General features: G+C 39.8%; 11 protein-coding genes and 2 long non-coding RNA genes across 16 annotated transcripts; 6 read left to right on the top strand and 7 right to left on the bottom strand.

Annotated features, from left to right (window-relative positions):
- Window positions 1-7566: 7566 nt before the first annotated feature.
- On the top strand, window positions 7567-18580 carry LOC5514767 (N-acetylated-alpha-linked acidic dipeptidase 2-like). The gene is made up of 17 exons (XM_048721059.1): window positions 7567-8056; window positions 8940-9228; window positions 9968-10090; window positions 10525-10708; window positions 11259-11349; window positions 11566-11661; window positions 13639-13724; window positions 14020-14139; window positions 14482-14564; window positions 15183-15246; window positions 15544-15611; window positions 15717-15796; window positions 15883-15973; window positions 16899-17157; window positions 17252-17333; window positions 17914-18006; window positions 18077-18580. The coding sequence occupies exons 1-17, from the start codon at window positions 7695-7697 to the stop codon at window positions 18252-18254; spliced, it is 2349 nt and encodes a 782-aa protein (XP_048577016.1). The 5' UTR covers window positions 7567-7694; the 3' UTR covers window positions 18255-18580.
- Window positions 18581-19653: 1073 nt separating this feature from the next.
- Window positions 19654-26970, bottom strand: LOC5514779 (probable sodium-coupled neutral amino acid transporter 6). The gene is made up of 8 exons (XM_032384465.2): window positions 26790-26970; window positions 25225-25633; window positions 24646-24720; window positions 23950-24092; window positions 23131-23425; window positions 22763-22906; window positions 21985-22149; window positions 19654-21473 (listed from the first exon to the last, which is right to left on the bottom strand). Coding segments are annotated over exons 1-8 (1488 nt in total). The 5' UTR covers window positions 26792-26970; the 3' UTR covers window positions 19654-21218.
- A 2016-nt stretch (window positions 26971-28986) lies between these two features.
- LOC5514777 (ATP synthase lipid-binding protein, mitochondrial) lies at window positions 28987-31744 on the bottom strand. Its single transcript, XM_032384466.2, has 7 exons — window positions 31591-31744; window positions 31456-31518; window positions 30395-30411; window positions 29893-29936; window positions 29794-29822; window positions 29580-29709; window positions 28987-29309 (listed from the first exon to the last, which is right to left on the bottom strand). The coding sequence occupies exons 1-7, from the start codon at window positions 31633-31635 to the stop codon at window positions 29140-29142; spliced, it is 498 nt and encodes a 165-aa protein (XP_032240357.2). The 5' UTR covers window positions 31636-31744; the 3' UTR covers window positions 28987-29139.
- Window positions 31745-31973: 229 nt separating this feature from the next.
- LOC5514776 (origin recognition complex subunit 4) lies at window positions 31974-40062 on the top strand. The gene is made up of 13 exons (XM_032384462.2): window positions 31974-32228; window positions 32305-32395; window positions 35374-35449; window positions 35572-35657; window positions 35722-35770; window positions 36776-36924; window positions 37392-37495; window positions 37859-37928; window positions 38016-38102; window positions 38334-38442; window positions 38707-38802; window positions 38923-38990; window positions 39309-40062. The coding sequence occupies exons 1-13, from the start codon at window positions 32074-32076 to the stop codon at window positions 39489-39491; spliced, it is 1323 nt and encodes a 440-aa protein (XP_032240353.2). The 5' UTR covers window positions 31974-32073; the 3' UTR covers window positions 39492-40062.
- A 381-nt stretch (window positions 40063-40443) lies between these two features.
- LOC5514778 lies at window positions 40444-45061 on the bottom strand. 2 transcript variants are annotated; one of them, XM_032384461.2, is made up of 7 exons: window positions 44893-45061; window positions 44701-44737; window positions 44512-44590; window positions 44024-44149; window positions 42024-43446; window positions 40883-41064; window positions 40444-40765 (listed from the first exon to the last, which is right to left on the bottom strand). In XM_032384461.2, exons 1-7 carry the CDS (start codon window positions 45008-45010, stop codon window positions 40613-40615), a joined length of 2118 nt encoding a protein of 705 aa, XP_032240352.2. In that variant the 5' UTR covers window positions 45011-45061; the 3' UTR covers window positions 40444-40612. The 2 variants fall into 2 exon arrangements, with proteins under 2 accessions (XP_032240352.2, XP_032240351.2); XM_032384460.2 differs by having other exon boundaries at window positions 44814-44947.
- Window positions 45062-45063: 2 nt separating this feature from the next.
- LOC5514771 (coenzyme Q-binding protein COQ10 homolog B, mitochondrial) lies at window positions 45064-48510 on the top strand. Its single transcript, XM_001634942.3, has 6 exons — window positions 45064-45274; window positions 45363-45593; window positions 46129-46324; window positions 46784-46885; window positions 47011-47170; window positions 47596-48510. Exons 1-6 carry the CDS (start codon window positions 45201-45203, stop codon window positions 47604-47606), a joined length of 774 nt encoding a protein of 257 aa, XP_001634992.3. The 5' UTR covers window positions 45064-45200; the 3' UTR covers window positions 47607-48510.
- A 3129-nt stretch (window positions 48511-51639) lies between these two features.
- On the top strand, window positions 51640-63658 carry LOC5514780 (ankyrin repeat and zinc finger domain-containing protein 1). Its single transcript, XM_001634939.3, has 14 exons — window positions 51640-52054; window positions 55004-55089; window positions 55465-55564; window positions 58782-59223; window positions 59507-59555; window positions 59703-59826; window positions 59912-60010; window positions 60122-60376; window positions 60481-60901; window positions 61571-61682; window positions 61782-61880; window positions 62031-62111; window positions 62918-62997; window positions 63273-63658. Exons 1-14 carry the CDS (start codon window positions 51889-51891, stop codon window positions 63385-63387), a joined length of 2229 nt encoding a protein of 742 aa, XP_001634989.3. The 5' UTR covers window positions 51640-51888; the 3' UTR covers window positions 63388-63658.
- Window positions 63659-64884: 1226 nt separating this feature from the next.
- On the bottom strand, window positions 64885-72800 carry LOC5514783 (organic cation transporter protein). Of its 2 annotated transcripts, none has more exons than XM_032384409.2 (10): window positions 72531-72800; window positions 69702-69998; window positions 69234-69462; window positions 68820-69018; window positions 67662-67871; window positions 67397-67531; window positions 67119-67213; window positions 66555-66663; window positions 65662-65734; window positions 64885-65432 (listed from the first exon to the last, which is right to left on the bottom strand). In XM_032384409.2, the coding sequence occupies exons 1-10, from the start codon at window positions 72552-72554 to the stop codon at window positions 65241-65243; spliced, it is 1563 nt and encodes a 520-aa protein (XP_032240300.2). In that variant the 5' UTR covers window positions 72555-72800; the 3' UTR covers window positions 64885-65240. The 2 variants fall into 2 exon arrangements, with proteins under 2 accessions (XP_032240300.2, XP_032240301.2); XM_032384410.2 differs by lacking the exon at window positions 72531-72800 and adding an exon at window positions 71630-71824.
- Window positions 72801-73645: 845 nt separating this feature from the next.
- LOC116619537 lies at window positions 73646-93279 on the bottom strand. 2 transcript variants are annotated; one of them, XM_048723767.1, is made up of 11 exons: window positions 93172-93279; window positions 92293-92328; window positions 88813-89010; window positions 83768-83971; window positions 83450-83565; window positions 82159-82895; window positions 81518-81719; window positions 76584-76680; window positions 75898-76135; window positions 74618-75517; window positions 73646-74177 (listed from the first exon to the last, which is right to left on the bottom strand). In XM_048723767.1, exons 1-11 carry the CDS (start codon window positions 93230-93232, stop codon window positions 73898-73900), a joined length of 3069 nt encoding a protein of 1022 aa, XP_048579724.1. In that variant the 5' UTR covers window positions 93233-93279; the 3' UTR covers window positions 73646-73897. The 2 variants fall into 2 exon arrangements, with proteins under 2 accessions (XP_048579724.1, XP_048579726.1); XM_048723769.1 differs by having other exon boundaries at window positions 75898-76132.
- A 15-nt stretch (window positions 93280-93294) lies between these two features.
- Window positions 93295-95888, top strand: LOC125561013. The gene is made up of 2 exons (XR_007307011.1): window positions 93295-93605; window positions 95779-95888. It is a non-coding gene; the product is annotated as an uncharacterized LOC125561013 (long non-coding RNA).
- Window positions 95889-98317: 2429 nt separating this feature from the next.
- Window positions 98318-99927, bottom strand: LOC116619576. Its single transcript, XM_032384492.2, has 2 exons — window positions 99881-99927; window positions 98318-99573 (listed from the first exon to the last, which is right to left on the bottom strand). The coding sequence occupies exons 1-2, from the start codon at window positions 99925-99927 to the stop codon at window positions 98898-98900; spliced, it is 723 nt and encodes a 240-aa protein (XP_032240383.2). The 3' UTR covers window positions 98318-98897.
- A 2198-nt stretch (window positions 99928-102125) lies between these two features.
- LOC116619574 lies at window positions 102126-105379 on the bottom strand. The gene is made up of 2 exons (XR_004296748.2): window positions 104784-105379; window positions 102126-102825 (listed from the first exon to the last, which is right to left on the bottom strand). It is a non-coding gene; the product is annotated as an uncharacterized LOC116619574 (long non-coding RNA).
- A 1891-nt stretch (window positions 105380-107270) lies between these two features.
- Window positions 107271-110609, top strand: LOC116619573. The gene is made up of 4 exons (XM_048724397.1): window positions 107271-107626; window positions 107758-107831; window positions 108187-108491; window positions 109183-110609. Exons 1-4 carry the CDS (start codon window positions 107388-107390, stop codon window positions 109468-109470), a joined length of 906 nt encoding a protein of 301 aa, XP_048580354.1. The 5' UTR covers window positions 107271-107387; the 3' UTR covers window positions 109471-110609.
- Window positions 110610-111128: the final 519 nt, after the last annotated feature.

The raw sequence follows: 111128 nt of genomic DNA, 5'->3' as shown, positions 1-111128 counted from the left end.
AACACTCCTAACCCTTCGAAATTTAGGTCCCCTCCACAAACCCCCCCCCCCCCCCCCCCCCGATTCTGCGAGATTTTTGTCAGTGGCTTAATTAGAAATAGTTTTGTATTGAATTCAGGTAACACGTGTCCTTCGTGCAGGGAAACCTCGGCGAGTTGGTCACATTACACACACAGACACAGACTACTAACGGGCGTCATTTCATTGCACACGCCTACACGCCTAGAGTTTTTTGTTTTGTTATAGAGACTTAGAAGGCGTAGTGGAACACCTAGAGAGTTTTCTCATAGTTTTCGATAGAAAAGTACTTAATTGATAATCCTAGAATGACGATAATGCAATTTATTTCTTATATTTGGACGCTGGAGTATCGTATTTGAGCTTGGGCACTTAAAATGAGAAGGCTATTTATTCACATTTCATTTTAAACTCTCAGCACAACTAAGTTATGTCTTAACTACAGATTATCCATTCTATAATAAACGGCCATCCCTATATTCAATAGAAAGTCATTAGCAGGAATAAGAATACTGAATAAAACCTTACCTTTTTATGTTTGTTAATACCATCAATCAGCAATCCATATTTACGCATTCTTCCGGCATTTTGTGGGACTGGGGACAAACGCTCACCACAGGTAGTCAATGAGGATTTTATAAAAGTTTATACGAGTTGTCAGTAACGCTCGATATCATAAGGGTAATAAACGATCATTTTCTACAAATATCTGTGTTTTTTTTTGCTTTCGGGACGCTTTCAAATTTCAGAAATGCGTAAATGGCGTTTTTGTTGATCTAGTGTAAGTAAGGGCATTCAAGGCCAAGACTAAATCAGGGAAACATGTGGCTAGGCCATTCTCGAATAATGCCTTATTTCTTTAGAAAATGCCACTTGATTTCCAAAGAACGCTTTGTTTTACTTCAAATAGAACGTGCAAACTCTTACATTATATGATCATATCAACAACAGGTGATACTTGATACTAATATTTGTTTGATACAACATTCTAGCCAAAAGCCATTAAACAGTCATACTTGAAGCATCTTTTGCCTTGATCCATCTCTAACGAAAGGATCAAGGATTTCCCGATGGGGAGGGGAGTGGAGTTGCGAATTTTGCGACGGGGCCAGGCCAGTGGGAGGGGTACCGGCCCCTCTTGTCCTCTCCCTGGGTCTACTAATGGAACTGGTCTATCTTGCAAGTTTGTGGCCGACGCCGCTTGGCTGAGCAAGAGAAAGTTACCCGCTGACCACCCATACCTTTTTCCTCACAAGTAACACAACGAATACTCAGAAACAGTCGAGACAGGCAGAAAACAATCGAACAAACTTTAGGATTATTTATCCTCCTAAGTGATGAAATGCTTGAAATCTGGATCACAGTCATGAAAAATGACAGGAAATGCTAGCAATTCTTTTTCAACAAAAAAATTCTCGTTTTCACAAAAAATGCCGGGGAAAAATGCTAGCATTATCGAGAAAGGCCTACATGTGGCGTGCGTGTCCGTGCGAGTTATCCTGCTATCCCTTAGGGGTCTTACGCTATAATGGATCATCCTACCCAATAACAACTAAATCACTCTAAAAGATCGTAAGAAAAGAGGGTTAGGTATTGCTTTTACCAGTAGAAATCTCAACCCCCCCCCCCCCACACACACACACACTTACACACACACAAACCAGCCCCCCCCCCCAGGGGGGGGGGGGGAAACCCGGAGGAAAGCCGGAATACCTTGGAGCAAAGAAGAAAACAGTGAACTCATCAACAATCGTCAGAACCTAGAATGAAATCCCCGTAGTGGTGAGAGGCATAGGCACTACAAGGCGACACTTTGCCGAATGTTTACTCTGGCACCCAAGGTGCAAGAACTAAAGATTAACGTGCGCGTGTACACAAGTCTTGTGAATCTAGATAAACGTGCGCATATGGATAAATGCGCCCATGTACTAAGGCAATACACATATAGCTAAACGTGTGTGTGTTTTTGGGGCAAACGCATATATACGGAAAAGCGCGAGTGTAGACTAGGGCCATACATATATTTATATAAGCGTGTGCGAGTACAAAGGTCCGGGTATGGATAAACGTCGTGCGCGCTAAGTAGGGCCGTGCGCATGACAATAAACGTTTACTAGGTCAGTAAATACACAGATAAATGTTTGTTTGTGTTCTATGGTCTTGCGCATATATAGATTCCAAATTTTATTCCAAAATGAAGGGTGATAAATTTTATGTGAAATTTTTTTGTATGTTTCCATAGGTCTCGGTTGTCCCGTGGCAAATTATTGTATGGTAACACTGCATTGTAATACCTGACGCACTTTGTAATACCTTACGCACTTTGTAATACCTGACGCACTTTTGTAATAGCTGACACACTTTTTAATACCAAACGCACTTTGTAATACCTGACGCATTTTGTAATAGCTGACGCACTTTGTAATACCTGACGCACTTTGTTATACCTGACGCACTTTGTAATACCTGGCACACTTTGTAATACCTGACGCACTTTGTAATACCTGACACACTTTTTAATACCTGACGCACTTTGTAATACCTGACGCACTTTGTAATACCTGGCACACTTTGTAATACCTGACGCACTTTGTAATACCTGACGCACTTTGTAATACCTGGCACACTTTGTAATATCTGACGCACTTTGTAATATCTGACGCACTTTGTAATACCTGACGCACTTTGTAATAGCTGACGCACTTTGTAATAGCTGACGCACTTTGTAATACCTGACGCACTTTGTTATACCTGACGCACTTTGTAATACCTGTCCCACTTTGTAATACCTGACGCACTTTGTTATAGCTGACGCACTTTGTAATACCTGGCACATTTGTAATACCTGACGCACTTTGTTATAGCTGACGCACTTTGTAATACCTGACGCACTTTGTAATACCTGACGCACTTTGTAATAGCTGACGCACTTTGTTATACCTGACGCACTTTGTTATAGCTGACGCACTTTGTAATACCTGACACACTTTTTAATACCTGACGCACTTTGTTATAGCTGACGCACTTTGTAATACCTGGCACACTTTGTAATACCTGGCACACTTTGTAATACCTGACGCACTTTATAATACCTGGCACACTTTGTAATACCTGACGCACTTTGTAATACCTGACGCACTTTGTAATACCTGACGCACTTTGTAATAGCTGACGCACTTTGTAATACCTGACGCACTTTGTAATAGCTGACGCACTTTGTAATACCTGACGCACTTTGTTATACCTGACGCACTTTGTTATAGCTGACGCACTTTGTAATACCTGACGCACTTTGTAATACCTGTCCCACTTTGTAATACCTGACGCACTTTGTTATAGCTGGCACACTTTGTAATACCTGACGCACTTTGTAATACCTGACGCACTTTGTAATACCTGACGCACTTTGTAATACCTGACGCACTTCCTTATAGCTGACGCACTTTGTAATACCTGACGCACTTTGTTATAGCTGACGCACTTTGTAATACCTGACGCACTTTGTAATACCTGACGCACTTTGTTATAGCTGACGCACTTTGTAATACCTGACACACTTGTTAATACCTGACGCACTTTGTTATAGCTGACGCACTTTGTAATATTTGACACACTTTGTAATACCTGGCACACTTTGTAATACCTGACGCACTTTGTAATACCTGGCACACTTTGTAATACCTGACGCACTTTGTAATAGCTGACGCACTTTGTAATACCTGACGCACTTTGTTATACCTGACGCACTTCGTTATAGCTGACGCACTTTGTAATACCTGACGCACTTTGTAATACCTGTCCCACTTTGTAATACCTGACGCATTTTGTAATAGCTGACGCACTTTGTAATACCTGACGCACTTTGTTATACCTGACGCACTTCCTTATAGCTGACGCACTTTGTAATACCTGACGCACTTTGTAATACCTGACGCACTTTGTAATAGCTGACGCACTTTGTTATACCTGACGCACTTTGTTATAGCTGACGCACTTTGTAATACCTGACACACTTTTTAATACCTGACGCACTTTGTTATAGCTGACGCACTTTGTAATACCTGGCACACTTTGTAATACCTGGCACACTTTGTAATACCTGACGCACTTTATAATACCTGGCACACTTTGTAATACCTGACGCACTTTGTAATACCTGACGCACTTTGTAATACCTGACGCACTTTGTAATAGCTGACGCACTTTGTAATACCTGACGCACTTTGTAATAGCTGACGCACTTTGTAATACCTGACGCACTTTGTTATACCTGACGCACTTTGTTATAGCTGACGCACTTTGTAATACCTGACGCACTTTGTAATACCTGTCCCACTTTGTAATACCTGACGCACTTTGTTATAGCTGGCACACTTTGTAATACCTGACGCACTTTGTAATACCTGACGCACTTTGTAATACCTGACGCACTTTGTAATACCTGACGCACTTCCTTATAGCTGACGCACTTTGTAATACCTGACGCACTTTGTTATAGCTGACGCACTTTGTAATACCTGACGCACTTTGTAATACCTGACGCACTTTGTTATAGCTGACGCACTTTGTAATACCTGACACACTTGTTAATACCTGACGCACTTTGTTATAGCTGACGCACTTTGTAATATTTGACACACTTTGTAATACCTGGCACACTTTGTAATACCTGACGCACTTTGTAATACCTGGCACACTTTGTAATACCTGACGCACTTTGTAATAGCTGACGCACTTTGTAATACCTGACGCACTTTGTTATACCTGACGCACTTCGTTATAGCTGACGCACTTTGTAATACCTGACGCACTTTGTAATACCTGTCCCACTTTGTAATACCTGACGCATTTTGTAATAGCTGACGCACTTTGTAATACCTGACGCACTTTGTTATACCTGACGCACTTTGTAATACCTGGCACACTTTGTAATACCTGACGCACTTTGTAATACCTGACACACTTTTTAATACTTGACGCACTTTGTAATACCTGACGCACTTTGTAATACCTGGCACACTTTGTAATACCTGACGCACTTTGTAATACCTGACGCACTTTGTAATACCTGACGCACTTTGTAATACCTGACGCACTTTGTAATACCTGACGCACTTTGTAATAGCTGACGCACTTTGTAATACCTGACGCACTTTGTTATAGCTGACGCACTTTGTAATACCTGGCACACTTTGTAATACCTGGCACACTTTGTAATACCTGACGCACTTTATAATACCTGGCACACTTTGTAATACCTGACGCACTTTGTAATACCTGACGCACTTTGTAATATCTGACGCACTTTGTAATACCTGACACACTTTGTTATACCTGACGCACTTCGTTATAGTTGACTCACTTTGTAATACCTGACGCACTTTGTAATACCTGTCCCACTTTGTAATACCTGACGCACTTTGTTATAGCTGACGCACTTTGTAATACCTGGCACACTTTGTAATACCTGACGCACTTTGTTATAGCTGACACACTTTGTAATACCTGACGCACTTTGTAATACCTGACGCACTTTGTAATAGCTGACGCACTTTGTTATACCTGACGCACTTTGTTATAGCTGACGCACTTTGTAATACCTGACACACTTTTTAATACCTGACGCACTTTGTTATAGCTGACGCACTTTGTAATACCTGGCACACTTTGTAATACCTGGCACACTTTGTAATACCTGACGCACTTTATAATACCTGGCACACTTTGTAATACCTGACGCACTTTGTAATACCTGACGCACTTTATAATACCTGGCACACTTTGTAATACCTGACGCACTTTGTAATACCTGACGCACTTTGTAATATCTGACGCACTTTGTAATACCTGACGCACTTTGTTATACCTGACGCACTTTGTTATACCTGACGCACTTTGTTATAGCTGACGCACTTTGTAATACCTGACGCACTTTGTAATAGCTGACGCACTTTGTTATACCTGACGCACTTTGTTATAGCTGACGCACTTTGTAATACCTGACACACTTTTTAATACCTGACGCACTTTGTTATAGCTGACGCACTTTGTAATACCTGGCACACTTTTTAATACCTGGCACACTTTGTAATACCTGACGCACTTTGTAATACCTGGCACACTTTGTAATACCTGACGCACTTTGTAATACCTGACGCACTTTGTAATATCTGACGCACTTTGTAATACCTTTCGCACTTTGTTATACCTGTCGCACTTTGTAATACCTGACACACTTTTTAATACCTGACGCACTTTGTTATAGCTGACGCACTTTGTAATACCTGACGCACTTTGTAATACCTGGCACACTTTGTAATATCTGACGCACTTTGTTATAGCTGACGCACTTTGTAATACCTTTCGCACTTTGTTATACCTGTTGCACTTTGTAATACCTGACACACTTTTTAATACCTGACGCACTTTGTTATACCTGACGCACTTTGTAATAGCTGACGCACTTTGTTATACCTGACACACTTTGTTATAGCTAACGCACTTTGTAATTCTTGACTTTCTTTGTAATACCTGACGCACTTTGTAATACTTGACTTACTTTGTAATACCTGAAGAATTTTGTAATATGAGCTGACGCACTTTGTAACGAAAAAGCTGTCCTATTTTTTAAAGAAAATAAAAACCTTGTTTGCAAAGCTTGGTGATTTAAACATAACCTTATTAAAATCATCACGTGATAGAGAATATTTCAAAGCTTCGAGAAGGAAATTATTAACCGCGTATTTAAATTTCGCTACCTTAAGATTGGGAATTTGAGTACATCGCATTTCTTGTCTCGTATTTTGTCGTTTGTTTGTTTGGCATCCGTAACCTGGCTTCAAGAGGTTTTTGCACCACTCTACCAAATCTGAGAGGGGTGTATTAGTCTCCCCGATCTGGTCAGTGTCCCCCTCTCCCTTTGGAAAAAGAAAATATCTACCAAAAAGTACGTACGTGCTATATGCTCAAAAAGGATTTTTACTAAAAAGGGTCAACACATGAAAATTGCTACATGAGTTAGTAACGGTACTTAGCATTCAATAAGCCAACATTAAGCATGTGCGCCGTGCAAAATTTTCTCATGAGTTATCACATCTTCAGTCACGCTTTTTCTCTCCTTTTTATAAAGACTCCCTTTCTTGAAGCCCTGGTCAGCGGATGCATGTACAACTTGATTTTCAGTCCTAACAAACTAAAATTTAAGACCACATCTTTTCTATTGAACGTACATTCTCTCCTCGAGAAATTGTGCGAAAGAGCAATAAGTAGAGAAACACCGATGTTTATAATTTAAGTTTGTAATTAACCAATTATTTCAATCATTAAAAACCACTCTCTTGTAAAAAATGCCAAGGAGCAATTGTACTATATCCTAAATAAAAACTATGTGGGTTTAAGATGCACTAGCCATATGATAAGAAGAAGTCATCGTGATCTTTTTTCTCGAATGTTGTTATTGCCGTTTTGTGTCGCCTTTTGAGTACATTTTAATATCTTACCCCTATGTTTACAAACGCGCGAAATTAGAGCCGATGTGAAACTCACAGCTGTTGATGGGAGGTCTTCATAGCTGGCAGCCTCGAAACAGCAACCGAAATGCCTGCACTTATTGACACAGTGGTCATCAAACCATCTCATTATAATTTTTAATACTATAACAGCCAGCTATTTTAATAATGGGAAAAACCGACAGCGTGAAGTCACTGTTTGATGTGAAGATGGAACTCCAGCCGGAGGAAGAATCTTTCGCAAAGCCTAACCTCTTACACAAGAAACAGGAAAAGTCACACGACTTTAAACCGTATCTCATTCTCGCCACTAAAGTATGTTTGGTTGTTTTGCTCGTTGTGGTTGCATTTGTCGCTGGATATTTTGTGCGTAGGGTCGTCCGTGAGCCAGGGACTAAAGCAAGTGCTCCGAAGGGCGAACTTTATCCAACATCAACACCTACGCCTGACAATGCACCTTCGTACAACCAGGCGCTATTACTGGAAGCGCTTTCCCTTATCTCGCCAAAAAATATCGAAAACAACTTAAGGTAATGTGTTTGTAATCATTTATATCCTAGAATGACTCGAATAAATAATGTGTAATGGTTCCTTTTGAAAATTTCCTCTGAAACGTCTGCATAGCGCTGAACAGGGTTTATCTCCGCATGTTGGGATCAGACGTTGTTGTGTTACTACACTGATCGTTATCCTATTCCTTGAGCGTCTAATTTGTCTGCATACTAATAATTTTTTTTAAATCTTTGATTAAGCATGACCGTTATGAGACTTTTTGGTGTAAACGATAAAAAAATGACACAAATATATTAACATATTTGCACAACGCCAGTGCTTATTTTTCGAGGTTGCCCTCTGACATCGTCAGGGAAGCTGCGATGTCGTGAATCGATACAAAAACACAAGAAAATGCATCTTCCAAAAAATACAAGAAATGAAGGTTTAGGTGGAGAGAATGAAACCCCTTACAAGAGGAAGAGTGAATGGAATGAAAACTTCTTTAAACGCGAGATAAGGCAACTTTATACAAATTCTACCCTTAGTATCAGTCGTCATAGTCAAGGATCCATTTCAGATTTCACCCTTTGACCGCGAAAGTCACGTCGGGAAGTAGAGTCCTCTAGGTGTGCCCGCAAAGACCACTGGGTCCCTGAAAATCGCCTCTGTCACCGCTCGGCATTCGTTCGCCATAGCTTCGGGTGTTCGGTTATTAGAACCCCTGTCATCCTAGAATAAAAGATTTGACACCCCTCCACCTCCCACCACCACAAGTGGGGAAGGCGTGCGTGACTAAAACGGCTGGTAAGCAGACTACCTCCCATCACGAAAATACTACCATGTCTACCCTTGGGTCATCGTCATGGCGATGAGGATAAACAATTTAAATAATAAAGAAAAACATTTTTGTGTCTTTAGATATCTTACCTCCAGACCCCACATCGCAGCTTCAGCCAGAAACCTCGAACTCGCCGAGAATATCAGCGAAACATGGAAGAACCTCGGCTTCGGCTCGGTGAAAAAAGTCAAGTACAACGTCTTACTGTCGTTCCCAACAAAGAATAAAACTAACGGGGCCATGTTGCTGGACGGAAATGGCGATGTGAAATTCGAGACCGCCAAGCAGAACAAGCCAGTTGAGCCTTCAGAAGACTCTCCAGACGCGTACCCGCCTTACAGTGCGTATTCGCCTACTGGCGTGGAAACCGTGAGTAACGCAACCTTTGTAACGCAATCCAAATAAACGGTATTGTAGTATGGTGCAGTAACGAAATTAGTAAAAAAAACTATGGCGGTCAACATCCTTACCAGTTTTCGCGAGCTATTTGGTCAAGGAATGGGATAGATTTATCATTTATTGGTGGCCATGTTTCGTCTTTGTGATCGTGGTGTATTGTGGTTTTGAGGCGCTTTCATTTTCTTTTAATAGCTCCCGAGGCGAAAGTAGCGTTTATCCTACACGTTGCACAAGCAAAAGAGACTTACTTGGCAAGCACGAGCATTTTAATTTTTTTTTGTCTGCGAGCAGCGAGCATTTTCGGGAAAAAAAACGAGCTAATAAAAAAAAACTACTTCGCGCGCAATCGAGCGTGATCTAAACCTTGAGAAAGAGCTTAAAGATTCTGGAGGATCTTACGTCTTGGGTAAAGTTGGGTCAAGCATTGCCCTGCTTGCTTTAGTTACCTTAATATGAGTGCTGTATCACACGACCCATCAAATTATGATACTTACTTATAGTAGTAGAAAAAGTGAGTCAAATTAAAAGAAACCACGAGAACTCGAGAATTTGTCTTCTTTTTAAAACAAGCATTCGGGACTTTTCGGCCTTGGCAACGGCTTAATTCTGCGAGCATTTGAAAAATCGGGAGACTTTTCTTTCTTTGCAATCATTCATGCAAATAGTATATAATATTCAGGATCCAAAATACACTATTAACTTTCTGCAGGGTGAACTGGTCTTTGCGAACTATGGTAGCCCCGATGACTTTAGCTATCTCAAATCCAAGGGAATCAACGTTACGAATAAGATTGCAATCATCAAGTATGGAAAAGTCTTCAGAGGAGATAAGGTGAAATTACGAAAGATTGACCAGAAAAACGGAATACGCGTGATAATAGACATAATGTAACCTAAGAATTACCTACACAACAGGGCACAACTGTGAAAACGCGAATGTAATATTCACAACAGGGCACAACCGTGAAAACGCGTTACAAAGTGCGTCAAATTTTATCACAGGAGTCCTCAGCTCTTAATCAGCTAATTTTAGTTTTATGAAGTGCGCATCTATTAAATTAAATGCGACACTTACTGTAATGCGTAGTTGGATGAAAACACACAGATCACACCATAGCACTTATGTCACGTGCTTACTGGGTGCCTGTTGATTTAGGTTATACTGCAAGGCTACATACACCCACATATCACACCAAAACAGTTAGGTCACGTTTTCACTGCCTCCATGTCAGGTGAGAAGCTTACTGGGTCCCTATTGATTTAAAGGTTACTAATGCTGCAAAGGCTGGAGCAAAAGCAGCAATTTTATTTAACGACCCCAAGGATTTCGGACCAGTCCCTGACGACCAGCTCTATCCGAACGGTTGGTGGCTTCCGCGGACTGGGGTCGAGAGAGGATCGGTGCTTTTGGGCACAGGGGACCCACTTACACCCAGATATCCCGCGAAAGGTAAGCTCGTGGCCACTCTAGAACTGCAGTTTTGCACCAGTCTAGTCCCAGGCCTTCTTACCGGTCTTCTCTTCGGGTTTCCTGCGGTTGGTTAGAGTTGTGACGTCAAAGGAAATTAGCTCGTCCCAGACCCCACGCTTCTTCGCGGTCCATCTCCGAACATAGTAAAAAAGAACTCTTGGGACTTGTACCTCTGGTTTTGCACCTCTTATATTCAAACGAAATTATTTTACTTTTTCTTGAAGCTTTCACAGAGCCCACAACGTAAATCACCAAAGTTACAAGAAACACATTCCGCCTCGGTCTATTACGAGAGACCTGGGCGTGGCTGCCTCTGTCACTCGTGGTACATTCATGTTACCAACTTTATTATTTCACGGTTTTTTTTTTCAAGGTGCCTGGAGCGTAGTTATGACGTTAAAGTAGGACACGATTGAAATTTCGTGCCCAATTTATCTACAGTTCGCTTCATCATACATAAGCTTCCAGTTGCTCTTGTAAAATAAGAGACACACAATTGAACCAGCTTATTTGTTATTTCTACCTGCAGAGGGAGTTTATCGCGGTTTCTCATCCGATATCCCCCTACCCACTATTCCTGCTCACCCTATTTCTGCCGATGACGCCAAAGTGTTTCTCAGGTTAGTTACGCGCGTGATATCACGTGACACTTGATTTCAGGGCCGAACCTAGGAAAGGGGGGAACGGGGTGCGTTAGCACCTCCACCTTTGAGGGAAAGAACCAGACAAAATACCAGAAAAGGAGATGATCTTATTGTACTTATCAAATATTTTAAGTTGTGCCGCTGTGCGGCAAAGTCTAAGTTACTTTTTGTAAAGCTTATCTTATCCTGCAGTAAAATGTCTGGTCCCGACGCTCCAGACGATTGGCAGGGAGGTCTCAACATCACCTACAGACTGGGCCCAGGGTTTGTCCGCCCTTATGAAAATTGGTAAGATTACTCCTTTACCTATTAACACTGTTAACAGATCTAACCTTGCCTTGTAGACCCAAACCAGGGGCGGTGGGCGGGGGGGGGGGGGGGGGGGAACAGGTCTAACCTTGCCTTGTAGACCCAAACCAGGGGCGGTGGGCGGGGGTTACAGGTCTAACCTTGCCTTGTAGATCCAAACCAGGGGCGGTGGGCGGGGGTTACAGGTCTAACCTTGCCTTGTAGATCCAAACCAGGGGCGGTGGGCGGGGGTTACAGGTCTAACCTTGCCTTGTAGACCCAAACCAGGGGCGGTGGGCGGGGGGGGGGGGGGGGAACAGGTCTAACCTTGCCTTGTAGACCCAAACCAGGGGCGGTGGGCGGGGGTTACAGGTCTAACCTTGCCTTGTAGACCCAAACCAGGGGCGGTGGGCGGGGGGGGGGGGGGGGACAGGGGAGGCGCTGCCGACACACTTTCTGAGAGGATGTTTTTTTTACATGAACGCGCGGTTTTAAATTGTGTTACATGTATAAATCTATCGCTTGATAAAACCTCTCTAGTTACCAAGAACAGAAATGGAAGGGAAAAATGACAATTACAGAAAAGTAAAAGAAAAAAAAAGGTAGAGCCAATTGCCCGAGGATCGAACCTCCTCAGACAAATGAAACGAGAGAAAAAAATAGACCATACTTCCAGACATACGCTGAAACGCCGTATGGCAGCTAAAGCTTTACGGCTAAGCTGGAGACTTTGGCCCCAGCACCGCTATCTAGCGAACTGTGCAACACAAAGGAACCTGAGGTACCCGCGCATTAATGGGGAGGCAATAACCAGGATCCCAGGCCTGTCTTAATCGGTTACGCCACGCACAGCTCGCTGAGATGTAGACTAAAAAATATCGGGGTCTTTTTCACGCTTGTTTCTCTTGGGAATTAGCGTGTTGCCATAGTAGTGCGGTAATTTCGTCATCATGCACAGCACGCTGTGACCTAGGTATAATATATTGCCGCCTTTAGCAGTTTGTTCTGCTTTGCTCTGTCGCGCACGTGCATATCTTTCGTGTCGCCGCCTTTAGCCTTTTGTACTCCTGTGCTCAGTCGCGCCACGTGCATATCTTTCGTGCACAGAAACAAGAATAACCTGAACTATGTTGAGTTGTGCGCGATCTAAAGATGGCTCATGTGCTCATTTTATACATAAAGTGGAAAAATTAAAAAGTTCATATTCTAACTCAAGGGACTTTCTATTTATTATAAGTGTATAAAAGGTAGATATTAACAGAAAAACGGCAAAACACATTTTGAATGTATAAGGGAAAAAAGAAATGCCTTCGAAATGACCTTAGGAAAACGTCATTTCGCTTTACATTATTTTTTTTTCCGGACTTCCTATGTACATTTTGTAAACTTGCGTCCGCATCAAATCTCTTGAGACCCCTAAATTGGAGACAACTTGATTGTTGAGCCAGAAAAAAAAAACGATTTTTAGCCGACTTGGCGACGGAAATGGCAAGGGCCATTTTGATTTTGTAGTAGCCTGAGGGATCGATGGGCCATCCTGTGGCCGTAGCTAGAGCTGGTTGCTTACCAGAGAGTGGTCGAGCTTTGAGTGTTGTAGGACGAGCTTTGAGTGTTGTAGCATACGCCTAAAAATGTCGTCATGATAACTTAGATTTGTGTAACGGTCGAGTTTAGCTCCCGGTTCGATCGAAGGGCTCGACCTTTTGGGGAAAGGGGAGAAAAAAACAACAACGAAACCACACCACACGACGTCGGGACAGGACTAAATTTATTCCAAAACAATACAGGAATCACACAAATGTAGACAATATTGACATATTGACAAATATGGACATGATAACTATATACGGAAATGTGACACAGGCTACCCAAAATAAGAGAAATAAAAACACACAAGTACGTTTCACACTGTCCCACTTGCAATGATCAGAGGGCTGTTTTCCTGCTCTACTTATCATCTTCTGACCTGTTCTACAGGACAGTGAAAGTAGAAACGAACAATGACCACGTTTCAAAAGACATCTACAACGTCATAGCAGTTATCAAAGGCCGAGAGGAGCCTGGTAAGTACCACCCAGGTGCCACACAAGTAGCCCACAATCTTCATGTAGAAAATGCAATCAGAATAAAGACAATTCAGTGAAAACCTGTGGGTTACCAGGGGAGCAGATCTTACAAAGGAGTGAGACCTGGCCGAAAGAGAAGGCAGTTAACATACCTTTCTGTCTTATAACTATTCATATTCGGACTTGGCCGGGAGACAAGGCAGTTAACATACCTTTCTGTCTTATAACTATTCATATTCGGACTTGGCCGCGAGAGAAGGCAGTTAACATACCTTTCTGTCTTATATTCCAGACAGGCTGGTCCTACTCGGTAACCATAGAGACGCGTGGGTTTTCGGTGGCACGGACCCATCTAGTGGTACAGCTTGTATGCTGGAGATGAGCAGAATACTGGGCCACATGCTCCGCACAGGTGAGATATGCTACCAGCGACATGACGGAATTTCGAACAAGCTCATTTTATACCTAGGCGGGAAGGAATTTCAAATAAGCCAATTTCATATCAAGGCGGGATGGAATTTCAAATGAGCTTGTTTTACAGCAAGGCGGGACGGAATCTCAAATAAGCCTATTTCATATCAAGGCAAAGAATCCCTTTTTAATTACTTAGCGGTAAGCTGCAAACAACATATCATCAAATGGTGATGTTGATGATGTGGATTGTAATGATGATGTTGCTAATGTGGATTGTAATGATGATGTTGCTAATGTGGATTGTAATGATGATGTTGATGATGATTGATTCTTTTGTTAGGCTGGCGAACTCGTCGTAGCATTGTACTAGGGAGCTGGGGTGGGGAGGAGTTCGGTTTGATTGGATCGACTGAATGGGTGGAGGTGAGTAGCTTTGATGCAGCAAGTTATATGGCTCGATTACCAGGGGGGTGGGAGTAAGGAGGAATTCGGTTTGATTGAGGTGAGTTGTTTTGATGCAGCAAGTTCATTAGTTCGGTTATCCTGAGGGGAGGAGAGGGGGGAGAGGGGGGAGAGGGGAGGAGAGAGGAGGAGAGGGGAGGAGAGGGGAGGGGAGGAGAGGAGAGGGGAGGAGAGGGGAGGAGAAGGGAGGAGAGCGGTTTGATTGGATCGACTGAATGGTCGGAGGTCAGTAGTTTTGATTTAGCGAGTTATTTGGTTCGGTTACCCTGAGGGGAGGGGAGGGGAGGAGATCGGTTTGATTGGATCGACTTAGTGGGGGTAGGTGAGTGAGTAGTATTCCTACCTTCCCATGTTTGCTTTAGTTTTATTAGTACCCTTTAATCTCTATTTTACAACACAGGTCACCACTACCAGCCCTCCATTTAACCCTGCACATTCTCCCTTAAAACCACTATCCCCTCATAGGTTTTGTGGGTGCAAATACCCATTAATAACCAATAAGTAATAACTTGCGACTTGGAACTGAGCGTTGGGTCTAATTCATGCTTTCTATTGCTAATCAGAGCAAATCTGTTACAGGACAATCTTCACACGCTGTACCAGCGAGGCATCGCGTACATCAACGTGGATTCCCCAGTCAGAGGTATGTGCTTTATTTATCTTGCATGTCTTAATAGTTTTACTCTTTAACTACGGCGCGCGCTTCCTCTGCTACCATGGCAGTTTTAGGGAGTCAATACGGATTAAAGAACCTTTCCTGATTGACAAGAATTGCATTATAATCAACCAGACAAATGAATGCTTAAATGCACACAAAGGCATGACAGAAATTTCCAACTTATAAAACTCGTATCAATCACGACAGCATGCTTATTTGCTAACTTTCGTAAAACCTACCTTCTACGCGGGCACCTTACGACCAAAACAATAACCTTTTCAGGTAACTACACGTTCTTTGCATGGGCAAGTCCCCTTCTAAACCAAGTACTATATGAAGCTACAAAATTGGTAAGATTTCTTAACATAAGAAATTTTCTGATTTTCTAATTTTTTTAAACAATAAACCAATGGAATTTTGTCGATTTTTTTTTCTTTAATTACCTCCTACACTAGGTGCCGGATCCAGTAAACCAAAATGTATCTGTGTATTACAACTGGCTAAAACGATCACCAGGTGATGGAAATCAGCCAAGGTAGGAAGGGGCGTGGCCCAGCCTTGGGGGTCAGGCACTATCGTTTAGGGCTTCATGGCCTCTTTCATAAGGATGTGTTTTTCCAGGATTTATGGATTGGGCTCCGGAAGCGATTACGCGCCTTTCTACCTGCGTGCTGGACTCCCGGTAATGGATTTGAGATACATGTTCGATAAGGTATGCCCGTGTCTTAGCCTGTCATAGCCTGTCGTAGCCTGTCGTAGCCTGTCGTAGCCTGTCGTAGCCTGTCGTAGCCTGTCTTAGCCTGTCTTAGCCTGTCGTAGCCTGTCGAAGCCTGTCGTAGCCTGTCATAGCCTGTCATAGCCTGTCGTAGCCTGTCTTAGCCTGTCGTAGCCTGTCGTAGCCTGTCTTAGCCTGTCATAGCCTGTCGTAGCCTGTCGTAGCCTGTTGTAGCCTGTCGTAGCCTGTCTTAGCCTGTCGTAGCCTGTCGTAGCCTGTCGTAGCCTGTCGTAGCCTGTCGTAGCCTGTCGTAGCCTATCTTAGCCTGTCGTAGCCTGTCTTAGCCTGTCATAGCCTGTCTTAGCCTGTCGTAGCCTGTCGTAGCCTGTCTTAGCCTGTCATAGCCTGTCGCAGCCTGTCTTAGCCTGTCATAGCCTGTCTTAGCCTGTCATAGCCTGTCTTAGCCTGTCTTAGCCTGTCTTAGCCTGTCGTAGCCTGTCTTAGCCTGTCGTAGCCTGTCTTAGTCTGTTGTAGTGTATAGGTTCTAAGTCACGTGCCGACTCCCGGTAATGGATTTGAGGTACAGGTTCAATATGCCTAGGTCGCCCCCAGTCACTAGTATTCTTTTTCTTGCTTCCTGTGACGTTATTGTTTCCTATGGTTACCCTTTAAAATGGTTTTCTACTGATGAAATCATCTATTGTTGTTCAATATGCAACGGATGTGATGTTATCATTCTCTGCTACTACTGAAGAATAATCAAACAATTTTTTTTCTCGACAATAGTTCGAGAATAGCCCTACTGATCCACCTTCTTTTCTTCAAGCACTTCTCCCCAAAACGCCAACCAAAAACGGAGTAACCCTTCTTTAAAAAAATACTGTTTATAAGGTTTTTGTTTATATTTTGTTTCCCGGTGTAGAAAAAGTTCCACGGGGTATCATCGTACCCAACGTATCATTCGCTCCACGACACATTCAACTATGCAAAGAAGTTTTTGGACCCTCATTTCTACACACACATGACGATGGCGCGTATCTGGCTAGCTGTCGTGTACCAGCTGGCCGAGAAGCCTCTGTTGCCGTTACGTCTGCACGACTACCTGAGCGTGGTTAACGGCTCGGCGCTCGCACTACAAAAAAAGTATGGAACGCAATTGAAGAACAGAAATATATCTCTCGGTAAGCATTTTTTGTGGCTATTTTGTTAATGTCACACCAGGGTAAAGTGCAATTCACTTTTTTTCAATTCACAATTTTATCCCTTTATTTTCAGACTTTCTATTCCGATCTATTAACAATTTTGGCAATGGAGTAAAGGTTATGAACTCGATGATAAAGAACACCATATTGAATGAGTAAGTTCATTCAACGGGACGAGAATCAGGGGGAGACAGCTGATATTCGGAAATGTTTTGTTTTATCAAACATTGGAAGTCATGTGCCATGCAAAGTATGAGCACTGAATCGGCTTCCACGTACCCTTCGGCCTCAGTGAACCTCGGCCCCTGTGCGTTCGAAAAAAAAATCAAGCATCAAAAGAAACATTTCCGAATAACTCCAAATGAGAGCCTAATCCTCTTTTTCTTGTACACTCTCAATACTATTTACTATTTGGTGTAACTTGTGATTTCTTTTAACCAGCCTAAATCAATAGCCTAAATTCTTTTTTTTCTTGTACACTCTTAGTACTATTTACTATTTGGTGTAACTTGTGATTCCTTTTAACCAGCCTGAATCAATAGCCTAAATTCTTTTTTTCTTGTACACTCTCAGTACTATTTACTATTAGGTGTAACTTGTGATTCCTTTTAACCAGCCTGAATCAATAGCCTAAATTCTTCTTTTCTTGTACACTCTCAGTACTATTTACTATTTGGTGTAACTTGTGATTCCTTTTGACCAGCCTGAATCAATAGCCTGACTTCTTTGTTTCAGCACCCTAGCTCTGCGCATGCTGAATGACAGGCTGATGGGGGTGGAAAAAACCTTCCTTAATTTCGCCGGCCTCCCTAAACGTCCTCTTTATTGGTAAGGAGATAAAATCTTTGAAAAATATATATGGCTTCTTTTCCCTAAGGTTTCATCTACGTCCCCTCAGGCATAGCGTCTTCGCCCCCAGCCTCTACAACTCGTACGCAAGTGTTACGTTCCCAGGCCTCAGCGATGCGCTGACCGATGCGAGCAAGTCTGGAGACTGGGACCTAGTGCGTCGCCAAATCTCCGAGGTTGCCATAGCAATTGATTGGACTGCACAGTTTTTGGCGGAAAGTGTGTGATTACGGTTGTTCACAAATCTTATAAAAAATATCCATCCTTTGTCGTAAAGTAGAAGTGAAAAAGAGACATACAACTAGCTTAAAGCTTAAAAAAACATTTGTAGCTGCAAAACTTATGGTTTGCACTTGAATATTACAATACTTTCCGAAAGAAGAAGATATAGTAGTATCTATATATATTAGTGTAGTAGTATATAGAAGTATTTCCATATAGTATTTTCATTTCGCCTATTGCCCTATTGTACGTACCAATTAAATTATCTATCATTACTCTTAGAATGTACAGAATAATGGAAATAAACAAAAATATGTCATACCCCCTTTAATGCTAGTAATCAAGTTACTGCCATTCTCACTAACGCACAAAAAACACTGCATGTCTTACTATGAGTGTATTTCATTAGCAGTCAATGAAAACTTGTACATGACAATTACGCTAACAACATTTTTATCGGAGCTGGTCACTTACGACAGCTTAAAAACAATAGAAACGCTTTGTTGGTGGCTTTAAATTGTGGTCGTTATAGGAGCTGGTCGCTTACGAAGGCGGTCGCTCAGAGAGCTTCGACTTGACTTTGAAAACATTTATCTACTTTGCATGCGTCACCCAAGTTACATGATATTTGCTCTGGCCTTCGACACGGGATCCGCGTCTGGTTTCGGCCAGTTTCTATCTAGACAAAGGGAAGGTATTTTTTTAGTCCTGTAAGAGAGCTGCGATGCACATATTGTTGCTACTTGCCGTCCATGATACGGTTATCGGGGTAATTACATTTTTCAAAACTCGCGTTTCCTTTATTGTGTAGTGTCAGAAAATATCCATACCCCCATGGAGGGGGGTAGGAAGTATGACCAACCACCCCTCTGGAAAAAATAAATACAGTAACGGTAACTCTTGCTTACACTTGGCAAAAAAAAAACTTTCCGCTATACTGGCTCTCCTCGCGAACGATACGAAATCATCTACTTCACCGGCTGTTTTTAAAAAACGGCTGAAACTGGACTTATATTAGGAAATTAATATTCCTTATATTGACATTAGTTAGCAATTTTAAAAATTCGTACTTTACCATGTAATTTTCAGATTTTAGGTCTTTTCAGTACTGTGTTTGTAAAAATGGTATGTATTGTTAAAGCAGGGCCCACCTAGATACCAGCGTTAGCTGAATTGGCCACCCTGCAAAAATATTCAATTCAATTTCAATTCAATAATCTGGATGCCAAAGACTTTTACTTAGACAATTATTAGGAGTTCTGGTAGCAAATCCTTTGCCTTGCAGCAAGCCTAATTTCCTTTTATGGATACTGAAATAGACTAGCCAATCCTGGTAGGCGCTATCCTTTACCATGCAGCCAGCCTAATTTCCTATTTATTGATACTGAAATAGACTAGCCAAAATCATTTTTTTTAAAGATTTATTGAAATTAAATATGATACAAATATATGATATAAATATTAGAATATAGAGAATCTGAAATACATTTTGATAAAATTTATAAAATCATTTTAACTAAGCTATTTTATCCAAGCTATTCAAGGATCTTTCATAAAATTACGGACGAAGATCTTGATTCATTAATTCTCTTGATACATTAATTCTGGTTATTTTTTATAAGTAGCCTATCGGGCGAAATTCGATAGGAACTCTGGTAAGTACTCTCGTGCCGCTGATATCCTCGGGGAGTACTATATCGGGCAAGCTTCGTTCGATGTTCGGTTGTATGTACTTTTGGGAAATGGAATCTTCGGGGAGTACTAGACACGTATATCGGGAAAGCTTCGTTCGATGTTCGGTTGTACGATACTTTTTGGCAATGAGATCTTCGGGGGGTACTAGACACGTATATCGGGAAAGCTTCGTTCGATGTTCGGTTGTATGTACTTTTGGGCAATGGAATCTTCGGGGAGTGCTAGACACGTATATGGGGAAAGCTTCGTTCGATGTTCGGTTGTACGTACTTTTGGGCAATGAGATCTTCGAGGATTACTAGACACGTATATCGGGAAAGCTTCGATCGATGTTCGGTTGTAAGTACTTTTGGGCAATGGAATCTTCGGGGAGTACTAGACACGTATATCGGGAAAACTTCGTGCGATGTCCGGTTGTATGTACTTTTTGGCAATGAGATCTTCGGGGAGTACTAGACACGTATATCGGGAAAGCTTCGTTCGATGTTCGGTTGTATGTACTTTTTGGCAATGAGATCTTCGGGGAGTACTAGACACGTATATCGGGAAAGCTTAGTTCGATGTTCGGTTGTATGTACTTTTTGGCAATGGAATCTTCGGGGAGTACTAGACACGTATATCGGGCAAGCTTCGTTCGATGTTCGGTTGTACGTACTTTTTGGTCTTCGGGGAGAACTAGACACGTATATCGGGCAAGCTTCGTTCGATGTTCGGTTGTATGTACTTTTTGGCAATGAGATCTTCGGGGAGTACTAGACACGTATATCGGGAAAGCTTAGTTCGATGTTCGGTTGTATGTACTTTTTGGCAATGGAATCTTCGGGGAGTACTAGACACGTATATCGGGAAAGCTTCGTTCGATGTTCGGTTGTATGTACTTTTTGGTCTTCGGGGAGAACTAGACACGTATATCGGGCAAGCTTCGTTCGATGTTCGGTTGTATGTACTTTTTGGCAATGAGATCTTCGGGAAGTACTAGACACGTATATCGGGCAAGCTTCGTTCGATGTTCGGTTGTATGTACTTTTGGGCAATGAGATCTTCGGGGAGTACTAGACACGTATATCGGGAAAGCTTCGATCGATGTTCGGTTGTAAGTACTTTTGGGCAATGGAATCTTCGGGAGTACTAGACACGTATATCGGGAAAACTTCGTTCGATGCTAGATACATTTTGCACTGATATCTCGGCCTGTTTCGATTACTTTTCCTTGGTCACTGACTTTTCCGGGCGGTACTGAGATTCCTATCGGATAAAGCTCGGCTGATGTTTGGTTACGAACTGTCAGTCACTGAAATGTTCGTGGCGTGGGATATCACGGCGGGTATAGGGTTGATAACGTTTACGAACGATTGATAAGTGCAGACTATAAGGACGAGAATTCCGACCAGCATTAGACCCCAGGCGGCGACTTGCTTCAGGTCGGGGCGAGAGGGGTGTAGCCGGACACGCAGGTAGAAGGCAGGCGGGAGGATATAGATGGTGAGTGTGGTGCCGATAGCTCCCACGAAGCCCCACACCATGGCGACCTAAATGAACAAGATAGATAAGATAATCCTTTTCAAGATCTATATTGACCCCGAGACCCCGAAATGTACTCCCTATTATTAAGATCGAACGGATCACCCTATCCATAATTTAGTACTAAGAACTCAATGCAAATTTTCACAAGTTAATTTTAAACAAATAACAAGGGGAAAAGTATGACAATGCAAAAACCCACCCCTCCCCTGTTGTTTATACTGGGGAAAAAATAAAGACATCAGTTTACAGGATACTTGTTAAATATCTTATTGAAGTGATAAAAATAGGTCGGTACAATATAAATGTCATTTTTGGAATGAAGGGTCGAATGGTGCTTTTATAAACGTCTTGCGCACGTTTGTGTGAAAACTAGAATGTGTGAAATATACTACACTAAAACCTTTAATTTCATGTTTACTATTTGTCAGTAGGGTAGAATGTTAGTAGGGTAGACTCCTCTGCAAGTTATATTGTCAAATTTAGACACACGAAGCTATGGCTATCATAACGGCCTACCTGTGGAATATAGTACGCCAGAACGTAGCTGAAGAAGACCAGGAACACTGTCTCCGCAAGCCAGATAATACGAGACGGCCCAGATAGAGTATCATTAGAAATGAGAAACATGGTACGGGAGACAGAGTCTGTCGCAAGGATCGGTGCGTGCTCTTTCCAGATCAACTGTCGGGAGTTAACAAAGGACGATGTAAGAACATTTTGGCCTCTAATTTTCCTGACAGCCTTTTCTTAAGGGTAAGAAGTTAGAAGCCATTTTAAAAGGGGAAGTTGATACGAAATTAAATACAAAAAAGCTGATATGGTAGTGAACAAGAATATCAATTCACGCACCATCAAAATATTGAATAGCATGTTAAGCCCCGTGCAAACTGCGCCAGGACCTACCAGCATGGTTGGAGAGTTCTTGCTCGACTGACCACAAGACAAAGATAATGTCGGAAAGCTTATTTCCCATTTTGACATTTCCTTTGTCCTATAGTCAGTCAAGCGAAACTTCGCCAGCAATGATGGCAGGTGCTGCCGCAATTTGCACAGGGCTTTAGGTATACCACGCTCTAAACCTATCAGACTCCTTAGGGTTGATTTGCATGCATCGATTTGTCGGATCAATTTAGTGATCGTTTACTTCTTCTCTGCCTTACAAACATATTTTTTTCTTCTTACAGGCTACAGCAAAAGCTTGCTAACGCAGCTTATAAACAGTTTAATCGATAAACATCCTGAAAAGTCGGTGTATGTGAACCAACATTCATTCATAGTGCAAGCCGTCAGTTACCCTGTTGATGACGTCACGGCATGGGAATATAAGAAGAGGAAAGCTGAGTAACAGCGTCAGAGCAAGGGCACACCGGCCAATAGTCAACACTACGTTATCATGAGGATAGTTCTTGGTTATGTCCTGATCGACATATTTACGAAACTGAAACAAAAACATATGTAAGATGATACTGAAGGTGGACGGATGGACGGACAGGGACGAGCTTCAAAGCATGATCACATTAGCATAAAGGAGGCTATATCTATACAGTAGCATGGCCAATCAATTTTGGTAAGGGTTTGTTGGCAAGGGTTCCATACTGGGGTATCACATCTACCTTTTCTGATCAGATAACTCAGCACTAGCACTGAGTGGTGCATGCCTACCTGCATAAATCCAAAAAAGCTGACCACCACATTCAGACAATAGGTTATCGCCATAGCAGAGTACAGAATGATTCTTTTGTTTTGTCTTGTTTGATATCGTAGCTCACTGTGCATAGGCAGAATGTTGAAGTGACAAGCAAATGTCAGGCCCGTTATTGAGACTGATGTTAGAAAACCACCCAAGTCTTTTGGCCACCATTTGACAGGGTTGTCTGGACGAGTAATCCTTCCGCCAATGTGGGACTCCACTGATTGGTGCACTATCCCTCCAGCGAGAAACATTACACAAAAGACACTACAAAGAAAAAAAAAACTTTTTATTCACAATGTCAATAACTCCACCTATAATCAACCCTCATTTAAATGAATATGAGAGTTGACAAGATTTCCATTTTTTCTAGTTTTTACTTTGTTGCCATCAAATGGTCTTTGAGAGTTGATGAGAGTGGGTAATGTTTTTATCAAATGATCATTTAATTTCATCACCGATTCTGTTATTACATGTTAAACTTCACTTATTTTGTGAAAACTGCAGACCTTTGTAAATACTCTCATATGCCTTATTCACTTTAGCATTATTTTAAGGTGATAGCCCTCATGCTGAACTTAAACAAGTTCAAAGTGAATGAGAGTTGCCGAGAGTTGATGAGTGTACCTGAGAGTAAAAGGTTAAATGCACATGAGCAGATGAGAGCTCTCATCAACTCTCATGTCCTTTTAATTGAAGCTTTATAGCCTATTTCTATATTGTTTTCACGAAATTCACTTTTGATGTTATTTAACAAAGACCTTGAATTTTAATGAAGCAGCAGAACTAACCTGAGGAAAGAGGTGAACTTCAGAGCACTCATACTTTTAAGTAACGTGAATGGAAATATAACAAGGACAGGAATTGTAAGAACCACAATCTTCTTCGCCCAAAATGAGTTTGGACCGCACATGAGGAAAAACAATGGTTGTAACTGAAGAAAGAAAGGTGCAAGTAAATGTTAGAGATAACGTATTTGTAACAGGAAAAGATTCAAGAATTCGAACACTTTAAGGGGACCAAAGCAAATGTTCATGGAAGGAGGACAATATACACACAGTTACTCCTTTATATTTTCAGCAAAATCAAAATGGACCTGCCTTTGGAATCAACAAAGATGGTGAAATAGCCATCCCATTTCACAACGAGGGAGGTGTGTATCTTAAAGCGGCATTTGCACCAGATTACTTCTGGTTGGTTACATAACATCTCCAAGCACCTAGGCTCCTCGAAGCCATTAATTTTAACAGAAAAGGCGAAAAATGTTAAAAAAATTGTACAAGCAGTGTGTCTATTCGACGTTTCTTCAAGGATGTGACTAATAATGTATAGCAGGTGGCCTGTTGTGTGGATTCTAATAGATTCTTTCGAGGTTTCCATCAGCCTGACAGATAGATTCTTTTATCTTTTGAGGTTTCAGTCAGCCTGGAGTAAACTGGTGTGACACCCTCTAAAAGTGTTTAAACAATAACTTTTTAGCAGCTTACCTGGTCAGTAATAAGAATCCAGTAAGCAACAGAACACAGAAACAAAGTGACTATCAGTACCAGCTGAGTCAGAACCTAAAGAAAAAAAAAATGGACAAACAGATATGTAGTGCACCGCTACATACATATATAAATGACAACCATGGCTTGGGATTAGAATCTTTGATCTCACTACAGAGCAATCTTTGTGTGGTTAAGCAGAAGTGGAGGTGGAAGGAGGGCAAAACCACCATAAAACAAAAACAGAGGGCATTACATTAATTCCCTGTCACCCCTAAATCCTGTCCTGAATACACCCTTATCAAAGGATGAGCCAAATGAAGCTGGAAAGAATAATGTAATGGTGTAGGCTGGAAGATGTGGAAAATGGAAAGTCATAAAGGTGAGGTGTTTAACATAAAATCTCATTAACACTCAACAATTTTAATTCTAAAATCTTGATCTGCTTCTGATACAGTTTACTAACTAGGCAAACAAGGCATAGGCCCATGTAATTAACAGCCTTTCAATGCATAGTGTATAATCATTGAGTATAAATTTATAATAATATTCCGATTCAAAATCTAAAAAAAGGGTTACCTCTCCTTTGTATCCAAATGCAATTCGTCCCACGTCCTCCACATTCTTGATGCGTCCTTGACAATACTTCTTACTGTTGATTATGAGAAACCCTCCATGTGTTGATGCCATTAGCACAAATATTAATACCAGTGAGCTCATAACAAAACCACCTTGTTGAAAGGCAAATGGCAAAGACAACACCCCTCCACCAATCATTGTGGATACTAGAGTAAAGATGGATGAGAGTATAGTGCCATGACGCTCATGGTGTTCAGCTTTAATTGGTGTACTAGAGTTTATAAGAGGTGTGGATTCTGATATTGTAGTGATGGGACTAGTTTCTCCCATATCAGTCTGTGAACATGAGAGAGTTTCTGTGCTTGCTTGTTCTCCATTGCTTGTTACTTTAAGTAGATGGTCATCAGACCTGAAAAGAAAATAATCCAAAGTATTTTTTTTTGTCATGCCATAAAGCTATAATTCTTAAATGACCCTAACAAATCACTTTTAAGAATCAAATTTCCTTCAAAAAATTACACAGATGACATTAAAATCGTTCCTTTGAATTTGAAGTTATGATTAGATTTTTTTAGAATAACTTATCCAAACCTCATTTTTGTCGGTGGCCAAGCACACCTTCTTATAAAAAAGGGTATTTTACAAATATTGCAACCTCAAGAATTAATAGCAAGACCATGATCGAAATCCTTTGACAACATATTAATAATTTTCCTGGCTTGTTTCTAGTACATAGTTAATCTATTGTAGCCTGTTCAGCTCTTTTAATGTGCAACATATCAAAACTAATACAAATAGGGCTAGATGGGGCCAGAAATGACCATACTCGAAGCTTTCTCAAGGGAGTTATGATGAGAATCTTTTGAGAGTTTAAGGGTTCCCAAGAACAAAAAACTGAAATTTATTGAAAATATTTGTAAATCACTGCTCCAATTTTCGTAGGATATTAAAACATGTTTTAAAAATCCTATCACTTTTTCGTGCCATAGCCAAGAGTTGTATCTCGTTGTATCTTTGAGATGATTTACACTCTATGATATAAGTTGTACGGGTGACGCAGGCAAGTTGCATACAACTAAATTGAATTAGACAACTTGATTTAGCTGTATGTGGCTTGTCTGAACCACCCATTGAACTCACAAATTTTCTGCTATCGATTATTAACGATGTCTATCGACATCGATTATCGGTTCTATAGGTTGAACAGGCCGGACATTGTCCAGAATGGTATTAAGCACTGCAGACAAATTGACTACCTAACTATCCAGGATCCTGCAGGATCATTTTTTTAAATCCTAATTTCTGTAGACTTAGGTTAGTAAATGGTATAAAACAAACTGAACATAAAAATCCGTGAAACCGAGATGTTACCAGCATAAAAACGACAATGAAAACGACAATAAATGATAGAAATATTCAGCAGAAAGAACCAGAAGCTCTATTTAACCAAAACGAAAACGATTCCAATTAAAATAGAATAGAAATACAGCACAATAACCACGGCCAAGGAAACGATACTGAATGAAAAACCACAAGCAATGAGTGAACCATGTTTTAAAACTTACATTTTTGTTAAAAACTCGACGCTCGTCTAAATACTGTAACTTCTACAGTTGGATGGGTATAATAATTGAAAACCTAGCCAAGACTCTTGCTAAAATGATAAAAGTCCAGGTAAAATAAACATGCGTAACTGCTATTGCGACACTGCCACACAGTTACTCAAACTAACAGTCAATCACATGAACCGGATTGCAAAAGCGATAAAGCGATTCGATTCGTCAAATAAACCGGAAAAGAAGTTTCCATTTCCGGTCATCCCCAGTCTTTCTCTGCAGCTTTTAGGAGCTAGGAAAGAGAACGTTGGGAATCGTTGAATGTTATGGTGCACAAAAAGGCCGCAGTTTTTATTATGGCTTCTTTACGGACTCTTCCATTTACGTACATATTTGCCTTCGAAGGTTTCATGATTTAACTATGCCCGGTAGTTTTTCTTTCATAATAATAATAATAATAATACTCGCACATGGACACAAAATAATTACAGTGATTGGTATTAATCGACGCGGCAGACTTTCTGTGCCCTGTGATTAAAAGCCGGTCTTTTGGGGGAAAATTACACATTTAATTAGCCTTTATTAACGAAGCCAGAGAATAAAATTAACCGCATATAAGTTAATCCAAACACTGTAACTGAACTGACATAAGTGTAACGTCTGTTTGAAAAAATGTCTGAAATCCTAAACTCTGAGCTTCACAGAGAGGCCATACGCATACATCTAAGCCACAAGGACGACGGAGAGGGTGTAAGTAAAGATGCTGCACCCGCCGCGGAATGCAAGCTGATTTACGAGCGAGTCGAACATATTAAACCAGGGAATACAGCAAGGCTTCTGATCAAAACCAGCACACCAGATCTGCTATACCTCGACCTACAGGTGCTGGGCCCCGTGAAGCAGCCGGTACCCCTGTGTTACACGTGTATAGATGAATGTGTACATGCGGTGGAGTTTAGCGCAAATCAGCCCGGGGAGTACACTCTCACGGGGAACTGGGATCGGAGGAGTATCGCTGGGCTACCATTGACTGTATCCGTTACGAAAGCACAGTGACATGTTATGTCAAACGTGCAATAGTCTAAGTTATCCATAGTTGTGCAGTTTGAGGTGGATCAGTACGCAGCTCTTACAAGCTGCAATTTCATTGGGCAAATGAACAATATCCGCACCTCGACACAAAGAATGAGAAGAATAGAGACAAAAGAACTCCTTGTAGAACAAAGATAATAGGAGACAAAGCAGCTGCGTACTTACTCGTTTGAGGTTGCATACCTTACCAGACAGGGGAGTATGGTGGCCAAAAAGTTAAAGGCAAAATAAAGAACTCGCGGTAACAAAATCTATTTGGTGGAAATGGTCCATCGTATAACAATGTAAATGATGTCAGCGAAAAGTGAACTTATAGACCTACAGGGCTTCCTGTTTATTTAGTTTTTTTTTGTTATACGTACTTGCTTAAGTTGTGTGGTTTTGGTTTATATCTGGTTATAGGGTACGTACCAAAAGTCAAACATATATATACTCTGATAAAATGGGCCCAACAAACCCGACCCATGATTCTGACGATTTGTATCTAAAATAAATAATTAAAATTGACTATTCACTAATTGAAGTTTAAAAAAACACACTAGCCTGCTTGCAGGCGATACATGGCATTATTATCGCGGAAACCCTCGGGCGACATCATGTATTTTAAGCCGCATAGTTCCTTGGGGCAAGTGCAAAAACTGATACAGAGCAGGGAGAAAGTAGAGAAAAAACTTTTTTCTCTTTCTCTCCCCCTGCCCTATGCATTCGTTTTTGAACTCAACCGGGAACCACGCTGCTTAAAATTCAAGATGGCCCTCGCTCACCGAAGGAGGGTATTCCGTGATGATAACACCAAGTACCACCTGCAAGCAGGCTAGAAACACACTTGTTTTTTTTTAATACTAAAATAACATCAAATCTTTAATATTATAGGAAGTGCTAAACAAAATGTGGAACCAAGGAGCACTGTAGAATTGCATCATTATAGCAGATTTTGCATAATACCAACAAAATTTTACTACTTAGATTGTTTCCATCAACATTACAAAAAAATACAAGTACAAAAAATGTGTTCAATACCAAATTAAGATAAACTTGATTGAGAGGAGAGATTTTTTAGCATTATGGAAAACATTGGCAAGAGGTTTTTATACATCTCTAAAAACAAACAACATTGAAATTTGCATTCACATTTATTTTCAGCCGTGTTTGGCTATCCTTCACAAAAAATTAGTTACACATTTTAACGCCACTTGTGTAGGAATGCTGTGCCATAAAAACAAATAGGCACTGAATCACACCACTTACAAGACAACCCCTAACTAGCTTACAGGGCAAAGAGGATTAAAAAGGCCATCATAAGACAAAAGAGACCCATGGCTTCTGACAAGGCGAACCCTAGAATAGCATAGGAGAAAAGCTGTTGCTTCAATGAAGGATTCCTAGCATATCCAATGATTAAACTGCCAAACACTGTTCCAATTCCAGCTCCAGAGCCTGGGAAAAACAAATAAACCCATTAGCATTTCAATGTTGTAACAACACTGGCAGCATATGAGGGGGGAAGGGGTTAGTTTAAAAATAAGGAGTCAAGGGAAATGTGTGGTAATTAAGAAATTAAGCCTTACACAGTTTCAAGAATAAAAATTTGCATGTTGCATTTTTACCATTTTTCGTTCTTCTTCTTAAGAGAAATTTGCTATGCTTTCTCTGTACAATGCATACTTTGGATCAACAATTATGTAGGAAAAAAATGACAAAACCTACCAGCAGCTCCTACAGTGGCTGCACCAGCACCAATAAACTTAGCAGCAGAGTCAACATCCTGCACAGCAGAACTGGTCTGGAATCCACGGCTGGCAAGAGCACCGAGCAGAGGGGATGCTGGGGCAACAGCCTAAAGTAGAATTCAAATACATGAACAAAAAAGTGAGTTAGTTACTGCTAAATAAATCATGAGTGAGATATGAAAGAAACACACCTTGCCATCAATAACCTGGTTCTGCACACCTACAAAAAAAAGAAACAATAGAAATGAGCATGAAACTATTATTTTTGTAAAATATCACATAAAATATACCTGGAAACTGACTTGAGACAACAGCTCTGGACATGTTGAACCTGCTAATGAAACAATTCAAACAGATGTTTAGAGAAGGAAATACAAGAAAGGTGAAAAATGGTAATTAGGTAAAGCGGGTTACTGTTAACAGCCTGACTTTGTAATAATTGTGATCAAATTGCTCTATTATTGAAGAACTCTCAACTTGAGAAGGTTATTAAAAAATAGCATTCTTCCATCCTTCTCCCCATAGGATAGTCTGATTTTGGCACACTGGCACTAACTAACTGGCACACATCTACCCTGAAAATCTTTCAAAATATGGCTAGTTCAAATATTGAAGAAATAGACTTGGATAAGGCTAAGCAAACGAGGACTACAGTTAACTAAATCACTCTCTTAACTTCTCGATTTAGTCAAGGTACAAGAGGTTTTTTTAAACCTGACCACTCTGAAGGGTGCAAGGGTGAGCTAGTGTGAGCACAGCATAAGTCTTTTTTACACAATTAGCCATGCTTACCTTGCCTGAGATCCACTCTGAAAAAAATGAAAGAAAAATGTATGTGAACTAAATTGTAAACTATCACCTCAATAGTCAGAATACAAATAAAAATATATTACAGTAAATGTTGGAAAATTTTGCGGGTCTTGGGATCCAAGGGTTAAATACACGATTTTAGTTAAATACAGGTATTTTGTATATATATTGGTAAATTAGTAGTATTTTTGGGGGGGTCAAAAAAACCTTGGGGTCCAAGACCTTACTGCAAATTTTCAGTGTTCGCAAATTTTCCGGTAACGATTTGTACAACATTTACTGTATGTTGCAAACTGCTAAAAAAGTTTTCAATTGTCATCCTCCTGCCCCTTTTTACAGACAAAGAGGTGGCTTATTTTGGGTGTTTGATTTGAAGTTTGAGCCATAGTGAAAAGGATATTAAACTACCATATTATTTGATAGAGCATTTTTAAAAGTATTTTTTTGAGTGTGACTAGACAATTTTATTGATGGGCATGTTTCCTTTTTCCTACTAATACAATATATGTTGTAATACTGTTTTGTGCTTGTTACATGTCACTTTCTAAGCAATTGTACTCCGACACAACAAATAAATGCACAAATAAATGTCACTAAATACCAGGAATGCATGGCAACATAGTCTTTCCTTTTCCTTTCAGTAACTTAAATGTGTAATGTAGAGAAATGGTATCGTATCTTTCAGGTAGAGAGTGCGAAAGGTACATTTAATACAACAAATATTTTGCTCTCTTTAGAATTATACGTAAAACTATATAACAGGACACAAACTCTTAAAAGAAAAAAACTTTTTAATAAAAGAAGACTAAATTTTATAACCCTACAATCCTCAGTCATCTCTTGGCCACGTGAACCATTAGAGATTCCTGAAGAAGCCGGCCGGGACCACGGCCATATTTCGACACGTGCAGAAAAACTCCACTTTTACAACTAAAACGATTTTCTTTTGTTAACCATAAGAAGAGGCTTCTCCTTTAAAAGATTTGGGTTTTTATTTAACATTTTCTTAAAGAATATCCTATATTTTGAAGCAGCAGGCTCACCTTTACCAAAGCTTGTGACTGGGGACGAATGGCAGCAGTTGCCAACGTGCGCCCATGGCCGGCCTGCAAAAATTCACACACAAACAAGTAAGCTTGAAATTATAACTTGCTAGGTGGCTGCAAAATCTTATTTACCAAATTTCTAGCGAGAGTTGTGGTGAATTTACTGCAGGTAAACATGTTGAACCGGGTTTTTTTTCTCTCCACGGACCAAGCTCCTCGTGAACTTTTGCAAGATGGACGGCGAGGGAGTGAGTCCACAATGCACAGCGCTAATGTACTCGTGAGGCATGCTGGGAGCCTCGTTTTCGTATGATTGACAGTCCACAGAGCCCCGAAAATTTGGAGGTAAAAATAAATATAAGCATTCATCTATACATAGTTGCAGAAAACAAAGATTGACTCTTTCTTTCTTTTTTATTCTCGTTTTAAACTAAACTTTTTAATATAATTGTGCTCGAGATTCTAGATGAGAAGATAATAAATACTTGGACCCAGTCCCTTGGAAGCATTTGTTCACGTGTTTTCTTATAGAATGTTGAAAACATAGCCCGGTAGATTCGAGTTGTGTCTGAGTGAAAAGCTGCAATTTTGAGTAGAGTTTATGATTGCAGCGCTATGAAAGGGAAAAAGTCTAAACGCAGCAAAGCAAGCAATAGCGCAGACGATACACCAAGCAGCAATGATGTGTCAGTTGCTGTGAACATTTTACGCAAAAGGATTTTCTGTGGGGAACCACCGGAAAAAATCCATGGTCTTGATGAAAGTAAAAGGTGAAAAATCACTTTAATTCTCCTGTATTTAGTTTTGGTTGCGATTCCTGATGGAGTATAATTTTTGTTTAATCAGTGAACTTTCAAAGCTGATAAATAGATGTGCAGAGTATGGAGAGAGTAACTCTGTTCTCATTATTGGACCAAGAGGAAGCGGCAAATCGCTGGTAAGATGGACGGGCCTTCCACCCCACTCAACCAAATAATATCAGGCCGGTGACTACTACTTTTTCATATACCTATGACTGCGCACTCCTCCTCAGTAAAACCCCAGGTTCGTGCCTGCAATCTTGATTGGGGATAAAATAACTGTCTCTTGTATCATCTTCATTGACATTGTTTACACACTAATTCACATTTGGCAGGTGATTATAAGGAGATTCACTACAATAAACTTTGCCTTTTCATTAATTTTATCCCATGACATGGCCACATAGTTTGACATTTTATCCCTATAGCAAAAGATACAAGTTGTGATTGACTTGGTGGTTGGGGGACTTGGATAATGGGGTTTGAATCTCTTACTGTATGGAGCAGTTCATTTCTATACCATAAAGCTATTTAACACATTGACCCCTCAACCGGCCTGTACCGGCTTTGGGAAGTACCCACAACCCAAAAAATTCATAAATTCAAAATAAACACAACAAGATGAAGATACTCAGGCATCAGTCTAAGGGATAAATGGTCTTGCAGATATGCATCCAACCAAGGTGTTGGCATCTACTCTTAAGCCAAATAATAGCACAGGTTCTTTGACAAATCTCAAATCGAACAAGGAAAGAAAAGCAGAATCACCCCTCTCAATAAAACGCTCAAAATACCTTACAAGGGAGAGAGATCAGCAAACACAGCTCAAGACACAAATAGATACCTTTATTCTGATCCTCCAGGTACATTTCCTTGGCCTCAAAACACAATGTCCATTCCTTGAAGGATTGTACAACCACGAAAATATCTTTACGTATTGCAAAGCATTCTGGGAGATCCAGGGGAAAATTCATGAGGGGAGGGCCAGTCAACACTCCTCTCCCCAAAGTCAGATGGTTTTTTATAAGTCTTTTCACCCCGAAGCCAAACAAATCAATTCCAGGTCATACAGACCGAGAATAGCAGTGTAAACAATTTTGGAATCAATTTGGTTTCAGAAAAGAGAGCATTTAGGAGAGCTGTGGTGATTCATTAGAAAATTATTTTCTCATCCGGGCAAAGCCAAACAAGAAAAAATCATCATGAATCCACCTTTGCTTGCAAATATCCATAAGCAAAGCACTCAATTATGCCCCAAAAGACTTCATGATGTCCTGAGACACTCTCCTAATATGCTCATAGCTGTATTTTTGATGAAAAATACAAGCAACCATCAACTTGTGCTGACTTCAGCACAACGACGAGGGATTAAAAGTGGGGACCGCAAAGCACTGTTGGAAAGCTTGGATACAGCTGACTAGGTGCAGCTGTGTTTGACTTTGACGGGCTGTATAAAACTCAGAATAGGGGGGGAGGTATCTGTTTTCAGTCTGTTTTTTTGTAAATTCAGCTCCAAAAAAGCGAGGAGTCAATGGGTTAATCAACCACCCCTAGATTTTAATCAAAATAACTAGACCTTTTTAGACTTGTGCTGTGACATACACCAGTGGATTGGATCACATATATGCCATTTCTAGCAAGTGAATATCTTTAACCTAGAAAATAGATTTTTTTTTACTTGGACATGACTGGACTCATTGATAGGGATGATATGCATAGCTTTTTTAGAAAAAAATGCCCAAGAAAACATCAGATTCAGGCAAGGTTTTGTGATAAGATTACTTTGACGGTGAATATACAGGAAAAGTACCAAAAGTGGGTTGACACTGCTGCTTTGAATTTATAAAGGCAAATATTTTTATAGAATTTGGGCTCCCTGTGGTTTTCCCAATGGTTTTAACATAAGAATTATCTGTTAGAATATCAGCCATAACTTAAAGGAGGCTTGTTTGTATATCAAGCAGAATTTGCCTACACTGTTGTATGCACCTAAGCTTGCGAAAAAGGCATTGTTCTCAGGCAGTGAGGCAAGCATAATTTTTAGGGTGTGTTGGTAAACACATTGACCCCTCAACCGGCCTGTACCGGCTTTGAGAAGTACCCACAATCCAAAAAATTCATAAATTCAAAATAAACACAACAAGATGAAGATACTCAGGCATCAGTCTAAGGGATAAATGGTCTTGCAGATATGCATCCAACCAAGGTGTTGGCATCTACTCTTAAGCCAAATAATAGCACAGGTTCTTTGACAAATCTCAAATCGAACAAGGAGAGAAAAGCAGAATCACCCCTCTCAATAAAACGCTCAAAATACCACACAAGGGAGAGAGATCAGCAAACACAGCTCAAGACATAGATACCTTTATTCTGATCCTCCAGGTACATTTCCTTGGCCTCAAAACACAAAGTCCATTCCTTGAAGGATTGTACAACCACGAAAATATCTTTACGTATTGCAAAGCATTCTGGGAGATCCAGGGGAAAATTCACGAGGGGAGGGCCAGTCAACACTCCTCTCCCCAAAGTCAGATGGTTTTTTAAAAGTCTTTTCACCCCGAAGCCAAACAAATCAATTCCAGGTCATACAGACCCAGAATAGCAGTGTAAACAAATTTGGAATCAATTTGGTTTCAGAAAAGACAGCATTTAGGAGAGCTGTGGTGATTCATTAGAAAATTATTTTCTCATCCGGGCAAAGCCAAACAAGAAAAAATAATCATGAATCCACCTTTGCTTGCAAATATCCATAAGCAAAGCACTCAATTATGCCCCAAAAGACTTCATGATGTCCTGAGACACTCTCCTAATATGCTCATAGCTGTATTTTTGATGAAAAATGCAAGCAACCATCAACTTGTGCTGGCTTCAGCACAACGACGAGGGATTAAAAGTGGGGACCGCGAAGCACTGTTGGAAAGCTTGGATACCTCTGACTAGGTGCAGCTGTGTTTGACTTTGACGGGCTGTATAAAACTCAGAATAGGGGGGGAGGTATCTGTTTTCAGTCTGTTTTTTGTAAATTCAGCTCCAAAAAAGCGAGGAGTCAATGGGTTAAGTTATAGGGAAGTGCATTTAGGAGTGTTTTTTTATGTATAATTTCTTAACCTTGTAGCTTGTTAAAGATGTTCTTAAGGATTTGTCCAAGTCAAAAACTGCCAAAGAAAACATGTTACAAGTTTACCTAAATGGTAAATACCATATTCTACTATAAATATCACCAACAGCTCCTAGAAATAATTTGACATTTTGTACTTTTTTACATTTACTTGCTTGTATTTGCACAATCAAAGAAATGTTGTTTTTGCTCTAGGTCTTGTCCAAACTGATGATAGACTTGCCATGTTAGATATAACAAGACAATTGCAATTAGAAAACACAGTTGGTGAAAGAGTGTTTGTAAGTAAGTTTGGATTTATTTTGTACTGAAAAAAAAGATTTTAACTTTCTATTTTTATTTCAGGGATCATCTGCAGAAAATTTGGCATTTCTTTTAGATTCACTGAAATGTGGTATGTATAACACTGAAAAATTTTTCATCATTCTTTCAGAAAATCACTTTTTATTTTTCCAATTCATCTCTAACTTGATAGCAAACAAACATATTAGCTTCTTTACCAGAGATAGAAAAAAAGATGGAATAAAGAAGTCTCGCTGTTTAGATGCTTGGCTAGAATTCCCTGCTCTAAAGGCATTGCTATGATAGTAAAGTACATAAGCTATGACCACACAATTTTGCACACTGCTAGGTTATTTATACCGTTATACCATGTGCAGCTTTTGAAAGATTTTGAGAGGATTGTATTTTTAAATGTTGTTCAGTGTCTTGTTATGAAAATTATTCAGTAATCTAACTTTGACTCAAATTTGCATTGGAACAAAGGAAAATATCTAAAAAGCCTCACACAGTGTGGTAGGTGTGTATCTGGTGATTAAAAGTAAACCCATTAAAAGTAAAGATCTGTGGAATAGTTTAGACACATTTAGGGATTCTAAAGGATGTGATTGGCTGAAAACAAGTGATTAAAACCAGATAAAAAATAGACCATTTTATCAAACCTAGAAACACAAACGATTATTGTATTTCCAATTTATTAATCTTTACAATGACATATAACATGAGCATATTCGATTAAATCTTACATGCATTACAACATTTTCCTCTGAGATGGGCACCCCGTAACCTTAACTTGAGTCAGAGTAAACTTTTTTTGTAGAAGCTTTTCTTTCTCAAGAAGAACTTCTTTTAAGTAAAGGAATTAAGTTTTGCAAATTGTCAAAAACAATTATTTTCCTTATTGTTTTGGCTCATCAATTTCCTGTAAAAGACTAATTTTAAGAACAATTTTGCAGTTTTTTCAATCTTTATTAATGAATCCTTCCTTTATCAGATGACATTTAATTAACTATGATACTAGACAAGGCATATATTTACTCTTGTATAAAAATATATATACATATATTGTATAAAGCTACAATCTTTGCACAAGTTAATGACTGCAATTCAATTTTTTTAGGTGGCCATGATAGCCAGTCTATTCTGTTTATACTGGATGAATTTGATCTGTTTGTCCATCACAAAAACCAGACTCTACTCTACAACCTGTTTGATGTCTCTCAGTCTGCACAAACACCAGTCTGTGTTGTTGGCTTGTCATGCCGCCTGGTGGGTACAGATTTATAGTCAGGTGTCAGGTGGGTACAGTAATTTGTTGTACAAGAAAGGCAACAAAGAAAATGGAAAATGAGCTTTGTATTTGACCTCACATTTTTCTGGCAGCCTTGTCTTAGGGATAAGTAAATGGAAGCTATTTTGGAAAAAGTTAAAAAATAAAAAAAATCTGAGAAAACTTTGCAAATTGGGGTGCAGGTGCATAGCCATTTTTTTTAGAGGGGGGTAGCACAGTCATGGATATTATATAGAAAAAGTATGATATTTGACATTACTTCAAAAAGAAATTACCTACTTTTGAACAGTCGAGAGGGGAGGGAGGGTGCATGCCCCATGGATACCCCTCTAGTGAGTGCCTACTATGATCCTTTACGTTGCATGATCCTTTACGTTGTCAATTTAAAGAAATCATGATCACTCGAGGACTACATATATTGGTATCTTTAAATCTTTCATTTCAGGATGTTGTAGAGTTACTAGAAAAACGTGTCAAATCAAGATTTTCTCATAGGCAAATTCACCTATTTAACTCATTCTCATTTGAGGAATACTTAGGAATCGTAAGGTAGGTGTCTTGTCAAGCTAATACATGGATTTATAAATTATACATACAAGTGACTTCCCTATGCCAAATGGTTTTATGCAGTTTTAATATCTCAATATTCAATAGCTATTTTGTCATTCCAAACAGATACGGCCCAGGTAGGGGCTTCAAACACAGATAAAACCACCAAGGAAATGACCACTAGGCGTGTGGCTATGCCACCAGTTTTTGTATCATGCCCCCCCTCCCCCAGGTATTTGAAGGCCCACAACAGCCCTGAAAAGCAAATAGACAGTTCATCAAGCATTTCATAACAATAATGCAATGTTATACGAAGTTGTTGCATTACTGGACCATTAGTTGTTTTATCCTGTTGTATTTTAGGTCTATCTTAACCTTACCAAGATCATCTGGAAACACATCCTTTATCCAGTGCTGGAATGACTCTGTCAAGGTACATTATTCTCATGCATGTTGTATTATAAAATCTTGAATAGTAATGTGCTGTTTATCAAATAAAAACTGACCAAATGTCTCCCAGGTGCTTTTGGAGGACAGTAAGAGCAGAGACACACTAAGAAGACAGTTTCATGTCAGCAAAGATGTCCGTTCACTTCACCAACTACTGGTTAGTAAAAAGGAAGTGAAGTCAACATAAATTTAACTCTAGACAGTCATGCAACAATATTTATCTTGAGATCTTGTTAAATGTATTTTGTAGTGGTTCCAGTAGAAAAACAAGATTTTTAGAATTTCTCCAATTTGCATTACCTGGAAACTATGAGGGATGGCTACAAACTCTAAGACTTAAAAAAAAAGTCGTTTCTAACTCTCAATTACTATATTTTCTTTTTTTAAGACCCAGCCTATATGTAACCTATGCCCAGATAATCCGTTTATAACACCTGATGATATTGTGGCTTCACATGCAGAACTTAACATGGACAGTAAAGGAGCAATTCTGCATGGTGAGAGTTTACTGAAGGCTCTCCATTGTACTCTTTTTGTTTTCCTACATTTCTATCTGTTCTTTCCTCTATTTTATACACTCGTTTTTTATAAGTCTAATTTTAAGTTGAGGCTGGGCATTCTTATTTTTGGTGCATTTTTTTTATGGATGTTTTTAAATTTCAAGTTATATGAAAGGTTCTTAAAAAAGAGTGAATAGAAAAGAAAAGTGATTTTCCCATCTCTTTGAGGCAATTACCCATCAGTGCCTGTGTCTCTTCTAGGTTTGTCTGTTCTCGAGATTTGCTTGATTGTTGCCATGAAGCACTTGCTCACAACATTTAACGGAGAGCCCTTCAATTTTGAGATGGTATATAAAGGTGAGAAGCAAAATATCCTGGGAGGTAGGATTGTCTTAGAATGCGACTCTATTTTAATAAGTGAAACTAACTCTTACTTTTTTTTAGAATATAAAAAATACTCTTACTTTTTTTTTTTAGAATATAAAAAGTTTACACAGAGGCCAGGCCACACAGCTCAATCTTTTGAGAAAGCAGTAGTTTTAAAGGTGAGATGAACAAAAAGGACTGAGCTCAAGTTTCTCCTATAAAAAAAAATTCTCCCGACCTTGTCTGAATGGGCAGTTTTTGTAGTCAATAGAATCGTACATGCTGATACATATTTTTTTGTGTGTGTGGAAATGACGCAGGCGGAGAGAGGAGCGAAAAAGAAAGGAACGGGACATTTCTTTTTCTTCCTTCTCGTTCGTGTGATTTTCATACGTGCATAAACTTTACGCCCACTTCCTTCTCTATTTTATTCAATAGTAAAGAGCCTGCTTTTTTTGTGTTTCTCTTAGTTGCTTATATTTCTACCTGACCCACAGGCTTTTGAGCATCTACTGGCTTTAGAACTGGTGAAGCCGGTTGAAGGCTCGTCCAAGCTTGTGCAGAAGGAGTACCGACTTATGACTCTGTTAGTGGATACTTCACAAGTTATAGAAGCCATTAATAAATACCCTGAATGTCCGACCGAAGTAAAGCATTGGGCAACAAGCAACTTGGAATAGAACTAATTTTCAGTTGACCTTGGGTGTGCAGTAGAAACAGGCGTTGACATCATTGTACACAATGTTGGGAAGGGCTTGGAAGTAGTTCCCAAACATTCGTTTTGTCTTATCCTCGACCGAGTGAGGCGACGCCAGCTTAGATATTCTAGGGAAGGAAATGACCGCTTTTTGGCGGTCGATGGGGTTGCGGGCGCTTTCTGCGCCAAACCCTGGCTACGCTCATGTAGAAACCATGCACGAGCTGATGACTACACGGACTACAGCTGCAAAAGAAAAGCTTCACTGAACACAGGACATGATTAAATCCTCCTGCCGTGTCAAACTGTGATTCTAGTATGTTTATTGGTTAATTTTCTTAAAACCGCGTCTTGGTGGTTGCTACAGTAACACGCGTCGAACGAATGTGAAAGAATGTGAAAGACAGCAATAAAGTGATGCTTTCATAAATATGCCTCGATCCAAATCATTCGTCTTCGTAATGTGCCTACACATCATATCAGAGAATTTTCTTGAATCTATGTGAAATGATGGCCACAAGCTTCGTAAAATAAAAAAAATACACATCGTTCGAGCTACAGCATTCTAGAAAGTTGAAGTTGAGTTGAAGAAAAAAAGGTTTACAAGTTCACAAAAATTACGTGTCTTGAAGTATAAAATGTACTCGCACGAGAAATGATATTCAGGCATCCCGAGGATGCAACATAGCCATGGACTTGTTTTCGCGACAAAAGATCTTATTTTGTGCAGGGTGAAGGCCCAGCGATGACATTGGATATATAGTTCCCATTAACTTGTGAACCTTTTTTTTCTTGGGAATGTCACGGAATCGACTATATACCTAAAATCCAGGTTATGTATGTGAAAGAAGGGTGAAAATGAATGACTACGCATCATTACGCTGAGAGTGGGGTGAGGGTGGAATATGGCGCATAAAAAATTTTGGTCTTTGGAATTGAGAAATGTAAGGGCAGCACTTTTTTTCTCTAATCAAACAACCTTGGTTAACCAAAAAGTCCCTATTCTATATACATCTTCCTGTTCCTGTGTTTTTCCATCACAATAAATAAATAGTATAAACGTTCTTTTCCATTTTGATGGCTTTGAGAAGACCATGGCTCGATCTAGAGATGGCTTCCTTGTAAACCAGTGGTAACGGTCTCGTCTGCCATCAACAGTAGTCGCACAACCCCTACTGCCCGCTTCAGCGCTTCGCATTTGGCAAAGTAGTCATCGACCAAAGATATCCTATCCATTGACGTCTCTCCTGTAAAATTCTACGGACAGTTAAGAAAATTTTTAAGTGGATTGATTAGCGAGCAAAGGCCGTGTTTGCAGGGAAACCTGTAAACATAGATTCGCTAGTGGATTTGAATACACAAAACGATCCGTACCTCCTTGACAATCTCTTGGACTAGAGTCATCGCATCATAGTTTGTATGCCCCTCGTTCATCAGAGCGCGGGCAAGAAAGTGACGAAGTGAGGAGGCGAATGCATGAAAGACCAGCGAACGGTAGCAACCCTGACTGGCATCGATCCAGTTGGACGGGAAGAGGCACGGCGCACCATCCTCACCTGAAGTGACATCAGTGGTATGAAAGTGATACTTTTATAAGTGGTGTGACAATTTATCAAAATACACAATAGAAAGGAATTAGGATCGACTCCATCCAGAATTGCAGTCATAGGCCGAATTGCTTTGATGAATTATTTACAACTAAATGAGGTGTTTACAGGATAGCTATCAAAGGCACACTGAATAAAAGAAGTGATGGTATGTTGGTTCCCCCTGTGCAGTCTACTAAATTTATTTGTGCGACGGAGCAAAAGATAACATGAGGTATGAAAAATGTTTGAATCAACGTGTATGTTAACTCTTTTATTATCTTACCGCGTCGCGATATCGATATAACTAGAAAATACTAGGTGATATGCTAAGGCTTTATGAGAATAGGAAAATTCAATCAACAGGGTTGAAGATGTTCCCTCAACTTTCTACCGATACAGTAAACATATAAAGACGTATAAAAAATTTAGCATTTTAAGAACCCTTTTCATAAGAACCTTATAAGTCTGGTGGGGGAAAATAGGTTCTCATTTGAAAGATCCCTAAAATGTTGTGTCAAAATCCTGATTACAGTTGATAACAAGAAAGAAAAGATACTTTTAATTAAATGTTTTGTGTATTGAATACACAGTTCAATACAACATGGGCTTATATGTTGTGTTCAGCATTGATTGTTAAAGTCAGCAAGCATTCTAAATAGTAGATGGTCTCCGTTGATGTTGTTGTATTGATGAGCTAAAGTTTTAAGCGTGTTCTTCGTCCTACAAGTAAAGACCAGCGTATCGAACCTAGAATTTTCTAGATCAGGCTGAATATGCTCTTACAAATCGGGGTACCTTTTGACAAATCAGGCTGTTATGTTCTTAATTGGTTCTTTTTTATATAAACTGAACAATAATATTCTCTTTTCTAAAGGCTGCCTGAAGTCTTCTCAGAAACATAACAGCACAAGTTGATGATTACTTACCGTTATAGTTCTCCAGAGCAGCTATACACCCTGCCTCCGATAGACCTTTACCCGGCAACACCATGCCACATTGCAAAGTGTTCCTGGTACGGTTAAAAGCGCGCCAGAACACATTCTCTGATAGCGTTAGCTGGTGCTTTGAGGATGCACAGATTAAAGCAGTGCGGAGAGGAATGGAACCACGACAATGTACCAAAGCGTAGGGAGAATCCTCGTTCGACTTAGAGAGACGCCAGCCACGAAATTCAGATCTGGAAACCGTAACAGTACTTCCAAAATCTTTGTCCTGAACATCAAGAAGGTATACGAGAATCATGGTTCCAGTTGACAAAGAGAGAAGCTGTAACAGCTGGAGTGACAGGCGCGCGAAAACAAAGATCCCAGAGGAACGACAATATTCTGAAACCGACTCATCAACCTCGCCAGTAGTAAAGATCGCCCCTATTCGGTAATTCCGTAAGGCTTCAACAATGCGTTTAAACCATGAACTCTGTAGGGTAGTTCCATGCAATACGAGATTTACGTCAGTGAATTCTTGTTGCGCTTTGAACGAGTCATTATACCCAACGTTTTTGAACGTATGTGTCACATCACCGTTTATTAAGACAGCTCTAAGATCATTATCCTCCCAGCCAGCAACAGGCGCTATCGTATGCTGCAAGAGAAGTCCTTGCACCAACTGAGAGGAGCAAGCTGATAGACCAACCACTGACTTGAAATGAAAAGAATCTGCAGTGATAACGCTTAGGTTGGAGCGCTTCTGGGTCGACAACTGGGCATGAATTACCTGAGCAGCAAGTCGGCACTCAAAGCTTGATTCGCCAGTAAGTGTTTCTGCAAGAATCTCAAGGTTGTCTTTGTTAAATATCTTGCTCGTACGACTAGAATTGGAAGCATCATGTAGTACTTTATCGGAGTGTATAACATCAACTTGCGAATCCTCTGCTATGTGTCTGGAAGTTCTCGTGATATTTTGGAGACCATGTTGCGTTGTTGCAGTATTTTTCTTACAGTTGAAAGATAAAAACTTTAGCATTTCCTGTGTTTTTTTAAGCTGTTCTTGTTGTGATGGAGACCTGGTTTTAGTAGAAGTTCTCTGAGTAGTAAATTGGTTGTGTTGTCTTGTATCAATATCGTCGAGGCAAGCATCAAATTCATCATCAATAAGATATTTTGTTTGAGATTCCATACAAAATTTTGATTTGTCTTCACATAGAGTAGAAACATCTTCATATCTCCTTGAACCATAATTACTTTTAGGCACATGTTCAGATATTTCAATAGAAGCTTTTTTGTTACTATTTTTTCGAGAAACAATACTTTCTAAGAATATTTCCACTGGTACCCTCATTGCTTCAATTTTATTTAGACATACTGCAAGAGCCTCATCATTTAACCGAGAAATCGAAGATACAGAAACACCCTGCAATGTGAAAACACATAAAATGCATAAAACATGTAATGCAATATTGCTGCTTTCAGTGGCAGAGTGATACCAATATTTCATGGTGACAAAATTCCTTCATAATTTAATAACAATAGCAAAAAATGATTTTTATTAAGGATTCAAAGATATGCACTGGGAATGCCTAAAAATAATGAAAAATCCAACAGCCAAATAAATTCTTCAAGCTTTACCTATAAATTATTATAAAGAGATAAACGTTCTGACTTATTTTTGTCAGTTTCTAATTATGGAGTCTATTTTAATTGAGACTTGTTTAGTGACAAGCCAGGAAGTTTTTTTTTTTTGCCCTACCATCATGTCCCCGGCATCTTAAGGTCCTTAATAACATGGTTCCACAACATTAAAACCACTTTATTTCACAGCAAGTCAAATTTTTTTTTTAATTTTTTTGATTTGCAAAACGGTTTGGCTGATACTAAAAAAGCAAAACCTTCAGCATTATCTGAGGATATATCATAATATTTTACCACAACCTTTTATCATAATATTTTACCACAACCTTTGTCATCCGTTTCCTCTGGGACATTATTACCTGTTCCACCAGCTCAGCTGTAGTTCTACACAGTGATCCAATCATACAGACTAGTGTTTTGCACCCTGTGCCATATCTCTTATGCATTCCTTGGCAGGCATTGTTGATGATGAAACCTGCTGGATGCTAATGCAAAAAAAAAGTTCTTTTCAATAAATAACTTTCAATGTGATCAGCTCAAGACAAAATTTGAAGACAAGATTAGCGTAATAAGGTATTGATTCACAGCTGAAATTTCAGGACTGGAGAGATTTGATGATGTTGTAACAGTAGAAAAAAAATATTCTTCTTTTTTCTTTATTTTTTCAAAGGATTTTCAGTTTTTAGAGTATTCATTATGTTTTTCTGGAAAAACATGAGCATGCATTTGAAAAAATAAATCTTGAAAAAATAAATAGCAAGCTATTGTAGTCGCTGAAGCAAAGGCCAATCTTCAGATTTGTTAAAGGTACGAGTGTTCCTATCATATTATAATATTGCAATATTACCTGTATATCGAGGTACTGCATCAGATAAGCTGCACTATTGCATATAATTTCATCTCCCTCATCGATAACGCATTTGGTACTGTGTGCATGGTTATAATCATGACATGATTAGACATCGATTTTGCTTATTATCCAAGAAGCCTTAGAAAATGTGATTTAAACATAAATCGGAGTATTACTTAATGATACCTTAGAGATGGGCCGAGCAAAGTCCCCATTGAAGAAGCTGTAATTCAATTAAGACATGCTCACATTACATTCATTTTCATACACTAAATACACTATATACTACAATTTCATACCTATTGCTTGGGCAACCACAAAACTTTGTTCGGAATCCATACAAAATTCTCAATTTATGATTGGTGTCGGCAAAATTACCTTTTATTTCATCCACCATCTTGGCCGGGTGAAATGAGAAGACTGGGTCGATAAGCTCACGAAGACATATTGACTGAAATTGAAAAACGTTTTTCTTTAGACTTTCTACATGGGTCATTATAAAAATAATGCCATATTCCGTTGGTTAGCATAGATAGAGAGATTAGGGCTGGGAGTAGTTACATGGTGAATATTGTTTGGTGAAGAGAAAGTACGAAAGTTTCCGAGAAATTGACGAATTTATTCCGGAGAATTCACGAACATAACATAGATGACGCAATGAAACCGGAGCGACGAAAATAGCCAAGATGGCGGCTGCCGTACGGTTCCGTGCAGCGAGTTTTTCTCCAGGAAAGAAACTAGTTTGTAAATATGTCCAAAGGTATATGTTTATATTTAAAACGTAATTCAACTGTATAAGATAATCAAATCGATTTTGAGCACACAGATAAGAAATACCTTTTTTTCAGGTCATTTGTTACATCTACCAGCCGTCATCTTTCAACAAACGCCGGTATCAAGTCTCAAACTCTTAACTCATCAGAAAGGCGGACAAATACAGGTGTTATAACACCACATTCTAGAATACTGGTACCTTCTAAGTACGATGTGTCCTCTAAAAGAACATTTATCAAGACATTTGTACCCGATCCCTTTAAATCTACTCGAAGGAAAAAATATTCAGAACGGAAAATAATGGGGTAAGGATAAGTTATAATTAAGTACTATTTACCACAAGCAAAACAAACAGATCGGAGTGGTTGAACAGTCGTGATGACCCTTTTGATAGGTGTTTTACTAAAAGGGACTCTTTCTTTTCGTTGACTGGTGTCTGAAAATAATTAAGAAGTGCATTCTATACTAGTTTTAATCCAAAAGAGAAACCTTTGGTAGTTCAAAACCCCTACACTATAGTTTTTCTTAATCGTCAAAGCCTAAAGCCCCAATACGCAAGCAGGGAAGGTAAAGCTTGATAGTTTAGTTTTAGAAATGAGCCAATCGTGATGTGAGTAATTGTTTGACATCACATTTTGATCTAGCCAATCATTCTTGGCTAAAAACATATGCTTCACTGTGCTAAAAAAAGAATATGATGCACACAGAAACATACAGATATATAAACTATGGAGAATCACATTTTGTGTTTATGACTAATGGTAGCTTGTGTTATATATTAGCTCCAGCAATTATTGTAGACTGACTAATTTCATCATTGAACCTTTTTTTTTTATTCAGATATTCAATGGAAGACATGTATAATGTCGTGGCAGACGTTGATGATTACAAGCACTTTGTACCATGGTGCAGGGATTCTACAACATTTAGACGGCGCCCAGGATGCTTCAAAGCTAAACTTTGTGTGGGGTTTCCACCGTTATTATCAGAAAAATATACATCAACAGTGACTATTGTGCCACCTAATCTTGTTAAGGTACTGTATCAGTATAATTGATGATGGAAGGTCCATATATCCAAGTGAGCAATGGGGATGACAGTGAGCAATGCATTCATTGGTGATCAACCTAACACTGTCATTATTTAAGTCTGAATATCAAGTAATTTTCTTAAAAGGAATCGAAAGTCTTAATTTCTGCATGTCAGTAATCATATCTGGTGGTTCCTTTAAGATATGTTTATTGTTCTCCATGAAGCATTTTTCTGAATCACTTTCCATGTCAATTTCATTTTTATAGACATTCCTGATTAATTTTTCAAACTTTGAAAAAAATATCATGGAATTGGATTGTATTGATTTAATGTTAACATATATCCAAAGCTATGCCCTAAAACTCTGTAAAATCATGGAAATGTTATCTTGTTACATGATTTTTGGGACCGTTGGCTGCTCTTTAAGTCTAACAAATTCTCTTGTTTATTATAATTATTTCAGTCTGAATGCACAGATGGGGAGATGTTTAATTACATGTTGACAGTGTGGAAGTTTGGTCCTGGTCTTAAAGACAATCCTAACACCTGCACATTGGATTTTTTTGTAAGTTTGTAGAGAATAATAATTTAAAATAATGTATTAGTACAATTTTTATGTTAAGCCAATTTTCTTGTGTAAAATTTAAGACTTTGATTCTCTAAACAAGAGATTTTCCTTTAAAAAATTAGGTAGAATTTGAGTTCAAGTCCTTACTGCATTCAAGGCTGTCAACTATGTTTTTCGATGAAGTAGTGAAGAAAATGGTGCGAGCGTTTGAGGATAGGTGTGCATACCTTTATGGCCCTCAGCGACTCAAAATGGGTATAAAATCACGTACACCAAACCCAGGTATGCTATCTGTGTAAGATTATACTTTTGCACTCAAGGTTCAGTGGTAAAACCAAAGTAGTACATAAAAATACTTTTGGTTTTGTGCTTTAATTAAGCCTCAAACAGAGTTGATCAGATTTCCAAATCTCATGCCAGTTTAACACTCTCAGCAACTCCCTCTATGTTTGAATCTGACGTGAGAGCTGATGAGAGCTTCCACCATTCAATTGTGATGGAGATCAGATGTATTTTGGTCAGCAGTTTTCAGAAAAAGATCATGATTTGGGGAAGAATCCTGTCTTGTCAACTCTCAAATACCATTTTTTAATTGCAACCCTGGGACTCTCATCAACTCACATCCTGTATTTGATTGAGGCTCTAATATCTCAACCATAAACATAGCATATGATTTATTCTCACTTTAGAATGTACTTCGTTTTCAGATACCAGATGATGTTAGCTAGAGTATAGGATAGTCTGCAATCATATTCCAGAGTATAATTTCATCCCAACTTAATTATTTAACACAGTTACAGTATAATAAACAGGTCTACTGTAAAACTCTGAAAATGAGCTCATGTGCTTACACTATGGACCTTTAAATATATCTGAATTTACACTTTATTTTGATATATACACTGATATGCATACTATACAATTTTAAAAGCAGCCCTCTGCAGAAAGATGGTATCTATTTAGAAAAAACCCTGGTCTTGGCCTATTTTATTGTTTGGTTGTCTCTTGAGCAAATAATGTTTTCTGCTCTTGAACAGCCAAAGCACAGAGCAACGTCTTTTTGATTAGCCAAACAACACTCTCAGAGCCTTGCGTGTCATCAGGGCCATAGCACAGAGCAACGTCTTCTTGATTAGCCAAACAACAATCCCAGAGCCTTGCGTGTCATCAGGGCCATAGCACAGAGCAACGTCTTTTTGATTAGCCAAACAACACTCCCAGAGCCTTGCGTGTCATCAGGGCCATAGCAGTGGGTGGGGCTGTGCCCCCCCCCCCCCCCAATACTTTCTAGATGTTTCCTTATTGTTCTCACAATCATTATTACCTGCTAGGGCTCTGGTCATTCAGTTACTGGCAAGCCAAGCTCAGTACCACAAAAGAAAAACTGTAGCTAGGTTTGAGACCCTGGAGCTTGGGTAGTTTAATACCCAGTGGGGCTAAAATGTTGCAGGCTTATTTTGTTAACAGTATATCAGTGATATGAAGAGTGGGCTTATTTTCAGAGTTTTAAGGTATCTATTTTTATAAGAATTGTATAATAGAGCAATAAACACGGACTGTTTACCAACTTTTGTTATTTATAAACTTTCTATAAATATCAAAGCATCAAGTATGCCTACTAATATTTGTAAATATGGATTTGTTTTATATGGTTTTACTGGTTTAACCAATGCCATTGGTGGAGACATTGGTGGTCTAGAGCTTACAACAAATTTTGATCAATTTCAGCTTGGTTTTAGCATACCTGTCAACCTGCGAAAATCTCAAGGCTTGAGATTTTTTTGGGGGAGGGGGTATATTGACTTTTTCTTTATTCTTTATTCTTTATTCTATTTCCACCAGTTATACTGGTGCGGGAAGGGGTGTCTATAACCTCGCAGGCGTTTGCCATATAGAAAGCTCTCGCAAACAAATCATTTTATAGATCTCACGAGGGTGTTACATAAATTGCACTACACAAGGGAGTTATTGTTTAAAAAATTTTAATAGAAAATAGCAAAATGAAGATTTTCTGTAGAATAATTTTTCTGGAGCGATAAAAATCGCTAAAAAGTGGGAGATTTGGTGCTTAGCACGGGAGGGGGTGAGAAGGGGTCCAAAATCTTGAGACTCCCGTCTAATGCGGAAGAGTTGACAGGTATGTTTTAGCCAATTGATAAATCTTGGGCTGGTTATTTGATCTAGTTATTTCGATTTACTCAGGGAAAACTTTTTGAACTTATTGATTATGTACATAATTTTATATACTTGAAATAATCCATAGTATCAAGAATAAGAATTTTGCCTTTTTGTGCAAAAAACAATAGTAGTGTGAATTAATTGTTAATTTACACCAGAACATGATCTGAAATGTCATATTTCAAACTTTTGGTCTTGAAAAACATGCAGGCAGCTTGCAAAATTGAAAAAAATGGAACATATCTTATTCTAATTTGAAGATGATGAGTTTTACTGGAATAAGAAGAATTTTGTTAAGTCATGGGATTTCAAAGATTTAAAAGATGGAGAGGTTGTCTCTATTTTTATCCAATAAAGTGAGCATTTAATTATTGCAATCCCTTATCTTTTATGAAATAAACACAAAAAGCCCAAATTGTCGTGATCGTGAACTAGAAGAATAAATACTATACACCAAAAACTGGTATTCGACTCTGCCTTATCTTTTATTGTATATATGTTACCAGTTTATGCGATCTGCACTGTAGGTGCGCTTGAGCTGCTGAAACTTGCCCCAGCTGAAAAATATCAGAAGGAAAAGGGAGTTTGTTTTAGCAGAAATATGATTATGTCACTTCGATAAAATCCAAAACGATAGTTATATGTATGTTTAGAACAGGGGCATAGCCAGGGGGAGGGCGATTTCTCAAGAACATCTGCTTCCCACTGAATTGTGACTATAATAAGACGTAATAGCCGAATTGGACCAGAAAGGGGGAAAACCCCCTGGCTACTCACCTGTAAAAGGGTTTGATAAGAAAGATTTGTCCAAGAAATATTTTAAGGAAAAGATATTTAGGAAGAATGAGAACAAAATGAACACCAAATGATCCTTTTAGACCTTTGAAATATGCCCATATAACCCTATTCTACCTTTCAGGCTCTTTTCCACTCTTCTGGTGTACTAGTCTTGTAAAATCTCGGGTCCCAGAGAAGAAGAGTGGGGTTAATATAGTGGGTAATAGCACTTTAAAACGAAACTGTTGCATGGGTGTGGTGGAATTTCTTCACTTGTCCCGACCCTGTGAGAGTGGGGAAAAACAGGGATAAACAACCCTAGGGATTTGGCTCTTTTTAGATGGTTTTTTGCCTAAGATACCATGTAGTTGTACCGTTTGCACCCCGAAGGCCATTAGACTTTAGCGCCAAATTGGGGGGGGGGGGATTATTTTATTTTTGTTTAGGGTTAGGCCTGGGACTCTGCGCCCGACATTCTGGCTCGCGTGAAAGAGTGTCCTGTAGACAGCTGGTAGACTGAGTAGACAGAGCGGATTTATTGCATGCGCATGCGCGAACATGGACCAATCAACGATCTTCGCGGCAAAAAATTGAAATACGAGCACGCGCAACGGACGTCCCCACGTATCCGTTTTTGTTTGAAAACGCAACTAAAAGGGAGAGCAAAAATTGTGACCCCCTAGACCGGGCACCCAAAAATTTGCACCCCTCCCTTGCACAGAGATAAACAACAAATACCGGTGTCGCTAGAAAGCGACTACGTCGTCGACGACATTAACAGAGACATTCTAGGTTTAGCAACATTTTAAAGTATTCGTTTTGCTGTTTTGTTCAACTGATTAGAACAGGCAGGCTTTGTCTGTCAACCAAATGAAAGGGATTCTCAAAATCTATTTATATAAAGACAATATTGGTACCTGAACAATATGGAACTAGGTATACAATAGTAGGAAACATTGTGAACTGAATAAAATTTACATTTGAACAATGACTCTCTTGCTCAGTATTATATTAAAACCAGACTTTAATTCGGCGCCCCAAAAATGTGACCCCCCTCTAATGACAGCCCACTAAAATGTGACCCCCCTAAATCGGCGCCCAAAAGAAACATAACCCCCCGACATATTTGCCCCCCCCCCCCCCCCCCAAGTAATAAATGACCGCTCATGATGAGTCCATTCCCGCTAGACCTTGTGTTCAGAGCTCCGAAAATGGATCATTGCTAAGTTAAAAAGAATGTTTTATACATTTGAGGAATATCAGCGACCTGCTTGGGATTTGTTTTCTATAACAAGATAAAATGTGGTTGAAAATAAAATTTCAAAACAGCGCGCACTCGTTTGAAATGACGCTATTGAATCCCTAAAAACGCGCGGGTGAAAATAACGAAAACTGAAAAGTTCATTGATTTATATCTTTTTCAGAGTGTAATTACCATTTGTCTCGTTCCCAGAAAAGATTGACAATCAAGTATTTACCCACGAATAAAATTAGCGTAATATTTCTGAAATAAACCGTTGCTCGTTCCTTTCGCAGGCATCTTGAACTAAGCAACCACGCCACACCGCATATATGTGGTGTAATTTCGTGCATGCGCATTCAATAAATACTGGACCACTGGACCCTCTTTCACGCGTTTTTCAAATGACTTAGTGCATCAACACCACAAGCAGTCTATCTGGGGCAGAAGATAATAGGGGTAGTTTTAGGTTGGTTCTCAATAGGACGCAAGAACAACGCACGCCATTTTCCGATTCTCAGCCTCAGAAAGCAACTGGTTGATTTTCGTGCGTCGTGCGTGACCAAACAAAACACAGCAACCCCAGCATCTCATGGTGCAATAACCAGTAACGCCTGTCACATTTTGCATTTTAGTTACGGAATCAAAGGAAAGACCAATGATTCATCACTAAAATCAGTCCAATGGTATAAATATCCCAAAGGGTTTCACCACCAAACCATAAACAGAATCTAAGCTAGGTACTATGCTTTCAGTTGAACCGCTAGAAGAAGTCAAACTTTAGTTGATAGCGGATCCAATACTCATGGCGTCCTCCGCTAAGATTAATCACCCGCTGTTGTCCTTCTCACTATTTGACGAGAAAGCCCAAATGTTATTCAGAGGGGTTAGAGAATGGAAGATACCCACAGAAGATAGCAAGGACATAACAGATCAGCAAAACAGTTATGCAAACAAGAAGACCATAATAGGTAAGTTCTACTTAAGCCTCGATCAAACGGAGATGAGAGGACTTCCACTCTTTCAGCTCTCACAGGGTTGCGATCAAACTGTCTTTGAGAGTTGATACGAGTGATCAAATTTTTTTTTCAAAATAATTATTTGAATTCATCTTTGAACCGAGAATTACCTGTGAATTAAACTTAAGCGCCATGTACAGGACCCGAAATGATCCCAGGACCCGAAACGATCCCAGGACCCGAAACGATCCCCAAAAGTTCCCCAACTGATCCCGGGACCCGAAACGATCCCCAAGAGTCCCCGAAATGAACCCCAAGGAATTACAGTAATGGACAACTAAAGGAATGTGTAAGGATTGACTTTCAGTTTTAAAAACATATGAAACATTTAGCTTTGTTTGTGTTATTAAAAGGGAATTCACATTAACTAAAACTATAGTATACAGTGGTTGAGTCAGAAATTGGGGTCAACTAACAATTCTTTGTGATAGTAATTTGAAGAACACGGCGTGGATAAATCATTTTTACATAACAAGCCATAAAAGAAAGTCTTTACAGATAGGACATGCTGCTTTTTATAGGAAGCGAAATGTTTTAAAGTTTTTTTTTTGGCATGTTTGTCTTCGGTGAATGAAAGACCTATCATATCATGAGATCATGCCGGGGTGTACGCACGACTACATGAGGAAGTTCAAAACTCACATAATATTGCTTTCAACAAAAGCCACATCCTCTTAATATTTTGCATCGGTAGTAGAAGGGTTGTTCGAGTGTATTACTCATTGTGCTTTTGTCATTCCATCTTCTCGGCCAAACCGGCTGCCTAAAATGTGTCGGTAAATATTCGCTTGTGTGAACAAGGATTTCGTGGTGAAATACATGTTTAGGTTGTCGAATGAATATTAATTTTAGGGGTGATGTTTACCGGAAATGAGATTTATAGTGTCAGAGTCATGTGTCGGTACCACAAAATGTTTAGAGTGTGATGGAAGGTCAAAAGTTTGAATGTTCTGAGCAAAGCTGTGCTATGTTTATACATGCTGTATTTCTTTCAGTAGCAATTAAAAGTTGTGTATTTGTTTTAGACTCTGTTTATGGGTTTAACGCCGGGCAATGTAATAAATAGAAGTATTGTGTTGAAATTTAGTCACGTTGTTTAGAAATCGAGTCGCTGTTAACCCTTAATTATGCTTCAAGAATTGCAAGTATTTCTTCTGCTTTCCCTTTTTCCATTACTGCAATTCCTTGGGGTTGATTTCGGGGACTCCTCTGTATCGTTTCTGGTCCGAGGATCAGTTGGGGTACTTATGGGGATCATTTCGGGTCCTGGGATCATTTCGGGTCCTGGGATCATTTCGGGTCCTGTACAGCCACTCCACTTGAGTTTTCTGTAACCTCCCCCCTTGTCAACATTAAAACTTTGTTGACCCCCCCACGAGAAACAAAAAAACCTGTTTGACCCCCCACAAAACTGCATTTTATAGTACGAAATATAGATCTATAAAGAAATCATGCATAATAAACAACCAAGAAATAATATTTCTTATAAAACACTTTATTGTAAAGAAGTCAAATGCTTCAATGCTTGTAAGCAAGGCATGGGTGTACTTAAGGCACTCTGTCATATGGATGCGTCTGGGAGTTGAAAGAGCGCCTTTTACAAATGCACCCAGATGCTTTTTCCGAGTCAGATGTGTTGTGGTTTGAAATGCTTCTTGGTTTGAAATTGTTAAAACCAGTTTGAAAAAAATTCAAACCATGCCACATTTGTTGTGGTTTGAAATGCTTCTTGGTTTGAATTTTTTTCAAACTGGTTTTAACAATTTCAAACCAAGAAGCATTTCAAACCACAACAGATGCATTTTCCGAGTTACACATTGACATTATCGAATAACCTGCCATACTAGATTCCTAGTATATTTTACAAATGCACATATTTCAGTTGTTTTTATTGATCCTCTAGGTCAAGCTTAAATGAACTACTACCAAGTAATAAACATTGTTGAATTTGTCATTTTTGTGGGAAAGTGTTCACGGCTCAACAGCAGTAAATGTAGCCTAAATAAGTTAGTTATTGGCAATGCTAGGAAACAGCTTTCTTGTATTTTGTTTTCTCTCATTTCAATAATAATAAATAAAAAAGATTCCTACTTTTGAGGGATGAAACTTTTTTACCCCCCCCCCCCCCCTTCAACCACATTCAAACTTTAATGACCCCCCATCGACGTATCCAAAACTTTTTAAGCCCCCCCCCCCCTTCAACCACATGTACAGCACAGTCTTTTCAGTTTTGTTATTGGTTCTGTCCACTCTTGGGAGAGATTTAAACCAGTTTAATTAAACCACCTTTAAACTAGTGCTGGTGTCAATGCAGTATAAGCTTTATCTCCAGGCGCCTTCTGACAGCCCTGTGTTGTCAAACATTCTCTGCCATATTTATTATCACTTTACATACTATAACCTTGTTCTACAGAACAGGGGTATATGCACGTACTGAACACAGAGCCGGTCAATTTAAGAGACATACTACAAGTTGATTCACCTTGAAAATAATAATGCCTTTGGAAAAGAATAATTAATATATACTAAGAGCCTTGTTTGACATGGATTGAAAAAGAAGGGGAGGAAATTGTGCATGTGGAACAGTTAATGCATTGACCAGTTTACTTATAGTCCAGTGGAGGCGTAGGCAAGTACCTAGGCATTGACTGACCATTTTATAGCTCAGTTGATGCTCACTCCAAGGACATTTGGTGAATTCGATCAAGGGGAGGAATTCTGTAGCTTTAAGTGTGCTGTATTCTGCTATTGCTCCCACACTTAGAGGTTTGCCGCTTCATGGAGGTACCAACTGTATAGTGTTGTATGCAAAGTCGGCTTGGTGCAATTTGGGGAAATGGTTGGGCTGGTATTCTACAGTCCCCTTGTTAATGATTCTTATAATGTACATTTATTGTATAGAGCCTAATGACTGTGCTGCTCCAGAGAAAATTGGCCTTTCCTGTCTTGTTTGTCAGATAGCACAATTTGATTCCCTTGAGGTCCAGGTATGTATAAAACCTTGTCCGTTTTTCTACAAAAAGTAACCTTCAGTTTCACTCAATTGCCAAATGCAAGAGAATGTTAAACATTGTGCAACTGTTTAACATCATCACTCTATGGAGCTTGTATAATTGAGGGTTAGTTTTTTTTATCACAGATAGACAGATAGATATGTAGAACAGGCTAGAATTTGATAATTTTGCTCTGTTGATTTTGATTACCACCACATCTTTTGCTGGTCCACTCTTTAGTCATTTTTGTTTTCGATTCATATTAAAAGTGTTTTTTAAATAACTCTGTAGTGTGAAATTGAGGATTAAATGTTTCCATTAAATTATGTTTGCCAGTGAGTAAATTTTAGTCAACACTTTTTACCCTAGAGAGATCACTTCAAACTTGACTGGCACAGATATAATGTCAAGCAAAAGCTGATGGATAAAGACACTGTTACCGAACAGGAGTTTGAGCAAACTATATCAGGTCAGTATAACATGAAGGACATTCAGTAGCATATACTTTTACAATTCTTTCAATTAGAGCTGTTATTATATGGCAACGATCATACGCGCGCTCTGATTGGCTGAAGAGCGGGCAAGATCCTAAGATAATGAGTTGAGAGTGACACCAAGTCTAGCAATTTTCAACTCTCAAATCAAAGTCTGACCAAGAAAAAATATACCAAATATCGATACGTTTTACTATGACCGAAGAAAATTATTTTACTATCCAGTGAAGACAAAATACCCGAGAAAAATAACAACACGACTCATGTTGCAAGTACGAGCGCCGAAAGTTTCAGCAATAGTCAGGAAGAATTACAGAAATTTGTCCAGGAGCAGAAAAGTGGAAACACAGTGAAAAAAACTTCAAGCCATATGAAGTGTTTCCTTGGATAAACAAGAGAAATATACGAATATTGGACTTACCCGCGGAAGAACTTGGCCATTTGCAATGACCATTCAGTGAAATCCAGTTCGTATTTCCACACAATGCTTTTAATCATCCACAAATGCAGAACTTTTAATTAAGACTTTAGTGTCTTTCGCTATATATTCATTGGAGTCAGTTAACACAACCGCACGCTTTGGTTTGCGAATATAGACTGATCTTTAATCACAGTATTTACAACTTATGGCATACGCCATGACCTTATATGGTATTACAAATAATCATTATCAATAAAGTCATCTCTGTTATATGATACTTAAGTAAAGTGTGCTAATACACTACATCCCTCCCCTTTTAGGTAAAAACCTAAACAAACCGCAAGAACGACCCCTAGTGGTTGACAAGGTAGTCAGCAAACTTGGCTGGTGGCTTCCGCACTCGTACGCTCCGTCTGACTTCAGGTGCTGAAGTTTCGGTCGCCATAGTAACCGCATCTGGCCCTGTATGCTCTGTTTCCGGTTTAGGCTCTGAAACTTGTACTTGCTACTTGTGCTTTCTTCGCGAACTGAACATTCCGCCTAACTGTACTTCCATTCTCCTTTGATTGCACTATCATGCCTGGACCATTAAGGTTGATTACCTTGTACTTTTCTGGTCGGAAATTCGGTTGTAATTTACCTTTTGTCTCATTCCGCATTACTACTATATCTCCTTCCTGAATGTTGCTATCCGCCGCCTTCTTGTCTGCATAGTCTTTCATCTTTAGCTTATACTCCATATCTCCTTCCTGAATGTTGCTATCCGCCGCCTTCTTGTCTGCATAGTCTTTCATCTTTAGCTTATACTCCATATCTCTTTTTCTTGCCACTTCTGGAATGGCAGCAGCTGAATAATCTAACTGTGGTAGCTTATTCCTCATTTCTCTTCCGAACATCAGAGAAAAGGGAGTACACCCAGTACTTGTATGCGGAGTTGGCCTGTTTGCTACTAGGAACTCCCTAAACTCTTTCTGAAGATCCTTTTTCTCTACTGTGGCTATTTTAAGTATCTTCTCTATGGTTCTGTTAGTCCTCTCTACGAGACCATTTGCCTGTGGCCACAACGGAGTAGTTGACACCCACTTGATGCCATTGCTTTTAAGGTATGCCTCAAACTCTACCGAAGTGAACTGTGGCCCGTTGTCTGACCTGAGGGCTTCTGGGTAACCAAATCTCGTAAAAATGGCACCCAGAAAATCTATAACTGCCCCTGTCTTAGTAGATCTGAGCAATGCATCCTCAAAGTACCTACTGAAGTAATCAATTATCACTATAACGTAACGACCATCTGGAAGTGGGCCTGATAAGTCCGTACTACAAAACTTCCAGGGTGATGTTGGCATCTCTGTTGTTGCTATGGGAACTGGTCTGTCATAACTAGACACTAGGTGGCATGACTGACATGATTTACACAGTTTCTCTATGTCCTTATCAATGCCTACCCACCACACTGTGCTTCTTAGAAGTTGTTTACACTTGACAATACCCTGGTGTTCCTCATGTGCTAGCCTTAAAACTCTATCTTGTAAACTAGGTGGAATGAATATCCTTTTTCCTCTCAAGATTACACCGTCACTCTCACTGAGTTCTGATCTGACTGCTTTGATGCTTGTTGAACATTTCTCCCATCTTCCTGTCCTGAGTGCTTCCTTGACTACTTGTACAACCCCACATTCATCTGAACTGGCCTTGATTTCCTGCCATGACATAGCTTCCGGCTCTGCCTCCTGAACAATCATAGAAATATACTCCCTAGAATCATCTCCTACAGGAAACTCTACATTGCCTCTGCAGCTCAACCTAGACATCGGGTCGGCAATATTAGACTCGCCTGGCCTATAAACTATCCTAAACTTATAAGGTGCTAATCGTAAACTCCACCTTTCTAATCTAGGTGTCGACTTAGAATTAGCATTGTTAAAGATGTGTGTAAGTGGCTTGTGATCCGTGACTAACGTGAACTGTATACCTAACAGATACAATCTGAACGGCTCACACGCCCACACTAAAGCCAAAGCTTCTCTCTCTGTCTGTGAATATCTACTCTCCACATCTGACAAACTACGGTGTCCATAAGCAACTACCTTTTCAGTTCCTCCCTGCTTCTGTATCAAAACGTTGAATTAAATCTACCCGGCTTGAAGGTCCGCCCAGAGCAAACACAAAATATATATCGTTTGGCTGGATTACCGTGCACATCAATATGTCTTTAAAATGACTATAAAAAATATTTTTTTTAAATAATTGTCTTAATTATTATTGCTATATAATTATTATCGTTATATTTTAAATACAAGATTGAATTTATTTGAAGTATTGATTGCCTAAAGTAATAAGGCGAGGGGAGGAGTATACCAAAATTTGGTCCGCTGAGATTGAAAAACGAACCACCCCGCTCGAACTCCTGGCTACGGGCCTAAGAAATGATGTTTTCGTGTGAAGGTCGGTAAAATCCGGGAAAAAACAACAATTTCCGATGATCATTTTACAAATCGACTCGTTATTTCGAGTTTATGGAGTTGAGCACTCGTAGCTTGTAAATCCAGAAAGGGTTTCTTCTTTCACTTCGGCAGCATAAGTTTTCTTTCTCGTACAAATATTTAAAAAAGCCATATAATAAATAAGTTATTAATATCGCTTGCTCGGTCCGTACTTAGAAATCTCAGCCCTTGGTCATTTTGCAACAAAAATACCGCGGGCTGAGATTTCTCAGTACGGACCTCGCGCTCGGTTAATAAGTAGTATATAATTTCCCTAATGTTTGTTTGCAGGAGAGCTCTCCAGCATATCAGGATCTGATACCTCTGAAAGTGAACCTGAAGAAGATGACGAATTCAGTTTAAAATCATCTGCACACTCTTTCCAACCAAGTGTAGAAGAAAGCATCCAGTCATCACAAGTTCAACGGAAGGAGCGTCAGCTGCCTAAAGTCTATCTTATCAATGAAAACAACACTGTCTTCTCATTGTTTAGAACTGTTTTTTACTCTTCAAAGTGTCTGCCCGAAGATGATGAAGAATTTGTGACAAAAACTTTGAAATGTTTACATGAGAATGTTTGGGTGGTTCTGATGACTGCAGGTGGGCATTTTGCTGGAGCAGTGTTTGAAGGGGAAACGGTTGTTGCGCACAAGACATTTCATCGATACACTGTTCGAGCCAAAAGGGGAACTGCACAAGGTTTAAGGGATAGCCACCAGGGATCACAACCCAAGTGAGTATTTTTTATTAGAAACCTGTTAGGGTTTGGGTAGATATGACATGCTTAGCACTTATTGATATACTTACTTGGGTTAAGAACATGTGCTTAGCAGCATATTTTATTATTCTCAGATAAGGATATTAAGCAAGATAACCTGACTCTTATCATACTTTATTTTCACCTACAGATACTGGTCATCATTAATTTATTGTGCGAGGTTAATGTTAATTTTGTTCTGTACAAAGTTCTAGTTTGCTTTTATTGATACGGGTTTGCTGCCATTTGTTTTCTAAAGATCAGCCGGTGCCACACTTCGCAGATATAATGAAGCAGCATTGATACAAGTGAGTATTACTGTAACTTTACAGTTAATGTACAATGAGTTGAGTCCCCCCCTCTAACCCATACGCCCTCCAAATCAAAAGGACCCTAGTAAGATGTGTCTTTCCCATAACCACGTCTTAATCCTTCATTTATTTGTTTGATTGTAGGAAGTGCAAGAACTTCTCACTACATGGTCTGACCATCTCTTAAAATGTCACAAGATTTTCATCAGGGTTCCCACCTATAACCAACAAATGTTCTTTGGTGGGAAACAAACCTTGCTATGTAAAAGTATGCAGCGTTTTTATGCAGTATTTATGAAGTAAATTTTTCAGGGATCCAGATTTGGTAATGTGTATCTTGATTGTGCTTTTAGGTGATCCCAGAATTAGGACAATACCATTTGCTACAAGACGACCAACCTATAAGGAAGTAAAGAGAGTTCATGAGCAATTAACGAGAATCCATATTCTAGGTAACATATTTTTGAGATTATATCCTTAGACAATTCTCCTAGGATTGGACAAATCTTTGACAGTTTTCACCTTGCAAATAAATGAATCATTTGATTTTTTTTTTTCAACAGGAGAAGAAAGCGATTCACTTTTACATGACACCTTGCAAACAACGCCTCGATCATCTCAGAAAAATAAAAAGGACTTACAGGAATTTGGAAGAGCCTTTGCTACTCTGGACAATAATCGACCAATCGTAAATGATACAGAACAAAGTATCTCCCCAATAAAAGAAACTAACAAGAAGAGTAAAAAGAAAGTGGTTAATCGCAAAGATGGACAAGAAACAACGATACAGAACATACCTTTTGGTGAAACAAAGCCAGGTTAGTTTCTAAAATGTTGGGAAACGTGTTTGGATATAGCTTTTCTCGATTTCAAGGATGTGAAATTGTTTGATTATTATATTGCAATTATATTGTTTTTGCAGACTTACCAAAGCTTCATATATGGAATCGTCTGTATTGTGCCATCATGTCGGGAAACAGAAACATAATGGAACAGCTTCTTTCTAAAAGTGATCCTCCTTTTTTAAAAGACAGTCAATCAGAGAATAAGGCGATAAGGCTTTCAGATAATTCTGATCAACATCGGGCAGATGACCTCAACTCATGTGCAAAAGACCAAGAGGCGTTAGTCACTCTACCCATGGCTGAACATTCTGCCTCTGATAATTTAACTCCCGCATCAAATCCAAGCAATGCCCCTTCTGATGGCTCTACTGCGGCGTTAGAGGTTCTGAACGAGCGTTGGGGTCAAGGTTCATCTACTTTGTTGCATGCTGCGGCGTGTAGCAAGCATGGAGACATTGTTTACGCTCTGTTACGGATTGGTGCTGACCCTACCGTAAGGTGAGAATGGGCGTTTTCTCATATTTGCCAATAATTGTCAGACTTTAACAAGAGCAGGCATGGAGAATGGGCGTTTTCTCATATTTGCCAATAATTGCCAGACTTTAACAAGAGCAGGCATGGAGAAGGGGCGTAGCTCAAGGGCTGTCGCGGCGTATCAATATCTTCTTTTCCACCATTGAATTCTCCTGCATTGAACTCTTCTGCATTACACGCCGCCTCGCCCTTTTATTTTGCTCCTTACCAAACACAGTCCCTGGTGTTCTGTCCGGGATTCCTGTGGTCGGCCGTAGGGGAAGAGGAGCTAGGGTGACCTAAACAAATCTTACCCACCACAGGAACCCCATCTGAACGTCCAGAACTAGGCTGCTTGTACTCCAAGGTGAACGTTTAACGATTTTCGTGTTATAGAATACCTTACTTGCTCCGCGCGTCATTATTCAGTTTTACTTGTCGTGGTGTAAGTTTTCCCCTTTTACCTGTGGGTCAAAGTATGTTTTATACATGTGTTTAACACCACTCAAAGGTTTCCCTCTTTACCTTTCTCTCAATTAATCAATAATATGTTTCCCGGTTTGCTTGAAGCGAATGTGAAGTAATTCGGATTTCCTTAAATTGAGTGTCCCTTTGCTTTCCGTTATGTTGAATGTTAGTTTTATACTCCTTCAGGGACGAGCGTGGAAGAACCCCATACGACGCAGCAAACAGAAAGGAGGCGAGAAATGAGTTTAGGCGCTTTATGGCAGATCATCCTGATATGCACGACTACACCCTGACTCATGTGCGTAGTATCATGGCACGGTGTCATTTATTGTATTGTATATGCTGTTCTTGAGGCCTTGGGAACACATATTTAGTAATGTTATCGTTGGCATTTTAGATTCCAAGTCCGCTAACGCAAGTGCAACTTAAAGAGAAAGAGAAAAAAGAAGCCGAGAAACGGAAAGCTCAGAAAAAAGCGAAAAAACAGAGAGCAAAGGTAAGCTGAAACCCAAACGTAAATTGACAGCAATCATACATTACTTATCACGATGTCTGGTAAAGCGTCCCTCTAGCTTTAGATCATGCGAACGAAAAACATGTTTTTAATACTTTTTGACACCAAGATTGATATTTCTATTTTTATAAGGAAAAGAAAGCAATCGACCAATTGAAGATGGAAGAGGAGAAAAAGCAGGAACGTCTCTCAAAATTGAGTGATAGAGAAAAAGTAAGTTTTTCTTTCCAATATCAATTGATATGACATAAGTATTTGAGGTATTATATCACTTTCACCAACTAATAATATGTGATACTAAAAAAGGTATTTATGAACCTTAAAAGTAAGACAGCCTTCTCTCACTCTTGAAAGAATTTCTTATTTGTAGCCTTCTCTCTTGATAGAATTTCTTATTTGTAGCCTTCTCTCACTCTTGATAGAATTTCTTATTTGACAGCCTTCTCTCACTTCTGATAGAATTTCTTATTTGAGAGCCTTCTCTCACTCTTGATAGAATTTCTTATTTGACAGCTTTCTCTCACTCTTGATAGAATTTCTTATTTGTAGCCTGATCGAGCTTTGCAGAATATCAGGGCGTTGCTGTGTTGACAATTTGTCGCTACTTGACTCCATTATAGTATGTTGACCCGGGGGAGGGGGACTCCCATATTATAATTACGGGGATTCTTGTAGGAAATTTCATTTGTACCCCTAAAAGGTACCAACAAGGGCGTGGCTCGAGCCAATTTTAACACCTAAAAGGTACCAACGAACAACGTACCAACGGACATTTGTTGTTGAGGAGCATTTAAATCCATTTCATTAAACTGTTTTTTTTATTATCGAAGTAGCAGCTTGTTCTGACCCCTAAAAGGTACCGTGTCACAAAAAAATGCCAGCGTTTGAACTCGAACCCCCTAAAAGGTACCAAAACCGTGATTTTTACCCCTAAAAGGTACTACGAGCATCCCCGTCATCTTGGTATAGGGAGTCCCCCCCCCCTGACTGAAAGTTTATTCGGCTTGTTTTCTTCATAGAGAGCTCGAGCAGCAGAGCAGCGGTTTGCTAAGCAGCAGGTCAACTCTACGGAGGTTGGCAAAATCTCAGATGCACAAAGGTACAGTGTAGATGTTCACTGCACACATCACTGATGGACGTAATATTCGTAAAGCAGCGTTATTCTGGTCCATAATAATGATGGCCTGTTTTTGGTCAGTGATAGCATTGATTTAATTGTCGGTATCGGTTGTGTTGTGTTTAAAGTTTAAAGTAAGTAATGTGTAAGTGTTGATGAAGTTGCTTTCTGTTGTTGTTATTTTGCCGCCAAAAGCCGGCGGGCGCGAGCTTGCCTTAGTAAGTGCAGGGTTGATCACTCTTTTAACCTCTCCGCAGGTGTGCGTTCTGCTCACGTGACCTGAGTGGGCGTGTCCCATTTGAGCGTCTGTCATTCAAGTACTGTAATACGACATGCGTACGCGAACACCGTCTTCTCTTGGAGAACAGATGACCGCTGTTGACTTGAAACGTGGGCGCATTGCTTGGGCGTGCTTTTTCAGAGTTAATTAACGCCCAAGTTGATTAAAAATGGATAGCACAAAATGGTACAAATCCAAGAAAAATCGAACGCAGAGCTAACGTGGATTTCGAGTTAGCGGGATTTTCATGCAGTTTCCTTACTTTTTTAACTATTAAAACTTTTAAAAAATATCTTATTCAATTCAAGTACGATGAGATGCCCGATGAGATGAGTAAACATCAATAAAAATATTTTTAAAACATTGTAGCTTTCCTAAATAACTCTAAAATCAATCTTCAACCGTACGAGTGCCCTGTTATGAAATTTCGCAAAGCTATTGCTATTGACCATATAGTTGACATCATTGGTTTTGCCAGTGGTTTTGTCCGCATGACTTTGCAAATTTGTACCTGTATAAACTTTCCATAATTAGTCTGTGGCCTAACACAAATTCTGTTCCTTCTGCCCTTACATGGATTTAAGTTTTCTTGCCAAACGATGTCATTCGGGGAGAAAGGACGGACACCTCGCGTCAACAAAAACTCCATGGTTTACCAATATCTCAGGCACGTACCCAGGGGGGTGCAGGGGTTGCAAACGCACCCTCCCCCCAACAACGGCCAATTGTCCACTTTCGGTTTTATTTGTAGACAAAACTATTTTAATAGTGCTTAAAAGCATCAGCTAGATCACTCTTATACGTAGCCAAATCCAACAATAAACGTCCCGTGGAGATACTGCAAAGGCATGGTCAGATTTTTTTCCCTTTAAATCTCTTCCCACCCCCACCCCCCGGAAATATAGGTCCCACTTTTTCGGATTCCCCCCCCCCTTCAAGAAAAATCCTGGGTACGGGCATGTATCTGGTACTCCTTTTTCTTAAACTGTTTCTTAGGTATGGTGCGCCGCGTGGGAGCTCGAATAAGATCACTTAATGTACCAAGATTGAATTTTCTAAATCACATGTAGCCCAAGATAGAATGTCTCAAATCTAAAGGTAGCATTTGCTGAGCGCCTTCCCTTCATTGTTGTGATACCTGGTAAGAGTTTCACCAAACAGCTCTGTGAATGGTGTTGATATTACATTTTTATAATAATAAAACACGTGGAGTGTTTTTTTCGGATATAAAATCCCGATGGCTAAGCCCGAGGCTAGAATTACTGTATGTAGTAGGTTCCTATTAGGAACCGCACTATATAATAGAAACTGGACTGAGAGAGACCTGGATCTAAGAGAATCAGCTAAAGAAAGGAGGTTTCTAGTTTTGTTCCTAGTCGTAGCCAGACACCAAAGCGAACTGGTAGTGATTTGTATCCGTCCTCATATGAGCACACGAATATTTACTTAACTTTTCCTAATAACCATAATTATAAACTTTGCTCAATCTCTTTTCTGCTTATATATGGTATAGTGGGAATCACTAGACAGTTTATCGCAATGAATCAAAGTCGTAGATTATCAATCTATTTTATTCATTCATCGATTTATTCGTTCTTCACCACCATTCTTTATTAATTTTTTTACCACCATTCGGATACAATGAATTAAAGTCGTAGATTATCAATCTAACGTTTTGTTCATTCTTTACCACCATTCGGATACGCGTCCAGGTGGGAATCAGCCTACAGGGTTCTACACGTGATTCAGTTGTCTTAATGGTTCAGTCGCCATAGAGGATAGTCGTCTCTCCATTGTAATCGTGGTGGTTATCATCAGAGGATGTCTTGTCTTCCTCTACACACGTGATTCAGTCGCCTTAAAGGATAGTCGTCTCTCCATTGTAATCGTGGTGGTTATCATCAGAGGATGTCTTGTCTTCCTCTACACACGTGATTCAGTCGCCTTAAAGGATAGTCGTCTCTCCATTGTAATCGTGGTGGTTATCATCATGGGATGTCTTGTCTTCCTGTGACTCGCTTTCGCACACTTCTGATGTGGGCTTGTCTTTGGTTTCCGGTAAAAGGAGACACAGCAAACCGGAAAGGAGTGCCCCGATACCCATAACTCCATAGGGTAATAGTGGATGAACTCGGGTCTGTTAGATAGAGAAACTCATATGTAGTTATTCTTCCAGTGATTGTACGAAATCGCGTACATACAAGGTAATCGCGTACATACAAGGTAATCTGCCCAACTACCCCTCTTTAAAAAAGGTGATTATATGGCGTTATCACCAAAACACAAATCAACCAAAATGTCCTTCTTATAAGGTCATAATAATAGCCTTATAAGGTACTCGACAAACTTCCATATAAGGAACTCACCAACCACGCTACGTAAGCCGAGGAGAATGATCCTATCCTTCCGGCGGCCGAGGATGTCCCCATCCCGATGTTTCTAAAATAAAATGATCCGTATAAACGATATGAAAAAGATATAGAGAGCGAATAGCCACAGTGGAAATGTAACGATACTCGATACAACCCTGTTTAAAAAAGACATTATTAGCCTCGGCATTAGGCAATATATGGAGTTAAGAAGTTAAGAATCTTCCCAAAGGTTGCTCAATTTAAGAAAACTAAACCGAAGTCCTCAAATCCTCAATCGTCTGTCCCTTAGGGCAACCACCCCTGCACCGGTCCCTGATTTGATTTTCATACGCCAAGAGAGTATATGGATGCTATGATTGACAAGCTCGCGAAATCTAAAAATAGCTGATTGTTGTAAAAATAACGCCAACATGGGTCACGGGTGTTCGTTCTTTTATACCACACCCTCTTGCGTGCGCTTTTTTCACAAGGCAGAACCCCATTCAATATATCCATACTTTAGAGTTTTACCAAGGAGAGCGATCAATTCTAAGTTTCGGTAAGTAGAGTCGCACTTCCAAAGAAACAAAAAGAAGCCTAAAAACTTGTTCTACCCATCTGCGAGCACAGAAGACTGGTTTACAGCATGACCGTCCCCGTCCTTGGACTACTGTGAGTCTTGCGGTATGGGTGGAAACAAGTGAAGTGTAGCAGACAAAACGCATTTACGTGTGCCGATTTGGAGTTTCTTCCGTCACCCTACTCGTTGCCGTCGTCCTTGTAACTAGAGCGCATGCGCAGCGAATGCAATTTCCCAACCAACGCTCCCCTATTTTTTCTAACGCGTCGTTTCCGCGTCGGTCTACCTCCCTTGCCCTACGCCCTGGATTCTTGAGGACGAAACACACCTTATCACCGTAGGGAAGAGTTCAGCAGCGTATACATAGACGCCGTCGAATGAGATCATGATAAAGAACTTGGCCAGCATTGCCATGGTGATGCGCCCAGCAAGGTAACCTAGAGGAAGGGTTTAAAAATGCTCCTCTTTACGTACGTATCGCGACAGCGTACACAGAGTAGAAGTTTTGTTTTGTTTCTCTCGAAACCCAAAGAGTAAAAATGAAAAAGGGCCATTGGGCTCCGAACTTTGCAGATCTGACCATGTTTCGGTTGTAAAGATTTACGATTATTTCGATTGATCTGATATTTTCCAATAGGTTTTTGTAATTTACAGCCTCCAAACCCCTTTCTGTCAATGTCTTCCCCTGAAAAGATGTTGGTTTAATTAGTTTCGAAAAATAGGATTAAATAACGATTAAATAATAAGTTACACCCAGTGCCACACCCAGTGCCACACCCAGTGCCACACCCAGTGCCACACCCAGTGCCACACCCAGTGCCACACCCAGTCTAAGATCTCAAGAAGGCTGTCTTTAAAGGGCCGAGCGTAAAGATGACCATAGTTCCATTACCTGTGTTGCCGTCATCTGTGACCAGTAAAACTGCTCCCATGGCTGCCAAGGACGCGAGAATCATTGGAATCACCACAGACTTTTTACGACCGAAACTAAAACACAGGCCGAAATAATCAATCATTGATCAATGAACACCATAACAGTTCACCCTCCTGACCTCCTCACAATTATCATCACCATGATCATTCTCTTCAATATCATTAAGCCCACTTTACTGTAATACTTTCCATTCTATAATTAGCTAGTAAGCATGACAGTTTCAAGTGGTTTCGTACCGTTTCATGCTGTAGATTGCGGCGAAGTTTGCCGGGATCTCTACGATACTCGTCAGGAAGAAGTTAAGGTACATGCTGCCTCCGAGAGATGGCGAGCTAAGGCTGACGCCGTAATAGACCATAGCATTTACGAGCCTATAAGAGAAAAACATCAGGCAAACAACATTGTCATAGCACACCGCCATTTTCTTCACACATTACCGCCTCATCATCATATAATCATTATCGTTGATTCCGTCGTAATTACAATGGTTTGAAAACATACCAAGCAAACCACAGTATTAATGTACGCTGCACCATTTTTCTGTTACGGAAAAGATCCCTGAAGTCTGCCACCTTTCCCTTGTTCAAAGGTTCCAGCAGCCCTTCATCGGGCATCTTCTTCCTGTTGAACGCTGCCACGTCACGAAGAATGGCTTCAGCCTCTGTCACACGGCCTTTAACCAGAAGCCAACGCATAGATTCAGGAATGAACCTGTTAAACAACACGTAAAGGTTTAAAGAGCAGACTCTGTGATCAGCGAAAAATTATAAAGCGGTCGTCCTGTTTATTGCAGGGGGAAAGATAGGGTGGACGTGAAATGCTACTATTGTTAAACAGAGATTACCACCAACAGAAGGAGAAAGGTACGCCAGTTTCTGGCAAGAATAGCGACTCACCACCAGAAGAAGGAGAAAGGTACGTCAATTACTGACAAGAATACATATTACCACCAGAAGGAGAAAGGTACGTCAGTTACTGGCAAGAATACTTATTTAACACCAGAAGAAGGAGGAAGGTACGTCAGTTACTGACAAGAATACCTACTTAACACCAGAAGAAGGAGAAAGGTACGTCAGTTACTGACAAGAATACCTACTTACCACCAGAAGGAGAAAGGTACGTCAGTTACTGGCAAGAATACCTACTTAACACCAGAAAAAGGAGAAAGGTACGTCAGTTACTGACAAGAATACATATTACTACCAGAAGGAGAAAGGTACGTCAGTTACTGGCAAGAATACCTAATTAACACCAGAAGAAGGAGGAAGGTACGTCAGTTACTGACAAGAATACCTACTTAACACCAGAAGAAGGAGAAAGGTACGTCAGTTACTGGCAAGAATACCTAATTAACACCAGATGAAGGAGAAAGGTACGTCAGTTACTGGCAAGAATACCTACTTAACACCAGAAGAAGGAGAAAGATACGTCAGTTACTGACAAGAATACCTACTTACCACCAGAAGGAGAGAGGTACGTCAGTTACTGGCAAGAATACCTACTTAACACCAGATGAAGGAGAAAGGTACGTCAGTTACTGACAAGAATACCTACTTACCACCAGAAGAAGGAGAAAGGTACGTCAGTTACTGACAAGAATACCTACTTACCACCAGAAGGAGAGAGGTACATCAGTTACTGGCAAAAATACCTACTAACCACCAGAAGAAGGAGAAAGGTACGCCAGTTACTGTGACGGCTATTGTCAGGATACGCCAGTCCCGGATGAAGTACGCAAAGAGAGGAGTGGCCATAAATGCACATGTCCACGCGAACCAGACTAGTGTAGCGGCGACATTACGATGGCGAACACCCACGAACTCGGTCATCAGGATAAACTGACAAAGAGAAGATCCACCTTGAAAATTAAAGATGATTATTTAGTATTAATACATTGGAAATCAATATAACGATACAAGGCACCAAACAAATTAGCGTTATATCGAAAATATATTTAAATCCAGATCATTTCCCATATGCCCTACGTTTTGGTGTGACCCGAAATCTCTATTGCTGCAGAGATTACCTATATCGGGGTTCCACTTTCTAGCTCAAATTATAGTGCACTCTTACCTATCATGACTCCCACGATTGCTCGGGAGAGAACAAATAACCAGAAGAAGGGAGATAGCGCGCTAACAACAGCTGCTGCTAGTAGTCCGAGAGAGCCAAAATACACGACATAGCGACGGCCTGTCCGGTCCGACAGCCAGCCAATAAATATGGCCCCAAGCAGCCAGCCGGCGAATATTACAGAGGACGATACACCTTGAAATATGGAGTCCTCGCATACAAGATCCCACTGGAAAGTGAAGCGAGATTTACTTTGGGTATCACAAACCTCAAGATTATGTAAGACTGTTTTCTACTCTGATTATAAACGCCCATACAATATATTCCCCATTCACGGTACACAGTTACATTACACACGCGTCACGTTATTCCCCATTAAGGTTTCCACTGTTACGTTACACACCCTGCACGTTACACACACGTCACACACCTCTCACGTACTCGTCCTGTGTCACACTCCTTATTTACCTGAGTGACGGTCGAGGTAAACTCTTTTGCAAACTCCCAATCGCTCCTGGGTAAGTCACACCTCAGCTTGTAATGGTCGCCGCCCGGCCTATGGACGCCCGTCACGTTACATACGGTGCTGTTCTCTACGCACTGCCACCCGGGCTCACCCGTGATAAACGTCATCAGCATGGTCTGGAAGCCAACAACGAAGAACCCAAAGTAGCAGAAGATGAACACGAGCCTGATCTGGTAGCGGCCCATGCTACCGATCTCTTCGAGCACTTCATCTATCGTCAACCCCATGATCAGGGGAATCTGTTGTGGACAACGCACACCGGGGTGAGATATCAAACGAACAATCGTAAACTCTAGCGATATTTTCAAATATGCGGCCTTTTGTACGGGCCTCTCTTAGTATCTTCATCAAGTTTTCTACCTTTGAAATTATGTTAGCGGATGTGCGTGTAGCTCCATTGTTTTGGTTTTGGCTTTGGCTCTGCCCAGCCAGCCATTCTTGCCCGCAAATTTTGCTATAATTTCAAAATACATCACCTCAGTAGAAAATGTGTACAAGAAAACAATTTTACATTATCCAAGAATAATAAATTCCTCCTAAAACCCCAACTGTTACAGTAAAGCTTAGAATAATTGGACCAGACAAGTCTGTTTGAAAAGGCGTAAGTTCAAGTAGTTAAACACTTTGAACAGGCGCGGGTCAAATTCACACGGCGCTGATAAGATATCGTTCAGCCTCTGGGCCGGTATAATAATATGTGATTTTACCGAGAAATAATTTCCATTCGAGAAAATTCGTATTTTCATTGAGATAATAGCAGCAATTATTGCTCCAGCTTTCAATGTCCTGCAGTTGTATAGAAACGTAAAGCGCTTTAAAAATTTCAAATAGATTTCGGTTGTGATGTTTTGTTTTGCCTCGGTAGAGGACAGGATCCCAGCTGGGCCAACACGTGAAACGATTTACGATCGCCGGCTACAATCGTCTCCCCGTGTGGGCTCTCCGACAACTCGGAAGCGCCCGCAAAGTACGCTGGATCCTCGAGCATCGGTACGTAAAGGAGCAACCTACGGGGGTGCAAGGGGTGGTTCGCAACCCCCAAGACGTATTTGTGGAAGTATTTTGTACACCTAGCAATGACAATTTTACTCTTGAAGTTTGAGGTCATATTACAAACAATTGCACACAGATTGTTGACAACAAAAGAGTTTTGAGGTCATATTTCAAACAATTGCACACAAAATTATGGTTGATAACAAAAGAGTAAAGCAATGAATCATTACGAATGAAGCCCGATCTTTAAAGTTCTAGGTTACTGGAAGTCATCTATATTATGGTTGATCGAGATGAAAGTATTAAATACCTCGGTCATATCAGTAAAATCAAAAGCTGAAAAGAAAGGTTCATAAAGAATTCAGACACCCTCCACAGAAGTTCCATTTTTTTTAATACCCCCTTCCATCTTTGGTTGGTTTAAAAGTGTCGCCCCCCCCCCCCCCCCCCCCTCCTTTGGTTGGTTAAAAATTATCGGAGCCCCAACTCAATCTCCCCCCTCCCCCAAGGTTATTTAATTAACCTTCCCTTAGTGCCATGATTGTTGTGAGCGGCGGTGTGCGCAAACATTTAGGGTCTCACCAAACCTTGCTTGCTTCGATATTTGCATATGCAGAATGCGGTATCACGGATTAAAATACGATATTGCTAACTAAACCCTAAAGGAATTTTGTAACGTTTATTACCACAAACGTGACTTGTTGGAACAAAAGTCCGAGATTGGTGTATAAAACAGTTATTCCGGGTAATCTTTTTGAAAATTGAAATCTTTTAAAGAGAACAGCATCTATGATTTACGCTAGCACCGCTGTGTTTACTAGAGCTAAACGCAGCAATAAAAACTTCGCAACTCGAGAAAAACTGTTTGAACACTCACCAGAGGTCCGTTCGCTAAACAATTCGAGTTCTCATTCACAGAAACAGCTGTGTCTTCTTCGTCGATTATTTAAATGCGGGTTTGAGCGCCTTAGTGATGGAACTAATAATGATTACGATGGCATCTCGCTCGATACGGATGAGGGCCACTAAGAGCTAAAGGTCTCGGCGATTCAACTCTAACAGCTAATGACGTACTCAAATTGCTTTAATTTACATGATCAATATAAAGGTTATCTTGAAAGAAGTAGTCGAAAGTAGCCGTCAAAATAACCACTCCGAACGGTAATGCCAATTTGTCAGTTCCGACTGTCTAAATGCGAGCCCTGGGTTACCAGGTGTGGATTGATGATGCGAAAATGTCTTACAATAGACACCCCAGGGTACAAGGGCGATGGGAATTTTTCGTGATCTCTTTCATAAAAAGCCAATTCGGAACAGCAAATTCCTTAAATGTAGGAGGAACAAAGTGGATATATTTCTAGAACAGTAAAAATAAAAAGGAATTAAGCTTAGATTTATAAATATAATATCTTCAAACACATCCGCAGGATGTCCTGTTTTGGAGCGTTTTTTTCTCAGTAGATAAACTCAACTAACAAATGTTTCATTCCACTTGAGCTTATGACTCCGCTGTTTTCATGTAATTCAGATCGGTTGTTGTGATGCTACAGCATGTGTCAGGGATAAATGCGATTATTTCCCCTCAAAATAAAACACCAACCCATAGACGCGATTGGATAACGCAAATCTAATACAATTTTGATCCGTAAGCGATGAAAATGTTCCAATCAAATCTCGTGAATAATCCAAGCCTATTTTGTGCCAGTTAGAGAAAAGATCGGATAAATTTCCCGGATGAAAATGTGCGGTTGATTCGCGCGTAGTTTGATTTCTCATACCTTTAGCGTAGTATCTTGAGCCATTCTCCTTAGCAGTACTTTCAAATGTCGCGATGCGCTGCCTTTTATTTCGTCAAAGCGTCATTCCATTGAACTCTTGGCTTTATTCACAGGAGATATGGAGGTGAATAGAAGCTGAATAATTGTTGAGCGTGGGAAATTAGAACACTAATTGGGATTGGTTTAATTAATAATGAGAACAAAACTCATCTAACATTTCAAAGGGTGTTTGGATGGACGAATATTCGATTTCTGTAAAATTTTGGCATTTGTAATCAATTTGCATTGCCTAGAAGTCTGTCCCGCATAGCCAACGCAAAGATGTGCCTCAGATGCGGGAAGTTTGGTCACTTCCCAACATTCTGCAAATGATAAAGAAAACCTCCACCTTTGCTGTTATAGTAACATATAACCCAGCCGATAATATACCATAGAAAGATCACTCGTTTTCTCACACGTAGCTGTTTGTTTTAATATAGAAATGAAAATGACGAAGTAATAACACTAAAATGCCATCGCAAAGGCAAACAAGGACATCTGCCCAAACTTGAGCTTGTAATAAAGGCCAGCAGCGGACCTCATACAAACATTTATTAGATCCGGACACGGTAGCTATTACTGACTGCTATCACGGAAATCCCTTCCGTTGATTCTCCGTCGATAGCGACTTGGAAAAAAGTTTTTTTTCTAAAGATTGATTGGTTTATTACATAGCTTTTACAGTCTCCTCTCCTTTAACTCAATTTCAATAAAATCAATAAAGGCTTATTAGTAAGTGCGATAGCTTGGATATTCTATTATTATCTTAGTGTTTTGTTTTTAGTTGTTTGCATGGTTAGGGCTTATATGGGCACTTTAAGGCAGAATCTACAAGAGAGATGCTGAGGTACATCATTACAGATTAATCATTTTATCGCCCCCACGAACCTTCAACCATTGTCAGCTCAGAATGTTTCAATAGAATCGTATTACAATGTACTCTTTGAGTTTGTCAAAGGTTCCATCTGAAGGTGAGAAGGGCCCAAAAACTCATTAAAACTGGCCGCACAACTTCGTTTACACAGCAAATCAAATGTGTTATTGTAAGCTAGAATTATTTGTCAAGAAGCATCAAATTATATCTTAACTTTTAATAACATCATGCTCTTTTAGCGAGAAATAGTCTAATAAAATCGATGAATACTATTTACTTAACTTTTCCATTTTTTTTCCATTTTTTTTTTAATTGTAAACTGGTATTTGACAAAAAGCCATCTGTGGCCTTCTAAAATATATCTAAGTTACTTCAGCAATTTTGTAGACTGTTTTCACTTGGGCTTATGATAGATTTTGATTATTTTCATGAGTTCCCCAAGTCTTAAAAGGTTCTAATGTAGAATAAAAAATATATCTTCTAGAACTCGCGTCTCCTCACTCTCGGTCCCGTACAAAGTCCCGCCGGATCGCCCAGCTGGGATAGACGGCATAGCGCGCGCTGTCTCCTGGGAAACGTGTGAATAACCCGAGTCAGTCGAGTCCAGAACCAGTCCTGCCTCGGGTCTAGGTGACCGTGAGGGCCTGGGGTGGGGCTGATTATCACTCTTGACAGATGTTTCCATCTCTTCCACGAGATCGATTATCCCTTGTGGGTAGCTCAAGGGCGAGGATCTGAGGAAGAGAATATTTTAATACTCATCTTAAAAGATGTTTCAACTCGCACGAGAGAACGAAGACTTGCGCTAAGCAGCTAAGAGAGCTAGTAATTTTTTTGGTTTCAAACTAGCGCGCTCAGGCTTTTAGCGGTTATATAACAGCAATAAAAAGCAATTTATTTTTCAGACAGGTTTTATATAAGATTTTATTTTTTCGTCGTTCTCTGGCGTGACCGGCGCAGTCATTCCTGTGTTTATTTTTGTTTGAATTTGTCACCCATTACGTGACGTGTCAGTCCCCCATTGGAAGAACAATAGCCGGGACACAAATGTTCGAGCAGTATCATTTCTTTATAAAGGAAACCGCGAGTTTTCTAAGTTAAATTCAATAAGTAAACTAAAATAAAAATTACACGCGTAACGGAAAGCGCGCATCCGCTTCCATGCATTTCTTACCTTGAATAACCAGACCTGACGGAGCTGCCCAGCGGCTCAGCCCAGGGCTCAAGCACGTGCCCGTTGCCATGGTGATTACTGGTCTCTGGGTGGGCCACCCCTTTCTGTCTGTCCTGCTCGTATAGCGAATACTCTCGTGACGAGGGAAGGGCACTGCCAGACTCGTAAACTTCGTAGTTCCGAGAAGAAAAACTAGATTCACTTCTCGGGGCTCCCGGATGCGACAAAGGGTGACTACTATGCAAATCAATCCGATAGCGGTGACTAGACTTAGCTTGATTTGGGCGTGTGTGACCTGGTCGTACGTGACGTAGGGGCGCGTGGTCGGGATGTGCGCGACCTGGAGGTACGTGACCTGACGGTGCGTGACCAAGATGTATATCTCTTTGTTGTGCGTGACTGGCGTGTGCGTTACGCGCGCCCGAGTAGTCACGAGAGGGTCCTCCAGTGTATGAAGACTGAGCGTGTTCTACACTTCTTCCATGCACTCGCCCGTCGCCTCCAAAATGGTATGGTGTAGGGCCATCTGGGTGACGTCGGGTGGGGCGTCCACTGTCACGCATTCCCCTGTACTCCAACCCATAGCCCTCATCGAATGGCTGCGACCTGAAGGACTCAAACTCACCAGCAGTAGGGCAAGTCTCGCTCTCACTCTCGTACGTCTCGTATGCTCTAACACCCGTCCCACGAACAACGCGGGCTTCCGCTGATCTCCAGCTATCTTGCGGTATGCCTGTGTCGTGGTAAGTTTTAGCCGAGCCGCTGACCTGCGAATTGTCAGCGTCGTAACCATTTTCTCTCCGCCAGTGAGGATGGTACCCAGGCTCTCTCTGGTGCTGGATAGAGTAGCTGGTCTCAGACATATCACTAGGGGGTATTATGTTATCTTTAATGTAGTCCCTGCGTAGAGAAAGAGTCGAACAGGTAAACCATCTTATCGGTTAGATGCAAGCAGGCCCTTATCACTCACCAACAGGACCATATCTTTAGTATTTGATAGGGAACCGCTCAGTTCCTTCCTTTGTAGCGTATTTTGTCACTTCTTTCCCTCCGTTTTCGCTCCCTTCGAAAGTGAATATAGGCCTTGACGAAGTAAATTGGATGCCATAAATCAACCCACATAACGAGACGTAATTTTTTACTCGCTTTCGAAAATTGTTGGCAACGAAATCTCGAGTCCCGACCCTTGTTTCGTGTTCTATTTTCTGCTAGTATCTTAGAAACACAAATACTAACAAAAGGAATTCCCTTATTTCCCTCCTCCCTTACTTGCTACTGACCTGTCTGACGGGCCGCCCCGCCTGACGACCTTTCTAGTGACCCTCCTCTCGACCGGAACATCATCACGCAAATGCTGCTTGCTGTAGGCCGCAGGTAAGTCACGTGACACAAAAGGTCTCTTGTGATTGGTGGCTGGAGGCTCTGGTTGATTTTCCTTGTACGCCACAGGTGATTCACGGGATGCATCAGCTTTTATCTGATTCGTTGTTGAGCTTGTTGAGCGAATTGACGTATCTGCTTGACGTTGGTGAGAAGTTGAAAGATCAGATGGGGATTAGATTTGGAGACTGGTAACAAAGCGGTATCTCTCAAATGAATGAGAAAAATGGCACGAGAGACCATAATTTCCTGATCAATTGGAACGAAACTACCAATAAAACAATAATACATATTTTTTATAAATAGAGGAATTTTTGTAAGAACAACCTATTTTTCATTCTTTGCCTTAATTTCCCATTCAAAGGGGGTATAAATAACAAATGTTAGGCTAACAGTTTCTTAAATTATATTTTTTACTGTAGTATGATATACTGCACTTTAATTAGCACGAGAGCCTTTATTTGTAGGGTCATGAATTTACAAATCCACAGGGCATTTCTACTATATGCTAATAGTCTCACGGAAAGATAGCTATCATAACATTTTGTAGAACATATAGAACTAAAAATCATAGAACATATCTCACCGTGTTCAGGCTTCTTTTTCGGAGTACTAATCCTCGGGCTAACCTCTCTTGCAGCTGCCTGTGGCGTCTCCTGCACCACCGCCCTGGTAGACGAGGCCTAATAAACACACTCGGTTACTTACAGGTGATAATATTCGACCGTAAGGGAGATGTAAAGTGTAGACGAGGCCTAATAAACACACTCGGTTACTTACAGGTGATAATATTCGACCGTAAGGGAGATGTAAAGTGTAGACGAGGCCTAATAAACACACTCGGTTACTTACAGGTGATAATATTCGACCGTAAGGGAGATGTAAAGTGTAGACGAGGCCTAATAAACACACTCGGTTACTTACAGATGATAATATTCGACCGTAAGGGAGATGTAAAGTGTAGACGAGGCCTAATAAACACACTCGGTTACTTACAGATGATAATATTCGACCGTAAGGGAGATGTAAAGTATAGACGAGGCCTAATAAACACACTCGGTTACTTACAGATGATAATATTCGACCGTAAGGGAGATGTAAAGTATAGACGAGGCCTGATAAACACACTCGGTTACTTACAGGTGATAATATTCGACCGTAAGGGAGATGTAAAGTATAGACGAGGCCTAATAAACACACTCGGTTACTTACAGATGATAATATTCGACCGTAAGGAGGATGTAAAGTATAGACGAGGCCTGATAAACACACTCGGTTACTTACAGATGATAATATTCGACCGTAAGGGAGATGTAAAGTATAGACGAGGCCTGATAAACACACTCGGTTACTTACAGGTGATAATATTCGACCGTAAGGGAGATGTAAAGTGTAGACGAGGCCTAATAAACACACTCGGTTACTTACAGGTGATAATATTCGACCGTAAGGGAGATGTAAAGTGTAGACGAGGCCTAATAAACACACTCGGTTACTTACAGGTGATAATATTCGACCGTAAGGGAGATGTAAAGTGTAGACGAGGCCTAATAAACACACTCGGTTACTTACAGATGATAATATTCGACCGTAAGGGAGATGTAAAGTGTAGACGAGGCCTAATAAACACACTCGGTTACTTACAGATGATAATATTCGACCGTAAGGGAGATGTAAAGTATAGACGAGGCCTAATAAACACACTCGGTTACTTACAGATGATAATATTCGACCGTAAGGGAGATGTAAAGTATAGACGAGGCCTGATAAACACACTCGGTTACTTACAGGTGATAATATTCGACCGTAAGGGAGATGTAAAGTATAGACGAGGCCTAATAAACACACTCGGTTACTTACAGATGATAATATTCGACCGTAAGGAGGATGTAAAGTATAGACGAGGCCTGATAAACACACTCGGTTACTTACAGATGATAATATTCGACCGTAAGGGAGATGTAAAGTATAGACGAGGCCTGATAAACACACTCGGTTACTTACAGGTGATAATATTCGACCGTAAGGGAGATGTAAAGTATAGACGAGGCCTAATAAACACACTCGGTTACTTACAGATGATAATATTCGACCGTAAGGGAGATGTAAAGTATAGACGAGGCCTGATAAACACACTCGGTTACTTACAGATGATAATATTCGACCGTAAGGGAGATGTAAAGTGTAGACGAGGCCTGATAAACACACTCGGTTACTTACAGGTGATAATATTCGACCGTAAGGGAGATGTAAAGTATAGACGAGGCCTGATAAACACACTCGGTTACTTACAGGTGATAATATTCGACCGTAAGGGAGATGTAAAGTATAGACGAGGCCTGATAAACACACTCGGTTACTTACAGATGATAATATTCGACCGTAAGGGAGATGTAAAGTATAGACGAGGCCTAATAAACACACTCGGTTACTTACAGATGATAATATTCGACCGTAAGGGAGATGTAAAGTATAGACGAGGCCTAATAAACACACTCGGTTACTTACAGATGATAATATTCGACCGTAAGGGAGATGTAAAGTATAGACGAGGCCTAATAAACACACTCGGTTACTTACAGATGATAATATTCGACCGTAAGGGAGATGTACAGTGTAGACGAGGCCTAATAAACACACTCGGTTACTTACAGATGATAGTATTCGACCGTAAGGGAGATGTAAAGTATAGACGAGGCCTAATAAACACACTCGGTTACTTACAGATGATAATATTCGACCGTAAGGGAGATGTAAAGTATAGACGAGGCCTAATAAACACACTCGGTTACTTACAGATGATAATATTCGACCGTAAGGGAGATGTAAAGTATAGACGAGGCCTAATAAACACACTCGGTTAATTACAGATGATAATATTCGACCGTAAGGGAGATGTAAAGTATAGACGAGGCCTAATAAACACACTCGGTTAATTACAGATGATAATATTCGACCGTAAGGGAGATGTAAAGTATAGACGAGGCCTAATAAACACACTCGGTTACTTACAGATGATAATATTCGACCGTAAGGGAGATGTAAAGTATAGACGAGGCCTAATAAACACACTCGGTTACTTACAGATGATAATATTCGACCGTAAGGGAGATGTAAAGTATAGACGAGGCCTAATAAACACACTCGGTTAATTACAGATGATAATATTCGACCGTAAGGGAGATGTAAAGTATAGACGAGGCCTAATAAACACACTCGGTTACTTACAGATGATAATATTCGACCGTAAGGGAGATGTAAAGTATAGACGAGGCCTAATAAACACACTCGGTTACTTACAGATGATAATATTCGACCGTAAGGGAGATGTAAAGTATAGACGAGGCCTAATAAACACACTCGGTTAATTACAGATGATAATATTCGACCGTAAGGGAGATGTAAAGTATAGACGAGGCCTAATAAACACACTCGGTTAATTACAGATGATAATATTCGACCGTAAGGGAGATGTAAAGTATAGACGAGGCCTAATAAACACACTCGGTTAATTACAGATGATAATATTCGACCGTAAGGGAGATGTAAAGTATAGACGAGGCCTAATAAACACACTCGGTTACTTACAGATGATAATATTCGACCGTAAGGGAGATGTAAAGTATAGACGAGGCCTGATAAACACACTCGGTTACTTACAGATGATAATATTCGACCGTAAGGAGGATGTAAAGTATAGACGAGGCCTAATAAACACACTCGGTTACTTACAGATGATAATATTCGACCGTAAGGGAGATGTAAAGTATAGACGAGGCCTAATAAACACACTCGGTTACTTACAGATGATAATATTCGACCGTAAGGGAGATGTAAAGTATAGACGAGGCCTAATAAACACACTCGGTTACTTACAGATGATAATATTCGACCGTAAGGGAGATGTAAAGTATAGACGAGGCCTAATAAACACACTCGGTTAATTACAGATGATAATATTCGACCGTAAGGGAGATGTAAAGTATAGACGAGGCCTAATAAACACACTCGGTTACTTACAGATGATAATATTCGACCGTAAGGGAGATGTAAAGTATAGACGAGGCCTGATAAACACACTCGGTTACTTACAGATGATAATATTCGACCGTAAGGAGGATGTAAAGTATAGACGAGGCCTAATAAACACACTCGGTTACTTACAGATGATAATATTCGACCGTAAGGGAGATGTAAAGTATAGACGAGGCCTAATAAACACACTCGGTTACTTACAGATGATAATATTCGACCGTAAGGGAGATGTAAAGTATAGACGAGGCCTGATAAACACACTCGGTTACTTACAGATGATAATATTCGACCGTAAGGGAGATGTAAAGTATAGACGAGGCCTAATAAACACACTCGGTTACTTACAGATGATAATATTCGACCGTAAGGGAGATGTAAAGTATAGACGAGGCCTGATAAACACACTCGGTTACTTACAGATGATAATATTCGACCGTAAGGAGGATGTAAAGTATAGACGAGGCCTAATAAACACACTCGGTTACTTACAGATGATAATATTCGACCATAAGGGAGATGTAAAGTATAGACGAGGCCTGATAAACACACTGGGTTACTTACAGGTGATAATATTCGACCGTATGAGGGAGATAAAATAGGTTACGCTGTTTTTTTTTCACAGTGGCGGATCCAAAGGTGGTCCAATACAACAACCTTTTTATTATGGAAATAAATTATATTGTAGAGTGGGATTATCCAATTTCTCTCATGAACGATTTGCTTACTGGACGTAATTCTGCGGAACCCAAGCCTGCATCCCGTAAGGCATCAATCAGAGAGTATCGAAAGAATAGAGCAATCCGTGATGAGATAATACATTTAACAACTGTTCTAGCGCAGATGATCTGCTTGTATCTGATCAATGGATCCATGATCTGCTTGTACCTGATCAATGGATCCATGATCTGCTTGTAACTGATCAATGGATCCATGATCTGCTTGTACCTGATCAATGGATCCATGATCTGCTTGTACCTGATCAATGGATCCATGATCTGCTTGTACCTGATCAATGGATCCATGATCTGCTTGTACCTGATCAATGGATCCATGATCTGCTTGTAGCTGATCAATGGATCCATGATCTGCTTGTACCTGATCAATGGATCCATGATCTGCTTGTACCTGATCAATGGATCCATGATCTGCTTGTACCTGATCAATGGATCCATGATCTGCTTGTACCTGATCAATGGATCCATGATCTGCTTGTACCTGATCAATGGATGCATGATCTGCTTGTACCTGATCAATGGATCCATGATCTGCTTGTACCTGATCAATGGATCCATGATCTGCTTGTACCTGATCAATGGATCCATGATCTGCTTGTACCTGATCAATGGATCCATGATCTGCTTGTACCTGATCAATGGATCCATGATCTGCTTGTACCTGATCAATGGATCCATGATCTGCTTGTACCTGATCAATGGATCCATGATCTGCTTGTACCTGATCAATGGATCCATGATCTGCTTGTACCTGATCAATGGATCCGGCCGTCTGTCTCTGTTGCTGCTGCAGCACCTCAAGTTGTTGGAGTTGCTGTTGTAGTTGCAGTTGTTGCTTCTGTAGCTCGAGCTGTTGCTGCTGTAGCTGTAGCTGTAGCTCGTACTCGCGGTAGTAGAGGCGGCAGACGGTGTCCAGCTCACTCATGAACACCTGCGAGGAGTCAGACGGGGCCCTGGGACGGACCAGATGTCAGTCAAACATACATGGAACATGGTTTTATGGGATCCGCAAATATCAGATTATATGATTGGTTCCAAGCTTTAAAATGTTTAGACCATATCATGAAGATACCAGCGTAAACATGTGTACCATCGCGTGAACCTACGTGTGTACCACATGAGCATGTGTGAACCAAAGCGTGAAAATGTGTACCGCAGCGTGTCACTATGTCGGTTTAGCTTCTGGTTAAATGTGTTGGCAAGAGTCTTCTTTAAGAAACCAGACCACATACATAAAATAAAGTATAATATTCTTACAGCAAGTCTCAAGTTACTATTGTACTATACCAGGTACAATAGTGTAAAATGTCAAATCATTAAAACAGGAGAAAGGGGGAGGACCACATCGGCACAAGTAAACACATTGATGTATTCAACTACAAGGCGCATTACCTGCTATTCGCCATTGCCACCATGGGAAGTTGACTTGGCACATTGCCAGCAAACAGACCACCTGGCTGACCAAGCATGCTGCCGGCCTGTCCCGGAGCACCAAAAGGCAGCAAATTACCAGGAAATAATGATCCCTCCAGATGTTGCGGTGGGAGAGGGCCCGGTGTGCCTGGCCGCATTAAGCTACCAGGTACAGAAGATTCCTGGACAATTGGGGCTTGACGATTTGCCTGGATATCAGGATGTGGGGGATTGCCACATAACGATGACAGGTCTACTACAGGCGCTAGATTAGCCTGGACGCCTGGCGTGGAAAGTGGGATTTTCCCATAAATCGTGGTAGCCGATGTGTGACTCCCAGGCGTTGTTCGTCTCTCAGGAACTATATGGCTCTGCTCGCCTGATGGTCCCTCAGTTACAGCACCACGAGTGGTGTGTGGCAGGGATGACTGAGCAGCATTAGGGTAGAGGTTTTCAGGAACGGTCAGGCTTGAGCTTTCATTAAACCCATGGCTACTATTAAGCGTTCTACATCTGGCGTCGCTCTGAGGTGCCTTAGTGATATCCTGCTGGCTACCTACATCGCCATTTTGCAGGTGATTTTGGCTCGTTAGTGGAGTTGACTGCCTGGAAAGTTTTTGCTGTTTCTTCAAGGGCGATTTCGGGCTTAGTGCTCTTTTTGGCTTGTCCGGAGATTCCCTTAAATTTCCAGCCGCTTGACTCAGCGGACTTTGTGCCTATCAACCCCACAAAGAAATAGCTTATGTTATGGCTATGATCAAAAGTAATCACCAAATTGCACATTGTTATAGCAATAAACTCAAATCATTCATTTATGTTTATCAATCATCTGTATAAAAAGGCACTACCTCAAATCTTGCTCGGTTGAATCTTTTTATTTAGAAATAGATATCTTGGATGGGATATCGAGCAATTTACAAATTTAGCTTTTTTATAATGTTAGTTATTATGCTATATATGATTTTCAACTAAATTCTATGTGGGGAACCTTAATAAAAACAAGTAAAAGTTATTGTTGTTCTTCTGATCACCAATAACAAATATAACGTAATGTAACGTAATTTTTGAAATAATCTTCTTCAACTTCTATCTGTATGTTCATTTAAAAATATCCTATGTGGGAAAAGCTATGATCAAGATTTGTTATTTTTTGCCACCGTAGGGCAATGGGACTTTGCCTAGCATTGATGATAACTTTAAAGTCCTCTAGGAAATCCCAAGGGGGAAATGCTCAAAGTATCTTATGCCAGTCTGGGGGATGCAATGTTACCTCGGTCCTGCCTGGCCTTGGTAAAGACTTTGGAGGCGATAGTCTTAGATTCCCTATGTTACCCGTGTTGTACTTCTGGAGGAGACCTTGGAGTTCTAGGAACCTGTTTTGTATGTCTGAACAGCGGTAAAGAAATTTTTTTTTTATAACCGTGGTAATGCGAGCTGCTAGAGGACGCTGTATAGGATTTTTTTTACAAAATGGAAAAAAATCCTAGCGTATGATTCAACATTAATAAGAAGGGAATTTGATTGAGCTTGAATTCTCAGGGTTTTACTGTAGGGCGAACCTGTCCTTTTCTATATTGTAAAAGGATACATAGCTTTTCATCAATAACTCTATCGTACTCTTCTTGAAGGATATTGAGCCGTTCTTCAAAAGCTGTCCTCTCTTCTGTGAGCAGGGAAAACGCCTTCTCCTTCTCCTCGCCGACTTTAGCGAGCTCTTTTACCAGATTGGCAATCCTCCGCTTATCCTCAGGTCCGAGATCTTTAAGTGTCAGGTTCTTGGAGGTGCTCTGGTCTAGGGAGACCAGATAAAATAAATAAATAAATAAATAAATAAATAAATAAATAAATAAATAAATAAATAAATAAATAAAATTATATTAATAAATTATAGGAAATTAGGGATGTGACGAAAGAAATCAATATAACTAATCATCTCCAATTTTCTTTTATATCCTTACAATTGAAAAAAAGGAAATTAGGGATGTGACGAAAGAAATTAATAACTAATCAGAGAGTTCAGCACCTATAATTAAAAATGTATTTTGTCCTATAGATTTTAACATCCAACAAAGAACGACGTGCCTTGCCCTATTTCAGGCACTACATATATAGCTTGTCTTGTGCCGATGATAGAGCACTATATACGGTACCCATGGCGGCGCATTGCCTTCTCCTCTTTAAGGCACTACATACACCTATTTCAAAAAACGTTGTCATTGCAAACGGCAAATGGCGATTGTCAAATGGCAGTTCTTCAACCGAAAGGACCCATGGATCCCAAAATATTTCTTTCAGATTCAGAAAAATATAAATAAAACATACGACTGTCCATTTAATGTAATAAATATATGGTTCTGACATCGCTTGAGTTTATTTAAAACCTTTATTTTTACATTTGGCAATTGCCATTCGCTGTTCGCACTGACAACCTTTATTGAAATAGGTGTATATAGCTTGTCTTGTGCCGATGATAGGGCACTCTATACGGTAGCCATAGTGACGGGCCTTGCCTTGTTCTCTTTAAGGCACTACATATATAGCTTGTCTTGTGCCGATGATAGGGCACTATATACGGTACCCATGGCGACGGGCCTTTCCTTGTTCTCTTTAAGGCAGTACATAGCTTGTCTTGTGCCGATGATAGGGCACTCTATACGGTAGCCATAGTGACGGGCCTGGCCCTTTCCTCTGTTCTCTGTGGGGCACTGCATGTGTTACCCTGGGCTGACGAAAGGGTGTTTATCATTATTAGCGACGGTTACCCTTTTCCCAATGGCTTAAGTAAGTAATTAGGAACATCTTCTAGAGTTGATGTTACGCATGACTTGGAAGGTCGACATTTTCTAAGAATCCGGCAAGCTTCGTTCCGGAACTCGGGCATTTGAAGCGAGTACACGAGAAAGTAAATAAATGAATTTGAGGAAACAATAATTAAAAACAAAATTCAATAAAATCGCCTGCTTTTTTACCCACTCCAAAAGCGACTAAGAATAGCGTCGCCGTCAGTTTAATGCTGCTTGCGTCTTGTCTTGCGGTACAGGTATTCATCGTAATCTGTTATGGTCATCGACTGCATCTTGTCATTTACTAGAGGTTCATGGAAAGGTATCATAGTAATCTGTTACGGTTATCGACTGCATCTTGTTATTTACTAGAGGTTCATGGAAAGGTATTCATCGTAATCTGTTATGGTCATCGACTGCATCCTGTTACATACTGGATAGGCATGGAATGGTATTCATCGTAATATGTTACTGTTATCGACTGCATCCTGTTACATACTGGATAGGTTCATGAAAAGGTATTCATCGTAATCTGTTATGGTTATCGACTGCATCTTGTCGTTTACCGGAGGTTCATGGAAAGGTATTCATCGTAATCTGTTATGGTCATCGACTGCATCTTGTCATTTACCAGAGGTTCATGGAAAGGTATTCATCGTCATCTGTTATGGTCACCGACTGCATCTCGTCATTTACTAGAGGTTCATGGAAAGGTATCATAGTAATCTGTTACGGTTATCGACTGCATCTTGTTATTTACTAGAGGTTTATGGAAAGGTATCATAGTAATCTGTTATGGTCATCGACTGCATCTTGTCATTTACTAGAGGTTCATTGTAAGGTATCATAGTAATCTGTTATGGTCATCGACTGCATCTTGTCGTTTACCAGAGGTTCATGGAAAGGTATCATAGTAATCTGTTATGGTCATCGACTGCACCTTGTCATTTACTAGAGGTTCATGGAAAGGTATCATCGTAATCTGTTATGGTCATCGACTGCATCTTGTCATTTACTAGAGGTTCATGGAAAGGTATTCATCGTCATCTGTTATGGTCATCGACTGCATCTTGTCGTTTACCGGAGGTTCATGGAAAGGTATTCATCGTCATCTGTTATGGTCATCGACTGCATCTGGTCATTTACTAGAGGTTCATTGTAAGGTATTTATCGTAACTACTAGTTACAATTATTGACTGGATCCTGTAAAATACTGGATAGGTTCATGGAAAGGTATCGTAATCTGTTATTGTTACGGACTGCACCCGGTCTGTTACTGGATAGTCTGGTTAGTTCATGGCTACAATGTCACTTTTAAACTTCCTCTCTGTACCCCGGCAGGCGTTGGATATATTGTTGGAAAAGTGTTCATCATTATCAGTGACGGTTGCCCTTTTCCCTTTCCCTTTCCGGCGTAAGAAACTAGGAGCTTTATCTTGAGGTGATATTATGCATGACTTGGTCGGTAGACAATTTCTGAGTATCTTGCAAATTTCTTTCCTGAACTTTGGCATTCGAAGTGAGTACACGAAAAAGTTGACGAAAGAGAACTCATGTAGAGAATCAACACAAAATAATCCAAAAAGCTTCTAGGTATTAATTCCAAGTCTGATAAATTTTGCTTGCGCAGAATATAACGTAACATACTGTAGCAAGGATAAGGAGACTAAGGATAGCGTCGCCGTCAGTTTAGTGCTGCTTGCGTCGTCTTTCGTTACGTACAGGTGAGGACCTGACTTTGATCCAGATGGCAAGGTAACAGACCAGTACGATCACTGGCCCAAATATGCCAAAGACCACACTAACAGTTGTTTTAGTGTCATCTATATCATTAAGTGTTACATATGTAATGTGAAATCGATGGAATCCACACCAACACAACAGCGATTATATAAGGCTTCTTCCCTAGGAGGCGATGCCATAATGGCGCAAGGATTGCGAACGCTCTTTCAATGGCGATGACAGTGATGGAAGTTAAGGACCCTGCCAGGCCCGTGCCCCCCAACAACGGCCGAAGGTCCACTTTCGGTTTCCAATGGGCGTGCTATTTGTAGAAAAAACTATAAAGCATAAGCTAGATCACTCTTATACGTAGCCAAATCCGACAATAAACGTCCCGTGGAGATACTGCAAAGGTTTAAAAAACTCCCTTTTTGTTCTTTCGGGGATGGTCAGATTTTATCAGAGAACTCATTCATTCCCTCCCCCCCGGAAAAATTAGGTCGGGTTTTTCGGATTTCGCACCCCCCCAAGAAAAATCCTGGGTACGGGTCTGCCTGCTATTGGTATTTGATGAATTGCATAGGCAATTACACTATCGTCGTCTAAAAACCAAACTAAAGTCACGCCGACAAGTCGATCGGCCACGGTTAGGTTGATGAGCAAAAAGGTGGATCTCTTGGCGCGAAATATCATACTCAGAAATACAGCAAGCGAGTGAGTTCTCAATAATTATGATAGTTGCTATTGATAACCCTATCCTGGACGCCTCTGCTGCCAGGATATAAGAGTGGTTACTATTACCAGCCATTGCATCGTTTAGTTCTGTAGCCGCTATTGCAACGTCCTATTTTTAGGTTATGTAGGAAAAAAGTGGTGTTGTTAGACACATCACATATAGTACAAATTCTGTATTTGCATTTCAATCTTAATCTTAAATAAAGTGTGAAACTTCGGCATACTTATAATAACACTAATAAAACCCCTATGAAAACCAAACTTTAATCAAAGTTCAAATTTCATCTTCAGGTACCACTGACAGAGGGGCGAGGGGGCGGGAGAGAAGAGAGAAAAGATGCTCTACCGACCCCTCCCCCTCCCCTCCACTGGAATTGTTACACTTTGTTCCCACGCCTGAGACCTTGGCGCCCTGGGTCCAGAGGATGATTTCATTTAGACTGAGATGACTTATTTTACACTATTCTATGGCTTAGATATATGATATTACTGTACCTAATATATTATTTTTGCTCTCTATTACTTCCATCTCCTTTTACCATTTGCCATCTCCTGGGAATATATTCTATATGAACAAAACACTTTACGAAGATGATAAACAAACTGTCTAGAATATGATATGTTAATTCAAAAACACACGAGATATGCAACAAAAAAGCATGTTGACTTAAGCTTGTTCTATATTGAACAATTCTGTATTTGGCTACACACAGCAAGAGGCATAAGTGAGTACAGTACCTTATGGCATGAGGCTGAGGAAGGATAAAGAAAAAAACAAGACCAAAAATTCAAAAAAGTTATGTGATGATGCACACATAGTTTTATCTGCATGCAATTTTGAACTTTTTATGAATAAATAATCATTAATTAGAAAAGGATGCCACTGACTGCCTGCTTTTGTTTCACAGAAAAAAACTCAAAACTGAGACATACAAGTCTATTATTTTCAGGGTTTTTTCCCTCTCTGAAATTCTCCTCTTGAATGTCTGCTAAATCCAATAAGGCTGCCACAATTTTCACTCAATCGAAAGATTCCAATTGCATAAAACACCATCAATAATACAAAATAATGTAAAATGTCATTCAACTATGGACAAAACCAGTTTAGCATGTAAACCCTTAGATAGTAAAGCCAAAATCAATCTTACATTGATTTATACCTTACAATGAACCTCTAGTAAATGACAAGATGCAGTCGATGACCATAACAGATGACGATGAATACCTTTCCATGAACCTCCGGTAAACGACAAGATGCAGTCGATAACCACGCCTACGCCGATCACCTAGCATAGCCTGTTTTACTGAGCACTTTCTAAAAGCACATATAATTTTGTAAAATATAAATAAGAACTCTAAGATACAGTATCAGTAAACAATGCTCCTACAATACCTGGTGTTGGTTTGGCATCAGTGTTGTTGTCTGGATCCTTCCCTCTCTTGGGTGCTTTCCCAGCAACCTCTGTTCTTAGGGGGTTAATGCTGTTAAAAGGCTTGCGAGTGTTTAGTGTTATGACACCAATGTTATGTGGCCTTGAGGGCATTTTCACCATAGGTACTTTGATGCTTTTGTCTGCCTCCAAGTTCACCCCTAAAACAATTTACAAACATTGTGAGCCTATCAGTTGGCAAAGGGAATGGGAAAAGGAGAAGAATTCTCTTATTATGCACCATCCCTTAACCTCCTACCCCAGCCAAAAAAAGAAAACTAAGACAAAAACACGTTATTAGTAATACATTTGTAGACGAAGTTCAAGGAGCGTGAATGTGTAAAAGAATTTTACTATTTCTACGGCTACTTTGTAAATTGCGGTTTATTGTGTCTGCATGGAACATGGCGCTTGGTACTGTAAGTTGTGCATTAATTTTGAAAAGCGAAGCGAAGGCTTGCAAATCAAAAGTCATCAACGCAAACAAAGTCATCAACGCTTATTGTTAAGCGTAAATGTGTGACATTTATTAGGACACTTATTAGAAAGATAGTGATCTGCGCAACGCTGTGGCGCTGAGTTTGAGATATTAAAACGGTTCATTTTTGAAACACACATTGAAACAAACACTGATCGGCATTTAAAGAAATGGTTAATCCTAAATGATTTCTTAAATTTGACTCTTATTTGAAAGTCTATCAAATCTTTTATAGTTTCCTCATACACAAATACTAGGATATACTTAGGAAACGTTTTATTCCTAACTATTTCTGAAGTCTTTCTAGCTTGGGGAAGCAGCTGCTTACACATTTAGCTGTTATCTGTTGTTGGGTTTGAAGTTCAAATCATTCAGTTAGTAAAGTTACACATTTAGCTGTTATCTGTTGTTGTGATGGAAGTTCAAATCATTCAGTTAGTAAAGTTACACATTTAGCTGTTATCTGTTGTTGGGTTTGAAGTTCAAATCATTCAGTTAGTAAAGTTACACATTTAGCTGTTATCTGTTGTTGTGATGGAAGTTCAAATCATTCAGTTAGTAAAGTTACACATTTAGCTGTTATCTGTTGTTGGGTTTGAAGTTCAAATCATTCAGTTAGTAAAGTTACACATTTAGCTGTTATCTGTTGTTGTGATGGAAGTTCAAATCATTCAGTTAGTAAAGTTACACATTTAGCTGTTATCTGTTGTTGTGATGGAAGTTCAAATCATTCAGTTAGTAAAGTTACACATTTAGCTGTTATCTGTTGTTGGGTTTGAAGTTCAAATCATTCAGTTAGTAAAGTTACACATTTAGCTGTTATCTGTTGTTGGGTTTGAAGTTCAAATCATTCAGTTAGTAAAGTTACACATTTAGCTGTTATCTGTTGTTGTGATGGAAGTTCAAATCATTCAGTTAGTAAAGTTACACATTTAGCTGTTATCTGTTGTTGTGATGGAAGTTCAAATCATTCAGTTAGTAAAGTTACACATTTAGCTGTTATCTGTTGTTGGGTTTGAAGTTCAAATCATTCAGTTAGTAAAGTTACACATTTAGCTGTTATCTGTTGTTGTGATGGAAGTTCAAATCATTCAGTTAGTAAAGTTACACATTTAGCTGTTATCTGTTGTTGTGATGGAAGTTCAAATCATTCAGTTAGTAAAGTTACACATTTAGCTGTTATCTGTTGTTGGGTTTGAAGTTCAAATCATTCAGTTAGTAAAGTTACACATTTAGCTGTTATCTGTTGTTGGGTTTGAAGTTCAAATCATTCAGTTAGTAAAGTTACACATTTAGCTGTTATCTGTTGTTGTGATGGAAGTTCAAATCATTCAGTTAGTAAAGTTACACATTTAGCTGTTATCTGTTGTTGTGATGGAAGTTCAAATCATTCAGTTAGTAAAGTTACACATTTAGCTGTTATCTGTTGTTGGGTTTGAAGTTCAAATCATTTAGTTAGTAAAGTTACACATTTAGCTGTTATCTGTTGTTGGGTTTGAAGTTCAAATCATTCAGTTAGTAAAGTTACACATTTAGCTGTTATCTGTTGTTGTGATGGAAGTTCAAATCATTCAGTTAGTAAAGTTACACATTTAGCTGTTATCTGTTGTTGGGTTTGAAGTTCAAATCATTTAGTTAGTTAAAGTTACACATTTAGCTGTTATCTGTTGTTGGGTTTGAAGTTCAAATCATTCAGTTAGTAAAGTTACACATTTAGCTGTTATCTGTTGTTGTGATGGAAGTTCAAATCATTCAGTTAGTAAAGTTACACATTTAGCTGTTATCTGTTGTTGGGTTTGAAGTTCAAATCATTTAGTTAGTTAAAGTTACACATTTAGCTGTTATCTGTTGTTGGGTTTGAAGTTCAAATCATTCAGTTAGTAAAGTTACACATTTAGCTGTTATCTGTTGTTGTGATGGAAGTTCAAATCATTCAGTTAGTAAAGTTACACATTTAGCTGTTATCTGTTGTTGTGATGGAAGTTCAAATCATTCAGTTAGTAAAGTTACACATTTAGCTGTTATCTGTGGTTGTGATGGAAGTTCAAATCATTCAGTTAGTAAAGTTACACATTTAGCTGTTATCTGTGGTTGTGATGGAAGTTCAAATCATTCAGTTAGTAAAGTTACACATTTAGCTGTTATCTGTGGTTGTGATGGAAGTTCAAATCATTCAGTTAGTAAAGTTACACATTTAGCTGTTATCTGTGATTGTGATTGAAGTTCAAATCATTCAGTTAGTAAAGTTACACATTTAGCTGTTATCTGTGGTTGTGATGGAAGTTCAAATCATTCAGTTAGTAAAGTTACTCCTTGCGCGTGCAGACCAACTGAACATCAAACAGACTTTTTTGATATACAATTCAAATCACTCCTTATGTACATTCAGCCCTTACACGGTACTTAATCTGCGGATTTCGGCCGCGGTTTTATATTTACTGCCTTTGATATAGTACAATATGGCTTAATTATCAGATGCTAGCATGTAAAAAATGATCCCCTTTTAGTGTCTGACAAATCATGTTTTAACTATAAAATAAAGATTAACCCTAAAAGTTAGCGAAATGAAAGTGGTAATAAAAATGTCAACCCCCTAGAAGAATGAAAGCAGAAAATGCAATATAGTCACAGAACTTTCAACCTTAATTTTAAGGGTTTTCTTAACTTTGTTGCATCCATTCCATAATACTCTAAATGCAAAAATAATGTTCTGTTAGCAAATCATTGTATTCCCTCCACAGAAAGTATGAGGCACGTGATTAGCCTAAGAAAAGGCCCTAAGGGAAAGCACTTTTATAGCAAAAGCAAATTTAATACCCTAGGGGATGAGCATACGTTACTTTTATTAGAGGGAGTCCTCTCTACCCCCAGAGCAGTATATACTTGAGGAGTCTTAAATGCTTCCCTGATTCCTTCTATCCTGAATCAGTGTAAATACTGTATTTATAATGAAATAAAATCTTACCAGGCACATGAATCTTTACGACATCTAAATCATCAGCTGACAATCAACAAGTCAAGAGAATGACATAGAACAAATTATGAGGTATTTGAAGGTATTTTAAGGTTGGATGACCAACAAATCTATAATCTATACTTATGTACTTACAAGAATCACAAAATATCACGTTCAAGATGCACTGAGCCTATAAAATATATAATACAATCTGGGACTGAGGTCGCCCATGGTTACTCGCTAAGGGGGGGTTGCAGCCGTTTGGATAAATCAGTTGGTGTAACTGGAAGGTATAATAACTTTATCACAATTCGTTTCCAGTAGTTATGCTAGTATATATTTATACATTGTTAAGTGTAGTGTGCATCGGCCGACATACTGTAATTTAGCTTCTGCTACAAAAGTATGAATAAACGATTATTATTATTATTATTATCCTTATTTGATGTTTCAGTTTGTTCCCTCAACAAAATTGTGAAATAAATGGAAATAATAGATCTATTTTTTATTCGTCTTTTAATCCTGATTAAATATATTGTATTTCAAAGGATTTTCAGGCATGTGAAAAAAGTAAAAATTTGTTCAAGCTCGAAAGGCTCTGGATGCGGCTAAAAAGACTACAGCAGTACCTTGTGTCTAGCTATGCAACAAAACATCTTCAACCAATTCAGATACTCCTAAAAATCTTTTACGTTAAGCCTAGGATAAGTTTTCAGCTTTATACCAATTAACAATAACAGTCGAATGGAAAAATTAAACAAATGTTTGTATTAAGAAAAAAAAACTATTTTAATTGTCTCATTCTTCTACTTAACCCTTGTTTCTTCTCCATAATGATTCTTAAGCATTTAAGAATAAATAAATTATAGCTGATTTGTTAAAGGATACGATCTTTGCTCCAAAATACACCGGTTTTTCTGGGTGTCTTGCGCCTCTGGGTCGCCGCCATTTTGTCATCTTCTAACTGTTTCAAATATGGCGCTCAGCCAGACCCAGGACATCACGGTCTGATTTCATCTCTTTACTTTTTTTGTTTGGAGAACTGAAACGTAGTAACTTCTTTTGGAATTACCATCCATTCATACATTTTTTTATCACTGCCTTTATTATTTCAATTTATTTTTTCAAATGGTACTTTTTTAGATTGCCATTTCTTTATTGGGATTCCTGTGGCATAGTCGAGCCCGAAGGCCTACCCAGAATGCATTGTTTTCCAAAATGGTGGACGAAGCACAATAATACATCGTGTGTGGTGTTCCTTCTTCGGCAAGACAGAAAAAGCCAATAACCTTAACTTTTTTAAACGGTATTCTGTCATTAAGGTAGGTTTCTCATATCTAATAGCCAAATCTTAACTGATATGCAGATCAAAATGCCTCAAAAGTAGAAGAATCTAGTTGTAAATTCGAGTCGCCGAATGATGTGTTATCTAAAGCTCACCTACAGTACTTATTATTTTATCGGTGCCGCGATTTGCACTGCAAGGCACACTCCTGCGATCTACTCCATATCGACAGATTCGATTCTGGCTTCCGTAAATCAAACGCAGTACGGATCGTACGGATCAGTATTCCGACTAGAAAATGCTTTTCGTACAGACATTTTAATAATTCTTATTTTTATCGAGGTAACACTTATTTCTCCAACTTTCATTATTCTCAGTTGTTTAGAAACATAGAGCGCTGGGGCGACACGAGGTACGATCGTCGACTACAATCGTCTCTCCAAGTCTACAGTCTCTCCCGCGTAAAGAACATAAGATAACTATACCGTGAAAAGATGCATATTTCTAATCAATCCATCTTCATGAATTAATAGCTACTCGTTTTGAATCTCAAAATTTGCGGAAAGTGAAAATTCATGAACAAAAAATAAAGGTCTGTGTGAATAAGCCTTACAGTCGTGCGTGTCGAACCGTGCATAAAGTTTTTGACAGGATTTTGACGAGTTTGATAATTTTTCCGTGGTTTCTCACAGCCAAACATGTTGCTTTATATCCATTATAAAAGACAGGCCTTTCTACAAACTCCTTCTTTTTGGTGAGTAAGCATGGTGGCAGTACAAGTAACATTTGCCTTATCATCAGCCTCTCTACTTCAATATATTGTGAAGCTGCAACATCAATTTTCTTCGGTGGTGGGCAAACTTTTGGTGCACTGACAAAAGTATTTGCTTCATTATAGCATTTGATAACTTTTTGAAGGAACATTCGGCTGACATGAACTATGAACTGCTATTGCTTTCTCGCTATAACCTTCATGGAAAAGATCTAAAATTCGTTCTCTGTGAAGAATTGGCAAACAACGACCATTGTCGTAAATTCCGCCATTTTGATTTAGGCAAAGCTGGTCGTTTGCTGTTGACAAAAAGTTTAAATATTAAATAAAATTTCAGGCTGCGGATCGAAAAAAAAAAGTATTATGCAAATGAGTAGAGCTTAAGAAAGTTTTTATCTGCATTCATGTTGCATGATCAAAAGATACTTTACGGGTTTGAATTACCTGAGTTACCTAAATCAATAAAGATCCAGGCGTAAGTCATCAAACTCGTCAAAAACTTACCAATGGTCTGACGTGCACGACTGTAATACTTTCTATTTGTACAGACATTCTCGAAGTAATGAGTTGTAAGTAATTTCAGCAAATCTGACTTCTATACCGTAAAAAAAGACCATCCCCAAAGGCAAGAAATCTTCCTGAATTTATTAGCTACTTGTTTGAAATCCCAAAATTCACAGAAATAGGAAGAATTCACTTCTCTTTCACGAATGTTAGCTATTTCCACAAATTCGGAGATAAAAAACCTGTAGATGTTAGTTTCATATTGCTTGAAAGATTGCTTGCCTTGAAAAATGCATCTTTTTACAGTAAAGCTATCTTATATAGTCCTTCATGTTAGGAGACAATTATCCTCTACCCAGGCAAAACTAAACATTACAACCACAGGCCCGTACCCAGGATTTTTCTTGGGGGGGGTGGGTGCGAAACCCCAAAAAAGTGGACCTATTTCTTCCAGGGGGAGGGAGGGGGAGGGCGGGAGCTCTCTGATAACAATCTAACAACCTCTTAAAGAACAAAAAGGAAAAGCATATTCTACTGAAGCCAGGGTGTGGATCTGTACAAATAGTCACTGCAGAAATCAAAAGTATTTTTAAATGCATTAATGAATTAAAATTTAATTTACTTAATTTTGTTTATTATAATGAATTTTATCAAGCCCATCTTAAATAAGGCTTCCTTGGTGTCCTGGAAAATTTGTTGTTTTCTATGGAGTTTCAGTAAGTAGCAGAGCTGTCAACTCACCCACATTTTTGTGATTCATGCATTCTCTGTATTCAATTGAATTGGCTCTCTTGGGTTTTTTCACATTATTGTATTTTACCAAAGTCACAAGCTTTTTTTCCAAGTTGTGTTGATTTATCCAGTTTATCCGCTACCCTTGTACTGAGAAATCTTTTCAATTTTGTTTGATAGAATTTAATGCACCTTAAAACAGGAGTCGTCAAAGATGAAGATTTGCATAATCTTGCAGTAGAGATTGGAAAAAGATGGAAGGCATTAGGAAGGGTTCTCAGGTTGAAAGATTCTGAACTGGACATGATAGATGAAGATGAAAGTAAACTGAAAGAAAAGAGTAACAAGATGCTAACAGCTTGGCAAAGACATGAGGGGAAAGCTGCAACTTACAAAGTTCTTGATTCTGCCCTGCGCAACCCTATTGTATTGAGGGTTGACCTAGCAGAGAAGTTTTGCTATACTTCTGATTATGTTTAAGTACTCAGCCAATATCATTTTTTACTGGGGATAACTGTGGTGCTTAAGAATGAACTGGAGGTTATCTTAATTTACTACTTTGTCTACTCATACCCAAGGTTTAAATCATGTCTTGATTACTTGATAAACATTGTGTCCTTCACAAACTTTATGAAACTCGAAATACCAATTATAAATGTAGCCCTTTGTTGCTAATAATAACAAATGCTTAACTTCAATTTTGTTATTGTTTTATTTGTTTCTTTCTAAGATGAAACCTCTATCTCTTATTGAATGTCATTACTTTTATGGATGTCATTACTTCTATGAGAAAGTTGCAATAAAAACTATATAATTCTATTGGTAGTGTTTATATGTTGTTAAACATATTCTAAATTCATGTGGACATTCTATAGCCTTCCCATTTGACTGTTTTTTTCCTTAACTATATGATAGTATAAATAAAATGATGGTTGAAGGCTTTCATAGAAAGTGCTCAATACTCGAAAGTAGAGCGGTGTATAGTGTTGGTTTGAGAAAAATACAAACTACATAGGTTTCCCTACAGGTCTGTTTCGTGGTTGCCCACTCATCAGGGGATTTAATGAGAATATTCCTACCATCGTATATATACTATTAACATTGAAATTTACATAATAATAGACTGATAGTTTTAGCTAAGGCGGCGAGAGGAACAATAGCGAGTTACATAAATATGCAGGGCGGAACGTGTGAAAAATTGATAGCGCGAAAATTTAACGGTGACGGGATTAACAGTTCTAATTGTTTCGTAGCAGGGCTTTGTTTCTGTGGCGGCACGAGGACACGAGTTCATTGCGTTTATTTAGAGTTGATAGTTTGGGTTGGCAGATGATCGTCAGCTTTTCCTTGAGGCAGAGGTTGCAACGCTTAGTGGTACTGTTGTAGGCGGAGTGGGAAGAAAGAATGCGCCATGAAATAAAGTACTCAATCATGTTGTCCTTGAGAGTCCAGACGTGTTTGCTGAGTTCGGTGGAGTTTCTGTGTTTGGCGTGTCGGAATGATGCGGTGTGGTTTCTGTACCTGGTCTTGAAGCTGTTTTCAGTGAGCCCGACGTATGTTTCCGAGGTGTTGTTGTCTTTTCGAGTTACGGTAGCTTGGTTGATAACTTGGTAGATAGTATAAATATATATATTTTTTTAGTTAAACGCAAATTTACCCATAAGGGATAGCACATTGAGGGGTTGTCACAGCAATTTTAAGATATAGAGATACCTAACATTACAGGCAAACATACTTTCAATTTTTCTCAAATTCTATAATGGCTCCAGCTCTACTTTGACTTTGTTCTCTTTGCTTGCCTATGCCCTCTACCCCCAAAGAGATAGCATTTGGTGTATAAGGAATAGGATATTAAATACATGATGGTACTAGTCTGCAACTAATTTAATATCCTGATATACATCCAGATATTCCATATTATGGCACTTTCATTTGGCACCAAAATATTTTTGTCTAAACAATATAAACGCATAAATATTCTTGTTGTTTACTTTGTGATTACAAGTAAAATAGTAAATGCTATAAACAATGGAGGCAATTATATTGTTCATAATAATGACTTTAGTTAACAACCAGTTTTATCCTAACACCCATTTACTTTTAGGGAAGGGTCATTATTTAATAAGCTATCAGATATATGACAGCATCGATCATATTGACGGTGCACGTTTCTCAAGTGGTCCAGGTAAGCAATGAATAAGAAGTATCGCCTATGGCGCAAGGGTTCTCGGGAATTGCATTGTGCAAATCGCGAGACGACAGAAAAAAAAAAACAGTTGCATTTTATGACTGGGCTACCACAGGTTCCCAGTAACGAGGGGGGGGGGGGGGGGGGGTGCTATGTTTAGGAGGAGGGTTGCATTTTTTTGAGCGTCGATTTGGGGGAGGGCCTCAAATTTTGATAACAGGGTTTAGGGGAGGGCCTTATTTTTTAAACAGATATTCTGGCCAAATCCCGAGCCTAATTGGAGTCTGGAATTTCAATTTTTTTTTCTGAGGACAACCCCAGACCTCCTTCAAAATAGATAAATGAATATGGTGCGCCTTCTGCTTGCACTTTCATGACTTTCCTTTGTCTAGCAGTGAAATACGTTATCCCCTAAAGTTTGGCTTCTTCCTTTTTTTTTGTCTTTTGCAGTTTTGGTTTTATTACTTTCCATCGCTGAATTTACGAATTTTAATTCGTGTTAAAGTCCCCCCCCCCCCCCTACTAAGTTTTCAGATTGGTGGTATGAAAAGATATGTTAACAAGTTTCAGCTGGAAAGGAGATAATGATAGAAGCACAGAGCAGAGGTGAATAGGCGTTTTTGCAGCACAATGGGAGAAGGGCCTAAGATCATAAAATGGTGATCTTAATATGTCACACAGGAGATGATAAGATAAATCAGCACACTTATAATTGAAATGCGCTATCTCATATTTATTCATGCAATTTAACTGCGTTTGGGTTGAACAGAAGCGCTATAAGGTTTGTCTTATACTATCGAGTTTTAAGTACGGGAGACTCGTCAAAAAGTATTTCAGAAACGATATACATAAATAATAGGTGTGTCATCATCTATCATTATGACTAAAAAATCTTACGAATCTAACCTTGTACACCACTTCATAATTTTGAACATGAGCCGGTTATGTAATTTTCTATCTAAATCTCTTGAAGTCAAATTGACACATAGACATTTTAAAGTCACACGAAAATATCAGTCCTTGGATGGAACTATTTTCATCAAGCAATAGGTAATAGTGTTAAATGGGTGAAATTATGAGAAGCTGCGAATGTCCGGCGTGCAGTTTGTAATGCCTATCGTTTTGTACAGTCACTAATTAGGGCAAATATTTCCAAAGTTTTCACAGCAGTAGAATTGCTGCTCACCAAACAACACCCACTGGTCCTCTCTTAGTGTTATAAGATCTTCGATATCAATATTCATTAGCGACTCGAGGTCTGCCGTTGATTCTTCAGCTGACTCACTCGGGGACAATTCATCAGCTGACCGCACTGCGGAAAGCCCTTCCACTGACCCTACCGGGGAAAGTACATTCACTGACCTCACCAGGGAGGGTCCTAAGTGAGCTGATTCTTCAGCGCTGCTATTGTTCTCGATACTCCAATATTCTTCTTGTCCCACACGCGTATCAGCGGAGCGAAGCATCTCTCGAAGATCGGCAATGTATTCCGCAGCCATCCATATGATGTCTGTCTTAGTAGGTTTGACAGCCTTATCCGACATCGGTAGTATGTCTTTGAGTTGTACAATTCGTTCGTTAAGCGTCTTGACTCTTGCCCTCTCCCGAGCGTTTGCAGCTTTCCGTAGCTTACTGACCCCCGTCAGCCTTGCCGTACGTCGCCTCTTCTTCCTAGTCGACTCAAACTCTCTGTCATCGGTAGAGATGCACTCTGGCATGTTTTTCCTCTCCTTGCGGGAATCACTCTTACTCCCTTCTCCCAGTTCTAACTGATACCCAAGTGCTCTGCCGGCCCCAATGAAATGGAGTCTGGAGATAACACCCCTACTTATCAGTTATCTTAAGAACATAAAAGCTTAGAGCCGTATCTGCGATAATACCCATGTTACAAGAATAGCCTGCAAGACGCAAAGATCCTAGAGAACGATTCTTAATTGAGCGTATCGATCCAGCGACTATTGAGTCCTCCCCCGTATATCTGACTTTAAGCTTCCCCTCGAAAAGTTAAGCCCTAAATCTTCTATCAGAATCATTAGAGCTGTAAACAACAAATTAGGAGATCCTGCTGTGTGTCGAAATGGCAGCTCCGGATTGAGATAAGGATCTGGTTAAGTACTTCGCCAGAGCTGGAATTCCACTTCCCTTATTCCTGGGAGTCGTCATCGTAATTCGCGATGAGAAATCTACAAAACCCAAAACTGATCAGACGTTTTCGATTTTAGGGCACAGTACGATATATAAGTTACACGAATCCATCTGAATGTATCTGAGTCTTACTTATACCTGTCCGGTGTACAGTTGTGCGATTTATCCCAAAGAAGCCAATAATGGTGTAGCATTTCGATAAATTATGCGTTACGTCAATTTATCGTGTAACATTTGAACTAAAGCACTTTTTGTTACGAGTACCTTCCCCTTCTAGATAACAATTCAGGTCACAAAAGGCCAGTACATTAAAAGTGGTAGTATTTTAATGGAATGAATGACTAAGGGATTAAATACTGTGAAATATATCAATACTGGAGCAGATAGTAGTGAGTGAAAATCATCTCTGATAGTAAAAAAGAAGATGAACTTCACATTTCAGTTAAGTTCAGTTCTGAAGGTCAAATCTTAGAATCGAACTAAAACTCATCCTCTTCTCGGTAATACGAAGTCTTCTCGTCCTTGTAAATAGAGTCCTTGGACTAGCTATATCCATGTATACAACTTGTATACTTTTTGGGGAGAGGGGTGGGTGACGTTGCGCCAAGTCTCACCATCAAAGAATTTGAAAATTCTGCAACACAAAACTCGCCCGATATTACCGTAAACAGACTCAAGAATTTAAAAACTACTGAATGAGTGCTTAGGGAGGTGGAAAATAGAGTCGTCTAAAGTGTTCCTATCGGATCAAGCATTTTAACGAGCCGTCAAGCCTATGATACCTGGATGCACTCTAAGCCTCTCTGCTATTGGAGGTGCTCGTTGACGTATAATGGGATTTACGCGTGATACCAAGCTCATCCCGATATGTTTTTGTATAAACAAATGATTAAATACAGATTACAATCGCTAACAGAATCCAATGAATCTGAACTTTCCACGCTAGAGTGTGGAAATGGCTTTTTGCGGCTCGAGAGTGTTTTGATAAGGAAGCAAGTTAAAGGGGACCGCCCATTCAGCCGATAACACACTAGACACTAGGGTGCCATCTACGCCAACAAACAACGACAACAGCAATAGAAAGGCTATTTTAAAGCCAATAAATTAATCAGTTCAAGGTATGTGGCTTAATAAAAGTCCCTCATATGTTGCATCGACGATTGATAGGAATACCTGTGGGCAGGTTGTTTATTTAAGATTTTTTTTCCCTGAATTAAAGCACTTCTTTGTCGATCTTGACTTACTACGTGGAAAATATGTCAACATATACCCCATTTTTGTACAGAAAAGTGCAAAGGAGATTATTTTGCGAATACTTTCAAAAGTATAAAAATTTTTTCGTGAACTCTTGAGGAAGGAATAGGCGAAGTATTAAATTAATGGCTTCAGTGCTTCTGTTATCGATCAATTTCTTATTAATAGACGTTATCTTTAGACGGTATACACCGTAGATCATAAACGGAAATAAATCCATACTTGAAACCACAAAAAGGATAAGGATACTAAGTCACTCGATCACACCAATTGATAAATGTTACGATTTCTCGAAATATGATACTCAAACCAACTTGTGGGTCAAATTTGTTCCCCATCTTATAAGAGAGACCATATGCATTCATGTCCCCAGGTGACCGTATGGCGCACCATCCGGCCACGGGTAGTGTGTCCTTTTGGCGGTATGGACGCGACTTAATCCTTCTAGCGAAAGATTCTAAACAGGCGATGGCACCACCCACGAGCAGTTTCATATTTGACAAGGGCCCTGACAGGCCCGCTTATTTATTTTTTAATCACGTATTTCAGGCCTTTGTTGACCCCCAAATCCCGTTCCCGCTCCAGGGTATTAAAATCTCTTTCCCAGTTAAAAAAACGACGAATCCAGTTTCCCTTTTTACCCCTCCAAGTTATGTTGACAGTCGGTAAAGAAATGATCAAGAACAAAATGATTTTATGAAAAAATCTTTAGAAAAAGAAAGTGGATAACAAACCTTGGCTAAAAGGCATAGAAAAAGTCCACGGTCTGCCCGTTTTCCTTACTTGGGATCATTATATATCTTACTGGAGGAAGTAACGCAACGTTTTTCTCAGAGCATCTCCCAAAAAAATAAGAATGCGTTAGCAGAATGCCTCAAAAGCGCCCGATATCAAACTTGCCCCCTACTCACCCCTTTAGCAACATTAAGAAATTCCAGTGTAGTAAATACGAGGGGACGGGGAGGACTTAAAACACTTTAATTTCTTTGACGTACAACCATTGTGACCTAACAAGGCATGGCATGGCGCGTTGACCTCCTATCCTCTTTTATGTCGTACGTTGCCAGTTTTATTCAATAAAATTAAAATCATTTGTCCAAGCCATATGCACAATCCAACGCGTTTACACCAGACAGGTATAAAAATGCTGTACAGTAGTGTGGATCAGAGCTGTGCCCTACGCATGCTTGATAAGTAACAATACATGATCATAGTCTCACATGTGTATGGTTGCTATTGCGTTGGTACGTATACGTCTGAGCAGGTGCCCTTCACATGTTTAAGCGCGTGACCTGCACAGGATAAATCACGTGATCATTGTTGCTATGGATACGTATACTGCGTCTGTGCCGGTGCCTTCAGAGCGACGTTTACACTCTTGGACTCGGCCACCACCCGTACGCTCAAATACGAGAGTAGCCCGTCTACAGTCAAGTTTTGCGTCTGCATTACGCCCTCATACGCCGCGGCCTCTGACTCGAACGCCGCCGCGATCTCAGACGCCTTGGCTTGTGCTGTGGCCAGGATGATGCTGACATCCGCGTCGGCTTTCCGCATGTTGATGTCGGCCGCGCTGATAGCCTCTTGCTTACGGGTGTTCGCTTGGATCAAAAGGCGTGGTCTCTGGGTTTCTGCAAGCTTGATGTTTTCTTTAGCTGTCTCCTGTTGTAATAAACAAAAAGCGTTAAAATACAACGTCGACTTAGTTTTTTTCTTTTCATAAAAGCCTCTGTTATGGTGCTAAAAAGCGTGTAACACTCACCAACCCCAGCATGCAAGTGTCATGCGCCCCTCCTACTCATTCAGCCACGCCCCTCCTTCTCATTCAGCCACGCCCCTCCTACTCATTCAGCCACACCCCTCCTACTCATTCAGTCACACCCCCTACTCATTCAGCCACGCCCCTCTTACTCATCCGTAACATTTGCTTTTCATCTAACCCCTTTTGTGGTATTCGTCTATCATGAGTACAGTATGGCTTATTTAATAAGGGTTCTTATGTTATCCAATCAGTAGCAAAACAGGAACACTATGAAAATATTGGGAGCACAGCCACGCCCCTACTAGTCATTTCCCCCCAGTGCCCCACCCCCTGCTACGGCCCTGTCTCACTATACTTTACGATTCTCGCTTTAATAAGATGCGTACCTTGGCTCGTATCGTTCGAACTTTGTATAAGTACCTTGGCTCGTATCGTTCGAACTTTGTTTAAACTTTGTTTTAGTACCTTGGCTCGTATCGTTCGAACTTTGTTTAAACTTTGTTTTAGTACCTTGGCTCGTATCGTTCGAACTTTGTTTAAACTTTGTTTTAGTACCTTGGCTCGTATCGTTCGAACTTTGTTTAAACTTTGTTTTAGTACCTTGGCTCGTATCGTTCGAACTTTGTTTAAACTTTGTTTTAGTACCTTGGCTCGTATCGTTCGAACTTTGTTTAAACTTTGTTTTAGTACCTTGGGCCGTATCGTTCGAACCTTTTTTCAGTATCTTGTCTCGTATTGCAGACTCGTACGAAGAGGGCCTTTTAATGTTGCTTATTTGCAGGTCTGTGAGGTCCGCGCTAACGTTGTCAAAGCGCAGCGCGGTCCGAGTGCGCACGTGTTCTTGAAAGACAGCTCTCTTGTTCTGGAACTCGGCGGTGGTGAATTCGCTGCAAGGTTCGTACAAGGCCGATGTCGCTAGTAACCTACACAGCAAACAAAACAAGGCTTGTACCCAACCAGGGCTAGTAGCTTACATAAGCCAGCGAAACAGACTGGAAAAGGGCTTAAGAAAGCATCCGGAAAAAGCCAGTTCCAGAGGTTCTTGCCGATATCCATAAGGGCCTTTTATGGCTCTGCTACCCTTTAGCGTGTTTCAAGCTGTTTGTGGACAAGAAATAAATTGATTTGCTAACAGAATATTATTTGTGCATAGAGGATTAACGAGTACAGCTGAAAAATGCATTGTTTCGCTATTTCTTAGGCGTTGAAATTACTGTTGACCACGCCTATTTAGTTATTCCATATGATGACCTTCTAAGGGGAGTCCCATACTAGAGTTTCTGCATCACCTGAAAACCGAAAGCGCAGCGAAAGAATGCCATGGCGAACAGCCCCTTGCCATTGGGACTATTAGGGACCTCAAGCAAGACGGGGGCGACGGTGAGAAGATTGTGAAAAATATGCGTTTTAAGCTAAGCGCTCGATTCTATCAGGGACTTTACGCAAATAGAACGGCGACGGTAGGAGACTAAAAACGCCAGACGTGAAATGAACTCCGAAATGGACTCTCTTGTGATATGATGTTTTAGACGTTTTCTTCAACGTTTCCAACGTTTCCAAGACGTAAGAACACCAAGTCTAGAACGGGGACGGGAAGTATGTGCTGTATAAAGAACACCTTTATGGCACGTTATAGTATCTTTACGCCTTTTTGAACTATAAGTTAAACTTTTTTTGAGCATTTTTAAACTTTTAAGTGCTAAGCATTAAAGCTCTTTTTGCTCATATTCTCCTTCTCTGGAACTGTAGGTATGTATTGGGGGGGGGGGGTAGGTCTTAATTGTAGGCAATTGAAATATATTGTCCGCCGTAAATTCCTTTACTAATATAAAGTATGCTGTATACGTTGTGCATATACCTTAAGATGGTGACGAAGTTGTCATGGCTGCGGTATTCTTGGATTATACTTCTCAAGTCGTTAGGTCTTGCTCTGTACTGGAACTGCTGTCGTATTTCAATTTCAAGACCGTCCTTTTTCAGACACGTAAGATTTTTAAATATAAGGGTCTTGAAGACACTGGGGAACTTAACGAACTGGAACCCTGGAGTCCCGAGGTGCAGCCCAGACGTTCGAACATCCGACCCTAGTTCTGTTTTTGTCAGGTCATACCATACACCAACTATGAAAAGAGAAACAACACATTACCTATATATATAGAGAGAGAAATTTGTTGCAAATCAGAGCTTATAAATCCTTTTATAATGAGCCATTCTTTCGAACCGATGTGAACCGAACTAACCGAGAGTGGAATTTCCGTTCCCTTATGGTATTAGCTACCCTGGGTACCAGAGCCTCCAGTCTTGCTCGTCGCGGCATTTTGGTTCAGCGTCACTGGAGGAGAGAAGTCTGGAGGCTCTGGTACCCAGGGTAGGTACCCTTTGCAGACGCGTATTAAAGGGCGCGCGCACCCACATAGACCACAAAAATGGGAAATTGTTAAAAATCTTTTTGCCATAAATAGCTAAACTCCTACGCAAGCGAATAGCGTGACAGAGGTCAGAACGACTGTGTAGGAGACTATAAAAAACTGCCCCCCCCTCCCCCCCTAAATCACTGCCCCCTCTTCCCACAAATCCTAGCTACGCGTCTTTTTGGAAGGTTTTCATTTTCTTCTCTTTCTATTAACGCTGGGATTTTTGTCGGCCTTGGGATGCCCTAGTATTACTCATTATACATGGTTTAAATAGTCTGTGTTACTCCATCATGGCGGTGTATTCGTGTTCATACATTACATACAATATAAAACCAGATGCATTTAGTCGAACTTAGTCATTCATGTTGTTTGAACTATGAACATGGTGAAACCTTGATAATATTGCGACAGAGTCTACGAAAAGAACGTTTCGTAGTTGGGTCACCAGTGCATATTTTAAATTAAGGAGAATTTTTTTTCTGTATATTTATTTTCAAGGATCCTAAAGACTAGATCCTCGGATCTAATTTTCCCGGCTAGCCTGCGGGAAACTCGGTCTCCTATTTCGCAAACAAGGCAGGAAAGGCTTTGTAACAGAAACCTCTGCTCAGGAAGGAAATTGAGGCACTTGACTGTAAAATGAACTTTTCAGAACTCTACCAAAATTTATCTAGGAACTCTCGAATTTCCCAGTTACTAAATTGCAGGCGCCATATCATTTTCGCACTGACTAGACACTAGAGGCAGCCGGATGGAGTCCTAAAAAACGAACGGTCCGCCAGTTAAAAATAATCCTATGTATGAATTAAAATATTATATATCTATCTATCCCAAAACTTGTTACCATTGGTTGGGAATCCCCATGAAGGTATTGGTACATTATGTTAATCGAACGATTATCGTCTTTTAAGGTTCTTACCTTACCTTCTTCGAGTCGCTTCAATGAGGTCGCCACTAGAGCGATAACAAAAATGATGGATGCAGATATGATGATAAGCGAAGCTTTTTTGGCCGGGGACATTTTCCACCTCGTTTGATGTGTGCAACAATTCTAAGATCACATGCCTAGAAAACGAATGCTATAAAGAACGCTTCTTTTTAGAATTAAAACCAAGGAAAAAATGTTAAATAAATCAACTAACGATTTGAATTTTTAAAAGTGTTATTGGCTTGTTTTGTTGTAACCAACTTTTGTTGGGAGGTCAATCAAATAGAGAATTCCGTTTCGTAGTCACTAAATCTATCTTCGGGGTAATGTTAAGCGAGAGCGATGTAGATGACCGATCGAGTATCTCCAAGTGACACTATTGCAAGGAAAGGAATGGTGAAAAAACTTATATACTTTGCTGTATTCATTTGCTGTTTCCTGTTAGTTCTTCTGTTGCCGCTAAGTTTCTCCTATGTCACTTACTATGAGGTAAATAAACACTTATCTATTACAGCCAGCATATGAAAGCTTATGAGAGATTCACGACAAAACACGTTCTGGTCCTGGATTGCCCTGAAGAAAAATTGGTCTTAGTCATAATCAGTCTTAAATATCAGTTAAAGTATTGTCATTACCAATGTACCGAATTCCCATACGATATTTAAAGCATTTTGATCCTAATGCCAACAATCCTGTAGACCTATTATAAATATTATCGCGATGCCATCGAAACTGGTTGTTTGCATCAGGTTATATGCATAACTCTTGTTTATCTAGACCTGATACGCTAGATTGCGGCCATGTTTGGGTCTGGTAAATGATTTTCAAGCGTAAAAAAGTAAGCGTAATTTTAAAAGTCCATGTTAACTAATTTGTGTTAATCTACGGTATTATGTATTTTGCGGCGCTGTTTGTTTTTTTAATCGTTCAGACATTAAGATAAATTAAGTACTTTTATTATATTAGCTTGGGTCCAGTCCCCTAGAATCAGCGAACTCTGAAACTTTGCGTGTGCGCCACGTAGACTGTGTATTTTTCATGCTAGTGTTTTTCGGCTCGGTCACGCATCTTCGATTAAAAATGTTGTAATATTCCGTGTAACCCTCCACAGTACGGCTTGATGAAGCGCAAGTCTACCGGTAAAGTAGACAACAGTAAGACCTACACGGCCGGGAGGTATATGATCGGTCCAGACTTCACCTTCAAGAAGTACCAAGCAGATTTGCACTTCGTGCAGCTTGATACTTTCGCAGTTTTCACTAGCGGCAAGCTAGAGGTTAGACTATCTGCCGCCTTTCAGTTTTACCTACTTCCCGAGGACCTCGGAGAGCTTCACAAGGAATACGACTTGTTCTCATAGCCTGTGGTGAAGAGTACAGGGTTGTCGGCGATTAAAGGTATTGAGGGGGTGGTGGTTTGTTCGTGTTTTGGGCGATTAAAGGAACTGAGGGGCCTGGTTTGTTCGGTTGCATGCCCGTGTATGTTTCAAGTGCAGGAAAGGGCGAAGTATCGCTTGTTTTGCTGCCAGTGGGTATTGAAAGAACGAAGGTGTCTGCAATTAAAGGTACGGAGGAAAGTTGTAAAGATATTCTTGTATGTGCGCAGGGGGCATTTGGCGGGGGGTAATATCACTGGGCTGTCGGAAATTACAGGTTTACAGTGGGAAAGTGGTGTGTCCTGTGTGTGTTAATGTGCGGGGAGGGGGGGGGGGTGGCTTGCTCTTCTACGTAGTTTAACAAAATGCTTAGATTTGACAAGATTTTGAAGATTGGGGATGAAATAACCATATATCAGTTTATTCCTACCATTTTTTGGAAGATGGAACCATATTTGAGCTGAACCCTAAAACAAGCACTTTCGATATTCCCAAAGTTCAATAAAATGATTTCCATACAAGCAACTTTTTCTGCTCACCATAGGCGAAGCAGCTCTTCCCCCTTTAGACGAGTACATTCGCGTCAAAGTGGAGAAGATCTTATTTGATAAGCTCGTTAGTCGCCTAGAGGGCACCTGCTGCCGGGCAGGGTGTCAACAAAGAGGTACATGCAAATCAGGGTGCAAACCACGTGACACATGCGCATGTGCAGACAAGGGATTATTCCTGGAGGTTCGCTCATTCCAGCTCCTCTCGGTCTTCATACCCAATGACGTCAAGAGTCGTTATCTGAGTCAGGTGATCGAGACAGCCAATGAGGAGAGAGAAACGTTTGTTCAAAGGGAGAAAGTAAGTTAGATATGTGCCCTATAATTGTAGTCGTACCCTTTTTTTCCGCACGATCGACTTAAAATAGTTATGGAGACAACGATCTGTGGCCTCGAAAAAATTGAAAGCAAAAATAGATTGTATAATGCACTTTTTTTTATAAGAACGTCTAATTTTCAGTTGAGGCTTGGCCGTTCTTATTTTTGGGAAATTTAAAGGCTGCATATGTTCTTAACGATGCTTTTAAATTTTAGTGTATATAAGAATATAATACCCAATGAATTATTAAGAAGAGAATTACTCTAATGATCAATAGCAATAATAAGGCTGTTATTATGAGTACAATTTGATTCTGCATTTAAGAACGCATCAGGACTAAAAAAGAAAAAAATCTGCTATCTGAACCTCGGCATGTTTTTAGCATGTTCTTAAAATTAAGTGAAATCTAAGCTTGGGCGTTCTTATAAAAAAGGTTCTTATATAAAAAAAGGTGTATGAAAATATAAAATATAATAATAATGATAATAATAACGTCTTTTGTTACACAATGGTTCTGACGAAACTGAATCCAAGATTCCCGGAATGTTTCCAGTTCGTTTTTTATCCAATAACCTTTTACATTTCATTCATTTTATAATTCCTACCTGAGCTTTTTTTTTTTTTTCGTTTCGAATTGACAAATATTCATGTATGGCTTGCATTTTCTCTACAGCTTGTCAGAAAAGAAACCGAGAAACTCATAAAAGACATCGACAACGAGGCTGCAGTTATCCTCCAGAATACCTCGGTCCAGGCCTCACTCGCCAAGAGCCGTGCTACTGCGACTGCGCAACTCCAGGTCGAGGCTGCACGGAATGCGGGGCTCACGTCAGTCTACCAGATGCTTGGAATCACAGCAGAGAAACACAAGGCTTCCTTCAACTACCTCCGCTCGTTACGTAAGAGACAGGACATGTCAGTTAACGTGGACTACACCACTCTGATGGCGCGGGGGGACTAGCAGTTTGACTAACGATGGAGACGTGGTATAAACATGTCTCTAAATTTATGTTCACGTTTTTTAAAACGTTGGCAGAGCTCTGCCGAGTTTATGGTAGAATAAGTCAGCAATCAAGTTTAGGGACGCTCCTTTTATATCTCGGTTTCTGTGCCTCGGCGTCCCAGCACTCGAACTCGATGCTTAAAGGTCCTGTAAACACCCCGTGGGTCATTTCTGGGATATAATAGAAAATCTGGCGTAGAATACGAATATCGACAGCTCAGAATATTTCCTTTTCTGGAAACACTTTTTTGTTTTGACATTCGAGGCATCAAAACATTGAAACAACCAATCACAGATCAAATTGTAAGATGACGTCATAACACTCGCTGGACCTAAGTAAAGAAAACATGGCGGCCATAGAGAGACGAGAATAAGAGCATGAAACAAAATCTTTCTGCTTTTTGGTAGGGTTTTTAGACGTATCAAAACAAGACTTGTAGAAAAGCCTTTGGGTGCAAAGATGTGGTAAAAATTTATATTTCGAATGGCTATGTTCGGTGGGAAAGTCCAATTCGCTAAAGTCAATAGATGACGGTGAGGATGATGGTCATCACGATTGAATTACAGCTTGGAAGCGTAATTATACTGGAATTCGAAGGCACACTTAGTGGTGGACAAGCAGGCATGGATTCTTGACCCTGGAGTTGACTATTCAGTACTGCAAATGGTTTTCGTCGCGTCCTCCGAAGCTCATAATGCATGCATAAGTACATGCCTTACGGTGTGTTGTGTTTAGTCTCAATATAAGTTATATATGCAGCCCGTCCGAGTTTGTCGGTCGATCATGAACATTCAGTATTCAAATTGCCTTGTGCAGGCGCTGTTAAAAGCTGAATGGGGTCTAGAATTTTTCAAAGGTGCTTCAATTTATGAAAACTATTACAATAGCTTTGTGCTTAAAAAGGATTGGACCACAGAACCACACCTGGATCAGCCACTGCAGAAAATTACTTGACACATACAGTATTTCATATTTGTTCTAATGACTTAATAGAGGTATAAGCTTAAATCATCTCATCTCCTACACACAAAAAGCATGTGGTACACAGAAATCAAATAAAATCAATCATAATATCAAATAAAACAAATAGAAGACATTTTTTTTTTGCTTGGCTTGTACCAACCAGCCCATCTATTGTATAACTCTTAAATTTAAATATTTGTCAATAGAGCATGAATGGGCTACGACTTGATAGCCGAAAGGCTGAATGGGCTTAGGATTTATATGCCTTGAAGCTTAATTGCCCGGGGGGGTTGGGAGGGGGGGGGAGTATTTAGTTATAAACATGATGGAAGGGTCCAAAAGCTCAAAATGTCATACACGCAAAAAGGATGGAAATTTGCAACCCCCAAAATACACAAGCCTGTTGGTAAAATGTTCAATCCCAAGGAAATGCAGTGGACACGTTATGTTGTAAATGTTTTTACAGCATATGTATAATGCAATATGTCTTGAAAAAAATAATCATTTTCATGAGCTTATCATTCTTCTTCTAAACAATTTTACTCCAACAGAATTCTAATGATTTGGATTCTTTCTGGTAGAAAATTTTCAGTCAGAGTAAATGGGAGAAAAGTGGAAACAATTTGTCCAATCATACAATTTTTACAATCAA

This window comes from Nematostella vectensis, chromosome 2, assembly GCF_932526225.1.
Source record: "Nematostella vectensis chromosome 2, jaNemVect1.1, whole genome shotgun sequence".
Lineage (NCBI taxonomy): Eukaryota > Metazoa > Cnidaria > Anthozoa > Actiniaria > Edwardsiidae > Nematostella > Nematostella vectensis.
Note: the sequence above shows the minus strand (reverse complement) of the source record. Positions and strands in the feature narration are given on the sequence as shown.

What these genes read in the sequence shown, in the direction of transcription:
- LOC5514767 (XM_048721059.1), top strand. Translation starts at nt 7,695, where the DNA reads ATGGGAAAAACCGACAGCGTGAAGTCACTGTTTGATGTGAAGATGGAA. An exon ending in AAGAACACCATATTGAATGA is followed by an intron (nt 17,334 to 17,913) that starts GTAAGTTCATTC and finishes TCTTTGTTTCAG; the next exon opens with CACCCTAGCTCTGCGCATGC. An exon ending in CCTAAACGTCCTCTTTATTG is followed by an intron (nt 18,007 to 18,076) that starts GTAAGGAGATAA and finishes ACGTCCCCTCAG; the next exon opens with GCATAGCGTCTTCGCCCCCA.
- LOC5514779 (XM_032384465.2), bottom strand. An exon ending in GCTTTTTTGGATTTATGCAG is followed by an intron (nt 22,907 to 23,130) that starts GTAGGCATGCAC and finishes TTTTTGTTTCAG; the next exon opens with TTTCGTAAATATGTCGATCA. An exon ending in TGGCGTACTATATTCCACAG is followed by an intron (nt 21,474 to 21,984) that starts GTAGGCCGTTAT and finishes TTGTTCATTTAG; the next exon opens with GTCGCCATGGTGTGGGGCTT.
- LOC5514777 (XM_032384466.2), bottom strand. Translation starts at nt 31,635, where the DNA reads ATGTTTACCTGCAGTAAATTCACCACAACTCTCGCTAGAAATTTG. An exon ending in CAACTCTCGCTAGAAATTTG is followed by an intron (nt 31,519 to 31,590) that starts GTAAATAAGATT and finishes GAATTTTTGCAG; the next exon opens with GCCGGCCATGGGCGCACGTT. An exon ending in AGCCACTGTAGGAGCTGCTG is followed by an intron (nt 29,310 to 29,579) that starts GTAGGTTTTGTC and finishes TGTTTTTCCCAG; the next exon opens with GCTCTGGAGCTGGAATTGGA.
- LOC5514776 (XM_032384462.2), top strand. Translation starts at nt 32,074, where the DNA reads ATGAAAGGGAAAAAGTCTAAACGCAGCAAAGCAAGCAATAGCGCAGAC. An exon ending in TTTAGATTCACTGAAATGTG is followed by an intron (nt 35,771 to 36,775) that starts GTATGTATAACA and finishes CAATTTTTTTAG; the next exon opens with GTGGCCATGATAGCCAGTCT. An exon ending in GCTGGAATGACTCTGTCAAG is followed by an intron (nt 37,929 to 38,015) that starts GTACATTATTCT and finishes AATGTCTCCCAG; the next exon opens with GTGCTTTTGGAGGACAGTAA.
- LOC5514778 (XM_032384461.2), bottom strand. Translation starts at nt 45,010, where the DNA reads ATGACCCATGTAGAAAGTCTAAAGAAAAACGTTTTTCAATTTCAGTCA. An exon ending in GATGGTGGATGAAATAAAAG is followed by an intron (nt 44,738 to 44,892) that starts GTAATTTTGCCG and finishes ATTGAATTACAG; the next exon opens with CTTCTTCAATGGGGACTTTG. An exon ending in TCCAAGAGATTGTCAAGGAG is followed by an intron (nt 40,766 to 40,882) that starts GTACGGATCGTT and finishes AACTGTCCGTAG; the next exon opens with AATTTTACAGGAGAGACGTC.
- LOC5514771 (XM_001634942.3), top strand. Translation starts at nt 45,201, where the DNA reads ATGGCGGCTGCCGTACGGTTCCGTGCAGCGAGTTTTTCTCCAGGAAAG. An exon ending in TCAGAACGGAAAATAATGGG is followed by an intron (nt 45,594 to 46,128) that starts GTAAGGATAAGT and finishes TTTTTTATTCAG; the next exon opens with ATATTCAATGGAAGACATGT. An exon ending in TGCCACCTAATCTTGTTAAG is followed by an intron (nt 46,325 to 46,783) that starts GTACTGTATCAG and finishes TAATTATTTCAG; the next exon opens with TCTGAATGCACAGATGGGGA.
- LOC5514780 (XM_001634939.3), top strand. Translation starts at nt 51,889, where the DNA reads ATGGCGTCCTCCGCTAAGATTAATCACCCGCTGTTGTCCTTCTCACTA. An exon ending in AAACAAGAAGACCATAATAG is followed by an intron (nt 52,055 to 55,003) that starts GTAAGTTCTACT and finishes TTTATTGTATAG; the next exon opens with AGCCTAATGACTGTGCTGCT. An exon ending in GGTGCTGACCCTACCGTAAG is followed by an intron (nt 60,902 to 61,570) that starts GTGAGAATGGGC and finishes ATACTCCTTCAG; the next exon opens with GGACGAGCGTGGAAGAACCC.
- LOC5514783 (XM_032384409.2), bottom strand. Translation starts at nt 72,554, where the DNA reads ATGGCTCAAGATACTACGCTAAAG. An exon ending in TTACCTCGACCGTCACTCAG is followed by an intron (nt 69,463 to 69,701) that starts GTAAATAAGGAG and finishes TTCACTTTCCAG; the next exon opens with TGGGATCTTGTATGCGAGGA. An exon ending in CCTTTCTCCTTCTTCTGGTG is followed by an intron (nt 67,872 to 68,819) that starts GTTAGTAGGTAT and finishes GTTGTTTAACAG; the next exon opens with GTTCATTCCTGAATCTATGC.
- LOC116619537 (XM_048723767.1), bottom strand. Translation starts at nt 93,232, where the DNA reads ATGGCGGCGACCCAGAGGCGCAAGACACCCAGAAAAACCGGTGTATTT. An exon ending in TGTATTTTGGAGCAAAGATC is followed by an intron (nt 92,329 to 93,171) that starts GTATCCTTTAAC and finishes GTTGATTGTCAG; the next exon opens with CTGATGATTTAGATGTCGTA. An exon ending in GTGGCAATGGCGAATAGCAG is followed by an intron (nt 81,720 to 82,158) that starts GTAATGCGCCTT and finishes GGTCCGTCCCAG; the next exon opens with GGCCCCGTCTGACTCCTCGC.
- LOC116619576 (XM_032384492.2), bottom strand. Translation starts at nt 99,927, where the DNA reads ATGACGACTCCCAGGAATAAGGGAAGTGGAATTCCAGCTCTGGCGAA. An exon ending in GGAATTCCAGCTCTGGCGAA is followed by an intron (nt 99,574 to 99,880) that starts GTACTTAACCAG and finishes TGTTATCTCCAG; the next exon opens with ACTCCATTTCATTGGGGCCG.
- LOC116619573 (XM_048724397.1), top strand. Translation starts at nt 107,388, where the DNA reads ATGAAGCGCAAGTCTACCGGTAAAGTAGACAACAGTAAGACCTACACG. An exon ending in GAATACGACTTGTTCTCATA is followed by an intron (nt 107,627 to 107,757) that starts GCCTGTGGTGAA and finishes GTATGTTTCAAG; the next exon opens with TGCAGGAAAGGGCGAAGTAT. An exon ending in GAAGGTGTCTGCAATTAAAG is followed by an intron (nt 107,832 to 108,186) that starts GTACGGAGGAAA and finishes TGCTCACCATAG; the next exon opens with GCGAAGCAGCTCTTCCCCCT.